Below are 144,179 nucleotides of genomic sequence, written 5' to 3'. Positions count from 1 at the left end.
CAGATGCCTTGGGTTTCATGACTGGACTCAAGACAAACAGGCTCAACCTCTTTTGACACTGTTGTACTGAACTGCACCAATACAGGCCACATAATTCCTGTTTACGTTATAATTTCCAGCTCTGTTCTACCAGAAACCAGGTCAGTAAAGTTCAGGTCAATTTCTGTCAATTTCATCCTATGTGCAACAGCCCTATGTAAACGAGAGGCGAAAAAAGGAAAAGACTAAGGTATTCCATTTCCTGTTTATACAAACTTATGTGGAGACCTCCAAGAAAACATGAGGCTTTGTGGGAAAATGGAAGGCCATTGGTTTTCTTTCACTTCCTGTCCCTCTAAGAAGCTCAATCCTCGACTGCAGCCTGACCTGCAGCAGCAGTTGGCGGATTATTATCTGTATCTCTCTCAAATTAAATTTGCTGAAAGGAACAGTCTGACAAATTAGGTTGAAAGCAGCTGGCATTGTGTTGAGGACACTGGCTTCCTGCCCCTGTTGGTTTGAATGGGTTTCTGCTCCCAGCACCAGGTGGGAAGTCCTACTGCTAATAAAGCAAAGAAGGGCTGGGGGTGAGAGGAGGTCACCAAGACTCGAAGGAAATGGGGCTCTCAAGAAACAAATGGAAAATATGTCTGTGCTTTAAATCAGCGTTTAAGGCAACAGGAGAGGGCTTGGAGCCAAACTATTGTTTCAGACTGTCTTTGTTGCTTTCTGTCTGCTGTTTTTTTCTTTTTCGGCTTTTGGACGATAAAACCATCTCTCGCACTGTTGTTTTGTCTCACAGAGATTGAGTCCTCAATGCTTTTCCAGCCGCTCAACACACTGCTGCACCTCACACTCTCAGGGATGTTAGAACAACATTGGGGGAGTTATATCTGCCGCCATGCGTGAGCCCGGTGCTGTAGGTCGCCAGGGGCCTGCTGTGAATCAGGGGCTTGATCAGGTAGTTATGTAGGCTCAGCTAAATTAAAAGCCAAATATACTCTCTGAGAGAGTAAATGGCTTTATCTGAAGCCAAACCAGCCGTGATCCCGTGAACTCATTATTCACAAAACGCATGCCTGCTTGCATGCGATGCCATAAGGACACACGCGCCATACTCTGCTCTGTATGTGTGTGTGGCACCCCCTTGTACAAAAATAAAGCTTCTAGTCGCTCTGCTGAATAGGAGTTGTGTGCTCGTGCTCACTGGGGATTTCCTGTGGTCTAGTCTCCCAATATTGCAGGCCGGGATAAACCCTGATCAGGAGGCCCTTTACAATGAAACATGTGAAATCCTTGGCACGCCAGCTTAGTCTCAGAGAATTGTGTCAAAAACATATTGTTTGGCACCGGAAAAGAGGGCAATAAAGACAGAGCATTACTGCAGCCATACAGTAGAGATGCATCACGTGCGATGGGAAACACCTGGCGCGTGCAGACTCCCTCGGGAGAGGAGAAGGCAAAGAGCGGAGCCAGGGTCAACAGGTGGATGCCAATGCACTCCAGAAGCAGCCATCGAGGGTTGCGTGTTAATGAGAGACAAGTGCTTTTCCTCCACTGAATGACTCTCATCTTGAAACAGTCACTTCTGGTTCTCATTCCACCTGAGTAGTTAACCCTTCCACGCGTGACTTGTGCAAAGGGGGCCTCACACAGACTTAGTTAATGGCTCCTTCTGCCGTCTCTGTGATATTAGTGCTTCTTCGGTTTCAAAGGAGGTAGAATTAGTCCGTGTTACCGTGAATCTGGAAAAATAAAGATGTGGCTTAACCCTTCCTTTGCAGTGATGTGTTTGACTCCACATTGCACAGGAAGCGCATGGAAGAGTCTTCAGTGTTGTCTCACACTGACGGGAGAGTTTTGTTATCTTACAAAGAAAATCAAGCAGGAGTTTTTGGATGGAGGTATATTTCTTGTTTTGGTGTCAGGTTGGTTATGACTAAGTTGGGCTGTGAATAATCTGCAATAGTTCGTTTCAAAATCAACTTTTAAAAGGGATTTTTCAGCACAACTAAGCAAATGAGCATATTAAATCAATCAGTGGCTCACTTTAGCTTTAACATTAACAATTCCAGCTGAAGCTAACACTATATAAACATATGAAAGTTGTCATATTAGGGAATCACGTGAACCACTTTGATTGGACACAGACCCTGAGTGTAAGTGAACAGCACAGATGGCACATTGTGGTCCAGAATATTTCACACCACTGACTCCATCGTCTTAACCAGAACATCATCTTCGGATGTGGCTGCCGTCTCTGACAAATATTCAATGGAACCACAAGCAAACACAGCATGTGATTTAATGTGGAAGACGAGAGGTCAGAAGACATACCGCATGCATATGTGACCCCCCCCCACACCAAACTCCATCCCCAAAGAAATATAAAACAAACCTGTTGAAATGTTAACGGCACATGACTTTTTGTACACAGAGTTGGTTGAGCCTCCACAGTAGGCTACTGTACTGCACAGCGGTGGGACGCAGTGGGACCACTGCTCCTCTGGGAGTTTTTCAGACCATCCAAACTACATTTCCTCTGTGCTGGGTCAGTTGAGCGTGAGCTGATGGAGTTTTGCAGAGGGACTTGTTATTTCTGCTGTTATTAATCTTTGCTTTGAACTGAAAAATGATGGCTGAAAGACACGTGTTTGCTTTTGTATGCCACATGTCAGATGTTTCAACACGGACTGGACATTGGGCATTTTATGGTCACTGAGGAGTTGGTGGAGCCGAGGCTGCACCGTCTTTGGCTCCAAAAGGTTGTTTGGGAATGTATTGAAAAGTTTGATCGATTTAATCTATTTAAGTCAAAAAACACACTTATTACACACAAGTGAAAGAAAATGATACAATAAACATATAAAAATGTTTTTGTTTTGTTTGTTGTCATTTCAATAGTGACAAAATGTTTGCAGATGACGTAAAAATTACATTTTGTGGACATTGTGGACTTCTAATGCATTCAAATTAAAACGGAAACTCTACAAGATTACTATGGATTTTGACTTTATGTCCAACACAACAAGGTGGCGGGATTGCATACAATCGGCTGTTTGGTGCGAATGAACACAAACAGTCCAGCAGTCACATTCGCACGAATGATGCAAGGCAGAAATTCCCTTCTCCTTCTGTCTGAACACACCTTTAGACTGTCTTTAATGTCCCCTTATGTTGGTCAGCAGTTATATTTATGATTTTACCATTACATTTTATTATCTTTTCTATGTCGCTAGTCTGTAAGTCCTGCCTATCTCAAAAAACTGAACACATTTAGATATTTTCAGTCTTTGAAGCACATCAGCTCAGCCTGATGAGTTTCACAAGCCTAATGATCACAAACTGAAGACTTTTCCAAACTCCAAACAACACTACTGCACTATAAAAACACACTGAATCAATGAAATGACTTATATTACCCCAGATGACACCCACAGATCCTAAATGGAGGGGTTGCATGTCAGGAGCAGCTGGCGGTTTACAGAGAGACACCTGTGCGGATTAAGCTCCGGTGTCCGGTTGAGTTTCGTTCTCCCAGTGGCCCCGAGCCTAGACTGATAAATGACGCCCAGCTCTCTCGACACATAGCTTACTGACACACATCTCACACACATGCTGCTCTGATTTCACAGTGGAAGTTGCCTGGATAGACCTAGATTCAAAATAGAACGGTTAGGTCATGTTGCCGATCTAGGAACCAGGACTATCGTGGTTAAATCTGGATTTGTCGGAGTCTCGTGCCTTTTTTAAAATGGGACTTGTGGAGGCCTCAGTCATTATTAAATGTCTTGGCTATTTTCCATCTATATGAAAGTCTATACACAGTTGCAGGGAGTGCATGAACACCAGAAATATTATAGAAAGTAAAAGGAACAAAGTTTTGCAGAAAGTTGATCAATCGGTTATTCAGTTTTGACAGTTAATGGTTCATTTATCATGTAAAACCGCCATATGCTTTAGCTGAATTCAGCTTCTCAAATGTGAAGATTTGCAGCTTTCCTCTGTTTTATGTCATTGTAAATGAAATACCTTTAGAATGGACTAGGGATGTCCTGACTCCTGAAATTGACGTGAAGCAGTCAGCTAACGAAAAGAGTCATCACTCCGTTGGAGTTGTTGGAACTACAAAAACACTCTCGGTTGTACAGTGGTGTGACAGAGTGATGCTTCATTTACCTCATAAACAATCTTTGGCAGGGCACAGACACAGAGAGCACACAAACCCGACAACAGCCAAGTTTAATTTTGGCCTGCCATCAAGTTACTCGAGGAATTAACATTAATTAGCGACAGCTGATATGACCTGCCGCCTGCGACATTTGTCATTTTAACTGGCGAAAGCGACGGCTAAAAATGAGAAGCTGCTTCCTGCATGTCTGTGGAGCCCAGCTGTCAATAAGGAGAGCAGTGCTGCAACACTAGCAGGCTGAGGAGGAAAACACAGTTGAGTTCAGTAAACAAAGGATCGGATTTTGATCCGTTTCTTTTAACAGATAGGACCCATTAAAATGTTGCCGAAAAGGCCCCAATACCCATCGTGACATCTCTAGACCGGACTGTTGGACAAAACTGTGAACTTGTTCAGGTTTTTTTTTTTAATTGTTAACATGACATGATTAAACTATTAATCAAGAAAGAAACTGTGGTTAATAATAAATGAAAATATATTAATTGAACCATTTTCCTTATTTGACTCCACAAGAGTCACATGTTTCAACAACAACAACAACAACAACAAAGTTCTCTGAGACAAACTTGGTTTTGGTTATATTGGTTTTGGGCAATATAAGTAATATTGACTTTATTTGTTTTGTGGACCCAATAAATGTTTTGTGCATCAAGTGCAACAAACTTCAGATTCAAAACAAAGAAGTAACAATAATTATCCACTTTCAACAAACACTTCATAAAAAAGACTTTTGGATTAATCTAGAAAAACTTCCTGGATAAGTGCCATTTATTCATCCTACTGTAATTCAGCTCAGTCGCCCCCCCCCACCCCCCCCATTTTATCATCTTCAATTAAATACACGACAATAAAGAGCAACAGGAAATATGGAAAGAGAGGCTGCAGTTAACATGCAACAACAGCCCCTGACCAGATTTGAACCCAGATCGTTATGGTTGCATGCCGTGTTTTAAACCGCTGGGCCTCCGGGACACCGCTTTTGATGGTTTTCTTGGTGAAAAGAAACAATGTTTGTCTTTGATGACTTTGTGCTGTGGCATCAATAATATATAATAAACCACTGGGGTGGCATCTTCACATAATCCCCACAGGAAGAGCTGAAAAAAAGAAGAAATAAAACACAATACTGGGCTGAGCTGATTCCCTTCCAAAATATTTGCACAGTGTTTCTGAAACAAATCTAGGCATCTTTTCCAATTTTGTGATCGTGACACGATGCACACCATGTTGACTGTTACATATTTATCAGTCCAGTTGAAAGACAAAGCGAAGCTTGTAATGTAATGTAATGCAGATCGCGTCCTACAGTGCAAATTACCAGCCCTGTTGTGAAGATTTCCCTTTATTATGTCATCTGGTGGCTGAATAAATCTGGTAACGACAGCAGACAGTGATGAATAATAATATAACCCAAGTCAATATGTCTTCTCAACTCTTTTGGCGTTTCATGGTGACCACAACTGTGTTGACTTCCTGCACTTAATCGCTACAAGAAAAGTTACACCTTGTGATTTATTGGAGAACTTCATGCTGTCAGCTGGAAACCAGATCTTAACCTGAAGAGACAAGACGAAGCTTGTGGACCACTGAGAGCAGAAGACACAGCTTTAAAGTCCACTCACAGCATTGTGCATTTTAGGTCATCAGGGTCTGAACTAGACCCCAGGAACAATTAAAGCTCTCTTGCGTGACTTTTTGTGCTTACAACCTTGTGTAACAGCATGAATGCTGTGCGAGCATCACACCAGAATGTGGTACTTGTGGATTATAAAATAGGTGGTGCTCGTAGCTTACTGATGTAGTAACTACTGCCAGGTGTTGAGAACTTCCCCCATTTAGGATTCTACAGTTCTCTCCAATGAACTGTGCACATTGACTTTACCTCCCTGAGTGAATATCCTCATTGTAGCAATTGCAGTTAACTTAACCTAAGTACTGGTCCAGAATCATAAATGCTGCTGTGATCAAGCCCTCAGAATATAGTATATGGTTTTAACTCAGCTGTACACTGAGCTGAAGTAGTGTCAGGCAGCTCTTAGGATCTGCCTGCTAAGTTTGAAAGTGAAGGTAGCAAGGGAGTATTCTGCCGTGATTAAGATATCCTCAATCTGTCTCTCCAAACACTCGTATCTGCTGCGAATACTACAACATATGGGCCTGTCACCCTGTCATCAGAGAGACGTCGTAGTGCTGAATTTCAGAAAATTCCCCTCAAGCAAAGTATTCGGGGACTTCATAGTGATACCCAGCTGTCTGGCTTTGTATAGGAAGCACACTACAAGCTTAGCATACCAGCGCTAAAATTTATTTCCAAGTTAACCAAATTTGTTTCACGTGCATTAGTGCCAGTATTACTTTCAGCTTATAAAAATACACTGCTGTCACATTCTGTAACTCTATCATCAAGGAGGAACAAAGTCTAATCTTTGCATTATTTTGTCCACAAGGCACAATCTTTGTCTCAGAGCTCCAGATAAGTTCACAAAAAATGTCTCTTGACTGTGGGGTTAAAATGGTAAGCACAGACAGTCTTTGTAGTGCTAGCAGGCATTAAGGATGCCTCGCAGCAACACAGTCCACCCAGCTCTGAACTATAGAAAAGTATGAAAAGGAATTTGGGAAAAGTCCCTTGACTAACTGCATTACAGTGAAAGGAGTTAACTGAATAGTTAGGGATGACATATGTGTGCTATGTGAACAATTTTCTCTCCAGTCCCAGTTCAAGGCTGATATACTGTAAAAGGAGACATGTGAGACGGTATGCGTCTGCAGCAGTAGCGAACACAACCATGCGACTCGCAACATAAATCGAGTCCATGATGATGTCATTCGATTCCTGTGAGAGCACAAACCATGAATGTAAAATTACACAGCATGAGAGCAGCCCCAAGAGTATATTCCTTGTGTAACGTCTTAATTTCATGTTTCCAACGTGAAAAGACACAGAGACCCGTCCTCCAGGGTTTGGTCCTGCTGGATCTACTGTTCCAGGATCAAGTTAGAGCACATCTGTTTTAGATGCAGAGCTAAGACTGTGGCAAATCATGGCTCGTTATGATTTGAAATTCAATTTATAGTAGACCATGTTTATTATGAATTCAGAATGTTTACGATATAGGCATAAATAAAACTGGAATTGTCCTTAATTCTAAAATAAATGATGACCAAAAGCAGCCCTGTTGTGCCCGAGTATCTTGTTACTTCCACTGTGCCGTTAATTCACATATCAGTCCAACTGAAACTATTTCTGTCCCCCAGCATTGTCTACTTACATCAGCTAAATTATGAAGTGTGGCAGGCTATCCAAGTTTTAGAAAATGGGGCATCTACTCTAAGAAAACTAAAGTAAAACTCTAGGTTGAATTTAAAGTTATCTTGAGGCAAAAACTTACAAAAACAGCAACATTTCAGAGGGTGTAGTCATCTGGGCTTTGAGCAAGTCATAGCAGCAACAACTTCTGCAGTGCTTTGCAAGGAAAGCCTTAAAGCAGCTATAAACATATATTTTTATAACAATCTGTCAAATGACAATGTGAAAACAACGTGACAATGTGAAAGGGTCGCTCGTGCTGATGAATCTACAGAGAAGAGAGAGAGTCACCTGAATCGGAGGATCCCCTCTGCTTTATGGTCTGCATTGTTTTGCCGTCAGATCCTCAACTTTACTGTTTCGGATCACTCTCACAGCTCTCACAGCGTTCGGCAGCTGCTTTCTGTGAAAAAGCTGTTCACTACCTAGTGACAAAACAGCAGAGTTGAAGACTAGCTGGTGACTTTCAGGTGGACACAAACACGACTGTTGCTCTGTAAATGCTGTATGTGCAAATAAGCAACTGTTTGCTAACAAGTTCAACATTGTCAACTTAAAAAGGTGATAATATGTCAATGTGTTCACAACTTGTTTTTCTGCTGCACCCATGTGGTCAAAAAAGTCACGAGATGTTAAAGGATAAAGCTGGAAATCTTCTATATTTTTGTTATTGTCAACAAACCCCACGAAAAGACCGAAAGCAATGATTCAACATGTATAGTTTCACTTCTTAAAAGGCCAAATCACTTCTTAAACAGTTGGACTAATGCTATTCAAACTGAAGCAGTCAGTGCATTTGTTGGGGACTATTATCATAAACATTCGGTGTGCTAGTGAGTATTTACAGCAGCAGGATGGAATCAAAATAAACTGCAGTGTGTGTGTTCATTGTAATGAGGGAACATGTCAGTGCAACAGCGGGGCTCTTTGTTTTAAACACAGATAAATAAGTTATATAGCTTTTGGATTCACTGACAGTGCTTGTTAGTAGAAGAGGGATATTGTTTGTTTTGGTCTTTTCATGGGATTTGTTGACAAGAAAAATTACCAGACTCATGTTAAAAATCAGATGGCACGGTAATAGACAGGTGTTGCGGTAACCCACAGGTCTAACCAGCTTCCTCTTGGTTCAGGCTCGGTGGTGTCACTAAGTAACACAGCCGGTGCGTGTGAATAATTCAAATGTGAGTCATCCTCTCCTCTTCTTTTAGTTCCACCATCTCCAATTAGAAGAAGAAAGAGCCCTAAAATGCATCGTTTATGAGTTCCAGTAGTGCAGACTTTAATTTTGGCCCAAGTTAACCTGTCTGCTCGAGTTAGACGTCAGCGTACAGTTCAGAGGACGAGCCCAGCGGGAGAGCTCCCACCACAACAGTCTTGCCTTTGAAAGGATTTGAAATAGTTCAGATGACACGGAGGGGGCAGGAAGTAGAATAGTGATGGCAATGCTCTTTAACACTGTAATCCCATTGTCAATTTCAAGGATTAATGTTCTTTCATCAAGGCCAATGCTGTTTATGAGTGTATGTGTGTGTGTGTGTGTGTGTGTGTGTGTGTGTGTGTGTGTGTGTGTGGAGGGCGGGCGGAGGTGGACAGGGTAAGGGACATGTCGGCAGTTAATGGTTGAATCAAAACAATAAGAGACTCTCAGTCAATTACAGGTCAGTCTCTCGAAACCTTTGACAGCGCCTGTTGCTGTGTGGACAGTTTTTTATGTTTTACCAACAATACTCTGAAAACAGGAAAGAGCAGGGATGCCAAAAATAGTGTGCAAGCACCAGATATGACCCTGCAGGAAATTCTTCATTTTCCTCCAGTGGAGGTCCAGGGAGTAAAAAGGCGTTTTAAAGGATTTACATATGTTTGATCCAGCATATTAATAGAGAACTTGAGCTTTAGTTTTGCATATGTTTTTTGGACACAGACTAGTCTATGTTGACAAAGAAGCACATGATGAGAAGAAGAAAGCTGACACTAAAGCCGACCTGCACAGAGTCAGAAAGCTGTGAGAAAAAGCTGCGAAGCTCAGACGTTATAAGAATCACATCAGGTTTCAAATCAGCTCAATGATGACAGACCAAATTTGACCCTCCAGGATGAAGAATCATTCCGGTTTATTACAACTTGGGTCGCAATGTACTCATCAAAGTAATTGTTCAGATTTGGAAACCCAGCTGCAACAGCAAAGGCCAACAAGGTCAAAAACACGAGCAGTCGGACAATCAGACGCGTTACAAACAAGCCAGATGATCGAAACCTGAATGTAGCCAAGACCCCATTCACACTGTCTGATTTCAAAACAGCTAAGTGAAGTGAAAGCTAAGTTCTTCCTGTCTTATTAACGTGAGAGGAAAATACAGCTCAAGCAATGCATTTGGTAGCTAGCTTAACTGTTATTGTTGTAACCATGGCTGTAAACTTCTAAAGCACCCAAATTATTCTTCTTTGGGCATTTTTGGCAAGAACAGCTTCAGGTGCATTACTGCCACCCTTGAATATGAGTGAATGGGGCCTAAGATAGGAACCTATAGGCCACTTTGAAGCAGTTTTATGTAGGTCAGCTGTTCAATGTAAATAACCAAGCTAGATTTTGTTATTAAATGAAAAAAAGTAGTCTGTCATAACCTTTTATGACTTAACTTGTCTTACCTAACCATTTAAACTAGCCATACTAACCAAGCTATATAGATACAATAAGTTAGTTAGCTAGTTTGTTATATATGTCTGTTTATCAGCAGCTCCGGTTGTGATCTAATGGTGACTTAAAACAAAGTCTGGGTTCGTTGAGGTGAGACGGGATTGCCAAAAAAGGGAAAATAGCAGCCGTTGTACGCTGCAAGTTGAAGCAGGTGGAATAAAAACTCATATTAATTTAATTTTGATAAGTCTCTGGAACACATTAGGAACACTGAGGGTAAAGAAATTGAGCAAATCCTCCATTTCACAGACCATATTCATACTTTAATAACAGACGTAGTTTCGGGGGCCAAGTAGCCAGAATAGCTTATTATTCAGTGATTCGCAGGGGCTGGGAAATGCGTTGCAGTCGACTTGCAATGATGAACATCACACGGATGAAAGAGGGGGGGGACTGTTTTGGTCCTCAAACGAACAGGTGGAAACATTAACTGCAGTTGGCAAGTTGTGCTAACAGGCTGGAGGGCGTTTGGAGGCTTTCTGGGATGTGTGTGTCTGCACTGTGGCTAATTAATCACAGAGTACTGACACAGTTAAAATGAGGCAAATGACTGCGCTTCTCCAGGAACACAGAAATAAATGGGTGTGCGCTGTAATTGATTCCTCATTTTCACAGACTTCAAAAGCAGCGGAGAGTTTTCATCAGATAACAGTTCTGGATGATTCCAAATTTATCAGCCAAATTAAGAAATGTTATATTTACTCCTGGAGGAGCGCAGATTCTCCTCTTGACAATGTTGGGAATATAATGACCTTATGCTAATAATGCCCATAAAAAAACGACGGATAATACATTCCCCTCAGGGTTTTTAGAAAGGCTGTTTTGGGTTAGATGTTCTTTCATGTCTTTGGGTTTGTTTTACATTTATTCAAAAGTAAGCAAACTTTTGAAAAGTGGAATACTCTCGCTGAGATGTAGAAAAAGGATGGTCTCATACCACTTATTGAATTCCCACTTTATTACTCAGTTTACATAGTTTTACATGTCCGCCATGGCAAACATCTGACATCCATTCAAACTATTTAGTTAACAAGGATTTAAGGCTAAACAAAAGCTGTTGTCAGAGAACAGGGTTGGATGTCAGAGTTAGTCTTGGATGTATGAAGCGCATGTCATGAGTAAGCACTTTTATTTAGATAGTAGAGATTTTGTTAAGGTGAAGATATATTGCATGACGATGTTTGAGATAAAGCTTGTTTGCCACAGTTACAGTGTTTATGTGATCTTTAATATCCAACCGGTTTGTTTGTAGTGATTGAGATTCAATTACCTTGCTAAGTTTTCACAGAGCAACCCTTGTGCTGATGCTGCACAGTAATCAGTGTCCAGTTGTACAGTCTTTATTTTGTGGAAATCCCGCTGGGGGCCTGGCCTAGATGAATCTACATTTTCATCCTTGTTATAAAAAAGTCTTTTTAGCATTTCAGTTGGGAAACTTTCAGGCTTCAAGGGCATGATTAATGATTAAGAAGGAAAACTTCTCATCTTTGAAGCTCTTAGAGACATCAAAGCTATTCAGCTTATTGTTAAACTTAGCTGTGCTTTAGGATATGAACTAACACGTAACTGCATTAAAGAGAGTTTCACCAAATGTGGGGATTGAAGAAAACTGGCAAGTTAACTGTAAACTGTCAAGAATGTATTTCATTCAAGTATATATTTACACTCTGTATGTATATTCAGTTGGGTTTTAATGGAGTACAATATTGAATTGATCACATAAATGTTTACAGTCACATATACAGTATTCCCTGAGATTTTCCCAAGTAGATGGTTAAACCCTAAAATACGGTTCAGAATACATAATGTACGTACAACGTAATATGTGTCATATAACATAATATATGTATAAACTAAGAAAAATAAAAAAAACTCAAATTCATCTTAATTTTGCTGTACTCTTGTATAAAAGTGACGTGATGTTATGAATTCACTGACAAAGCTTAACAATAAATCCATCAAAATTAGTGCATATAGGTCACTTTGATTGCTGCAGTTGTGAAAAAAAAAAAAAAAATTACCAAAAATATCCATAATTGACCCAAAATCCTAAAGAGTATAAAGCTGTTTGTGCGATCAGCTCATTAAAAAAGGTGTAATCTTTAGCTTCTTCGTCAGCAGCGCATTGAAAACCATTTTAAGCTCAGTGATGAACATGAAATCAATTCTTTGTGAGTTGTAGTTAACTTCTCCAGAACCAGATATTTTCTGATGCAGTTGCTCATCTTTTGTATGGCCTTGAGGTGCATCCACAGCTAGTCACCTGCATTCTTTATGCAGAAAATGAATGGGGCTTTTACTTCTGGAACCCTGGACACCCCAAACTGTTTTTGGACGTTTTTTCTAGGTATGTGGGAGCATTCGGCCCCAGAGCTCCCAGTTGTACTGATGCCTTAAACCTGCCCATGAGTAACCTTTAGGTCAGCCATGAAATTTTTATTCTATTACTTAATCGTAGTAGTGAAGTTGCAAACAACAGAAATGCCTTTTTTCTCAATAATACAGTCTTGTGTAATATTTCAAGCTGTATTATAGGTTTAAATTTGTCAAGGACTATTAGCTGTAGAATTATTTACAAAATTGATTTTAGTAATATATTAGCTGAATATCTGAAGAAGCAGTATTTTGCTTTTTGCAGCCACCCATCTTGAGTGTCTCGGCCACAGTTTGATTTTTCTGGCTGACCTGAGATCCCTGTTCACTGTGTTGGCCTTTGGGGACGGAGACTCTGCAAACCTCCTGAACTTTTGGACCCCTACATTCATCAACTGTACTTCTTGTTTAGTCTCACACTCAGACAGTTGGTTTTCTTCCAAACCCATGATAACTAACAACAGACTCCATTAAGTGTTTCTCTCGTATCCACATGGTGCCCACAAGCATCCGCACTCACACTGGAATGTGTTTTTAATCCAAAACAAAGAGTCAAACAAAGGTCTCTGTCAGATAAAACTGACGTTCATAATGATGGTTTGATGGTGACCTAAAGGTTAGAGAAGTAGGATTGTGACTTGGAGGTCAGTGATTTAAACCCTCACAGCGACTGGGCAAGGGAACAGTATCAGATACATCTGGCCCCCCTTAAGAACCATCAATGAGGTAGGGGTCCTTGAGCATGGACCCATGATGATAAGTAAGAAATATTATTGATCTCTGTGGTTTGAAAAATCACCAAGCAAGCAATTTAAATAATAAACAGTAACAGGAAGAAACTGTGATAGATAAGGTTAACTCAACTTCTTAAATGGCAGGTGAGCATCTTTATGTGGTCATGAAACAATCCTAAACTAAGTTGTTTCTTTTATTCACTCTTTTTCATGGATGTAGCTAGGTAGCGAGCTAGCTATGTAGAAAGTTCACCTTTTCGTTCTTAGCCCCATTCACAAACTCAAACCAGCTGGTGGAAATAACCATCAATGGGTACAACATCAGGTGTTACAGCCACACTATAGATATAGGGAACCTCTTGTATTAAAAAGAAGCATCGAAGCAATGTCAAACCTTTGGTCAAAAAAGGTTCAGTTCAATAAAGCAACCAATTTTCAGTATAAGCCCGATTTGTATAGTTGGGATTTTATCTGTCGTCATCATCAATAAACAAATGTACACATTTTTTTACACACACAAACACACAGACAGTAGGTCCTTCATCCCCTCTAATCCTGCCTGGCGATACCACGTTTGGGTCAAAATGTCACCCTTAAACTAAGGAGCAGTTTCCGCAGGGCCAGATCTAATAATAGCCCAGCTTGAGATCACTTCCACATCTAACATAAAATGTGGCTGCGGCCCGGTTACGATCATATCTTCCCCTTTTTTCCAGTATTTTTTGCCATCATGAACCAATCTAAACCAAGCTGGGGAATGTTCCCCGGAATGACAATTAAACGAACAAAGAGCAACCTCTGCAATGAACCAAAACAAATGGGAAGAGCGAGCCGTTGCCAAAATCTATAACTGTGCAGCAGCATTTTATGGACAGTGTAGAAAATAATAGTTTAACATAATAATAAGGGTGTGTTGCATTGGGAAGTGATATGCTGGTGATTTCCTGAGTCTCACAGATGAACACAGTGCACCTGTATCCCTCCCCAATGTGACGACCATGGCCTTGTTTTGTCTCTAGTATTCCTGAGTCCTTAATTAAATAATCCAAATGGGATTAGTATGAAGGTCTTTGAAGTCCCGTGTTCTTTGCCTCTGGTGAAATATCGAGACACGGTGCTTCTTTTGATCAGTGCAATCAAAATCAACTTTGGAGTGGTGGCTGTGTCGGATCCAGTCCAGGAAAAGAAGCTTCCGCATGGCTTCATCTCCGCTGCGAGGGCCAAGGGATTCCCTTATTTGCCACAAAACGTGTTATGAGCTCATGATTATAAACTGTTCAGCTGTTGTTTCATGTGTATGAGGTAATATTTTCTTTAATGACCAGATTTAGGTAAATTCATTTAATTGAGGTAAGCTCGTTCTTGCACCAAATTGGATGTAAAACTTAATATCCTTCCTTTGAGATTTTTAACAACAACAACAACAACAACAACATCATCTTATTTCCCCGTCTCCTGGGGTGCACCGGGGTGTGCATTTGCCCGGACATCTGAGCTAATTAGCGCTTTCTTCCGGGGTGGGGGGACGGTCAGGTTCTCAATCTATAGCTTGATTCACCCCTCTGGGGCTGTCGTGTGTGAGAACCAGCATTTCAAACTTGTGAGGAGAGTTCAAAGTTATTGAGAGAAGACGGCGCTTTGTGTTGCCTTTCATCGCGCTGGAGAGGCTGAAAGGAGTGAAAAGCGTCACCATGACGAGCTCAGTCATCTGTGAAAATAAGTGCCTGTGTATTTTCACTATAATTAACATGTAGCCACATGTTATGATGCAGTAAGGCGTTTACATAGTCTAAGATGAAGGTGTGATTTTGTTAGATTTGCATGCATTGTATTTATCTTCTACTTTGGCGATGTGAAAACTGTCCACAAAGGTTTCCCAGAGTTGAAGGTGACATCCTTAAATGTCTTGTTTTGTCCGACCAAGAGTCCAGAACCCAAAGATATTCAGTTTACAATGATCTACAACAGACAAAAGCAGCAAATCCTCACATTGGAGAAGCTGCAACCAGCAAATGTTTGGCTTATTTGCTTGTTTAAAAAGGATTAATTGACTATCAAATAAATAACTAACTAATAAAAAACTAATTAATCGACTAATTGTCTCAGCTCTAATCTTTATATAGAAATGGAGATGTGGGCTAGTTTGACAGCTGGTGAATTTAAGGTGTTAATGTGCCATCTTATTGGATACTACACAACAGGATATTCAGATTAACACCTTTGTCTGTAGCTGTGTCAAACTCTTTCCACTCATTTAATTTGAGTCTTTGCGAAAACTGTGAGAATTCAGAACAGATTTGGACTGAAAGTAGAGTCGAGTGTAAGGTTTTTTTTTCATTTGAGGTTTTATGATAGAAAACGTTTGGCACAAAATGAAACAAAACAGAAATGACACAAAGAACTCGGGCATAATGAAACGCTGTGGGCCCAATCAACTTTTATACAAGCACAAGCTCAGGTTAAGTAATGTGCGACACATCAGAATGAGACGAGAGTGCTCACACATGGTGGAGTAACTGTGGTAGCTTTTGATGTCCTGAGCGCCTTACAAGCTGATTAAACACAAGGTTTACGAGGCCTGTGAAACACTGGAGATGTCTCTCCGCAAACCGAGCGGCATGTGGTGTTGCAGTAATTAAGTTATTAAGTCCTTAGTTGAATGTCCATCCTCTGTGCAAGCTGTTGCGAGGCAAATTTATGGCTCAAATTAGATCCACAGCTTATTACATCCTGAGTGGTATGGGGCTAATTTTGCATGGCGAGTAAGACGTCAACCAAAATCTTCTCAACAAGTGTATTTGTCCATATGGACCTGTTTAAGGCTGAAATGTGTTCCTTACATAGCACAGCGCTCAAGGAGTTATGAATTAGCCTGTGACATGCAAGCAGGTGCACACAGCCAGAAATATACACCGGCTAAGCTAATGTTTACCCCGAGTGAGTCACACCAGGCATAATGATTATCATTCCACGCCCTGTCCAAGATTCCTCGCGCTGTATTAGCAACATTACCAATCACGATGTCATGCCTTGTGTTGATATCCAATCAGCTCCTTTGAATAGCATCAAGATGTGTTGATCCCAGATGCAGAGAGGGTGAATGTGGGTGAGGGGCTGGGGTCCAATCTAATCTTCATTGTTGTTCCTTCTCCTCACAGCGAAAAATTGAGCACAATTTCTCATTTTTTGAGTTATGGCTTCGGAAAATTTGGGTCAGAACTTGTTTCATAATCAAAAACAGGTGGTTGCCAATTTAAACATTTGCAGCAGAACTTCCTTTGTTTATGTAAAGAAAACTCATCCTGTGAGTGAACATTGAACTTCAATTCATCAGGTGGCCAGAGAAACAACTCCAAATGAATGTTGTTGTGGCTCCGTATCTGCTGGATGTACAAATAAGCAATTGTTTGCTAACACATTTGCAATAAGAATTTTTTTAAATGATATGTTAATGTTGTGTTTGCAGCTTGCTCAGCTGCCCCCCAGTGGCCAAAACAAAAATCAATTAATGCTTTAAGAACCCCACCAGAAGTCACTTGTTTAGTCTGCACCATTAAATCACAGCCTTCACACCAGCCCTAACAAACCAAACAGGTTAGAAAGACCCTTAAATAAAAACACTATCGTTTCCTTTTGTTACTTCACGCTTGTCAGTACTAAAATGGTTCAGGAAATTCTTCAGTTGGTACCATATTCAATATTTGGAAAGCAAGTGATGAAGATGTCTTAAAACCTAAATATTACACAAGCATCTTGATTGGAAATGGACAGAGCTGTTTTTTGCTTTCATGGACATTCACACTTTCCTCCTCCACCAATCTGTGCAAGACTTCATAGTACAGGAGAGACATTAAAAAAGTTTCATTTTTACAAAAGGAGTTGTGGTGTAGTAACGTTATCACCATTTCCTGCTCTTCACTAGGTCCTCGATTACCATTAGCAGTCTCATATGCCGACATTGTCTCAAACAGGCTGACGTGCCAGGCTGAGCTGCTGCTGGCAGGCTGACCCACTAACCCAGACCCGCCCTTGGCTCAACTCTAAGCTACTGGTGAGATTTACTACAGCCAGAAACTGGCCAGAGCTTTCAGCTTAAAGAAGAAATCACGACTCCCTGACTTATGGCCAACAGATAAGTATCTGAAAAAGTTTTTGTATTTTTTTTTTTTTTTTAAGTCATACATGTTCACATTGATATTTTAAGAGGATTTGAATGCCCCGGGGGTCATTGCTTATTCAAAGAGCAAACTTTAAATTCAGAAAAGAAAACCACAAAAACTTCAGTTCGTGTTTCTGGGAAAGCAGCAGTACACATTCCCGACATAATGTACGGATTCTTGAATATCCATCTGAATGTAAAGGATACCGGGAGCAGAAGAATACTGCCATGTGTCCTTCTATTTACTTTTGACGTTATCTGTCATGCCAACATCTTAATTCACATCTGCACAGCTGGTGAAGCTGTTTTTACTGCATGATACCATACAGATTCCCTGGAGATCTGGTCGAGTATCCCTTTTTGATCTGAAGTGAGAAAAACTGACTTAAGGATTTAGTTTTAATGCAGAATTACTTGGTTGTCATACAGCAAACTACAAAATATGCCTGTGCTGCAGAGGAATGCAGAAAGCAGAACTTTCACAACTGCATTGTGAAAGTCTTCTGGCAAGCTTCGATAATTTGGTATCACAAACGTGCTACTTAACTTCACGGGGGAGAGAAATGAATTATACAATGCTTGAAATTGAGGAAGTAACAATGATTTAGACTGAGTCGGCGCCATCACCGAGGAATGTGAAAGAAATATTGAGTACGATGTCAAGCATATGTCCGAGTTTGGAGCCAGAGATTGTGCTGTAAGTGATCTGTTGTCTCTGCTGTCAGGTTCACAGAGGGCAGGAGGTTAATCCACATGCTGGAGTTTTAAAGATTGCTGTCCAAACATCAGACTCTTAAACTGTTTTTTTGCTTTTAATCTCCAGGTATCTCTGCCTAAATACTCGGAGCCTCCCAGAAACTCTGTGGCTGAATATAGATGTGAAACGTATTTTACATTTAAAATCAGTTAGAATTATCTCAATTTCAAACCACATTTATGTCACATATTTCACCACAAATCTAAGGATAATCACAGTTTCACGGCTTATAAGCAAAGGTGAACATTATCTGTTCCCAAAACTTTTTTAACCTATCTTAGGAGGCAAAATGTTTTGCTGGGGTCACCCCCCCACCCCCTTCTTGCCTGCTGCCTGCTCTTCTCACTAAGTTTACCCTTGACATTTCAGGGAGGTTGTGAAGTTTTTCATGGACTCCAGGGAAAGAGCCACACAGCCCAAGACAGGGAGGGCTTCTCCAAGGTGAGGGACGTAATGTGTTTTCCAGAAGTGATGAACTTTAAACTGTAAAACAGAGATGCAGACATGCAAGAAGGAGCCTCAACAAAGTAAATAAAGTAAACTAACTTCTTCTACTTCTTTTATCAGCAGCATTACAGTGACATTGTGTCTGTGCTGTCTTTGATCTTTACCGCGTTGTATTTGGAGTTTTCTTTAAGTATATTCTTTGCTGCTGCAGTGACCCAGTTTTCCCTCAGAGATCATTTAAGTTTTGTTGAGGCTGAATGTATCTGCAGATCTGGATGAAATGATACTGCAGAGTCTTTTAGTGCCATTCAAAGCCTACACTCTTCAGCTGATCCGTAGAGATCTTGTGTGCAGAGATTTTAACTTCTGCAACAGGGATTTGTCCTGCAATCCACCGGCACATTAGGGAAGACATTTTTCAGCTGTTTGAGAATAAACACACAACACCTCTTATTGTTAAGCCCTGTATGAAACCTCATTGGTATCAAACCACGGTTGAGGCAGCAGTTCAGCATTACGCCAGCAGATTGGTGGCTGTCGTCCTGGAGTTCACTTCATCACTGAAGTTAAATGCAAATACAAGTCGATTCTTCAGAGAGTGGCATCTGATCTACACTGTAGGTTTCCACTGCTTTGGCTAGTTGTCATAACCAACAGCTCAGTAGAGGCCTACTTGTCTGTTCACTATAGGAAATGAATTGGAACGCCCCTCTTTTGCCTCTACTCTGGACTGGCTGAGTGAATACAGTAAAAGTACAATAGAGAATGTGATTTTTAACAAATTACTCCGGATTAGACGGATAGTGGTGAGCCAATATTGGCAAAATCAGCAAATGCAGTACACCACCAATAAAATGGAGGTACAGTTGAGATTTTAGTTCTTTTTGTTGCCAGTTTGTAAAGTGGACAATGACGCCCTGCCTTGAGAAGCTGTTTCATTACTTTGGTTTTCAGTGTTTTAATAACTTTTCCACCCTCGCAAGAATAAAATTCTGGAGGAAACAATGAATCTCCAGAACTTTTTTTGAAAGTTTATGGCAGAAAGTGGTCAAAATTACACAGAATTTGGGCACAGATTATAAGCGTTGGCAGCTTCAATCTTAAACTATCACTGTCAGTATCAGCTTTCAAAAGCTATGGATTGAATAATTACTCAGCCTGGCCTGAATGTACAACTTTCCTGGTGCTCTTTTCTATTTAGTTTCATTATCACAGTTTGGAAGTTGGAAAAAGAGTAGAGCGAGCACATAAATCCTATTGGCTGGAGGCAGAAAGGCCTTGCTGACTGGGTTTTGCCACTATTTCAGCTTCCATTTATAGTGTGGCAGCACTTCCTGCGATTGTGTGCCAGGAAAACCCAGGCCTCTTGGCTGCTCTCTAATGTCCTGCCTCTCTTATCCAGCCTGAAACTCCACACAGACGTAGAAAAATCACACAAACACAGACCAACACAACCACACACACACACATTGAGCTCTCCTGGTAGAGTGCCTCTTACCACTAAACAGATTAGTGAAGAGGGCTCTTGCTTGGACACAGCTAACAAAGTGCTTTCTCAAGTCGATAAAAACTGATGTTGAACTACTCAAAATCAAACCAGCGGCCAGAGGTCCTCAACCAGGAAAGGTTCTGGATCCCCAAAGTCACTTGAGACTATAATTGGGACTGGAAAGTTTTTCAATTGGGAAAACTCCTGGCTCTGGATATCACAAACAGGCAGCGCTGTCAGACACACTATAGAGGAAGCATTTCATTGCTGCACCTCATCAATGAGCTGCACAGAGTGCGGATTACAGATTTAGACTCCAGGCTTCACTCCTTTTCAGCTTCATTCACGTCTCATCCATCTGAGCGAATGGCAGCACAGACTCCTTTTGTCTCTGACGCCAAGGTCCGGGAGTTGGGAAAACCATCAGGACACTGTAAATCATCTCGGGGGCTGAGTGTCAGCCAAAGTATCCTCAATTACTGGACCGCATCTCTGTGGATCACAGTTGTGGTTGACCTCCAGCTCTGCATGTCTTTTAACATCTCTCTCATCTCTAAGTGGAGGGGCCTCTCCACTTGAAAATGTTTTTTTGGAGATGATCTAATTACTTTCTCAAACAGCTGATACTGAGCGCAGAGTGATGAGCCACAGCGGCTGAGATGACCGTGGACAGAGTTTGTTGGTGTTACTTGACAATTAACTCCTAATCTAAAAGGTGAGGACAGTACAGCTGAAACAAACAAATTGACTATCTGATTGGCAGAAATATAATCTGCAACTATTTTGGTAGTTGATTAAGACATTTTTAAAGAAATGAATGCCAAACATTCTCTGGTTCAAGCTTCTTTTCTTTAATATCTGATTGGACCAAACATGACATTTGAGTCTCCTTGGACTTTAGGAAATAGTGATGAGCATTTTTCACTATTTTCTGAAATGTTTTAGACCAAACGATTAATTGGTAAATTGAGAAAATAACTGGCAGACTCGTTGATAATGAAAATAATCATCAGCCTTTGAGAGAGGGGACCTGAACATAACTCCAGTTACAGCTGCATCTCATGATTATTTTCATTATCCAAAATGTTTTCTCTATAAAATGTCAGATAACAGAGAAAAATGACGATCATTTCTTATTCTTTACCTGAGCCTAGGTGTCATATTCACATTGATTGTTTTTTCGCTTCAAAAGTCCAAAACCTAAAAAGATATTCAGATATTTATTACGCATAAGGCACAGAAAAGCAGCAAAAATCCTCACATTTGACAAGCTGAATACAAGTTGATATTTTGCGTCTCAAGCATATCAAGCTCAGCCAGCAGAGACCGGGGAACATTAGTATAAACTTCTCTCCCAAAAACCCCATTGCATACAACGTCGGACGCCAACTATTATGTAGAGCATGCTATGTGTGGGACGACAGCACCAACCACAGCGACCAATCGCCTGGTAGCCATCCCAGACCACAAAGAGCACCATAATGCAGCAGGACAGCACCACAATGTGAGCACCTCCCATGTGAGAGGCAAGCTGCCATGTGGCCATTCCCCAACAGTATACTATACAGTTAATTATGATTTCAAGAATATTAAAATGGTTTGGGGCACATAATCTCTTTTACAGAATGACGTTTAGCAGTGATAAGTAGCAGTAGACCATCAGTACACTGATATACAGTAAACTTGAGGTTGGCAATGAGTGCAGCACAGTGTGGCAGCAGCATGAAATGTACAACAGCAGCTAAGATGTCATTTTGAAATGAACAGTAAAGCAAAGTGACGCATAAACCCACTGCTTTTGAGGTGAAATAGTTCCCTAATGCTTGGCTGAATGTGAATTGTGTGGAGTAAAAACAATTATTAAATTATTAAAAACAAAACAACAGCAACAGCTTGACAATATTGCACATAACCAAGTCAACCAATAACAACACACATCAAGTATCAGCCTATATTTCACAGTCACTAATCAACATTATAAAAGCATCTGAAAGCAGGTCCCAACCAACAAGCACGAGGAAGCTAGCTCACACAACAAGACACAGCACACAATGAGCTTAATATGCTAATGCTAATATTGCACAAAGGTAGAGGAGAGTAGCATAAGAGCAGAAATTAGCAGCCAACAAGCCCATAAGCACATCTAGTGGAGACTAATTAATCTTCAGCTGCCTCATTAGTACAACGTGTGTGTTAGCATAAAATAGCCAATTTACCTTGATGAGGAGAAGCAGTGGCATTTCAGCAAGAGAGTAATTGCTTCAGGATAAGAAAATATAGTTCAGAGCTGCCAACATGGCCACCAGAAACTCTGGGTGTGTTGGAGGCCAACAGGTGATAATACCACAGCAGTATGTTATATAGTATAATATAGTAGCTAACATTAGCAGCAAGAGTTAGCAAATGAGTTTCAGTTCAGCATGGCAGCAGATCAAAGCAGTGGGCGGGGCACTGACAGTTTGAACGGTCCGCCTCCCCTGCAAAGGTGCGTTGGATTTACGTTGCAGATAATTCAGTCTGTCTTGTGCGGGTGGAGCACCAAACTCAAGTTTTATGCCTGACCCAGATTTGTTTTAATTAACCTACAATGTTTCAACAACACGCATGCATAGAAACATGGAAACTATAAATACAAAATAATATAGATTATTAAAGAAAATGTACAGCACATTGCCAGTTTCTACATAATCTTGAGGCTTTTTTACATGTATAGACTTTGTTCTTGCCCCCCACGCTGAGTAAACGTCGACATATTACATCTGTGCAGTTATGACTTGCAGCTCGCTCAACGGGTGTGTGTGATACGACAAACCAGACTGAGGACAGAAGACCCAGAGTTGGCTGAAGCACTGACCTGGCAGAACATCACCAGTCAAATTGTTATTGATTGATTATTCAAAAAGCTGAAATTCTTAAACTATTTAACCATTGCTGGTGTAAAGTTAGTATCACAGTATGTGGCTTTACTGGAGTAGATGAAGTGTTGGGAGTTTTCAAAGAGTTCTGTCTATGTGTTCTCCAGGTGCGCTTGGCCAAAGAGGTATATGTTGTAAAGATTCATACAAACGTTACCATGTTACTTAGACATCGGTTTCATACATTACAAAACATTTTGTTCTTCTGCAGAGTTCCCAGGAGACGAGAGAGCTTGAGAGACACTGTGGATGACTGCGGTGGATGGACAGATGGCTGTCCCTAACTTTACCTACCAAGAAACAGCAGTCTCCTGGCTGTGACTTGAAAACGTGGTTTGCTCATGAGGAAGTCCATGGGAAGTATATTGAATTACTTCTTATCCGCTGTTATTCCTGCCTTTTATAGACAGTAAAGTTCACCAAGGTTGGTTTGATGGAAAACGATGAAACGAGCTCCAGGTTGGAAATGGATGGAGTCAGGCTTCCTAGTGAATAAAGGTCATGCATGCTAAGCAAAACCCTTTTTGGATCAAAGAAGATTATGGCTAAAAAATGGTTCATTCAACTCCTTGTTGTGCAAAACTTGAAGCAGTAATGCTGACACCGGCATCTACTGTCTCCGACTTTGATTGCTTGAACATCTTCATGTCTCTGATGAATTATTTTGTTTTTGCCAGCAGAAGTAGCTTTCCATACTTGTAGCCAGAGAGGACTTTGGAGGACCAGTAAACCTATCACAATCCATTATGCCCTTACTCAAGATAATGGCATGAAGCACAGGAATTTACTGCTATCTAATAACCTCGGAGCCACCTCCGTTTACTAAGTCATAAAAACCTAAATGTAGATCACCCTGACTGTGGGACAGATGGAAATTCGGCCTGTATGGGTTCCTGCATCTAAGGCGTCCATGTGATCAGATAATGTATTTGCTGACACTGTTCAGCAAAGACAAGAACCATGTGAGGACAATTTGGTGCCATAAGTCCTTTGAACCATCTCATAAAAATACCTGAACAGAATCCAAGATTGACTTGTTCAAGTGTCGAGTACAGAAAAAGCATTAATAGATCCCATAATTGTTCCTGTATAGACTGTATGGCTTTCTGTCTCATTCAGAAGTCTTTTGACAGTCCACACCCTGCTGCCAAATCTCAATAAATCTATTTTCCAAATGGCTCAGAAGACCGTCTCTCCACCTCACCTCACCATCCCCGAAGACAGTTTTTAAGTATCAGCGTGCATTTTACATATTTCAAAGAGCTGAAATCAAATAAGAGGAAGATGCAGTGTCCAAAGAAAGCAGATTGTGAGGATGGAATATGAACCAGGTGCAGAGCTTGGAGGGTCTTCACAAGACTCTCACCACTGAATTTAATCTTCTGGAAATATTCAGGCAAAGCCTTCGTACCTGACCCGCTGAACTCTCAGATGCTGCCTCTTACGCTCCACTCTCAGAGCACTTATGAGCCTGTTTGGCATACATTTGGTACAGTAGGACGTAATGATACTATTACTATGGCTGCATATTCGTGCACGTAATTTAAAATCAATCACTGAACACATATGTTCAGCTGCTGTAAAAGAAACAATGTGCTTCGTCTTGTTTTTAGATCTTAATAACTGCCTATCATAGGAACTCGAGCTGGAAATGGTCTTTAGCTTTGCACACATGTACAGTGCATTTGCAATATTCAGGCCAATACTTCAGTATGTAATTTTCAGGTATGACCCTCTCCAAAATTCCTAGTGTTTTGATTTATTACCATTGTTGTAGCACACCTGCAAATCAGCTCCAGCAGATTGTTTTGGGGTGTTACTTGCCCATAAACAAGCCAAAGTCCCTCTAACAAAAGTAAGGAACTGTCAAATATTAATGTTACCTGGGAAAATACAAGCCACATGAGAGCAACATTGCTCTCAGAGAGTTGTCATTGTAACTCTGTGGTGACCCCAGAAGAGAATCTGGATGTATTCGGAAGAAAAACAAAATATTCTGTGTTGTGTATTTAAGTGTTTATGCCATGTGGGTATCATGTATGGGCATAACACCATCCAGATAGTAGTCACTATTTTTGTTTGTGCCTAACTGAGATTAAAGTGTCCTTGCAAAGACAGTAGCAGCACATATAACATATAATATAATAGATGAAATGTGCTGAAAGCAAACAAGGATGAGATGAGATCCAAAGGATAATGTAAAACTGATAAAATAATAGCAATATAAAACTAAATGTCACCTTAATGATTGCAATAAATTAGTGAATTGAATAGTTTAGAAACACTGACAGCTTGATCGGCTTGCCTCCAACTCATAAAAAAAAAGATTTAAAAAGGAGTTTGATTCCTGAAGTTTTATGTCCTACTAAATAAATGGCATAAGATCAACCCTGTCTCCTATAAATTACTAACGTAGTCCTGCTTGCTTTCCCAGTTACCTCACAAAACGTATTTGTTGCTTGCCATCCAGATGAAAATTACAAAGGTAAAAACAATAATTCTATAAAAATGCAGTCTGCTTTTTTAAATGTTCATTTCTTCAGGACCTGTTTTCTATCCACATGACAACCACACATACTACCAGTTCAAGTTTCTCTGCTATTGATGGCATAATATAGTATATATCCCAAGGTTGTGTACATACAGTACTGTATGTCTCCCTCACCTGCCAACAAAGACTAATGTGAGATGTTGGACAGCAGGTTTGTATGAAAACATCTCAGAGCTCATCAAATATTTCACATGTTGTATTACGTACTGTATCCTGATTTTGTTTTCAAAATCTCTGAATGACAGTGATGGTTCTCAAACTGTGCACGCATCCTTTGATGATAACATTACTCTGAAGTACAACTTTCGATTTATGGTTTGCTGAACTTTTGCGGATGAAAAGTATCCAGTTGCAGGACTTACAAGAGACTGATACCTTCTTTCAAACTGTAAAACCTTGTATTATCTCGGTGGAGCCACGGAGAGAGAGAGAGGGAGAGGCAGGGAGGGAGGCTTTTATTCTGGATGTCATTTTATAGATCTTTCCAAAAGCTTCCCCGCTCTCGGAGTTTAGAGAACTGAGCTTTCCCAGCTGGAGATATAAAGGGCTCAGTCCAGCAGGACCTGCAGTAATTGAGCTAAAGCTGTTGTGGCAAACTGTGTGGGCTCGGAGTCGATGCTCAGCAGAGGTGAGTGTATCAGCGGAAAACCTGGGTGGTACACTAAGAGGGAAGAGGAGTGCTTGTTTAGCATGAATTCCATTAGTTATTGACTCTTCCCTCTCTTGAAGTATCACATGCAGGATAGCATTATCATCCCATGCATAAATAAGAGACTGAAAGCGAACCCTGAAGAGGCATCTGCTTACATTGGCAGTGACTACGAGACAGAGCGGAGAGGTTCAGTGGCGGGTCAGCCATGATAGGAGCTTTCAGAAGGAAGGCTGAACTTCAGCATTCGGTGAGAGGGGAGAATCTTTTCCCCTTTATGCATGATTTCATGGTGGCTGATGAGAAAGGGGAGCACTGTTTAGTTTTCTTTGATTAATCAACATGGAGAGGTGGTCTGGATCCAGTGTCCTCGACGCAGACACAATTGACCTCCACACAAACTCCCTCTCGCACTGACTTCAGCGTCGGGAGGCAGACAAAGACAACTCTCTGCCATCTTTTTTCATCACACACTATGAAGAAGAAGGGTTTCCAAAAGGGTTCCCTTAACAATGTCATCAATCCCAGATATTACATTTATATGCGGGTGGTGATGAAATAGCTTTTTGTGGAGAGCTGATGCCTGTGATTGCTGGAAAACAGAACAGTGAAGAAGTCACCGAGACGTCCAAGAAATAGTCACATAACAACTTTAAAACTACAACTCATATTTACACTTGGGTTTTTGTATGTCTTAAACCAACCAGAAACGACATGTTAATTTGTGAGCATAAGAGGCGCCGTGGAAGAGGAGGAATTTGTAATGTTTGGATAGCACCAGGTTTTCCCCCGGTTTCCAGCCTTCATGCTAAGCTAAGCTAACTGGCTGCTAAGTCAATCTTCTATCAATCTTCTAATCTAACGTTATGCTATCGGAAAACACGTTTGGCATATTATGGCCTTACAGACTTGTTATTGCTAGCGCGCTAGTAAACAGAGAAACATTAGCATTCAAGTTAGTCCACTTGTCACTCTCCTTTAAGCTCTGTTTCAATCTTCACCAAATCCAGAGGGAGCTGCTAAATGCTCCACTATGTTCACAAGCTGGCCACTAACTTTGTCTGTTTGGTCCTGAGTGCTGGACTTGTTGTATACAGCGTGTTCATCAGAGCTTTCTTTGCTGGAAACAGCTGCCCGCTGCTGCTGAAAATGACACTGAATCAAAGCAGTAAAGTTGTGGGCCGTAAAACCAAAACAATGAGCTAAAAGATGCTAAAACTTCTCCCTGGCTTCATCACTACGAGTGACGCTAACAAACACTAACATTATACAATCGTTTGATCCGTAAAACTGATGAGGGCAGATTTTTTCTGATTCTGATTTAGCTTCTCTAGAGTATAATAGAGTATGATACCAACAACTAATAATTTTCAGTAACGTTAATATTTATGTTTGTTTATTGCATAAAAAGGAATAAAAGGAAGGAATAAAAAGTGCAAATTTGCCTCAAACCTGTCATCCATTTGCATTTTTGCTTCACTGTGTTATTATATCTGAAAAACAGAGTATAGTGAAGTTGGTTTTCTACATAGAAGTGACAACAGAAGGTTTATACAGTTATTAGATGAGCAGATTTTTCAGTTCTGAGTAAAACTGATTCTCAATAAAAGTTTTAAAAATGTATAATTTCATCATATTTTTTTTTTTTATTGTCCACTTCTGCCAGAAAAGGTCCTCAAGACAACCTACACCACCCAAACAAACCCCTTGTAATAATCTATAGAGACACTTATTGGAAATCAGCGTGCTCTCCCTCCGCAACTTGGATGGAAATTACAATTAAGTCATTTTTTTGGCATTTTAATGGCCCGAATGACATCAACAGTGACCAAGTAAAACATTCAAACTGAGGAGAAGTTATGGCTTATTATTGTAACCTTCTGCGCCTCAAACTGGCAATTATAAATTGGAATTAGATGAATCAGGGCGTGTAATAAAAGCTAAACTAAAAACCACAAGAGAACAAAAGATGTCTCAAAGTCAAACGACAGGCCGAACCTCTGGCCCGACGTGTTGAAAGTGTGTGGGAGAGGACAGTGGAGTATCACTGGGTGTTGAGGTTTCTAACCCTGAGGCGGCAAAGAAGGAAAGTTTTCATGTTGCGTGGGAATGCCATCTTTAAACCTCATTATGATCATGGTCTACTGGTCAGACAGTTGAAACTATAACCAGTAAGTGCAGGTTTAATTCCCAGCTGGCAGTACACAGAATTCCCAGACAGACAGATAGATGCTGCCCAAATGTTCATTAAGGGTTAATGGGGGAAAGGAGTGGTGGGATACTGTTTCCACTTCGAGATCCTGGTTTGTCTGATCAAAAACAATGTTTCAGAAGACGCTGGGAAAGAACCGTGATCCAACCTGATCCTCGCCGTCTTGTTTCTGTGACTTCATAACCCAAACCAGACAGAGCAGACAGGCTGCCCTTTATGAGCACCATCACGGAGGAGGACTGGAAAACAAAAACCTTTCAGGCGGACGTGTGAACCTAATTCTGGTTGTGGTGTTTCAGTACTTTCCCTCGCTCTGTTCCTAATTTTAGAAGAAAAAACAAATCAATTGAGCTCTAATTTCATTGGCAACTACAAGTCAAAAAGAAACGTGTCATGGCTAAATAAATGCTGACGTTGATGATCGTGACATCAGAGGTGAACTAAAGTCATTAGTTTGAAAAGTCACAGACGCTGCGTTGACAGTTTTGTGATATGGATCAAAACGTTGCCGTGATGATATCAGGATCAGCTCGTTTCTGAGATAACATAAAATGCTTTTTTTTTGTGTTTCCAAATAAAAACACATGTGGATCCTGTGCAAAAAGCAAATATTTATCCAGCAGTTTTAATTAGTGCAGCAATTTCACTATGAAATTAAGCATCTCGATCATAACTCAAGCACTCTAATGCAGGAGCCTACGCACACAATTCACCAAGAAATCCACAAAATAGGGAAGAAAAAATTATGTAAAAATAGCAACAATGTGGAAGCAATTTATGCTAATTAGGCTTTTATTTATGGTCCAATAATTGGGCGCATTTGAATTGTTGATGATGTTTTTTCTCCTTATTTTTCTCCCCCTGTGTTCCCCCATTGCTCTCTCTCTCTCTCTCTCTCTCTCTCTCTCAGTGAAGATCAAAGCATGTGCACTTGAATAGATGTTAATGGTGCATGGCTGTCGTCTTAGTCCTGAGTGGTTGAGATCTCTCCAGCGAAAGAAAAACAGCCAATCTGGGGTCTACGTGGACGCAATTAGCACAATTAATGTGTGCCTTTCACGACAGCACTCCCATTTAACCTGCGAGAGGGGGGGTCGGCATTCATGTCGTGAATATGATTTTCATAACCTTTACATCCCTTTGCCTTTTCACTGCGCCTGACAGCTATAGATCAAACTGTTGGCAGATGTAGAAGAAGCGCTTGAATTGAAAGTGAAGCTAATTCAAAAATAACGTGTATGATTCGGTAGCGCAGCTGCATGACATGATGAACTGTGTGATAAATGTTGGCACGGAGAACTTGTAGTTGAGAAATTAAGTTTTGTCTAACACAACAGCAATCACATGCAACTCATCCTTCAAAATGTCCCGCTGGTCAGCCCACCCACAGAAATGTTCTGCCAAAAACAGGGAAGCAAATCATTTTTTTCCCTTTTATTTTTTTTTTTTTGGTAAATGCTTTGCATGGCCGTAGCCTGAGGCATTGCTTTTACAGTCCTTCTCCCTCCTGAATTTAAATGAGCCAAAATGGTGCAGCCCAGACTGAGCGGAGGAAACAAGGTGCATTATGTAGGTGGGAGGTAACCGTGCCATTGAGAGACAATTAGCATGAAGCCCAGACCTTTGGAAATAGCGCGGAGGCTGCCGAGAGCGGGCCTGACAGAATGAAAAGATTAAGACTTGAGAAAAGATAGCAGGGCATGGGAAAATCCAAAGGGAACCGGGCGACTGAAGTAGCCAATGAGCAAAGGAGGGACAATGAGGCAATGAACGTTTTTTCTTTCTTTTTTTTTTTTTTTGTGAAAATTAATGTGCTCCTGTCAGCTGCCAAGTGTGCGCGCATTCCTCCATACCTAAAAAGTTCCACTTGTTTGTACGTGACTTTTGTTTCTCTCTGCATATACATGCAAGGCTGTCAGGAGGGTGAAAGACGGGCGAAGTGGAGGCTATTGCAAACTATTCAACTACAAAATTCCACCAGGTGTTAGCAAATGCTGGGGATCTGTTATGGGACTGAAGCTAAATGGCTGTCATGTGCCAATGAGAAGCCCATATTGTTCTAATGGTTTTAATGAGCTGTCCTTTCAGATATTGTTGTGTTTTCTTTCTGGGAGTCTTGGTGGGGCAGATACATTCAATCTGTATAGTTCTGTAGTATAATAACTGGCGCAGCTCCGTGGAAATGCTGCCAACTCCCAAGCCACCCAGTGTAGCCAATTTTAAATTTAGGAAACAGATTATTCACGCTGGTGTTGTAGATTGTGACATTTAGCCTTTGCCATTTCCTACAAGCATCATAACTAATAACCATCCAGGGTTAAAGCCTGGAGACCAGCACATGAGAACCAACAGAAAGGTCAAAAGGAGCACTTACAGCTGTTTTTGTGTACAGTATGCGAGCTGCGTACTGTGTGTGCATGCACCTGTGTGTGTGAGAGTTTATGTACGTGCTTGACACACATTCACGCTCTCGCACCAGCACGCAGGCAGAAACACTAGGGTTTCATAAACATCACAACAGGCAGGCTGCAGAGAAATATGTGGTAATTACATATAGTGTTGAGCAGCTGTTCCTGTGTTTCATAATACGCTGTCGCTGAGAGAAGACATCAGCGTTACATTAGTGTGGGTTGTTGTTCTCAGGCTGTAAAATAACTGCAAAAAGACAAACAAATACAGAACGTGTAGCTCCGTCTGGTTTCTTCAGAGAGCGGTAGACTTTCTGTTGGGACTGTTCATTTGTTTCTGTAGCAAATATCTCAGCTTGAACTAGAAAATCATGGGATACGATATGTGAATCGGTATGCAAAGAGGTCATTCAAAGACCAAACAGTCGCAGGTTCGATTCTTGTGTACGTTTAACGTTTTTGAGCATCGGTGGCCCTGCGCAGCACTGGTTCTTAAAATGTTGTTTGCTTGATACAAAGAATGCAAAGTAGATGTCTACTTGTGAACTCATCACATGTTTAATATCCACAAGTTGCTCAATGACAAAATGAAATGATTGGCCCTTCTCAGACTGTCTCATCTGAAATATCCTGGAGGCCTGGGGGGTAAAACTGGACAGTATTTCACAAGAAGAGAGCTTGTTCATTGTGCCGACCCCTCGTGGGATTCCTGACCACCAGGTTTTATGGAGTGTTATTGTATTATTGGTACCGGATCCATACACTGAGCTGCGTTGTTTACAATGAAAACTGCTTGCTGCTGCTTGTTTCTGCGCTCTGATCCTCTCAATTTCAATTCATCTTTATTGTCCCTGCGGGGGGAATTCTCCTTGTAGCCAGATGCATAAAAGCATATAACACAAATACACAAGGCGTAGACTCATGAGTCTTACATTTCTGTTTTGATCGTCCATAAAGCTGGTAAAAAAAAGTATTAACAATGTCCTTCAAACTACCTTGTAACAAATAAATCAAGCAGATTATAATGAAAAAAAACAAACAAAACATTCCTGACAAAGTTAAACTTGTCTGAGGGAGGAAACACATTCAGATGAAATAAAGCCTGGTAATGAATACATGCAAGATACCTACAAATTCCTACTTGCAGTGTGTGTGACTTGGCAGTTTAATTGTTTTGATATTATCTGAATATGAGGTGGGATGTCCCTGCACTACACACACTACACATGTGCAAAAAACCCAACTTTCTTTCATTGTTTCTGCTTCTGCCGATGATGATGATGATTGTGGTTTGGATCGAACAACAACAACCTCCCTCAATTCATCACGGATGTTTGTTTTGATGAAGTAAGATCTTGGCAGCAGACACCAGCATTGTTTTCAATCTCCCTCCCTAACTCAGCACAATAAAAGAAATGCTACTGTCCTGACCAAACCTGTGGCTCACGAGTCCACAGGAAGCTGCAAAAATCCAAATGTGTCGTATCCAAGTTAGAAATACACAACTCACCTTTAATGTAGAGAAATTTATTTGTTATTTGTTGCCATTAAAAGTTACAGAATTGCAATACTGAGGCATTCAATTTCATTTCCTGAGTTAACGCTGCAGTTGAAAATAAGTTGATTTAAGTTGCAGAATTGCAATTAAATAATCCACTTCCTCAATCAAAGACCAATCTTCACTAATCATGATTACAGTATTTTGCACTATAATCAGGATTATAAGACATAATCGTGCAACTTAAAGCTTTATATATAATTGCCACCCTCTTAGTTTTCAAATTAAGTTTTATACATTTAAAAAATAAACTGCAGCTGAGCCACTGCCTGCCACACCGAAGCAGTGGCTGGAGGAACAGTAAACATTTAGATAGCCAGTCCACCCACTCCAGGCCACACGGAGACCTCTCTCTGTGTGTGTGTGTGTGTTATGTTATATTCAGGTCTTGGGGTTTTGGCCCTGCCTGTGTGATTTGCTTGTTGACCATCATTTATGCAATGTTTTTGTGTGTAAGCCATGGATCATGAGTGATTCATAGCAGACCCCTCTGGAAGATAGTTAGATGGAGTTGTGGTCCAAATGAACTCCAGTCTGATTACAGAGCTGCAGAAACCCTCGATAAGGGCTGAATCCAGATGTCCACCCTCCAGACTTGTGGACTGGACCCTGTGCGGACACGACATACGCGCTGTGATGCGCCTGAAGTGCTCACGTCTTTTTGTCAAGTCTGCAAGGGGATAAAATGCGGTTCAAACCACAGTCCTTGTCATGGAGATATATATATATATAAGTAGTATTACACAAAGTTGTGTTTGTTTTCTTTGGACTTTTCTCTAATCTTTGCTTTGCAAATGTCTTTCAAGGTTCAATCTACATTTATTTCTCATTCTACAGCACAGTGCTCTGTAGTCTGGTGGTTACTTCTGTATTGCTTGCCAGACGGCAGCAGGGTGAACAGGCTGTGGCTGGTGTGGGTGTTGTCTTTTAGTATCCTTTGGGCTCTCCGATGTCACTGATGCTACCAGTGATGTTCTATGTTTCTTTGGTGAAACTGCTAAACATCTGAAAAGTCACAAGGGGCCTCAACTGGCGGCTGCTGTTTTGTAAAAGGTCACAAGCCATAAATGTTGGGAGCCACTGGTTTAATCTTTAGCGATGCGTTGAGTTTAAGAAGCGTGTCACATGTTTTAATGTAAAATATAAGAGAAGAAATTTGGACTTCACATAAAGTCTGCTGTGAGTGAAAGAGGGCGATGACTTAGGAAACGTACACAGGAATGAGGACTCAAATGAATAATAATTAATCAAATAAAAAAACAGGCAAGCGATCATACAGAGAACAGAAGCTGCTGACAGATGTGGAGCAAGTATGTGGACAGGTGAGTGTTGAGGTGATGTGTTAGGGCAGGAAGTCCAGTACACTGAGGACAACTGCTGGCCAGGTGAGGAGTAGCAAGGTCTAAAAGGACAACAGAGGTTAGCGCATGCACTATGATAGGGTCATGATGGTAGGTAATCATAATTTAGTTGGTTTAGTTTGAAAAATATTAAACCAGACGTAATTTTTATCCCATTTGTGTTACACAGTATAAATGAAACCATAGTTGAATATTAGTTCAATCATCATAGAATACTACTTTTGTTTCATTTCTATCCCATAAAACCAAATCAAAGAGTTAAAAGATACTAAAATGCTCCGTAGATCTGAGAGGAAGTGCAGAGTCGTCACTACTACTTTCACGTTTCACATAGTTATTCGATCCGTAGTTGAGATGAAAATATTGTTCGTGCAGCTTTAAAGTTTTGCTTTTTAAACTGTAAAATACTTTCGGTTGATCCTGGCTTGTGGAACCCACCGACAGGGAAGACAGTGTGTGTGTTGGTCATCATATTCATCCCACTGTGTTTCATTTCAACCCAAGCCAACGTAAACAATACCAACATCTGCTTTGTCAAAGCAAAAGAAACCGGTGGGACCAGCTGGGAGAATCCTCTCTTTCCCAGCGGAGTGGCAGCTCTGCCGGTTGCCAAACACACAGTGAGTTAACCAGCACTTAAGTCAGCAGCATCTCCCCGAATTAGAAAACAAAACAAAACTCCGAAATCGCTGAAGCAGCAGAATGTCACACGTGGGATCAGAAACAGATGTGTTGCCTCTGCAGAGCCTGACGGAGCGACTCCCTGACAGCGACGTGACACTCGAGCCTGGGGTCTCATGATGACGATGTTGTCTGTTTAGCATCCATCATACACTTCTATAAATGTTCTCAAGCTGGTGGCAACCAGAGCCTCGCTTAATCCAAGCCCCTCGATGCTGGAGTGAAACCGCAGAGTTTGAAAGTCGAAGAGGAAGAAAGGCACTTTTCCAAAGATGGGACAGCCATCGTTTTCCTCACACACACACACACACACACACACACACACACACACACACACATCTATCTCTCTCTTTCATTTCCCAACAGCTCCGACTCGCTGAAGCTTTCATGTGTGTTGAAAGGCGTCGGCTGGCTGCAGTACACACAGCATTAAAGAACACTTATCGAAGGCAAGCCTCGCAGCTTTGATGCAGATGTGAAATAGAGAACGCCACTAAGATCAGGTGATAATTTATGGAGCGTTAATGTTGATTCACATGTAAACCCTCAGAGGATGAACCGGTGATTTGTCCATCAAGCTGCAGAGCCATGTGAAGACTCTGCTAATGAGGGGAGGCGTACTGAGTGGTCTGGCGGGAGCTGAGGATGTGGGTATTTACTGTACAAGGGGCAAGCGGTGATAATACTGTGACCCCTGACATCTAACAAAGTGACATAGGCCATTAAACCATTGTTTTTGGGCAGTATTTCTTTGATTTCTACAGCCAGTAGTAAAGAGGTGAGAACAAACCAGGTCAAACCAGGGACGTTGTAATTACATGGCCAGCCTCTTAAACCCCAAGGACACCAGGACATCCAGACTAGTACAATAATTAACTCAGGACCTACTACTACTGAAAAAGCATCCAGTTGTTGTATAGAATATCTGACATTTTTTAGTTTTTTAAATTTGTTTTCAGGTTAGATAAAGTTCACGCTCACTGCCTGTTTTATAAACACGCACATTCACAGTCGACACCAACCAATGAGAGTAAGAGTGAAACATGTTCGTTTGTTTCAGCGTTGAATGTGCTTTTAATTATGAGTCATTTAAAGTCAAACTTAAGGAGGCGCTGTAGCTGTTTGAGGACTCTGGGGCTCACAATAATCAATCTTTATAAACAAGCTTTTGGGAGGATCTTTGGGGAGGAACTCTGTTTCAAGGAAGTCAATCGCAGCTCAATGCCACATCCTTTTATAAATACTGGGGGAACTCTAAAGTCAACATGGAAATCATCTTAATGGGAATTATGTTTTGATGACGTGTGGATTCAAGGGGGGCGGGGGGAGTCTGTAGGAGCTCCATGGGAAATCGAAAAGCGGCTCTTTCACACCTCCATTCAAGATGAATACGTTTAGTGTGGAGATCTGCAAAACACATTATGGCTGACATGTTGGCTCAACAAGGAAATGACTTTGTGCCAGTCTGAACACTGCATCTTCAGGATTTTATGAAGCACATACATGATTACTTTGCAGCACGGCTCCAAAACGAGAACTTTAATCATGTGTGGTTGTGCATGGTAGCATGTTTCTAGCTCATTGCTTACTGAAATAGCACCCACATCCATTTGAGTCGACAGGAATAACATATGTTGTATATTTGTAAGGGCCATGTCCTATAATGTAACATGCAATGTTCACACATAGGATATATACTGCAATTAATCCTTAAACACATCATAAGCTCCTCTGCCATTTGGTGGAGTCAAGCAGCCATCTGGACAATGTCCAAAAACAGCATTGGGGGGGAAAAAAAAGAAACACCCCCCACCCTGCCCCCAAGAAAATCAGGAAGACAGATTCATGTCAGTCCTCATGAGTGTTTTACATCCTACCATACTGTAGAACAATGTGCCCTTTGTGTATACAAGCCTCTCCTGCTTACCTATAGGGAGGTGGTGGGGGGTTTGCTCCTGAAGTTGCCTCTGCCTGATATCTTTCAGAGCTGGCCATGTCACACCAGAGAAACTGTGAGGTTTATTTGAATTCATCTCCTATTTACTTGCCCCACCACCCACCCACGCTCTCATTATCATTGCGAGTGTTATTATTATCTCAGCATCAGCGTGGTACAGCCTTCTCAAAGAGGTTTTGGTCAACAGAGCTCTCTGCAGGACCGTGCCCCTCCGCGGGCCCGTAGTAATTTACCCAGATTTGGGCTGTCACTCTTCGCCGGGTTCACGGCTCCCTGCGTTTTCTCTCGTGGCCTCTCTCCCCTCGATGACGGAGAAGATAAGCATGTTGCATTCCGAATCACTGAGCTACGACAAAAAAAAAAGGGGTTCTGCTCAATAAGCCAGATGTAAATAATTGTTGAAAGCAATATAGGGCCCTGCGTCGCGGAGTCCGCTTCATGTTTTGCTTGGCTGCGAGCGAGGTGGCTCAGTTTCGTTCAGGTCCTGAAATGCATTTTTAAAATGTTTTGTTCAGAACCAGTATTATTTAAAGACTGCAGAGTGGGCCTTGAATTTAGAATACCTTATGACCCAAATGATTTGGAGGGGGAGGTAATTACAGCTTGAAGGTGACAATTGTTAAAAACTGCCAATGCTTGCATCTAAATCCGTTGCTTACCACTGCAGGAAAGAAAAAGTTTCTAAAGCAGCTTTTAAATAAATACTTTTTTTATTCTGTTATTGGCTTTTTACAGGTACAAAGCATACAGCATGTTATAGTTTTATCAAAAGTGGAAAATACTGATGTTACATATGTAACAAAATGTAAAAAATAAGTCTTCAATCTTACTTTCCCCGAAAGTAAGAACATACATTTCAGCATATGAAAATATCCATAAAAACACAGCTTAAGTAATTTAAGTTAATAAACAGTACAAAAATGTAGAAACCATACATGTCAAAATAATGGACAAGGACACCAACAACAAATGACTCCATGATTTCACATGAATTAAAAAAATGTACACGAGTTCATAGTGTTTTAGTTGGGGTCATGTTTATAGGATCCACACATCATCATCATCATCATCATCATCATCATCACTGCTATCGTTGCCTGAAAAACACTTGGCTGGTCAGAAATTGCAAACGCAAATTTGTGACAAACAAAACTATCCCCCCACAAAAAAACTCCTCTCCTACTGAACATAGGCCAGAAAAACAGAAGAGGAAAAGTCCTCCCCCGCACCGAAATCCTCAAATGTCTGTAAGGCAGGGGACTTGATTAATCCTCACTCTTGGGAGCGTTTAGCCAGTCTTCTGTGAGAAAACACACCAGGGCAAAGACAGGGAGGAAGGGGATCTTAACATTGGTGGGGTCTGCCATACCGTGCGAGCAAAACGCTGTACTTACTTTCACACCGAGGGCTGTGTCCTGTCACCTACAGGTGCAGTCAGATCAAACACACATGCTTCCTTTTAAGTAAATTAAAAACTGACCCCTAAAAAGACTGGGAGTTTTCTTTTGCTCCACGGCCCGTTGGAATTCTCTTCCTGTGAGTGTTAATATTATCTACCATCTTATCTCTCAGCTGTGAAGTTGTAGAAGTTTTTGGAAAGGAGAGGCAATATTGGTAATAAAAAACAGAAATGTTCAATCAAGATAAGGTGAATGGAGCTTTGCAGTCACTAAATGGAATTCAGACATGGACTTCTTTTCTCTTTTTTTTTTTTTTTTTTTGAGCCATTCAGTGTCAATGGATTCGTTGTAATGAGGCCTCAGAGAGATGAATGCACAATTGTACAGTTGAGTTTGGACCTGGAAAAGACTGGTAAACTATTCCAAGCTGGCTAGTGACAAAGTCTGTCACGTCACAGGTGCCATTTTACTGCCTTACTGCATTGAAAGTCGTCTTATAATTTTGAATAATGTAAAAAACATGTAGTCCAATGTTCTCTTGAAATATACAGTCTTCCTTTTTCTTTTTTTTTTAAATGGAGAACACCACCATATTCTACAACATCGTAATAAATAGTCTCATACATATTGCTCAGCTTCTCCTTCGTTTAGGATGGTCACCGAGCCATCCCCACTGTTCATTTCAATGTCTTTTGCTGCCGCGTTCTCAGGAAGCAAGGCTAAGTCCTTGAACACGTCTACATAATGTCCAAAGCCGGGGCCCCAGTTCAACAGATTGTCCCAGTTGAAGCCCCCAGCTTGCTGGCCCAGTCTGTGGGGCAAGGTGTAGTGCTGGTCAGTAGGGGGCATCTGGGAAACGCCAGGCCCTCCTTCTGCCCGCCGGCTCGAGTACCGCCTCTGCTTGAGCCTCCCACCGTAGTCCTCATCGTCAGCGTCCGACTCGTTGACTTGCGAGAGCTTGGGAACTCGGGAGCTGTAAGACACCGGCTTGTCCCGGTCGTACTCCATCTCTGAGCAGGTGAAGGAGTCATGTGAGTCACTTTCTGAAGAGGACTCTGGGGCAGGGATGCCATCAGCGGGGTTGCGGACCCTTGACAGCGGCCTGCGGCAGTCCTCTTCTGAGCTGGATCGCCCGTGGTCAGCGCTGCAGATGCTGGGGTTACGTGGCCGTGGAGTGTTCAGCCGCTCCACTTCCTCAATGGACAACCCCACAGGAGGCCCCGTCTCCAGGGGGATCTGCTCGATTGGCTGCTTCAGCCGACTGCCAGGCCTGGAGGTGTGGCCGTGGCTGGCCATGGTCTGCGGACTCTTGCTGCGCCTCCCCAGCCGGGTGGCATAGTTGAACATGGGCGGCGGCTGGCACATGTCATTGTGCAGGTCCAGCGGGCTGCCCTCACGGCGAGCCAGGTTGAGTTCTCTGGTTGGAGTGTTTCGGTAAAAGGAGGAGGGCTTGGTGAACGGGGCTGGGGAGTGTCTGGAGTGGGGGTTTGGGGTGGGGCATGCTGAGTGGGAGTGGCTGAGGGGGGTGGACCTCAGTGCTTGGGTGTACTGAGGCTGGTAGGTGTAGCTCGTTGCTCCGAGGGGTAAGGGAGACTGTCTGGCGAAGCCCAGTGGGCTGTGTCTCTGGATGGAGAACTTGGGAGTGTGGCTGCGAAACTGCTTGTAGTGTTGGATGATGTCTGCGTCTGAAGGGGCAATACTGCTGGCATTGTCTATGTCATAGTGCTCAATATCTGCCTCTGGGCCATTACAGGGGGCACAGGGAGCACTGGGGACGGTCTCATTGTTGTGGGGAATGTCTGTTTCATCATAGATCAGATAAGGGTTCTCCCTCTCAATGATGTCTGGTTTGGGATTCCCTTCTGGTTGTTTCCGTACCGTCATGTCATCTCCGTATGGTGGGATGTTATCTGGGTCATCGAAGGCTACGTTTTCGCTACCCTTTTTCTTTTTCTTCTTCTTCTTCTCCTTGGGCTTCTTCTCCTTGGGTTCCTTTGGCACTTTGGTCTTGTTGCGTCCCTTGCAGTGGTTGCACAGGATCAGGCTGAGCACCACCAAGGCAAGGACAGTGGCACAACTACCAACAATAGCGGGCACCGCCCAGATAGGGAGGACCATCGTCTCGGCTGTGGGGCTTGGGCTGCAGACAAATCCGCCATTGTTGGCTGTCTTGCAGACAGTACCCTGAGGGCACTGGACACCTAGACAAGCCACCAAGGTCTCACATGTGTTGCCTGTGTAGAACTCGGAGCAGACGCAGGTGAAACCTGAGCGGGGATCCGGCACACAGCTGCCATGGTTCTGGCAGGGATTAGAGGAGCAGTCGCCGGGCGGGACACACTGGTAAGTGTACCACTGGTTGACGCACATCAAGCCGTCCCAGCATGGGCTGCTCTCACACAGGTTGGGACCCCTGCAGCCGATCTTGACAGATGAACTAGTCTTAGTTAAGGTGACGAGGCTGTGTTCTCCAGTAAATGGCATGTTCTCCCCATTATACTTCACATAGGCCAAGCAGCCGTCGAAACCTGCGAATGAATAAGAGAGAAAACTGGTTCAGATAACAAGAAACAGCCATCAGCAGCTAACAAGGACATAACAGTGGCCTGGAGGGGAATCATTTCCGATTGACACCAGACTGACGGGTTTTCAAAATGTCTGCCGACGCTGGATCACTTCCTTGTAAATAACAGGAACTGGGAGCCATAATCAGAGCTAAAGGAATTTTGTTTAGACGGGTAATTGGTTCAAGCTTGGGACAAAAAAAATTGTGAAATTTCCTCCTCCTCAAAAAAGAAACCGTTCTTTAAAAATGGGCCGGCCAATTTGAAAGAAATATGAAATATTTTCGAACAGAGAATCCATCATCAGAACCATTATAGCTTCAAGACATACATCTGGGTTGGATGAATGTCTCTGTGTCTAATTCAGTCTTTTGCTTCGTGTGTTGCCTAACAGCACTGCCTCACCGATGTAAATAGATTTTTATTGAATTTATCCCAGTGCAGATTAAATCCATTTGTGTCTTTTCATTAGCTCTTGAAAAGTGAGTACACAACAGAATACGACTGTTCAGACACACATTGAGGTAAGAGTGGGTTAACAGGCAGCCTGCCAAAGGTCTGCGTGCTCAGAATATGCTTGTTTTATAAATGCCCTGGTCTTTGTGTAAAAAGGTCAACAAATCATTCAAATTGCTAATTTTTACCATATTAGTCCATAGTATTAGGTTAGTTTTTCCCTCCTCTGAAATTCTGAAATTTACTGTGTTGCATTACCTCCCCCTGGAAACCCTCTCTTTCACCTTTTCCAAACTGTTCTTAACTCATGCTCAAGGACATCTGATCTGTGATTTAAGTCTAAACTAAGATGAGAGTTCATGGAAATAAGACGAAAACACCAAAAGTCCACAGAGGCGGGCGCTCCAAGACAAAGTCAAATTAAATCATTATTAGTTATTTTGTCCATAAATGATACTCTGATAAAAAAAAAAAAAACATTTATTCAACTACAGTAAATTCATAGCAGGTAAATCTCAGCAGTGTCAAATAGAAACAGATTTCAGGCCAGTTTCACAGAGTCTTGTTGGACGGCCACCAAATATGGTCAGCAGTTTGCAGAGCAGAGTATTAATTCATTTGGGGGAAAAAAAGTTTGTAGTGGATTTATAAGGGCTCACAAGCTGAGTGCTCTGACACACACGTGCAGTACGTGCATGTGCACATGCATGCATACATAACATAACAAAAAACTGCTGCATTAGTCATTTACAGTGGGTAAAGAGTGAGTTTCTTGGTCAAATGCCAGCTTTTGGAAGCTTCAGCAGTGTTTGACACGGCACGTGAATAGCACCTTTACACATGTACATTCACACACATACATGTAGATGTGGTGTACATGCAACAAGGGTTTGACTGTCATAATTAGGTTTGGAGAGGGATATTTCTAAACTGAGATTTTTAGACTTTAAACATGACAAATGTCTTGTCAAAACAAACACAAATCTAGTGTTTCTCTATGAAATGTTTTCATGAAAGAGTAGAAAAGCTTCTGGGACAGCATTTAAATCATCATGGGACACTAAAGCTGTCTAATTAAAGTCATAAGCAGCTAGCAGCTCCTTAAAAGGAACATGACCCACTCCCACCACACACATGGAGTAGTCTGATTTGAAACTACATTGAAAAAATACATTATGTGCACAAAATATATGATTTATTTGGTCACTGCAAAAATCTCTCTTATCAAATCTTTGTGTCGGAGCAGTTGGGGGTTAAGGGGCTTGCTCAAGGGCACCTCAGTTGTGGTAATGAGGGAGGGCATTCACTGCCCAGATTTATCCTGCCACTCAGGGATCAAACTGGCGATCTTCCAGTCACAAGCCAGAAAATAAGGTTATTAGCCCTCAATTATAGACAGAAACAAATACACTGTCGAGCCTCACCTGCTGCAGTTTTCTGCTGAGCTGGTCCGGGTGGGATACCTCCCAGGGAAAAGGTTAAAACGCTGAGACCTCCAAAGTCCTGGGTGGCATGCTGGATGACCCTGGGGTGGCTGCTGTCTACCTGGAGCACCGTGGCCGAGCCGTTCTTGACCAGATGGAGCGTGTGCCACTGGCCGTCTGACAGCACGGCGTCTCCCACGGTCCGCTCCACCTTCCCCCCGACGCCCGCATCTGAGATGTAGTGGATGTTGCCGTTCCTCAGCTGAGAGAAGGAACAGACATGGAGGTTTAGTGCAATGGTCACAGATACTCCACTCAGAATGAGTTGAAGATGGGTTCATGGGTAATTGGTCACACAAAAAAAAACTGTAAAAGCACATTTTCTTGGGTGAAAGAGATCAATCATTGTTGAAATGCATGAAAAATGGTTTGATCCCTTTTCTTGATATTACCAAAGCATTCAAAATCACATGATAAAAAGTTGTCATGCTTTTTACTACAGAAAACTTGTTCTCAAGGGTTTAAGATCACACGCTGTGACAGATAGTTGTTGAGATTCAGTCTGGACCAAAGTGGTGGACAGAGAGCAGCTCTGAGTACACCAATGTGTATACAGTATCACTTGTTCAATAAATTAAGTAAGTATATAAATGTGTCTCTATTTTAATGTCCACATTAAACAGATCATCATAGATTAGAGATGAGTTGACAGACTGGATAAGATACTTGATAAATTGCTCAATCCCTGAATCTGTATACTGTTATAATTCTTAATTCTAAAGTGTATGATAAATAATGTTCTCCGAGGGGAGTCGCATAAACTGGGGTTAAAAATGCAGTTTTTCTGATTAATGCAATGACTTATCATGTCAGAATCAATCATGAGCCATGAGAGGAAGTCTTCTCTAAGTCTCCACGAAACTACCACCACACTGCATTCAGGATCTGATGTTGAGGTCAGAGTTTGAAAACAAAAATGCAGCTTGACGCTCATAAATCTCTCTCGCAGCGGGACACACTGCAGTTAATCATATTCTCACGACTTGTGTGTGCAGCCAATGTTACTCAGCCAGAAGGTGATCAGAAACTTGCTAACAACAATTTCAGAGAAAACACGCTCGTTCAGACGCCCACTGGTGAAGGCTCTTTCCAGAAAAGAGAGGACAGAGAGCTTCTTTAAAAGAAATTAATCAAGCTCACTTTGGCATGGACAACAAATTTGCGGCTTACACTGTGTATGGTAATCTCATATGTGTGCTCCCCACTTCGATGGAAAAGTAATCCCGCTCTCCTCCCTTCAAAGACCCCAAAAATCAGCAATGATAAGTAGCTTCCGGAAGAATTGATTTAAAATGGGAAAAGCTGAAAGTCTTCCAAGCCAAAGAATACTGAGTGCTCTAAACCTGGAAAACCAATCATGAAGTTTATCTATTAAACATCTTGTTTTTTATATCTCAGTATATATAGTTCTGACTCTCAACATATGTCGATATACAGTATGTATTCCCCTGCCCCTCTACTTTTTTAGGCGTAACGGTACGTATAATACTTTTCTGGACTATTTGGGAAGCTGTGATGGTGATTCGATGAGCACCAGGAAGGGGGTTGGTGGTGCTGAGGGTGAAAATTGAAGAGGATGAATGAGCGCTCAGGCCTCTTTAGGCAGCTGCCCAGGATCAGTCGGAGGGAGGGGGTGTTGAACAGGATGAAGAGGAATTCAACTAAAGGGAGATGGCTGAGAAAGACCCGTATCGTTTGCCTATAGTTTATACTTAGGAGAGTGTGTGGTGACTTGGGTCGGAAGGGGTGAATCAAAGTAAGGAGACGGTGTACAGATATGTAGCCATACATTTCAACTTACATACTGTACATACAAAGTTAAACTAATGTTGTGATCATGAGGTCCAAAGGTTCAGGGGACCTTTCAGTGTCAGTGTACTGTATGTTTGCACACACACAAACCAACACATGCTCATGACTGCAAATGCTTGTTGGTGATACAACATATCATCTGGCCGCCACATTGCAGGACCTCAGCTGTGTCATCTCAAGCGAATGGATGAGCCAAAGCGGTGCTGACACTGACAAAGAGTGAATCGTGAGCTAATTATGACTTGCACGTTAGCTAACGAGCCTTGTGAGTCTGCAGTATGGCTGGTGCCTGATACTAACATTAACAGTGGCTGTTATGCAATTTGTCTAAAAAAAAAAGCCAAACTAAGCTGATTCTGATGCTAGAAATCGTACTGTAGTGCTTTTACCATTGATTTGAAGTGTAATGTGTACATGGGACCATTTCCTGTGTCATAGGGTCCTAAATGTGGATGCTACCTCCACTGGACCTCACTGATGAATAAAGGAGATATGTGATAAAAATGCAGCCTATGTATAGATATGTATATGTATTTTATTTTATTTTGTGCTTCTATGTACATTGCCTCATCATTATGCCCGTAGAAACATGCCCAACTCTCACACAACCTCCACCTCTCTCTTCATACCTTAACAGTAGTGTAGTTGCTGTTCTCCTGCACATGCAGCAGGGTGCCGCTCTTGCCCCGTGTCCTGAACTTGACCTCCAAGCTGCTGGTACTGGCGGCGTCAGAGGTCACGCCCTGCAGCGACTGTCTCAGGAGGACATCACGTTTAGGGCCCTGCTTCAGGGAGTAGTCCAGACGGCCGGTACCATCCAGGGACAGGGCAGTGTCTGCTGTGATGTCTGTGGGAGAAAGACAGAGAATATCCTCAGTCCTGTCTGACTTCACAGACGTTTCACAGGCGACTGCAAAATGTACATTTCCACTCCGGCGCTGGCAAATGATTTAATATGACCACAACAGCCATAACCACAAATTGGTCCTTCTCACCAGTGGTACGAATACCTTCCTATCAGTGACAGATGTGGGTCAATTCACAGAGCAGCCTGCGTGCCCTTGAGCAAAACTCGAAACCCATACCTGTACCCTCTTCAGAGCTTCACAGAAATACCCGAAATGTAAATGTAAAGATTTCTGCTAATTTCTTGATGTAATACAAAGAGTGTGAGTTTGTCATGTGTTTATTAGCTGTTTGAAGCTTAAGCTTTGCTAATATACAATATGATGTAATTTTATGAAGCTACAGTTCAATAATGTAAATGTTACTGTAGAGGCAATATACAGTTGATATCATGAGTGCATCCAGAAAACCAACTTTAATAAACCTACATGAAACCCTAACAAACACAAAATATGTAGCCATTAAAAATGCTAATAAAACATTTAAATACACTTTTGAAGTGTGAAGAAAGATCAGTCTCAGTTAACAGAACCTTGACACAGTGTAATTTCTCCTCAAAGTTGGATTTACAGACACAGTTGAAATGAAAATGTGTGTTTTTTATGGATAACACTGTAAAATGACAGATGAGTTTTCTGTTTGTGCCATTCTATGAAGAGGGTGTTTCTTCTTGTCATTTAATGTACTTCCTGGCATTTTCTTTCTTTTTCCTGAAGATGAAACACTGAGCGAGTTCTTTGTATTAGAAGAAAAGTGCTGTGATTCTGTTTCGTGCCATGGAACAAAAAAACAGATTTCCCACAAAATCAAACCCAATGACAGAGAAGAATCCCGGGTGGAGGTTCCCAGACTTCTCAAGCGATCATCTTGTTCGTTCCCAGAAACGATATGAAAGTTTCAAAATAAATGTGGTAATGGTTATTGGTAACAATGCTAAATATACTGTAGCACCTCACACAGTAGCTGGCAGTTTTTGTGGGTCTCAGAGGTTTCTCAGTCTGTTTTAGTTCTCTGATGTTGAGTCTGAGTATTTATACAATGAAATACACAAATGCTTTGAAGCACAGCTCAGAATGCAGTGATGTGGCCTATATTAAGCAAAATGGTGCAGTTCGATGACTCATGAGGGAAGAATCATAAATAGTCATGAAAGAATATTCCTCAGAAAGTGCAGCCTCAGCAATAAAAAGACACTTCAAAGGCTTATACTTACATTTCTCACAGAATTTGCCAGTGAAGCCATCTACACACTGGCACTGCTGCCAAGACCAGTGGTCCAAACAGGTCCCCCCATGTCTACAGGGGCTGGCGGTGCAGGCTCCTTCCAGTCTCGGACATCTACAGACACAACGACACGCAAACCGACAATCAGACAGTCAGTTTGACAAGTCAGCCGCACAGTTGGCAGCCGGGGGGTCCGCCGAAAAAGAAACTCCAAAAAAAGGGGCAGATGAGCTATGATTTCTTTCCCTGTGCTGCAATACAAAAAACCCCATAAAGAACCCCAAGCGAATTAGCATATCAAAGGACCTGTCCTCGCCTCACTATTCACCAGCAGGACTGAAAAGACAAAAAAATCCCCAGAATTCTGCAATCGGTTTCCCCGTCAAAAATCTGCCATTTGTATAAAAAAAAAACATCTTTTTAAAATCTCTCGAGAGGGTTTGAGAGTGTGAACAGATGTCCCACAGCGAGAGTCGAGAAGGTTAGAGAAGACGGACAGATGGGAAGAAGAGGAGATGATGGGGAGAGGGTGAAAGAGGGAGTAGGAGGGGTGGGGTGGGGTTGTGCGGACCTGTCAAGGATGCCACGCGATGCCAGCGCCTGACTGGGCTCCAGCGGGCGGCCGTTGACGGCGAACTCCATGATGCAGCCGACAAAGTCGTGGGTGGCGACCTGACCGCGCCGATGAAGGACGGGTTCTATTGACCTGACGCCTCCCACCGAGAGCCTGTTGGGCTGCACGTCCAGGATCCTGCACACACACACACACACACATGAACAGAAGCACACAAAGACTTAAACGCACACAGACACAAAAGGACATATGCACAGAAATCCAAAAGCTTGCAAATGCATTCAAGTAGTCAGAGGTATGCACACACACACACACACACACACACACACACACTTACACAGAGAGACACTGCGGGTCAGCGAGTTTCACAACAACATGGTCCCAAGACCCTTACAAAATAAACCTTCTGCAGACCTGTGGCCCTTCCTCATCTGCCAAATCGATCTCTCTCTCTCTTTCTCTGTCTTACACACACACACACACACACACACACACACACACACACACACACAAACACGCACACACACACACACGCACACACACACACACACATGTACAGTCTCAAGTTTTCACCCCACAGGGCCTGGCTCTGAGCTGTCTGTGTGTAAAGACAATGATCATCCAGTAATATAATGAAGGTTTACATCATATATTGTATATTTACAACAGATGACTCATTTTTGTATTATCATTGCACAAAAATGTATGAGAATTCCATATTACATGTTAAGCAATTTGCTTTCTTCCAGATACTCAGAAGGCAAAGAAAAAAATAAAAGCTTCAATTGTCCATAGAGCTGCGTCCCGCCTTTTCTCTATAGAAACAACATTTCGTAAGGGAAATTCAATTGTAAACACTAAAAATGGAAAGAAAGAAGGGAGACCTTGAAAGAAAGTTTTAGGTTTTTAGATTTGAGTTTTTAGACACATTCCTCAGCTCAGTTTCTGGAGCAGAATTAATCTCTTTGGCTGAGCCAAACTCAGTAGGTGATTTTCTGAGTTTTTCTCTGGTTAGCTAAAGGGCTAACCTGAATGTCACAGATACGGTGGGGTGAAGACACCTATTGTCAGACTAAAGGCCAGTGTGGTTCCCAACCTGGAGGCCAGGACCGGCACAATGGATCATAAGATGAATATGTGGAGTAGCCAGATGAATTTGTTTATTTCTATCATAAAGTCACCTAATCTTTGCTTTGCTTTTTGTCATAAGACAAAAAAGGTTGTAAATTATTAGCCAACACCCACTTTGTGAAAGAAATGTCATAGTTTAAATTGTCTCTTGCTACGATATAGAGTAAAGTAAAAGGTGCAGAAAAACTATTGGTTCTGTATTATTTTGCATTATTTTGTTAAACATGGAAACTTTATTACGCATTGAGTTTCTCAAGTTTAATGTGTAGAGTTGGATCCTAGGCTAAGAACACCTGTGTACTGTATGCGTGTGTGGTTTTCTTACCAGTCAGTGTGTACTGCCACATTGCTCACAGCACAATAGCCTGGTTCCTGGTCATCACCACACAGGTCCACAGTCAGGGATGCAGCCTACACGACAACAGGAACACACACACACACACACACATGCATGTCACGCGTGATTGTCTTTAAGACGAACAGCTGTTAAGTTACACAGCCTCAGTTCCTGTTCCTGGAGGAGACTCTTTTGAATGGGAGACTGTGGTTGACATAGTTGGCTGCAGCAAGCTGTTTCAGTCACTGTTATTTTGTGGCACATGGTGACCCATTAAACGCTCAATCAATATCAGTCACTGTGTTTCTCCCTCTTTATGGTCTGTGTCGTGTGGGAGTGAGTATGTCACTTGTACTGGTTCAGTACACTGTCTATTATTTATTTTTAAAGGTTTCAATGTCAGTGGGTGGATCAGTTCATACCATAATAAAAAAAACAACAAACCAACAAACAAACCTATTATTTCTAAATGTAGCACTTGAAGCAGTTCAGCATATTTGTTGAAGTTGATGTACTTGTATGATTCTTGCAATTCTCCGTTGTATCCACATGGTCGCTTTGGATAAAAGCATCAGATAAATAAAAGTAATGTGGAGCCAAAGAAGCTCAGTTTATTGGGAAGAGCAGCTTTATCCGAAGTTGCTCTCTTGCTACTAACTGGAAAAGGAAATGTAGGCTAGCAGGCCACTCTATAGCTATCTAGGTGAGATAGTTAAGCAGCCTTATCTTTAAGGAATTATGTAGAACATGCATACATGCTCAATGAAAGCTAAGAACAATGGAAAAACATTGGTAACAGTGCTGGTAGGTGGGTTTTGTTACCGTCAGAGCCAGGCTGGTTTCCCCCTGTTTCTAGTCTTTGTGCTAAGCTGAGTTAGTTTATGATGGTAGTTTCATATTTAGCGAACAGACACAGGCCTGGTATCAATCTTTCATTTTTTAAAAATTTAAAAATCTTTAAAAGCATCTTGTTTGCAACATGATCCCCTGCCTCAGTATAGTTTTATTGTGTGCACATCTTTAAGACTGAAAACTCATGAGAGTCTGTCGGACTAAATATCTTCTTACGTACTGTGACTTTCACTCCAGGGTTCTGGTTCCACCCATTGAAGGTTACTTCAGCCAATAAAGTTATTTCTCCCTGAGTATTTGTGAAGCTAAGTCCTGTTCAATGGTTAGTGAGAGCTTTGTCCACCAAATGGCATGAAGGCCAATTATTTTTCATCATTCCATCACAGTGGGTTGACGGGAGAGTGGCATAAAGATGCCATACATTACAGCAAATATTTCCCGTTTCCCGTTAATGGTACTAAAGCTTTTGACCAGATGTGGGTTATTCTCTTGCTCTCTCTGTGCTCTGAGAGGGAACGACTCTACTAGGAAGAAAAGAAATGGATTGGTGAGGAAACTGTCCGGAAAAGTGTGTGAAAGTGTTGAAAAACTGGGGCAATCACGCTCCACCTCTCCTGGATCTTAAGTAAACATGGACCACACCGGCCCGGATCTCAGACACAAATCATCCAGGAGAGCACGACCCCACCAAGCGCACATGCACAGACACACACACTTAGTACACTTGAGTCACACTTGAGTCAGACACATGGACACGTCCACAGAACCGAGTCAGGGTAAAACACACACTCAAACACACCAACACGGTGACGGGCGAGGAACAACAGGGTTCATTTGTCTCGAACACATTCGTGACTCTCTGAAGCGCCTTAAAGAACGTCAGATCCACATGAACATTTTATTAATGTCTTTTCCTGTGATCAAAGGCGCTGCAGCCATGCCTTACATGCACTGCACTCACTGTCAAGTGTCTCACACTGTGGTAAAAAATATTCATCTCAAGAAACCCCACTTGGAAATGAATACCGAATGTAACACGAAAAGATGAGGAGCGTGTTTTTGTGCTTGGCTAACACTGAAGGAAATGTGAAGAAAGCGCCACTGGAGATCATTGTTTTCCCCATGACTAATATAATGGAGGGACCATAGCATTGCTCTCTGTTGTGGTGCAGGCACTAACTGCTGTTACGCATTTGTTTTGTGCTTGTTTCTAGGACAAATAATTCAGCTAATCATAAATTTGATGATTAGCTGCTGGTGCTAATCAGCAACAGCGAGTCCTAATCTGTCCAACTACATCTGCAAACCTCATTCACACAAGAGTTTATGTTCTGACTTAAAACCCTGGTTTAAAATAAACTAGCCGAGCTCTTATTTGGATGTTCCCAGCTGTGATCTTTTCCAGACAGTCAGTTACTGTCACATGGTCACACAAATTGTTCATAATAATTTATCATATTGTAATCTTCTACTGACCCCTGCATGCACATAGTTTTGTTTTTATTTGCACAGATTTTGTGACTTCTGCTGCCACCCTAATACAATGGAGGTGAATGGACTCAAGCTTGTTGAAAAACTCTTCAGCAACCGGTGTTTTACCAGTCTTCTTGTATTGAATTTTCTGTTGCCCGTGACTATCATATTCTGTTAATAACCAGCCATGTTAGTCCTGGACTGCTCTGCTTTAGCAAGAAGGTTTTTGGCATCTAACTTCATGTCAAACCATCTCTTCTTTATTTCTATCACCGGTGGGGACTCAGGTACAGGCGGCCTTCATCAAATTGAATGATTAATTTAAGACAAGTTAAAAGTAAGGTTTTGGATAACATTACATAAATATTGTTGTCCCTGTTACTCCACAGATGTAGCTTTAGCAGTTTTAATTGGGAACTATTGACCACAAACAATAGTGATAAAACTGTGAAAAGCTTTTGTATTACGATGACATTTATATCAGTCTACATATTCAAATTGTTTATTATTTATTTTATATTATATTAAATTGAAATTACAATTGGCAAATGACCCTCAAAAGAGGTCCTGTTGTACTGTGAAACTCACGGTTTGTGCGTCATTTATTGTATTCGACAATTAAACAGATTTGGACGATGATGATTGCAACAGTATCTGTGAACTTTGTGCTCCCTCTGATTACTTAGAGCCTTCACGACTGTGTTCATGGTTTCTGTCTGCATTTGACATTGGCTCAGGGTTCAGGAGGCAGGAACAGCAAAATAACCCACAGCACCTTTTGCAAACATAGTGATCAGGTTCTCTTTACTCCGCCTGACGGAGCTGGCGCTTGAGGCATGACACACACACACACACAGATTTCACACAGTCATTCTTCAGGAGCCCTTACATGGCCACCTCCACATACTATTCACAGGGCACTATATGCAGACAGAATCACAGTTCTCAACGTGTGCTGTATTCCTTTCCATCCCGTCACTCTGCACCATCTCAAAACTGACAATTTAACGATTTTACCAGCTTCCTATGAAACTCTCAGTGCACGGTGGGAAATGACAGATTTGAAGTCCAGCAGGAGAGCTACATTATAGAAGGTTTGACAGGGCCTGGTTGGATTTTTTCCCTCTTTCCTTGCCACTGCATTGCTGGCAGGGAGAAGCCTTTCATTCAGAGCAGAGGAGACAGAATTTCAACCTTCAGGGTCATTTTGGATCCTCGTATTGTAAATCACAACGAGCAATAAAATATAATTACAAACCATGAAAACCATAAGCTGAGCTACCCGTGGTTTGGGGGAGTTTAATTATCATCTGATGGTGCAAAAAAGAATATAAGGCCAAATTTGGACGCAGGTTTCAGCTATAAAAGTCCAGGACATAAATGCTATTGATAGTTCAGCCCATGCTGTAAGTCCATACCATGTGGCATTTCACAGATGTTATGCAGTGTTTTTGCTGCTAGACCCATAAGAACTATTAAGCCATTAAATGACAAGTTTTTCAAGAATGCATGATGAAAAACGTTTAACATGTGAGCTAATTTCACCATAAAAACAGACATTCTTACCATCCCAGCTCTCCTTGCGATGACTGTGTGGAACTGCCCATCCGAAACTTTTATCATCGTCATGAGTTTATAAGTTCCACTTCCCAAGTTGAAGGAGAAGCGCATCCGTCCCTCGAAGATCTCCAGAGCCAGGAACTCCGCCTTGTCTCCGGTCTGGTTATCGTGGTTGTACATAAGCAGCGCATTGCTCTTCAGGGTGGCAAACTTGATATATATGTAGTTATTGTTGGGATCCAGAGACGGAAACTCCATGTAGGAGAGCTCCTCAAAGCCATAGCTGTTCAGTTCACAGTGTTTGCCGAAAACCCCTGAGGACAAAAACAGACCCAAAGAGGACTCAGAGAGGAAGCCAATGAATGATTCACGGTGTTGCTGTGATAAAAATATCCACAGATAAAACAGAATCTTTATTGAGCTAAATTATATGTTTCGTAGTAACAAAGCAGATATCACTGCTGTCAGATCATAATCTTGCATCTTTGAAAAGTTAAAGTTATTCTTTTTTCCCAAATTGGAGGCATATTGACGACAGCAACAATACAAAGCATGAAAAATGGAGACACAAAATGAAATGACAGTGTCCACATTTGTTTAAATAATCATGGATTAATAATGGCATAACTTTCTTTTCTTAGGAAGATTGCATGTCTGAAATGTCCATCTTGCTTTTCAATTTACCAGGGCTCGCTAATACCCTAAAAAGTTTCCTACTATTACTTACCAAATGGACAATGACAGTAATATCCATCCACCCGATTCTGACAGGACCCGCCATTAAAACAAGGGTTACACTCACAGTGATTGATGATGGAATCACACGTTTTGCCTGGGTTCACAGAACAACACAAATTAAAATGGATGGGGTGGCAGACAACACAGGAAAACCCTGAGGGGAACACAGTTCACTTTCCCCACAGGCCAAGTCATGCAGGCCTTTCATCACCTCACAGCTGAGAAATACACTGCAAAAAACTGGGCTCCAACAAATCATTTAAACTTGTAGTGAGTCCTAAAATCTTATTTTTGCTGAAACAACCATAAAATATATAATTGGATATAAGAAGATATAATTTTTCCTGTCTTAATGCAGTTTCACTTATTTTAAAATGTTTCTTGAAACAAGTGATACTATTTGGGAATAAAAAATCACTTGTCCAAGATGACATCATTTGATCCAAAACAACATCTTGAAACTTTCATAGGAAAAAAGAAATGATCTCACTCAATTGGCAGATTCTTCTCACTGAGAATAATCAGATTTTCAAATTCGTTGCAAGATCAAATTACGTTTGGATAAGGCTGTTTTTTTGCAGTGCAGAAAGACAAACAGTTGCAATGTACATGAATCGCTGTCACATATATAGGCAAACCTCCAAATGAATTGAAAGGTTTAACATCATGATAAGGAATGTGACAAAAAAATAATGGACTGGGGAAAGACAGCAAAGGATTCAGGCATGGTACAATACAAAAACACTGACAATGAACTTCAGCAAATATATTCTAGGCTGTAAATCCTGAGACAAGTTGCTTAATGGAGATAGATTCTGCTGCCAAAAACCAGGCGGGGAAAACAGGAAGTTGAGAGTTCATTGTGAGGGCATGCAAACTACTGTAAGTCAATAGGTGCATTTCTTCAGGAGGGTCATTTATCTTGATGAAACCTAAAGATTTGTGGTCATTTTTTATCGTCATAATAAAAAAGGACAGTAATGACTTGACTTGAGGCAAATCGCCTGCTACAGCCCGCTTTGAAAATGTCTTTCAGATGCTGGAGTCAGCGGCTGGACAGCACGCAAGATTCAAATGACTGTTTAAGTAATTCCACTTAAAATACACTCCCCTTTTATCAAGGGTAATAATGCAGTGTATTCATTACATTTCCAAACGAAAAGGCCTGATTGGGGCTTTTATAAAGCTGCTCATTTGTCATACAACTCAAAACGGAGCCAAATGAGAAATCCTTGATTAAGAAATCCTTCGGTATACAGTTGGATTAGAAATGTATCTGTGTGTGGTCATAGCTGCATGCACATGAAGGCACACAATGAAATGTGATACTGCTGAACTGCGTGTGGAATATATACTCAAGTCCTGACTACGGTCAGCTTCGCATCATCCTATTTATTAAAGCAAACATGGCAGGCTGATATGCATCACAGCTGATACCCCCCAACTAGTAATCTGAAAACTAAACTGTTTTTGGCAGCCATGCTTGTATGCTATGGCCACAACACCTCTTGGAAACATTCAGAAGCAAATATTTTCCTTGGACCCACAGCCATGTGTTGTGTGAGTGTCAGTGTGTATGTGTGTACATGTTTTTTTCAAAGCCTAACACAAGTGACTGTGTGGTCAGACATAAAATGTGGCTCTTGAGTGTATAGTACCTGCAAAGCCGGATTTGCAGAGGCAGTTGAAGCCGCCGGGGAAGTTCTGGCACAGCGCCCCGTTCTTGCATGGATTGGAAAGGCATTCGTTGATATCCCTCTCACAGGCCATCCCGGTAAAACCTTCAGGACAGGTGCAGGAGAAACCCCCCACCAGATTGTGGCAGGTGCCGCCATTGTGGCAGGGTGATGGCTGGCACTCGTCGATGTCTGTCTCACACAGAGCCCCTGTGTATCCTGGCCTGCAGCTGCAGGCATAGGGCTGCAGGGGGTGGTTGGAAACAAGGATCACTGGGACACTTTCTTCTGTCTTCATATCAGGCCCGACACTGAGACGCCTCTTGCAGCTGCCTCCATTCTGGCACGGGTTACGTGTGCAAGGATCATGGTCGACCGCATCTATTTGCACCCCGCTCTGTCTATATAAAATGTCTTTGATACTCTGGAAGAATGTGGCCACGCCGCTGGGGTTGACATATTGTCCGTGGCCCCGTTTCACAGCTGCCATTAGGAAAGTCTGATTGTTGAGTTCAAACGCTCCATAAAGTAGCACCCCTGTGCCTAGTCCTGCTAGCTGAGAGTTGGCAATGCGTAGGAAGCTGAGGTAGTGGTTGGTAAGGAAGCTTTTGACTCCTTGAGAGTGGAGTCGGATGAGTATACTGTTGTCCACTGTGGCATTCGTGAAACCCATGAAGAGGACTCGGGCTGTATTGCTGACTGAACCGTGGACACCATCACTGCTACGGATGGTCAGTTCAAAAGTTCCATCTGTTGAGCGGGCCTTAGAGTTAAGGTTACACGTTCCAGTTGGGATACTAAACAAACCGGAGGACGGAGGAATAAGGGAGCAGTGGAATCTATCCTGAATGTCAGGATCTTGGGGTTTGACATCTCCCAAAGAACCTCCAGGAAACATGTTCCCAAAGTAGTGGACAAAGATTTCCATGGACCTTGGCTCTGAGGGATTGTCATTTTGATCATTTATTTTGACGTGAATTGTTCCTGTGGAGGACATTTGAGGCACACCAGAGTCCTTGATCACAACAGAGAGGTAGAAGTCACTAATTTGTTCTCTGTCGATCTCCCGACTGGTGGTTAACACTCCAGCTGGACTAAGGCTGAAGTAGCTGTTGGCAGATCCAGAACTGAGAAGGCTGAATAAGAAAGGGCCTTGGTTGGGTGGTAGATCTGGGTCAGACGCTGTTAGTGTTGCTACTGCAGTGCTGGCTCTCTGATTCTCCATTACCTCAGCGTAGACGGTTGTCAAAGTTGGACCGTTATCATTGATATCTTCCAGATTCACAATCACGGTGGTGCTTCCGGTTGCAGGAGGTGTGCCAGTATCTACAGCAAGGACTGTTAGATTATACACAGGAGTTGTTTCTCTGTCTAACTCTGCAGCCACAGACACTTGGCCAGTTTTTGAGTTGATAGTGAAAACATTTTTATCAAACTCAGGAGCAATGGAGTATGAAAATCTGCTCCAGCTTGGGACAGAGTCTGAGTCTTCAGCACTCACAAAAGTAACCAGACCACCAGGTGAGAGACCTTCACTAACCTGCACATCATACAGTTCTTGGGTAAAAACAGGAGGATCGTTGGCATCAAGAATTGTGATGTTCACAAACACCTCGTCAATATCTGCCCCACGGATGCTTCCTGCATTCTTTGCCAATACCTTCAGTGAAATCTTTTCCTCTTTCTCACGGTCTAGAGTACCTGTAACATAAATCTGGCCTGTTTTCTTGTTGATGCCAAAGCCCTTCTTTCTGCTCTTCCCAAAAATGAGGTAGTAAACCACTCCATCATCTCCTTGGTCTCGATCACTGGCGAACACTTCCCCGACCACTGTACCTTTTGGAGCAGCTTCAGAGATTTCAAAGTAGTACTGTTTGGAGACAAAGCGGGGTACGTATTCATTGGCTCCCTTTAGCTGAATGTTGACATTGGCAAAGCTGCAACGCTCCTCGTCTGGGACATTGAAGGCCTTTACTGTTAAATGGTAGACCTGCTTAGCCTCGTAATCCAAGAAGCCCTGGGTGGTGATGGTGCCCGTGTTCGGGTCAATAACAAAGAGGTCACTGTCTGATGACTGTATCACATAAGCCATGACTGCGTTAGCTCCCGAGTCGCGATCTGTAGCATTCATTTTGACCACAGTGGTGCCACTGGGAACGTTCTCCTGTACAATAGGGAAGTACTCGTTAGGATCAAACACAGGAGGGTTGTCATTCACATCAGTCACATGTATTGTGACGGAGACATAGCTTGTTTTCGCAATCCAACCACCATCAGTGGCTGAAACTCGAAGCTCATGTTGTTGCTTCTCTTCAAAGTCCAGCGGGCGAGCTAGGGATAACACTCCAGTTTTACCATTAAGAGAAAACAGACCCTTGTCGTTGCCTGAAGTAATATTGTATGTGATAAGGCCATTCATTTCTTTGTCTTTGTCTCTGGCAGACAGGGTCCTTATTGCTGTTCCCACAGCAAGGCTTTCTGGTACAGTAGCTGAGATTTGGCTTTGTGAGAACTCAGGCGTATGGTGGTTTTCCTCTGTGACTGCAATTCGCACGGATGTTCGCGCCGACAAAGGAGGATTTCCTCTGTCACTCGCTGTGGTGTCAATGAGGAAGATTTTGTTCATGTCGGATGTAAGGGAGGAGGCAACAGTAATCCATCCACTTGTTTTATCTAGTTTGAATTTACTAGAGCTATTTCCACCTGTTATCAAATACTCAACCTCAGAATTAAGGCCAAAGTCTTTTTTGTCATAAGCTACAACCTTAATCAGTCTGGTGCCAACCTTGACACTTTTAGTGACAGGAGTAAAGTAGCTAGGCAAATCAAACTCAGGGGGATTATCGTTGCTGTCAACAATGTTTACAATTACTGTCGTCTCACTCATCAAAGGCTTGACTGCCCGGTCTGAGGCTGTGACAATGAAGCTATGGCGATTTATATTTATACTACTGGCACCTGTCGAGTTCTGATATTTTAACTGCTGCTTCACAAATATCTCTCCTGAGCTGGCGTTAATTCTGAAATACTCTGACTGGGACCGAATGAAATAAAAAATCTTGCCATTGAAATCCTCGTCAGGATCTATGGCAGACACCTGTGTGACCAGGGAACCCACCTCAGTGAGCTCAGGGTAGTCCAGATAGTAAGAGGGACGACTAAATCTGGGGGCATTATCGTTAATATCCGTTATAAATATGGTGACATCTGTGCTTACTGTCCAGCCAGAGTCATGGGCAGACACTTTGACAATATAATGATCTGTGTCTTCTCTGTTGAGTGGCCTACTTATTGTTATGTCTCCTGTGTTTGGATTAATACTGAATGGAAGGCTCGTATCTGTAATTGAATATCGACTAACGGCATTTGAACCAGCATCCTCGTCTGTGGTGGTGACTCTGGTGACAGTGTAACCCACTGGGGCATTTTCAGCCACTGTGGCGCTAAATATCTTGGAAAACCTAGGAGCATTGTCATTCACATCCAGTACGTGGATTAGCACTTTGACTGCTGTGTTTTTTGGTGGCAACCCCCGGTCAGTGGCTTTGACTTTCAAAGTGTACTGAGCCACCTTCTCCCGGTCCAGTGGCCTGGTGGTTCGTATTTCACCAGTCGCTCTATTAATGCTGAAACTGTTCTCCTTGTTGCCATCAATGATGGCGTATTCAAGCTGTCCATTGGGCCCGCTGTCCAGATCTACAGCAGAGACCATCAGCACCCGCTGAGGTGAAAGGTTCTCCAGTATCTCAGAATGGAAGGGATCCTTATCAAACACTGGGTGATTGTCATTCACGTCCAGCACCGTTATTTCCACTTTCTCATATGAGGAATAAGGTGGGAAGCCCTGATCTCTGGCCTCAATCCAGAGAACATACTTCTGAATGTGTTCATAATCTAGAGGATGTCTGATAGACAACTCGCCTGATAGCTGGTCAATATGAAAGGCATAATCCAGGTTGCCACTGGCGATATAATATGACAACGGTCCACCCCTCATAGAAGACCCAGTCACTGTTGTAACAACATGGTTGGTTGGCTGGCTCTCAGGGAATGTGAATGCATGCTCCTTTAGTTTGATTACAGGGAAGTTTCCTCCAGTAACGAAGCGGACAGTCACGGTGGTGGTGTCTGTTTTGGGGTTAGCACCACCGTCTTTTACTCGAACTGTCAGGGTAACTTCTGAGCTTCCAGTTAGCTTCTCATTGGCAGTGATGGCACCTCTGACAGGGTCAATCTTGAACTTCTCAGAGTTGCGCCCTATAAGGGAGTAGTGCAGCTGGGCGTTGGAACCTGAGTCCTCGTCAGTGACAGTAACAGCAAAGACCAGGGACCCTAAAGACATAAATGAGTCTTGTGTGATAATTGTGTAATATTTTAAAGATGCTGACAACGCATATACCTGCACATAAACATATATATGTATATAGTTATATATACATGAGTATAGAAGTGAAAAAGATTAAAAAACAAGGAGCTTTAACAATACTTTCCCATAATCATAAAGCCTTATTTCAACATGTAATCTGTAATCTTGAATCTGTTTGAGACTAAAGAAAAACTTTGGATGCCCTGTTTAAACAAAAACATTTTCTTTCAGAGCCTTTAAAGGCATGTACTAACCTGCTGCAGTAGAGGCGGGTATATGGGTGACATAGGGGTGATGGTGGAAATGAGGAGGGTTATCATTGATGTCAGCCACCGTCACGGACACGGTGGCGGAGCTGGACAAGCCCTGGGGCTGCCCTCCATCTGTTGCCACAACCAGCAGCTGGTAATTGGCCCTGTCTTCTCGATCCAGCAGGGAGCTGGTGATAATCTGTCCTGTGGCCGGGTTGATGGAGAACTGGCCGTGTCCTCCAGTCAGGCTGTAGCTGTAGGAAAGACAAACAAGGACAGTTTTCATTGAAAGATTTGTGATTGTGAATTTTACTTCACCTGAATATTTGTACTTGTTTTTGGTGTTTCAAATAAGTTACTACATTGTGAAAGGATAGAAAGTATGACATTACACATAATCACCCTTTCAGTCCATCAAATTCTCATAGTTACTTCTACTCAGTGGCTCTGGAGCTACTTCAATGTATGCATTATGAGCACATCTTACGTTACACTGAGGTAATTGTGTTATTACAGGTGCTTCTAATGTAAATACGGACTGTCAGGTGTTACATGAGTCTTTCCTCTAAAACAGTTTCTACATGTTGTTTGCTGCTCTGCCAGTGGCTCTTGTTCAGTACTGTCTGAAAGTGGTCCATAGAGGGCAGTGTTTCAAGCTTCACAAAAAGCACAATTAATAGAAAAATATGTTCCACAATGGTCACCACATTGCACTGGCGTGACATCAAATCAGTTAGTTAACTGACTGAGGCATCCAGCTTCATATTTTATCAAATGCAGCCACTATTTTCTGCTTCACTGCTCAGAGAGACCCTGTGGTTCAGGCTGCCTTCTCTGCTGCAGAATACTTTATTTGATTTATCTTATTCAATCAGTTATTGTGCAACATCTATAAGAAAACATATCACACACAATACAAATAAACAAAAAAAACAGTACAAGCAAAACAACATCACATAACATACAACTCTTCGGGACTGAGGGGCCACAGTCTTTGGCTTTCAAACAAATATCATGTTTCACCCTGTATCTCTCAAGTCTCCAGCAGGACCCAGACGTAAATGTAAACTGACACATACATGTACACACCAGTGCATATTTTGAAAAGGCTTCAGAAAAAGCATCCCCCTCCAGAGATGGGACGACAAATTACAGAACAACATGTGAAAGCAGAGTGGAAGCTTATTTGGTCACCATCAACAACATAAACTGTCAACAGATGCTTGTGGTCTGAACACAGTCCAGAGACATGTCCAGGTTTGGGACATTTAATGGGCTGTGAGAATCCAAACTAATAACTGAAGGTAACTAGTTCTGGTCTCCATTAAGGGCCTCGAACCCCCTGGAACCCCTGATGGGCACAACTCGTACTGTCATAGACAATTAACATCCTCATTACTGTGTTTTGGGAAACTGGAGCGCACTGCGGTACCCCCCAATGTGCATCCAGTGGGGTTACTGAGGAGAGGGGAGGGGTCGGACTTGAGTCAGCGTCCGGCTTGAGAGAGAACGACCAGAAGCTCTTACAAGCTCCCCCATGGAGGGGGCTGTGAGTGTGAAAAAAGCTGTCGTCCAGCTTGAGAATCGCAGCCCAAACAATGACGGGTACTGACTAAAACTCTACATTCTGCTGCTAAACTCCTGTCAACAATTGCAACATCGGCCTGGAATTTCACAAAGCTGGTGATGAGGTAAAACGTTTCACTGAAGGCGTGAGGGCAGCCAAAACCCAGTCTTGTATGGCCCTGAAAGGGTACTTTCACATCAGGGAATCAAAGCGCACTAAAACTGACCCGATTACTCACAGTAGTTACTGGAAGAACTGTACAGAGCGACATAGATCTTTTCTGGATTGTAAAAAATGGCTACATTTGTCTGTAAAGATTTTATTCCTGCATTAATCTGTCTGTAATAAAGTAACATTTGAAATAAACCCTCAGTACAAATTATTTTTCAGAATTTCCTGGAAAAAACGAATCAAACTATGAGGTAATATCTGTAATTTGTTACTAGTGTATGGTTTTCTTCTTTTTCTGTATTTGCTTCTTCTATCAAACTTCTAACCCCATCATTAAAAGTGGAGGAAGTAAATATAAAATACCGAAATCTAAAGAGGAGATTTAAATGCGATTTAAGTATAAACATTCAGTTTTGCTTTCTCTTTTCAAGACGTGACATAAAATTCTTTGTTGGAAAATTGTGAGGCCTCCTACTTTATGCTATTCTAAAATATAGTACAAAAAGTAAAATTACTAAAAATAAAATAAATTGTCAGAACATAAGTGAAAAGGAACCAGAGACATGCAAAGACCTAATGGTACCTTATAACACCATTGACGCCAACATCTGCATCGGAGCTGTTGACCAATAGCACATCTGTCCCTGTCGGGGCGTCCTCCGTGATGGTAGTGTGGAAGGTGGAGGAGGTGAAAACCGGGACGTTATCGTTCACGTCGTCCACCAGAACTGTTACTGTCCCCGTTCCGCTCAGAGACGGAGAACCTGGAGATGAAGGGAAAGAAATAAACGATGAGTGACAATTGCAGTTTGCTTTTCCTTCAGTGAGCACACTAAAAAGAAGTGAAGGAGAAACTGCCTCAATGGCCAGGACAGAAGCAACTCATTACACTTTCCATTCACATGACAGACCTGAACATGGAGAATTTTCTAACTGACAGAATTAGGAACTCCTTTTTGTGCCACAAAAAGCTGGTAAAGGGGATGCAGTACCATGTGAGCGCCATTAAGACTCCCATTAGACACATGGTGACTTATTGTACATGACTTATCATTTGCAGCGAGATCCACACTGAACTAATTCATATTCCCGTGAAGGCTCAGCCACAATATTCCTGCTGCATTTAATTCTCTGGCCATCACTTTGGGTTTCCATCGTCCGCCGTACTGCCACATCAACACACACCAGCGCAGAACACATCAAAAGGGCTCAATGTCTCTGAAACCAAATCTTTCAGGCGTCCTTCCTGGGGTCTTGGACACTCATAGATTTAATTTCCACAGCGAGGTATCTATTTTAAGGTGCACGGCACTGAGCGAGTTAGTCTGCGGAATTTGAGCGAGGAGAAGTGCTATTTTCAGCAAAAATCTGACCGTTTTTCTCCCAGAGCGGGTGACGAAACGGGGCTTGCAGGGCCCCAGGGGATGGATTTAAATCAATAGCAGATGAAAACGAGCCGCAATGCAGAAAAACCTGAAGAAAAAAAAAAATCAGACATCTGCCTTGCTTGAATTGGCCTTTATAATCCTTCCTTAAATGGCACGAATAACTGCCTGATCTATATTCCAAACATAAACACAAGCTCAGCCTTGTTACTGAAAGACACAATATGGGATTTGGGGACATCTTAAAAGGCTTGGAGGTATTTTGAGCCCTTAATGATTTGCATATGTTTACATTGTTTATAGGGACAGAGAGCACCTGAGGATTGAGAAATCCTCTACAAGCTTTTCCCACCTCTAACATGTAGTTGTTCCCTCCTGCAGCTCTCTTCAGGAATCTATGTGAATGTGTCAACTATAATACACCCAAATAAAAACATACGCAATCCTGAGCTTGTGTCTCCTGTGCCTGTGTACTCAGCTGTTGAAAACATCAGATGCTTGAACTTGCGTACCGTGGGGGCCTGGATTAATAAGAGATAATAAAAACATTTGGACGGTGGCCACTAAAATTCTCTGTTAATGCGGCGCTGTACGAAATCAAAACATAAGAAATCTGAGAAAAGAGGGTATTGAGGGGTGGAGGGTCACAGAAGAAAGCTTGAGGGACGCTATGGCTCTATTGCTCAGCCAGTGTGGATTATCTTATAAATAAGATAAAATCAGGGAGACATGCTCATTATATGTTGTGCCAATTCCTTTCATTTGAAAGTCAGATGATTTATCTTTCCCCCAGCAGCCTCCTGAGATGATACATGAGTACTGCAGATAAAATGACTCCTTTCTGCCATACTTTATGTCACCAAGAGGTGGTAAAGGGTAAAAGGAACACGAGCACTGTTGAGAAATATTTTGCTTTTAGACACATTGAGCCTTTTTGTCCAGGTACCAGGTTTAGATATGAGGTATTTTAGCCAAGCTATGGACATGACATGTCAGTCATTCCACCACTTTGGTCCAGACAACTTACTTTGAATGATGAATACACATTTTCCTACATTTTTTTCATTTAACAAAGAAAGGCAAAGTTCTGAAATGTGAAATATTACTACTTACTTAACATTAACATGACTTGAATACTTGACAATTTTTAAACCTCGGGCACATTTTGGTTGGTACCAAAAAAGGTAGAGAACCACACTTTACTTACAGTATGTGAAGGGTGAAACAGAAGATTCAAACAGTGTCAACCAACTCAAGCGTCCTTGAGAAAGAACTGAAATTCCCTACAAGCTCTGCAGCTGCTGTTAAATTGCTGACACTAAAATGTGACCTCCCTGTGGGCAAAGAAGAGAAAGAGAATTTCCTCAAGATCAACAAATTTGAACATTATTGTGGGGTTTGGAGACCACCGCAGCTTCTTTCAGGAGGGCAGGGGATTCCTCACAAAATGAGATTCGAGATAGTTTACTGTAACATCACTTCGCTGCCTGGCTTTATGATAATAAACAGACATTCGACCTTAAGCTTCTCATGTATCCAGGTTTTCTGGTCAGAACAGAAGTGGCTAACATGCGCGTTCAGAATAAACAGAGCTGAATTCCAGAAGCAAAATAAATGATACAAACAGAGGTAACAGTAAACAATTTTTATCCCAAAAGAGGTCTAGAAACCATACAACACTAATCTTTAGTGACTCATTACCAAAATGAGTCATGTCCTCTGCAGTTCTAACTAAGACTTTGCTGTCTTTTAGAATCCTGTATTTATAACCAAATATAGGCAATGTTGAATTTCGAGGTGATTATGTATTTCCACCTTTACAAATGTTTGTGATTAAGAGAATACAGCTTATAAACAAAATACACCAAAATCATTGGCGATTTATACAGAGACAACCGACGACATGTTTGGTATCAAACGCTAAGAATGAACAGAAACACAATCCAAGTGGAAAATGTAAATTGTGTGCAGTTTAGGTAGCGGACGCGTCTATACTGTATCATCACAGGGCTGTTATGTAATCAAAGGACCACAACATGTGGCTGAGTCCCCAAACAAATGTAGTCAGCAGGTTTGATTACTTAATCAACATCATACTTGATTGCGGCTTTCTAATCCGACTACGCTCGAGCCCGCGGTGTCACACGTTCAAGTGCGCAACGTGATTGAATGGACGTGAGTCATCTTTCGGGAGGTTGTCATGGTAACGGATTAGAGCAGCTCCTGCTCCTCCTCAGCTGACCCTCTTAATTGAGGAGGGATCCAAGTCAGCAAGGTGTCTGTATCACTTTAAGTTAACCGACATGGAGCTGCTGCTGCTGCCAGGCAAAGTGTGTTTGACAGTCAGCAACTCGCTAAGACTGTTGTTGATCAAAGATGTTCTGTGCAGGCTGGAGCTGCTGGGCTGATAAGTGGCTCTGGGAGCTAAGTGGCTTTGTCTATAAAATCCATTAGCTCCTACCAAGAGACTGAGAGGAGAAGAGATTTGGTTTTGAATATCAACCCAGCTGCTATATTTTTATGAACCCAAACTGCCTTCTGTTACACAGTGAGTGCGGTTGCAGCATTGCATTCAATAGCATTGTTTCCCCACTTACAGCGGAAGCAGGCCAAGCTACGAGGCTAGCCCTGTGTGTGTGAGTGTGTGCTTGTGGAGCACACTGCCCTCATTCCAGGCGTTTCACTTTTGCACAGGACGTGACGTCACAACCTGTTTACTGTCTCGGGAGAACGAACAACCTCCTCCGCCGCCACTTGTGTGACCTTTGACCTGCATTGCCTCTGTCACCAATCGCATCAGAGACTCTGAGGCACAGGACACTGTTACTCCAGCTAATCCTTAGTAAGCATAGAACAAAGACACCCCAACCCCCTTAGTGAAGACTAAACTGTGCTCAAATACTCCAAAAGCCCCCTGAGGCTCCTATGTGCGACCCTGAACCTATGCTGACCCCGCCGTCGTCGACAGTAGTGGGTTCAAACGAAGCATTTTTCACATCTTTCTTGGAGTATCACTTCTCACAGCATCATGTGGCTCCGTGCAGCCTTAGGACGTGCCTTCTTAGCCTCCTGGGGCTCACTGATATCACATAACCCCTGGCAGCTGTTTCTCTCAAAACCTGCTGTCCAATGTGTTAATAGTTCAGATCTATCTTGTTACATCGCATGGACTGACAGATTTAGTCATCAAGGAACACTATATCTTGGCAGATATGCAAATATATGTAAATGACAGTTGTTTCAAATAGTTAAGGTTAAGGTGAGACATTCTTAAGATGCATACGATGGCGGCTGCTAAATAACGGGGTCAACATCGTAGCTGGGTATGTCGTCTGTTTCCGATTCTTAAATTTCCTCCGAATGCCATACTTGCAATAGTAAGAAAAACAAACCCAGAACACCACATTATGTACAAAATAACCTCCATCCCCTTCTCCTTTTTTTGGAGGGAGTGACTCAACAGGAGAGGAATGCTCTCCAAGAGTGCTGAGAATTGCCAGCATCTCCTCCAAACAGTCTTTGCTGGAATCTGGCAAAGCCCAGGGAAGAGTGTCAGGGTCAATGATTTAGACGACTGCAGCCGAGGAGGGTGTCACCTCGTGCGCCGTGGCTCAAGCCGAGGAATGGGAGGGGGGGGGAGCGGCGGCGGGGATATGGCGAGGAAATATGCCTAAATCTGGCAGTGCACAATCTGGCCCACCGCTATACGGCAAATGACATCATTTTGCCATGGAAAGAGAGCTGGTGGAAATTTGCAGCGGGAAGTCAGCTGCCTACCGGTGGCTGCCTTGCACTGTGGTTAGAAAAGTATTTTTTCCATTGGCAAATCCTGTCCCCAGACCCTTTATTCTTTTTCTTTCTACAGTAGTTTTGTAAATTTTACACTCTTTATGAGGCTGCATACGACGGGAGCCTGTTGTATTGGCTGACATTTGAAGGTACAGCACTAATGTTTATTAAGGCTCCATGAAATAATGTTCATAAAAACATGCACATTTAATTGAGGAGATCACTGAATGAGATACAAAAACATATCCAGGTCACTGCTTGTGCATGTTCGACAGGAGAGAACTAGTGTTTGCATTACCATTATGCCTAAAGACGTCTAATTTGTAGGCCACTTGTTGGCCAAAAGAGATAAGGCAATCAAGGCACTACCTCACCTCTGTCTGAAGTTTGCGCCGTGAGCATAATCTTATTTCAGGGGTTAATCTTAGGTCACTTAGGAAAGCAAACCGCCATGACCTGACGCTACTCTCCTGGTGATTACAGCCTTACATCATCCGTGTTCACCTCACGCCGAGAAGTTATCAACATCATCGCTCAAAATTCAAGATAAACTGTGTACTTTTACGCGAGCAATTTTGCTGTGGTTTGAAAATTGTTTTGGAAGTAAATGCCACTCATCGCTTACAGTCCAGGCGAGCGAGTGTGTGTATATTTGATCCAAATTCATCTTGGTTATTATTGCACACGAGGAAATGGGGTTTGGATCCAGAGAAGCATGCTCCTTCAATCAGTTAAGAAAATAGTGGACATTGCGGTACCATGTTTCCATGAGGTGGTTTTGCTCTAGAGAGCTGTGCTGGAGTCACTGAGCTCTGAAGTGGTATGGATACCATAAAGGATAAGTCAGAGCTAAGTCCTGGTGATAACCCTGTCTCCAAGACTAAGGGTATTTTCCATGGGAACACATCAGATTGATGGTATTCAGATAACTGTTTTTATCCTATGAGCAGCCATTACACTATGGGATAAAGTAGAAAGACACTGGCGTCAGTGCACCTCATTTTACACAAAGCAACTGAATCCGTCGGGGAGCTCAAAGCGCCTGAGCCACAAGAGGATTCCTCCCTGCTTTAATTGAATCTAGAAACACCATTACCATTTAATTAAACGCAGCACATTCCCTTCAGATCTGGGAATGACACAGTTGGGGCAGTGACAAGCAAAACAGAGTCCTCCGTTTGATATTTCACAATAATCCCAAAGAACTTAAAGTGCTTGTTAAACTGGCGGTGGGAATGACATTCAGTCCTGTCTGCTAATATTTCATTGCTGCATCTGAGCTCAGATCTAAGCACTTTGTTTTGGTGTGGATCACATTTGGAGAAAATGGGAGAACCCAGAATAACCCCAAAGAATCGGCGTCCAAAATAACAAGCTTTCAGGACCCTGAGACTAAACTAGACCAGCTGACCATCTGTTGCCTCCTCTTCCATCTGAAAGATCCACAGACAGTTTTCTCCATAAGCCTCTCAACCCAGAAAGTATTGTCTAGCATAAACATATGGTCGGGTCTAAGGACCTTATTAGTGTACATTACCACCAGACAACTCACATTAACCTCCAAGAAGGTGCCATGGCCATACTCTCTGAACCGGAGGGGGGTACAAATACATGTGTTAATGACGATTAAGCGATCTGTTTTTTGACCGCTGCAGCTGCTATGAGGGCACACACTGCTGTGCGAGCTTCGCAGGGGGTTGATTTGAAGGAAACAGCAGCACCCACCTCCTGGGAAAGGCTGCGAGTTGCCCTGAGTTGCTCAGGCTAAGCCGTGCTAAGAAGCAGGTTTGAGTGTCTCTGCTGGCACAAGAGATAATCTCTTCCTTCAATATATATTGACTGATGTTTTATCGATAAACAGACAAACAACTATAAAGCTGGGATGTCCAAACACCCGGGTTCATTAAACTGGGAAGTCCAGGACAGGTTGACTTAGGGAAGACGGATGAATGTGTAAATTTATGAGACAGCCCATCTGTAGCCTAAAGCTTAAGGCTAAACGGTTAATTAAGGTTTATGGACTGCGGCTAGATTGTGCTCTTAAGGGACAGCGTAAATAAAACACATCATTACTCAGAGGGGAGAGAATTGGCCTCCATCAAGGCAAAATTGACATTTTTCTGCCTCTGAGAACCTGTTGCTTTGCGACAAAGCTTCTTTTAATGCGACCCCGTACAGCACCCATGAATGGCCTCGGAGGAGCTGAGTGCAGGGTGCGAGCTGTCCCACTGCACAGTTTGCCAAACATAAGAGAGTAAACAGAGGTTTTCTCACAGTTAACAAGCAAGAGAGTGAAAGGAATATCTCAGCAGAACACTCAAAGCTGCTAACCGGTGTAAGGAGGAAAGAGTATTTCTAATAATACGGCAATCTCAGAGGCATTTGTCAAATTAAACCTAAAATGTTATACAGCTCGCCAGTTATTTATGGAGTGCTGCGTCTGAATGCTTTTGCATAATTCCTTCCCCATATGTTACGGATAGGGTTTGGCGGTTTGAAGGCAGGGAAGGAAAGCATATCGACAGACAAAAAGTGCTGCTTTTTCTCATATTTTAGGGCCTGTGGTGAAATTTAATAAAGTGATTTGCCTTTTGTGTTTTTACTACAATGGCACTTTTATTTGCTCTGTTGTTGAATATTTGGAAATCCTTATTTAGCAGTGCATCTGTGGAACATTCAGTGACTGTTTTCCATTTTATGGTGACACAGCAATACCAACAGATCATAACCAGTGTGAGAGGTGGAAAACATACACTGGCAGTATAACTTGCTCATAATACAACTCTATAATGTTTATACGTGGGCCATATAAATCTGAAATATGACTTTGGAAAAGTGTTTAAGAGTGAATGCATGTATACTTATTCACACACACGTAACATACTGCAAGTTATTTAAATAGAAAAGCAAGTCATGAACAGCTACAGCTAGTTATGATAAAATATGCTTTGTGAGAATGTGATGTGCTAACCAGGGTCCTGAGAGAAATGGAGCAAATAAACATCATTAATAGGTGGATCTTGCCAGGCTGAAGCACTAATCATCCAACCCACACCACCTTTATTTAAACCCCCCCCATTACTTGCTAAAGCTATTTACACAAACATTCAGATCCAGCAATTGTTAAAGTGTACCAGGGAGTGGAAAAGAGAAAACAGGCGATAGGAAAAAACGCCGCAAGACCACATTGTTACTGCAAAGTTTTTTAAGAGCTGATCCAGAATGTTACTGCTCTGTTAAAGTTCATTTGAGGAACCTGATATTTTATTTGGCTAAGTCCTGTGTTGCCACTAGACTGCAGACTGGCTGAAACCTTCAGAAATGGACCCCATTAAAGATTTATTATGGCAAGCGTTGGACAGTGATCTAGCAATGCCCCGGCCATGTTTTAACACCACGTTATCAGTGTTCGTACAAGGACTTCATTTGCTCCAACGTACATTTCTATTTGGCTAATATGCCAGAGATGGATGGATATATGCTTGGGTTTAAATCTTTCTTGTTGTTCTTGTTCAAAACCTGATGACAGACTGGCCATTGACTGACCATTATTCAACTAATCAAGTCAGGGGGGAAGAAAGCTCAAGAAGACTGGAGGGTTTATACACCAGATTCATGGGAGCCATTTAAGAGAATAAAAGATTCTGCCTTAAATTGGGATGGTCATTAAAATTCTTTATGCGCTAAGCGGTCATTTAGCCCCCCAAAACTTCCCCTCACCCACCAGCAGAAAGGCCTATGGAGCGATGTGCTGGAGGCATGTGAAAGACATGGGATTTCTATGCGACCGTATCCACCATAATAGGCATGGGCCAAGGGATTTACTGTGCCTTCTCTTTAATAAATGTGACCAAACACGGTGCATGTCAATGTGCCCCGAGGACGCTCTCACCACCACACGCATACTCACACAAACTCAGAGCCAACAGACATAATACACAAATACAAAAGTATAAACACAATAAAACAAACTTACAGTACATGAACTGTCAAACAAACTAATTTACCTCCTCAATTTAATCCAACATCTCCGTCAATTTCAGTCAATTTTCAATCTCATGCTTCTCAAACTTACCTTGAATACTTTCTTTCTGGTTTGATTTATTTAAGGACACAACACACTGACACCGAGGGATGTTCTAGTGAGAGCACTTACTTCCAACATAAAAGTGCGAAATGAAAAAATCTAATCTTTAAAAACAAAATTACATCAGTAAAAACTAACCAATAAATAAAACAGACGATAACCATTTCAGAATACATAATTCTGATCTGAACTTCTTCCAATTGATGACTCAAGAAACTTTTCTTGGTGATGAAAGAAACTTTCATTAATAACTTTGCACCATAGATACCTGTCTGTCTTGCTTTTGACAACTTGATAGTTAATGGAAGGCTGTCCCATAGTAGGACACCAATATAAAAAGTATTAATTATTGAGAATACAGTTTAAACAGGAAAAGCTGAACTCAGCATCTTCAAATGATGGAACATCATGAAGTTTATGCACACTGAAATGAGAGGATTGTTTAGAGAATGGGAATAATGCTATCAAACTTTTTGGTACGTATAAATCAGCCTGGGCCAACCCGACCAGCTAACAGATACAAAAAAATATGTTTCATCAACCACAGATGCCCACTTAAAGCTATTCCATAAACACTGAGCAAAAGTATTTTACTGTGTGGCTCTGTTGGAAATCTTATTGTTCACATTCTTCCATGGGGGCATAACTTATATGTTGCTAAGCAGTGGCTTACAAATCTGATTTGCCTGCAGCTGATCCCAGATGTTGGCCCAGCATTAAGATTAGCCTTGGACCCTGCAGCTTCCAATTTTCCTGCTATCTGCACAACTAGTTAACTCAGAAATGCTGCAAACAACTTTCCATAAACAAGAGAAGAGAAAAAAACAAAAACAAAACAGAAATATCCCAGGTCTGATCTTCAAGTTTCCTCTCAACAAGACGCCTTGTAAAACACCTTTAAGCAGCTTGTATGGATGCCACATTTCAGGGGGGCTGTGCTCAGATTTTCAAATAATGGCAGACGTTTGCCAAATTCTGCTGTTCTCCTGAGCCAGAACCCATTATGGGAACCAGCACCCGGTGAGCTCTTTTGTTTCCATCCATCTCATGACAGATTTCAGTCAGCACAGCAGCAGAGAGGGTCCTGAAGCTCTGCTCAGGCTGTGATTAATGAGTTTACCTTCACTGAAATTACTGAAAAAGGAGGACGGACACACTATAGCACAATGCACAGGCACACAGCCCTGCCTGAATACGTGGAAGTCAGTCGAGGATTCATTCACAGAACAAGTTTAAAAAAGCTGAGAACTTAGAGCCCATTTGTCTGATCATAAGTCATGTAGCACTTGTGTTAAAAATGATCTCTTCTGCTCATGATGAAGTGTTTGTAGGGCACAGTGGCTGCTGCTGGCTTTCATCAAATATGACAATCAATATAACATGTTTTTTTACAAACAGATAGCTTAAGTCCTTGTCTGGCAGAATAATACTTTTACAGACTGAGGGCTTAGGCTGGTATATCTTTTTTCTCTCTCTGTTACATGGTGTTTTGGAGTAGAACTAGTCAAATATGGCAGTACGGGAAGATAAAGGCAGACTTTAACATGTTAAGATGAATGTCTGTGGTTGAAAATGGGTCATGGTAGACAGCAGACTTGGAGACATGTCTGCACCATCCACCTTCAAGGTTTCCTGCCAGATAGCGCCTGGGAGAACCATTTGCCCGCACTGTCTCAGCCGAGGCCTCAAAAATGTGAGAAAATGCTTCTGGGTAATTTGGCCTGTACTATGATTATGGGGTTTTTGATATTTTGATATTCTACCCCAAATCCCTCTTTCTGCCTCTTACCAACATTGTACTGAAACATCCTGTCAAAATATTTTGGAATTGTTGTCAGGGCTCTAAATATGGACTCCTTGTGAAGCGCACAAAAAGGGATCGAATCCTAATTAGTATGTTCCCTTGTTGGGCAACTTTGTCCATGTGGCACAAACCTCTGAATACTATATGAAGCAAGAAAATCTTAACAAAGCAGGAAGAAAGGGTCTTAGATCTGACTATCTGAAAATTGATTGTTTTTGATTAATGTGAGCTTACAGTGAAAAAGTTATCTAAAATGCAAAGAGCTCTCCCACAAATATGCAAATCATTCACTGACTGGGTAATGGATATAACACTCAAAAGTGTGATTATGTAGAAGCACACTCCACGCAACATTGTCCCAATTCTCACTAAAGCCTGTGCACAGTCAAAAATACACAGCATTATGAATGGTCACATGGTCAGTACAGGAATGAAACAGAACCACCCTCAGACCGTGACGGCTGTGCCAGAGCAGCTCGGGGAAACATATACTTAACTGGGATACCATGTGATTTGGCTGCAACGGGGATATGCATGTACTCCTTTAACTGCACATTAACTGGCCTCTATGCAATAACAAGTTAACCTTTTATCTGGCTATAACAAGCTCTACCGCCGTATCCAAATAAACAGAGAGATGCTGTTCAATCGAACCCGCTGAAAGGACTTCTGGGGAATAGGTCAAAAAACACCCACTATTTTGCAAGCTAAAAACTCCCAAATGTTTAGGCTTTTGTGCCACACAAAACGAGCACTGTGCACGCTGTGAAATCAAAATGCTGTTTGTTAACATTGCTGTTAGTTTATGAAAATGTTCTTTTTCGGCTCGGTTTTGCTGGCTGATTACAGAATATGTTTCTAGCTTTGCTAAAATTCAACAATGTCCGTGTAAGGACATATTACACGGTGCTCAGTCCTCAACCAGATCCACGAGATCATGGATGATAAAGTTTAACAAGTTGAATGTGGTATGAGTTCAGACATAAACAACTGATTTTGGAACACTATAAACTGAAACATAATACTGCAAGGCCAGCACAAAATCATTTTTCAAACATTTCAAGATGCTATCAGCCGCCCTCACAGCTCAAAACTTCCCCTGCGGTCTTACCTGAGTCGGTGGCTGTAATCAGCAGGATGTATTTCCCCTGCGCCTCGCGGTCCAGAGTCTGGGTCAGGCTCAGCTGACCGCTGGATGACAGGCTGAACGCGCCCTCATCATTCCCACCACTGAGCATGTAGCTTAGCTGGCCGTTGGCACCTTGGTCGTCGTCTCTGGCAACAACCTGGAAAAAACGAGCTTCTTAGAGATTCTGAGGATTAAACTTCTTCTTGTTTTTCATTTCCGGCAGTAGAACAGTTTGTCTGGATTAAACTTGAGAGGTATGGGGAGGTGCATTAGCATGGCAGCAGTGGTGGAAAGTAAGTAATTACATTTACTCAAGTACTATACTTAAGTACAATTTTGAGGTTCTTCATTTCAATGTTTCAATTGTATGCTACTTTAAACTCGTAATCCACTCATTTGGCAGCTTTAGTTACTAATTACTTTGCAGATGACGATTTTAAAAACGCATTGTTATACAGTAAATTAAACCAACTAAAATGGGTAAAATTAGCTCTCCTGCAGCCAGCTATATCATCAAAATGGTGCTTGAATGTTGATGCATAATTTGTCTTGCAAGAAAGCTCAATTCACACAACCAAATATAGCTGGGAGTAACCCAGTAAAACCACCATCCCCACTGAAGCAGCTGAGAGTTAATGACCATCATGGTGCTGAGCGGCACCATGAAGGTAATTGTTGAGGGAAGGAAGATCATTACTTATTCACTTTGTCTAATCAGACTTTCCCAGGAAAGTCACAAATGCCTCTACTCTAGGCTGCTGTGTGGATTAAGGACTGACATTCATTTAATGGTTTCTGAGTATGAAACTATTAGTCAGTCTGACTTTTTCCCCTCATGCTGCAGCATTAAACTACCACACTTCACTGGTGTGCCCAAATGCATTGTGGGCTCAGCCCTCTCTGTCTCAGGCATAGCCAGGTTAGCGTAGAGATGTATGTTCTTGCGCAGCAAAACCCACCACGTCTGGACCCCTTCCCACCACATAACTGTACCCTCATTTCCTCACAATGTACACAAGCGAAAGAAAATAGAATTGCGCCGTCACTGGAAATCCCTTCCCCTCCATTTTTTATACATGGCTCATTTAGTCATCAGGGTGGTTGGGATGTTAATTGCCTTGTCATGCAATTTAGCCCTGTTTCATATTTCGGTGAAACCCTATAAAGCTCTAATTGTGCAGAGCAAATTGCAGTCATATATCATTTCTTTATCATTTCAGTCACGGCATTTAGCAAAATAAGACCACCTTGGTAAGTGGTTTAGTACACTGATACAGTTCACATACCTGCACTTATTAAGTTAGTATTACTACAAATGTGGTTAAGGCATTAGCTTATTTAAGGCCTTAGAACTGTCATTCAAAACACTGCCTTCTTTTCACTCAGGACGTCCTGTCTGTGAATGTTAATGGCGTCCTAACTGCTTAAATTTAAATGAATGTCTTGACAAGAGAAAAAACAAACATACTGACCTGCAGAATGTTTTTTGGTAGGTTCTCCAAGTTCTCCTGAACATTGACGGTGTAAGGAGAGAGCTCAAACACAGGTGAGCAGTCATTGACGTCCAACAACACAATGTTGACTGTTGCGCGGTCCACCCTGGGGCTGCTGCCTCGGTCGGCGGCTTGGACCACCAGTGAATAGGATGAACGGGCCTCGCGGTCCAGCTGCTTGGCCACTGAAATCACCCCTGTAACCGAATCAATCCTGAAATCAGAGTTGGTGTTGCCTCCTGAGATAGAAAATCGGATCTGCCCGTTGGTGCCCTCGTCCGCATCGCTGGCGAACACCTGGATCACGTCAGTCCCAGTCAAGGTGTTCTCCTCGATTTCAATGTCGTAGATATTCTGTGAGAAGCTTGGTGTGTTGTCGTTGACGTCCAGAACTATCATAGTCACATCCATTGTTGAAGACAGAGGGGGTTCACCTTTATCTGTAGCTACAACTGTGAGGGTGTAGTTGGAAAGCTCCTCACGGTCGAGTTCCCCAACCAACCTGACGTCTCCATCGATTGTACCGATGCTGAACTTGTTACCGAAAGGTCCTCTGAGGGAGTACTCGACGTAGCTGTTGGGTCCACTGTCAGCGTCTGTGGCCTTGGCAGTGAACACGACCGTATCCACCGGCGTGTTCTCCTGAATGTAGGTCATCTTCTGAGAGGTGAAGGTCGGCGGGCAGTCGTTGACATCCAGAAGAATGACCGACACCTGGGAAGTGCCGGTGAAGCGAGTCATGGGAGGCGGAGCCAGGTCGTTGACTGTGATCACCAGGTTGTAGAAGGATTGGGTTTCTCTGTCCAAGGCCTTCTTGGTTTGGAGGACTCCTTCCTTGGTGATGACAAAGTGGCCCTGGGGATCGCCAGACGCAATTCTGTAGAAGAGCTGGGCATTTGGGCCTGGAAAACATGCCAAGAGGGAATCAGAAGACAATAATAATGATAACCAAATTATTTCAAAGTGACATTTCTTTTATGGTGACCTATTAAAGCTATACTGGGTAACAACACGTTGATTAGGTCCAAATGCCAATGAACATCCACAAATTCTGTTCAGTAAACTGTAGGGCTGCAACTAATTATTATTTTCCTTATAGATTTATAATTATTTTCTCGATGCATCTATTAATAGCTCTGTCTATAAAATGTCAGAAAATAACAAAACATGCCTGTGACAACCTGTCTTTACAGATGCCATCAGTCTAGGGAGCTTCATACTAAAAGATACTGAACAACCATGAGACAGGCAAAAGATCTACTCTCTGCAATTTAAAATTAAGTTTGTACTTAGCTCACAAGGTTAAATGGTTACTTTCCCTGAGTGGAGAATTAACAAAACCTGTTTTTTTTTAAACCAAACTTTAATGTGGGCAAATAGGAGGAACCTGAGGTGGAGCGGGAATTAAGTGGGATGCTCTCTCTTGTTACATCTCCTAATTTGTACAATCAGGCTTAGAGTCAGGGTGTATTTATAACTAAAACTCTTGTCCAGTGAGAGTCACAGTGCCAAAAAAAGATATAATTCTACAAGGAACTATTTAGTCTGACCTTGAATTGAAAAATAACCAGATAACAAACAGACAGAACGACATAGAAGAGGTCAAATGTTGATTTTTTTTTACTGGCATCCATTGTTCCAGATGTGATTGTTAAATATTCTGTTCGTGTCTGAATTAGGCGCTTATATGCGTTATCAACATCCATTTCCACAAATTGTGCATGCAACAGCTGGAGCTCTGGCTGCTACTCTTGTCCTCCAAGTTGACGATCCATTCATGTAGCATGACAGATTGCTATCAAAAGAGAAACACCACTGCAAACCACTTCCTAAACTGATAGTGCAGTTGTGCCATTTTGGAAAATCCCTCACAATTGAAGCATTTATTTAAAAGAAATAACTAGTGTGACCAAGTGGATGGGTGTAGTAAACTATCTAATCTTGAAATCTGGCCTAATCCGCAGAACTCCCCTGGTACTGGGGGTTAAAATGAGCTTAAATTGAGCGTCTGTAATTCAACTCAACGGGGTATTCATGTGGAAAGCGCCGGCACCTTCCCACACTCCAGCGTGTATTTACAGTACACAAGTAATCCCTTATCAAAAGCTTGAGTGCTACTTCCATCCGAGTTTAGGCTACGCCGTCTAGAGACAAAGTCTGGGGGTCGGGGGTCAGGGCTTAGGAAGTGCTAACAATGGCGGTGTTTTATTTTGACAGTGGAAAGCGGCAACTATATATCTGAGCGGACGACGCGGTCAGATTATGTGGACAGTGGAGAAAGAAGCCAGACACTGGTTAGAGAACTAGGCAGCGTATTTCCCAGGAATGTAGGTCACAATAACCACATTAAGCCTGGGTGAAGCGGTAATTACAGCAGAGGAGAGTAGCGGTGACTGTTCAAATACCACACGGCACTTCACAAACACGAAACCCACCACCTGAAACGCAGGAATAACTCAAGCCACTTAATCACACGGTGAAGATGTACTTCATCAAATCATTCATCCATGACGCAAAAAAAAAATGAAAAATAAAATGTAGGTTTGAGAGCTTCTGTGTACCCAACTGTCATAACACAATGACAGGCCTGCATTAAATTAAGCTGCTATGGCTAACTCACACTTGATTTATATACAGTAGGAAAGTATATTACTGCTTAAAACATTCTCACAGAACTGATTTCTTTAAATAGATTGACATCTATGATACTTGACCAGGGTTTAACTTGATTTAACTGGGATTAAACTACAGTTTAAAATCTTTTTTAAACTAATATAATTTATCTTGATTTGGCCAAATGTTTATGATACAGTATATTGTTAAAAAAAACATTTCTTATTGGTGGTAAGAAATGGTCAACTGAAATCAGGTATAGAGTCAAATCAGTGCCAAAGTTGCTACATGTGGTTTTATTTTAGTCTGAAGAGTTTAATGTAAAAGTTCAATGATTGTCAAATTATCAACTAACCTTGCAATTATACAAATATGATAATAACAAACAAAATATAACAAAACTTCAAGTTGCGAATAGATTAAGTACATGACTTTAAGGAGGTACTTTTCTGATGAAATATAATTGTTACACAAATGATAAAAAAAGAAGAAAATAAGCCTAGAAATGATGCTGGTTTATCATATATATATATATATATATATATATATATATATATATATATATATATACTGTAGATATCAGTATCAGCATATATGAAGCGGCAAAAATAAACTGCAATAAACTGTTGATGAATGTTTTATAGGCAGCTTTGTCTTAACCTATATTTGACATGTTTTGCATAATTCAAGTTTCCTACATTTTTGTTTTGCTTTCATTTAGTTTTTCTTAGTTTTCAATTATGTTTCGTTCTGAAAACAACTTATTGTTACTGTGCTGCCAAATAATTAAAGGGCTTGAAGGATCCCTACCAAAAATAATTCTTGTTGTTGTTATGTTAAAAGCAAATATGGTCCATTTCATCATTATCAGATTTGTGTTTACTCTCAAATATTTACATCAGCATTGACCTAAAAACCCCCTCTGCTCTAGTATTTATCTCCTGTGTAATGTCCCACATGTACATACCATCATCAGCATCACTGGCCCTGACAGTGACGATACTGGATCCAGGCGGCAGACTCTCTGAGACGGACGTGCTGTACACGCTGGTGTTAAAGATGGGGGGGTTGTCATTCACATCCAGGACGTTGAAATACACTCTGACTGTGCTGGCCTGCCCCCCGCCATCCAGGGCCTTCGCCGTCAGAATGTAGTACTGCTGAGTCTCGTAGTCCAGCGAGCGAGTCACGTTGAAAACTCCCGTCACTGGGTTCAGGAGGAACGTCTCGTCCTCGTCGTCCTCCTCCAGCGAGTAGGTGACCTCTCCGTTCACCCCTGAGTCAGAGTCGCTGGCCAGGATCGCCGCCACGATGGAGCCTGCAAACGTCAGACGGGTTGTAACACAGAGGCGAGAAGTTGGACTTTACTGCCCTATAGAACAAAATGACTTTAATATATCTGCAGGGGGTTATTAGGGCTGTTTATTAATACCAGTGATTCCGTGATCGCTCCGCCAGTTGCTAAAGATTTTTTTTTGTTACTCACTTGGCCTGTACTGTTTTGGAATCATCACTCCTCCATTCATTGGTGTTTAAATCGATGACTTAGGGAGGAAGCAAATGCTACAACTGAGCAAACAGCTAATTATTATTATGATCATTTCTTAATTATATCTTCACTGGAAATTTTTCTTTTATTTCCAAACGTATTTGTCTCTTTCTTGTGGTTGAAGCGCTGAGAGGGACAAAGAAGTCGTGCCAGACAGTTGTCAGTATTGTTGTAAATCCTGCTGGTTGCTGATAGATTTCCATATAAATCAAATATCGGTTACTGTCCCTTTGACCTATTAAAGTCTTAATTTTCCCCTTAAGGAAGATACAGAGGATTTGGGAGAGCTACAACGGTCATATAAAAATGTAAAAAGAAAAAACATACTTTAATAAACTGCTAGAAAGAAGTGGCTCCGAATAATTTGAGGCTCTTGATGACATTAACAGAGCAGTCTAAGTTCGTTCTGAGGGCTTTTGCAGAAGACAAAACATTGCCTGTCTGTATCTAAAATCTCCTCCATGTATTCTAATCTCTACATTTTATGCATTTTGGTGTGTTTCAGTTTGTACGACACTAAGACCATACCTGGTGCCATGTCTTCGGGGATATCAAACGAATACGTCGCACGGGAGAACTTGGGTGTGTGGTCGTTGACGTCCTTGACGGTGATGTTTAGCCTCATGTCAGACGACTGTTTTCCATCGTCTGCACGCACCAGAAGGGAATATTTTGAACGGCGCTCCCGATCCAGCTTCTTGGTGGCGATCAGATCACCGGATTCAGGATCAATCCGAAAGCTGTCATCCGCCCCACTGATGATGGTGTACGTCACAAGAGCATTGGGACCCTGAGGTGAAGACAGAACATTTTATATTATAGGATGTAACTGATGGTTTGTTCTTGTTTTTTGCTTGACTTGCAGATATAGTAGCCTGAACTCAATGAATTTGCATAATTAAATCTACATATTTACGGCACAAACCATAAACCATAAACCATAAACATTAAGCAGATTTGTGGAGTCAGCATTTGTGTTTACATGTTTATTGTTTCATCTTGACTGAGCTCATCTGAGGCAGAAAACCAAACCACATTTTAAGTCAACATTCACTAGCTAGGCTTTCTAGAACATTATTCCAACTCTCTGTTACTGGAAAGAAAAAAATAGGTTAGGTGTACTTTGCTGAACTTTGTCTCAAATGTGAGTTCTCAGGCCACGAAGAGGACGAGCAGCGTGATTACAAGCATCAAAGCAACTCTATCTGTTAGGAAATCAGACTGTTTACCACACATGTTAGCGTGTCACGTCTCCAGATCAAACCACCTGCTTGTCCGACATGAATGAAACCCTTCACGATGACGGCCTCACGGAGACGCGCCATAAAGGGAAGGCTTGTTGGTTCATGCAATAGATCACATAATCAAGATGGAGAAATCAACAGAAGAAGAAGACGAAGGAGAAAACAAACATAATGGGATTATACCCAGCTGGCTGACCTGCACAAACATGAGACAAACTCCAAACAATAAACCTCTGAACAAACAAGCTACAAGAGAATGTCGAAAATGCTAATTTTAATTTCATTAGAGACACACTGCAAAAACCTCCATCTTTCAGGTCATTTAAGTCAATTATTAAGCCCAAAAAAATCGTTTTTTTTAAACAAGTGAAAATATCTCTCAGTGCAGTAACATTATTTCAACCTGTTTCCAAATGAAAACCAACTTGTTTGCAGAATTTGAAGGAATTAGAGTCAGTATCTTGAAAGAAGACAGTTTAAGGCAAATGGCTGCAAAGATATGATGAGAAATTACACTTGATTCTACAACATTCTTTAGAAAATGTGATTTGTTTTGGACAGACTTTGAGATTATGTCACTAATTTGGTAGAAAATGTGATTTTTATCACTCAAGGAGACAAAAAAAGACTTGATATAATGGAGATTCCAGCAGTGCAGTAACTCTAAACACTTCCTTTGACCTCTGAAATCTGTCAAAACACAAACTACTTTCCCACCACTTTAATCTATAATAAAATGTACATTTGTAAGGACAAAAAGAGGACAGGTCACACCAGACAGAGACAAAGACACACAGAAGCTGAATGGCGATGTCCTAGTGAGACTCAGTCTGTCTTTGAACTTTTGGGGGCTATAGTGTTCCTCTATAAATGCAACTAATAGATCCCCTGTTACCTTGGACAAGTACAAGCGCCATGACACATGTGATAGCTATAGCAAGAGGCTTTGGAATAGGAGAGGAGGACTGAATGTGATATGACAACTGAATGAGCCTGACGACAGAGCTTGACATTTATATTTGTGCCGGGGACAATAAGAGATCAGACAACTGTCTCACTTTGTGTCTTCTGCCAAAAAGAAAAAGCAACATCAAAAAGCTACTGCTATTCAGTGAGATGCAGCTCTGGTTACAGCTGGTTAAGAGCTAAAGCTAAAAGAGACTCTTTCAGCTATGCCTGATGTTTGTGTGATGCTTTTTGATCCTGCCAGGACAATGGAAAGGCTTAAATAGAGAGGCACTGCATTAAGCTGCTGCTGTATCTGCATATCGACACATTTACTGCCTTGGTGGACAATGGCGCTCACATGACTGTGAGCATGCAGTAATGTTGAAGGGTAACATTAGCTGCTGGAGAGTAATGTGTTAGCTGCGCTTTGTGATACAAAGGGACACGCGGTCTCTCACCTCTCACTTAATCTGTAGCTTTCAGGCATGTATTTGCTGAGCACGTAAGTTACATATTTACAGTGTTATTTTTAGGAAATTAGCAAGTTAAACTCCCCGTTGTGTAAAAAGTTTCCAATGAAAATGATTGACACCCCACTCCCTCTTTTGTCTTTCCTGCTGCATGTTTAAAGCTCCACTAATCAATTTTTTATTAGTACTGGAAAAAATGACTGCGCGTAATGTGAAAGGAGATGGTCATTGTGACAAACCCACAGATAACTACTCCCCGACTCTGCAGTTCCTCTCAGCTCTACTGAGTGATTTAGCGTCTTTCAGCTCATTGTTTTGGTTCAGTCTCACCGCTCTCATTAGCATCGTTTCCAGCCATAGCAGGCACAAAGTTTGCAACTAGCTGGTGGAAATAGTGGAGCTTTAAAGTTAAAGATGGGAACTGGCGGAGACCAAAACAGAGCTATAAAGATGAGGGAATATTGGACTTAAATTTTCTAGGTGGGCAGAACACAACTCAAAATTAATGCTAATGTTGCCCCAAGCAAAAGCGACAGTTTGCTAACACATTAGTGATAACAATAAGGTGATAAAATGTGTTTACAGCTTGTTTCCACTGCCGCCAAGTTGCTAAAAAATCAGTTAATGTAGGTTTAAATTCGCTATTAGATAGAGGCAGAGGTTGATTTAAAAAAAGTTCACTATTAAGAATACACTCTGTCTGCCACAAAACAAATAAAATGTTCTCTCCCCCTTCTATCTCTAACAGACTGTGTGCATAAATGTTAACGCACCAACAAGTCTGGACACGGCGGCCGTTCGCCAAAAGCTTCAGACAGAGTCAATATCGCAAGGCCAAGTTCATGACTTGCTCTTATCTCTTTCCCGTGGCCTGTTTTTATGACGGATAAAACCTCCGTCTTCTTGACCTAGTCTCTCATTGCATTACCAGAGAACTGGTCAGAGATCCAGGCCCAGTAAAAAAAACGAGGGCGACGAAAGAGACGGAGTGAGGCTCGGCTCATCTAAGGACCCTGCTGTCATCAATCAGTGGATCCAGATCTGGCAATCCCATCAGCCACCTGGGCTGCGGGCCGGAACCCAACACCCGTGGTTTGCCAATTAATTTTCTGATAGGGTTCAAAGGCAGAGCAAGAGGGGTGGGAGAGGCCGAGCAGGGGGTCCATCTAGGCCGCAGTCCAACACACACACACATACCTATACAACTTATGACCACGTGCAAGCGTTCACACACATAAAAATACCTTCACTCTCTTTTTAATGCACTCATTCCTCCGACGAGTCCCATCTCTCCCTCTTTACTAAACTAACTTGAGTAATTAAGGTCTTACACACACAAACACGCACTCATACACTCACACACACATTGGTCGCCCTCTTGACCTTCTCTCAAGAGTCTGACTACTTTACAGCTCTCCAAAGACACCGTGGGTTGTTGGGTGGGGGCTGACCAATTAAACAGTGGCGTTCCAGGAGCAAAGCGTACCAGACTGGAGCAGAAGGAAACTCATTTAGCAGATGAGTGGTTTTTGGGAGCACGCAGTTCCTATGAGAAGTGAGAGGTGCGAAGCAGACAGCGCCGGCGGGGATAGCAAGCTTCCTGTATGCAACAGCACAGAGCAAGCAAGCCAATCATAACACAGACACCCCAAAAACAAGCAACGTGTTGTCACTGAGCGCTCAAAGATAAGGCATTTGAAAGGTAGAGGTGGCCCAACTGCTGCTTTGTAAATCCATTTTGAATGCATTCGCAACTGCAAAAACTGTCAAGAAATATACTTGCAGTGGGTGTGTAGGCCTCTGGAACACATTACCGTTCATTTTGAGGCAGCACTTACTTTCAGAGACCTCTCCTAAAACACCCATTGTTGCACTTTTCTTCATTAAGAAAGGTTTTTACCTGTGACATATTTTCCACATAAGGTCAGAATTCTAATAAAACCTTCACAGCCTTTCCAAAAGCACAAAAAGGTTGTATATTTCTTTCAAATGAGGTGAGAAACGTTTTCAGAGAGACCTAGCCCGCATTAGACAAAAGAGCAAAGTTTTAGATTGATTTTCTTTCGACCCTAATGCAACCTCTTCCTTCTTTTTGTAGTAGAAATGGACGTAGCGAAAAACGGATGCGTAGAAACAGCATTTTAATACCCTCACACATGAATCCCACATGTAGCACTGTTAAATTGGATGGGATCATTATGATGTCTGAATTCAGCCCGTCAGCTGGCCAACAGCTTGCACTCTTGGCTACTCTGCACTGGCTCACACATGTGGCTTTCTCAACAAGGGCTCCAAATGCGTTCCGTACGCTTAGTGTCAGCGCAACTTAAGTTTCCTGCGTAAGGATGTGGGCAAAGACTTGGCTGGCCTCATATCTGGCTCTGAGTGAGAGCTGGAATGAAGTACAGGCTTCTATTTAGCAACCTATTCATGGCTGCACTGAAGTTTGCAGTAAACATCTCTAGAATCTGTAATTCCTAAAAAGGCTTCTCTACATTCTGTGTGTCTCCATTTCATTTTCATTTGAATCCCTGTCTGGAAGCAAAATGCGGCTTCTCTTGAATGAAAGACTGGAAGACATCTCTGCATATACAGTATGTTCATGTTGAAATGAGTGCTTAATTTCCCACAAATGACTAAAGAAAACTCTCAGGCTGAAGGTCAGATATGAGGAAAAAGTGAACAATTGCACAGTTTGATTTTAATACCATATGCCAAACCTTTCAAGATCAAAGCTGTGAACACTTTGGTGCTGAAAAAAGAAAATAATCATATAATGTCCTTAAAATCTGCCAATTGAAAAGACTGACCTGCCTCCAGGTCTGAGATTTACAGTCAATATAGTGTTCCGATAAAAGAAAAATGGCCAGAAGTGAGACACTGTACAACTTTTCTCGCATTCGGAGAGAAGAGAAGGGGGTGAGGCAACAGCTGTGCAATAAAAAACGTGTGGCCTCATAAGTTAACATTCAATTTGAGTCCATATTCTCTCTTTCTAATCTCTCTCCCCTCTATGGCCTGACTTTTTCCATTCACTTCAACTGTGTCCTTTGGCTTGGGTGAGGGACCACAGACCCTGGAGATGCCGGCAGGGCCTGTGTTTCGCTCACTGCAGGATTTAATGTCCATATCCTGCCTAAAGCAGCTAAAGATGGAGCCTTTAACTAATTGAGAGTGATGCCGGTGATGTAATGTGAACTATGGGGACCGCGGAGGGACTATCAGAGCGGCAGGCCGAAAAATCAATCGCTGGCTGCACTCCTCCAGGCTCTGCGACACCAGTGGCCTCAACACGTCTCGGATAACGTCAACACATGAGACAGAAAAAGACAATTCTCAAAGTGGTGGTCTATGTGTTTGTGTTACTGTGAATGGGTGAAGGGAGCACAATCTGTCAGGGCCATTTTTGTGTCACTGTGTCGTCAGGTGTGTTGACAAAGTTCATGGGTTAAATTAATCGCACGCTACTCTGAAGCTGACAATTCACTAATGTAATGTAATGCTGGTAATTCTTTTTCCGATTAATTGATTAACTGTTTAGGCAGCAACGTCTTGCCTGATCGAGGACAAGTTGTTTCATACTTTCTGTTCATCAACTAATCGATTAATTCAACTATCATTTCACCCTTACTCTAATGCTGTGTTTGACACCATTCTTAATTAACTAATAACTATAACCTGTAAAACTGTGAGGCGTTCATTCTATTTTGCTGTTGTTGTGGCTGAACTGTTATAATTGAGAAGCACTATGTAACTTTTTGTTTTGGAAAGTGCTGTAAAAATACATCTTTCCTTACTTACTGAAAATGATCCGACATAAAGACACTAAATGTCGACTTAGCTCCACTTCAATATTGACAGCTGTGTTGGACTAAAAAGCCCATTTGAATCTATAGTAGTTTTTACACTGTAGGAACAAAAATTTAGAGCACATTTTTAATTCAAATCACTCCCAGGATATCTATTCTGAAGGCAGTGGAGTGGAAAACGGGCATAGAGAAGTACAAAAACACTGTCAGACAGAATAGAAACTTGGGGAGCCATTACCTCGTCTGCATCCGTGGCTGTTAGCTGCATTATCTTGAAGCCATCTCCAACGTTCTCCTCAATGGTCACATCAAGAATATCATTAGGGAAAACAGGCGGGTTGTCATTGACGTCCTGCAGCGTGATCTCCACCTGCAGAGGAAGAATAAACACCACAGTTTCCGTTAAAGCGCTGCCAAACTCGGCCTGCTACAGCTGTTAAGATCGCTGCAGAGAAAAAAAACAAAACATGTCCATCTTCTTGGATTTCAGATGATGAAGAAGCTGCACAAGCAGGGGAAAGTTATTATTCTCTTACTCCAGAGAGGCTCGAGAGGAAAGCTGTGAAATGATGAAGTGTAGTTTAATGACTTGAAAGGTCAAAAAAGACTGAACTCAAGGAGACTGAACTATTGTTTTATCCAAAGATCATTTATTTAGATGTAGTAATTGAATAAGTCTGCCCGTCAAAGTCCAAACATATGAACTACATATTTGAATTGAGACCAGATTAGTTTGACATATATTTTTACTGTAGCCACTGAAATGAAACCAAGTTTTGGTTAAAACAGCATGAACTATAAAAGCAAGGTAGAAGCCAAACTATTAGTAAAAGCCGGATTAGCAGTCACCTCTGCCTAGACTCTGTTGCATTCATGTGATTGGTAGTTAAGCCACCTTTAAATCACATATTTTAACGTTTAAAATGAAAGATTAATGTATTAAGCTAGCTCATTAGTTGAAATGGACAGGAAAGCTGAAGAAGAAACACTTACAGTTGTTTGTTGTGATATTAGTAGTAAGACAGTAGTGGCAGCAACAAAAGGAGTATTAGTGCTGCTCCAGATACAATACCCACATGTTCAACTGCCATAAACCCACATATCTAGAACTGCACTGTGGGTCTATGGTAGACCTCATATACCCGACCATCACTGGAGCTCATGGAAAGTGTACAATATACAAATTGACTTGAGGCTCTTTTCCATGGAGACTTACAGTGAGTGTAACAGAAGAGCAAACGAACTGCGGCTAAAGGATTTTCACTTTCATGTCTTTGAAACCAAAATAAACACACATTATTGTAGACCACAGACCCCCCATGTGGACTAACTTTGTCCCATGTAGTGAGATTTTCTCTGATAATCGAAATTTAATACAGACCCAGCAGTAGTAAGAGTGAAACCTATGATTAGATCAATTGTTTATATAAATTATGTGATTTCAAGTAAGTCAAAGTGACATTTAACTTTTCCTCAGAGACCACGTGAACCCACTTAAGGACCGATGGGCCACCACACCTCCGTCACCATCGTAGCTTGTGGTTAATACAATACATGGCCAAAAGTATGTGGACGGCCCTTTCCACATCCTTTTTTGTACTTTTGTTTTACATGGTTTTGGATAGGCCCCTTAGTTTCAGTTAAGGGAAATCTTTTAGACAATAGTGTGCTTCCAACTTTGTGCAACGATTTGGGGAAGGCCCTTTCCTGTTTCAACATGACAATGCCCCCGTGCACAAAGCCAGGTCCATAAAGACATGACTTACCCAGTTTGGTGTGGAAGAGCTTGACTGGTCTGCACAGAGCCTTGACCTCAACCCCATCCAACACCTTTGGGATGAATTGGAACGCTGACTGTGAGTCAGACGATCAATGGCCAACCTCCCAAATGTTTGACGTGACACACAAATAAAAACCAACTAACTACAAGAGCACTTTAATAGAAATAAACATAGGAATTATAAGAGCAATAGCTTGTACATCAAAATACATTTACTGCTACAGTTTCAATGGGAACCAAACCAACCTACCACAACCGACCGCTTATAGCAGGACGGCGACGACGTTACACAAGCTCAGCTATGCAAATGTCTGAGGGAAAGTGAGGACCCTGGAGACAGTGAGAGTGAGACATTTATGGTTTCAGATGTTCTCTGTCTAGTGTGGCGATATTACATTTCCACTCATATCCCACAACTTAAACTGCGATCCCCTCCGCCTCATCCACTAACCCAAATATGCATTTCAAAGCCAGTAAACACGGCTCACTTTTGAATCATAACAAGACATTTTGCTGCGCATTCTCTGTTTATTGCCTCTATAAATATGGAAAAGCCGTGTTTAAATTCTCCAGTGATAGGATCTCCATTAATGTTGACAGTGATTATGGTAATTCTTGTGCCAGGCATCACAAGATGCCCCCACCTCTCTTTCACAACCCCCTGAAACACACACAGATGAAGCTACGCATTAGTGAGATGAAATAGGAAATGGGAAAAGAACAGTTGTCAAAAGTCAACAATGGGTGCAGCTTTTTGAGGCAACAAGAGTTTCCCAGTTGGCATTTACTGAGAGGACAATGGGCCTCAAGGCCGCACGACCACCGAGGTGGGGGGTCAAATACAGCAGCCTATTCATACCCGGCTATTGACAGGAAAAGCAGACTTCACATGTCCCCCAAATCTGCTTTGCAACCAACAGTAGCAGGAAGCTCTTCGTAACAGCTGCCACGGACTCCTTCTGGAAAAAGCTTAGTTCATTAAAGATGACCCAGAACAAAAAGCTTGAGGGAGGCATGGCTGAAACGGTGTCAGAGTCTGGCTGAATAAAATATGCTTCTTGCTGTTTACTGCTATGACACAGACCGCAGAAGGGCAAGTCTGCGCAAGGTCACAATTACAACAAATCTCATCACTGAACACTTATTCATCTGATCTGCTTGTGCCAGGATGAGGATGTTGTCCACTTATTAACCCGACTCTGAGTTGGTGTCTGTGTGTCTGCATGAGCGGAGATAATTACAGAAGAACAAAACAGATTATGTCCTGGGCACCAGCGATGCAGAAGTCGCATAAACAAGCCACAATGACGGCGGCTCTCGACTCAACTTGCGCCTGAGCCGAGGGACCGGGGCAAAGTCAACAAACAATGAATATTTATCTCCCGCCCTGTGTGTCCCCTTGATGTGTAAATAATGCAAGGCCCACTTCTGAGGAGTGAACTAATTAGGGTAGAAGTGCAGTTTTGAGAAATAATTACGCCTCACGCTTCCAGTTTGCATTACCAAGGCTCCCACGGGACAGGAATATATCAAAGAGCTTTGGTGAAAAATTCATCGGAGGAAGAGGAAGCAAGGTCAGGAGGGGGGAGGCTGAGAGAAGCAGGAAGAGAGGTTTTGTTCCCTCTACCTGTCTGCGGCGGACCCAGACGGCCCGGCCGAGGCAGGTGAAACACATTAGTTTACAAGGTAAAAGATTGTGTTTCACGAACTACTGTTTCAAGTTGCAGGTGCTGCTAACTGGCTGCCAGGGTTTTATTATTTATGGGGCGGTATGAATGATTCACGCTTCAAGTGGTTCCTGAGCGCTGTCGATTATGAGACCTTAAGTGATGGAAGGTATTTGTCCATGAGGTCGAGAGGGGAGCTCATACTCAGCAGTGATGAATTAATCTTGTTGCAAAATTCCCAGAGCTTATATGATATACACAGGAATGACAGGTGGGATGATTTAGATGTCTGAGCTTACTGTATGTTATGTAATCTAGTCTCCCGTCTCACTCACAGAATTAAAATTAAAGCATCAGTTCACCCGTATTACAAAAATACATTTTTCCACTAACCTTTAGTAGTATCTAGCCATGCAGTTTTGTTTTTGTGTGCCGATGTTTTGATCTGAAATTTCTGCAGTGACCCAGATATAAATAGGGAGAATGGATTTTCATTTTTGTTGCACTCAAAGCATGGGGGAACTCGTCTTTCCAGTGAAAATGTCACGGTTATTCTGAATAATTCACAGACCTCACTGGAACTACTTTCAACCAAAGAAATAGTCCGTATGAAGACGGTTGAGAGAGAGTAACATGCTGCTATTGAGTTTTTCAGTGCGCACAAGGGGCATAAATTAAATTCCATCAACCTCCACTGCAATGGGGTGGATGCACAAGTTTTAAAGGCGTTGGCACACAATATCAAAACTATGTGTGTGGCTAGGACTAGAAAAAACCAAGATGTTTATTTTTTTTGTACTTTGAGTGACCCTTAAAAATCATCAAAGTGTTGCAGCATCATTCATTCACATTTTGTAATACTGACACTCCACATTTATCCATCTTTAAAAAGACTTGCTTGTGGAAGCCAAGCAGACAGCAGACATCAAAGTACAGACATTTACCTCAAGAGAAACAGAATATACCAAAATAATCCTTCCATCCCGCCACAGTGTAGTATCCAAAGTGAGAAGAAACGGTTCTGGTTACAGCTGAAGGTAAAAGCATCACCTGCGTCCCTGAGAGCAAACAACCTTTGCTATTTTCCCCCACATCTAAAAAGTGGAAGTAGCACAGGTTTTCATATGTTTCCCACTTAAAACGTCTCATACTTGCAGTTCTGCCAAGTCCTCTGCAGACAGACAGACGGGGAAAAGTCACTGCAGGAGCAAGAGATCCATTATTCGAGCACAATCCCATGTAGGCTGCGCACATATTTTGTCGGTTACCGACTCAGTTATTTTTAATAACCGGTAGAGGGTCTGATTAATTAAGTGAGGAATGGTTTGCATTACAGATGAGTAATAAAGTGCATGCTTGCTCCACTGAACACCACGAACCTCTGAGTTAAAAGGTTAAAATTCACATCATTAGCACAAACATTTCTTCCAAAGTAGACCTTGCTGAAAAAAATGTAACCTCTGAGTGCAACTGATGCAACAATTGGCCTGTAAATGTTGAGCTCATCTGATCGTAAAAGCTGGAGCAGGGTGCGCCTCCTGCAGGAAATAATCACTTCAAAATGATTGAATATCTGATTAGATGCTGTTGACGAGTCAGGGTCAAAGGTTGGGGGAAGCACTGACTTCCAGCTCTCATTATACTTGGCCCCTGAGATTGAATGATTCCACTTTGCATCATCCATTTTTTACTGATGACAAAAAACTGGGATCACAAAGCAATTCCAAATATAACACTTCATCATAGAGCCAGAGCCAGAATCATATGCTGTTAAAATAAATTACTCAGGCTTTGGCGCAGTATAAACAGCTAAATGGCACAAAGGAATTTTTGCAATGCCATAAAAGAGAGTCAACACTAAAAGCCTTTGAACATGTCGATTCCATTGACGTATAATAAATAACCAAGACTAATTCAATCTGAAGTATAATACACTGTTTGTTTACAATGGCACGATGGTTATCTAAGGTTACATTGGTCTAATGCCTCAGCCAGGCCTATCGTGTAATGTGAGGACAGTACTTTGAGACTGAGAAGAGTGGAAGGCTGGTACAGCTTGGGCTGGTTAGCATGGTATTCCAACAGAAGCAGAAAAATACAAAGGATCCAATTGCTGAGAAGCTGTGCTTCTCAAAAGGAGCACGAGAGTCATCACGGAGCCTTCTCATGTTCAGACGGAGAGGTTACATCCCTTCCAAGCGCTGACTGCGAAACCTTCGAAGAACCGCACCCATGCAGGTCAGTCAGGACGTCCTAACTAATTCCCACAACTGCTTCAACAAAGCATTAAACTCCCAGGGCTTCTAACAAACTCCATGCACATTGGAAAATAATACCTTTCCCAAAGTTCCTGCTCTATTTAAGAGACACTGTGTTGTACGGAGGAATCTGTCATCCTCTCCCCTTTCAAAATGGATTACCGACCGTCTCGAAAAAGCCCAGGCCCGTGTCTGTGTTTGCCTTGCTTAATCTGAAAACCGTATGGCATGATCCACACACATCGGATGAATGCCGTGCTATGTAAGAGAAATTGTAAAGTGGGACCTGGGTGATTAAACGTCACATTCAACATAATTAATTTCCTGCAACTCCGGAGATATGCAGACAAAGACCATCAATATTCCACTTCATCTTCGCTTCCTTCTCTACCTCTCCTTGTGGTTGTTTCAACTGTTTAGATAGAACGTCTTAGACTCTTGGCTCTAGATTTATGGGGAGTTTAAGAACTCATGGGTTCTGTGGGTCAAGGACACTGGAAGAAGTGCCATCTTGGCTCTGTCTTTTCACAACAAAAGGAAACACAACTAAATAATTAAGACAAGGTCAAACTGATGTCTTCCGTACGACTTCTTTAACACGTGTACGATCGCAACTGGCTGGATCTGTCAAACAAATGCATGCAGAGTAATTCATCTTCCAACCGCAGTCTTCGGGCTCTGCAAAGTGCATGCGCGCTCCGGAGACAGGAATTTGAGCATGCCGGAGATGGGAATGTGCCCGGGAAAAAGCAGACAAAGCTGGACGTCAGCCAAACCTCAACGCGCTGTGCAAGAGAGAAGTCAGGATACGATCATATCCCCCTCAAGTCCCCCCAAAACCTTCTGCAGTCCCATGGAAAGAAAAAAAAAGAGCAAGAGTGAGTAAGAGAAAGAGACAGACAAAACAAAACAAAACAAAACAGGAGAGCCTGCAAACGATCACAAAGCACCTTGGCCTTATGTAACCAACAAGGGGAGAGAGAGGAGAGACAATGTCGGACAAGTGGTTTTAATAAAGGGGATCACTGTCCTCTCGGCGGACCACTTCACCAACTGTTAAAGGATTGTTTGTCTACAGCAGGCCCCTTCAAGCCCCCTGCAAACCCTTGCCAAGCGAGGTTCCCTCTGAGCATTTCTGGTGGGACATATAATCCAGGAGAACGAATAACCCACCAGGTCATCTGGACCAGTGTATTGTTTCACAGAGGTTTTGGGCTCGTCGACATCTCTGCACACAGGAGAGTGGAAACAAATCATGATGGATTGCCATTTTTAATGGTCCTATATCCGGCCATGAGCGATGCAAACTGGGGTTCTTCTTCACTATAAACAGCCATAACTCTTTCCCTATTATTCCTACCTGGGAGAGTTAGATGGAAAGTTTAATTAGACCTTGTGCAAGATCAGAGCAGAGCTAATGGAGGCGAGACAAGATTTAGCTCTCCTTGAAGCTGGAGTACAATTCAAAGCCATCATCAAAATTACCATAGCCTGTTAAATGCAGCGCATTCTGCATCCCTGGATTAAAAGGTTAGAAGAACATCAAAACAAGCTTTTTCTCCTTTTCTTGTGAGATGAAAGGTAAAAAACAAAATAATTAGCCTATTTGTGAAAAGTATGCTTTGAAGAGGTAAGGACAGAAATGTATTTTCTTTTTATCAGTTGTCCGTCTTTTTTAAGGAATTCTTAAAAACATGGAAGGAGACCATAACTGGAGTCAGCCGTCTATCGGTATCCATGTTGGTGACTGACTCTGCGTGAGTCTACAGTCTTATCACACCGCTCTCTCCACAATTACCTCCAATTACGGCATTCAAACCATGCAGACCATGGAAAGAAAGGAAACTAAGAAACACAGCACTTTGTAATCGCTCATAAAAGCCCTCAAAATAGATCAAAAAACACAAAGGTTTTCTGATTTTTCACCCTTTCTGGTACTGAAAAACCTACAGATTCAAGCTGAAATAAACAACATCCAATATGGAAAGCAATTAAGTGCAATTACTCAAGTATTAGACCATTAAATACTGTTTCTCCTCTGCATTTCAGACCAAATTATTGTACTTTTTAATTCTTTTTCTACTTCTGAAGGCTGTAGTTACCACTTTGCGGAAAAACATATTACGTTAAACACAAGATGAGCTCATTTGCAGTTTTCAGATAACAATGTCAACTTTTCAAGAGCTGCCTTGTGTTAAACCTAATGGCAACGTATATATATATATATATATATATGTATATATATATATATTTACAAAGGATAAGAGGTAAGTTAATGTTTTCCAGCCTGTAGAGGAGCATGTAATCCTTCAACTGATATGAAAGGTAGGAAAATCCCCAAAATTGGGAATACAAACCTCAGCTTTCATCTGACGGCTGCAATATAACACATTGCTACAGTGTAAACTCTCCAAGAGTATAATGAAGGAGTCAGAGTCAGCGCCACCTGGACCACTTACAACATTAAAAACATAGCTTAAAGGTTAATAAATCAATAATTTAATACACTGAAAGGAACCATTCATCACCATCCCTACTAGTGCTTTTGATACAGTATAAGTATATTTCACGGTTAGATCTTACTCGTAATGGAGTGTTTTTCCAGTAAGGTATAGCTATGTCCTTAAATGAGAGATTTGAGTACTTCTTCAACCACTGGTGATTTCCAAAAAAGCATTATTGTCTTCTTTTGGTGCAAATTTGATTTGATTTGTCTGGAGCCATCATAAATATATATAAAACAGGGAGATTGTTCCAAATGGCCAAGTCTGTAATGTCAGGCTTCACATCTGTAGGATTCTAACAGATAAAGACTAAATCTCAGTGATATACAGTAGATATCAGGCATCTTTCTCTCGAACCAACGTTGGTTTCCAAGACTTCTGGAAAGGCTGCGAGAGGCTTTAAAGGCTATTATGGCATCCATTTCATAGTTGCTGTCAACCAGTGATAAATGCATGAGATTTACAGCAGCTGAGAGGACGAAAAACGCATTAGCGAAGGATCTGTGTCTGAGATTGTCCTGATTATCAACAAGTCACATCTATGATGACATCTCCTGCTGCAGTGAGCTAATTCTTTAACCTAGAAACATCTAGATTAAATAATTAGCCAACTGTAATGATGTTTGGGACTGATTTGGTAATGAATTCATTAGATCTGGTTTCCATCTTGATTAACGTTAGTTCAGATAGCGTGAAAGAAAATGTTGTCTTCTTGTTTGTTGGTGACAGGGGGGGTGGGGGGGTTCAAAATGTGTCCCCTTTTAGTTCTAGCAAGTGAGAAAAACACAAAAGAACATGGCTTTTTGGGATTTCCACGGTCAGTATATTAGCACATTAATAAGACAGAACGCTCTGCAGGTCACTAAAGGACGCCAGTTTCATCCATGTCACAAAAATCAGTTTTAAATGTAATTTTTGAACTAAAGTTGAACTGATGTGTTCAGTTCTGGCTGGCAGAGCTCTTAGTGAAAAAAAGGGCTGAGGTGAGAATCGAAAAAAGATGATACTTAACTGCTGTTTACTTCATTTAGACAAGCATGAGTGGAGGAGTGGAGGACAGCGAGTCAGGAATGTAAGTGCTTGTGTGCCCTTGTGTGTGTGTATATATCAGGGTTGGTGTAGAAACCAGCTTTAATCCAAAACAGGACTTGGATTGTTGTGTGAAAAGCTCCAGGCACCCCCTCCAGCCCCTGTTTATGTGAAAGACCCCGGCAAAAATTAACGTTGGGAGGAGCAACAGAGTGGGGGTGGGTAGGGTGCATGTGTGTGTGTGTGTGTGTGTGAACTTGTGGCTGACCTGTGCTCCTGACTGCCACCCAAAGCTCCTGCTGATCAGACTAAAAATAAGATAGTAGTTTAGGTGAAAACCTGGAACAATGGACAGAAGTTTAGATTTCTCAATGCAGTTTTTTGCATTTTGCATCAGCTCCTGTGTGATGCCACTTTACTATCTAGTACTGCAAAGATCAGAATGGGCAATTGTGGATGCCCTTAAAAGAATAGTTTGCCATTTTGTTTTTTTTCTGCCCCTAGTGGCCAAATTGATGAACGCAGTTTTATATATTATGTACAGTGGCCTAATCAAGCTCTTAAAAATAGTGCATCACACCACATAATTCAACTTGGTTATTCTTCATCTAAGAAATGACCTGAAAACTATTGCTCTTTTTGGCGCACCATACATCTGCCGCGGTCATTTAGGCCTCAGCAGGAACCAACTTGGCAAGAAAAGCTCATCTGAAGACATTCAGAGGGGCAAAAGAAAAAAAAATGACAGAGAAATGTTGATGAATTTAACATGAGGTGGCGTAAAAAAGACGACTTCTGCCAAATAACTTGACAATGAGGGACAGTTTCCCCCTACTGAGGCCATTCATGGAAACAGACTGGAGGGCCTTGTGATAGCTCTGCCTCTCTTTTCTCTTTCTCACACACATACAAACGGATGAAAATGGAAGCTGTGCACCAATCACTCGGTAGACTATGACAGGCTCATTCATACATGTGTGATGGTAAAAACACCCCTCCTCCGTCATACCGCACACATACCTCCACACGCACTTCCATACTACAAGGAGGTCTTACAAGGCTTCACATGTTGAACTCTCTCTTATTATCATGAAGATGGGCCTTTTAGAAGTACCATCCATCTTAATTAGCAAGCCATTTGTATGCACTTCAGCCCCCAAGACAAAATAGCATGGGAAGAAATCCTGTGGCCAAAGACAAATTCTAGGGCTCTAAGACATCATTAACGGATTAAAAAAAAACTTCAATGGTCTTCCCATGTTGCCTGCTCATTTCATTATCTCCCACTGTTCACGGCAATTCCCAGCTTCATCCTTTGCATTTTCCAAAACTTTCTCCATGGAGCGAGAGCCTCGCTTCCCATTCCTTTAGAGTTCCACATAATTTGAGGCACTCTCTTCATGATTTACGGCCCGGCCTTAACATCAATGCCTCACTGTCTGTAATGCAAAAGCGACTGACGTGTAGCATGTCGCTCTGTGGCTACTGAAATGGGTAAATATAATTTTTTGCCTTCAGACGTCAAGCATGAACAAACAAATGTCAGTCTCAATGTGATCTGTTTTCTCTCACCAGTCCCATGACTAAACGGCTCGCAATAAGAAGAGCTGTTGAAAGATCACTATTTTAAGGTGGCTCTGTTCTGGCGGATTTCTGGCTTTCGAAATGGTCACTATACTGGGTGGTGTGTAAGTGTATGTGAGTGCACACAAGTGCATGGGGGTCTTCCCATAGGGCCTGTGTCTGCAAAACAAAAAGGAAATGTTTCAAAAACAGCCTTATGGGTAATTCGCCTTCACAGCCACCGCTTTTTTCTTTTTTTCTTTTTGTCTGGCGGCACGCTTGAACGCAGCTGAATAGCCAAGAGACAATTCGTCTCAATTCCCCATTCAGGAAACCTACAGAGACTATTAATTGTCAACTCATAAAGGCCCCATAGACGCCCCATGAGAGAGGAAGCGGCTCATATTCTAAGACTTTTTTTCTCACTCTCCTCCTCCTTTCTCTCTGTCTCTGCTATCATCCATAACACCTTTAGGTTTTCTCCAGGGTTTAGAGGGTCAGCACGCAAGGTCAGAAGGTGATGGTTAATTCCTCGGAGCAGTTGCATTGTGGGAGCCCTTGGTTACTCTGGGGTCAAAACTCCCAGTTTAGCACAAGGGTGTCGTTTGTTAGTTGACCTTTCCTGCAGCTCTGACATGTATTTTGTGGATCAGGAGAAGAAAAGGAGAAGAGGGGACGACTTCTGTACTTCATTTCTATCACTTCTTGTTTAAATAAATCCTCCAGACTTTTACCAATAATAAAAGAGACAGACCGCCCAGACAACAAGACTTGTGGGCATTTGGGAATTTGACAGAAAGAAATACTCAGACAACAAAAGAGCAACGCTGTCCTTCTCGTCTGACTTGGGAAGTGAAACCAGCAATCAGCAAAAACTCAAACAAAGGGGTTCTTAAAACGGTGAACACCAAAGTCCGACAAAGTTGGTGTTTACTAGCGAGGAAATTGTTTAGTCTAGCAGCAACGGCAACAACAAAAAAATCTGAAGTCATTATCAATATCTGTGGCAAACAACGTGGGGATGAGACATAGGATACACAGTGTATCCCAAACTCACTCCACACCCAAGCAAACACACAAACAGAGCCCTGACAAGTGACATATTAATTCAACATTTACACAACATTTTAAACATTGCGCCCCGGGGAGAGGCAGATTGTGTTCGGAACCAAAATCTTTAGGAGATATGTTTAGACTGAACCGCTTCGGATAACACAAATACACACAATTCTTGTTGGAAAACAAGCAAAGGGGTAAAATCTCATCCTGAGCACGTACAGTGCTATAAAATCCGATCTGCTTTTATTTTCCCGGTAGTGTTTGGGAGAGTCCTCGCAACGAAAACAATATTTCCCCACAAACAGTAAGTTCCACTTTCATGACACACATCACTGCCATACGGCACGTTGGTTTGACGACTGCACGTCATCCAGGGCAGGGGGTGAAAAAAAGCTTTTAATGTCTAAGCTGGAGGACGTCTGGCCGCTGTCAGTCAGTGCAGAGAAGAGGATTTAAGAAGGGCTGCACCGGGGTAAAAAGGCTTACAGTGTCACATATGATCTAGTCACCGACAGGAACAGTCACCACCTCCACCTCCACCCGTCCAACACCCCCCACCCCACCGCCATGGCCTGGTATGCATGGACGAAACCAACCACTTGGCACGGCGGGACAGAGAGAGGGGGGGGGGGTGAGAGAGTGGAAAAGGGGAATGAGGGCAGCAATTGAGAGACCAGAAAAAGACAAGTGAGGCCCTAAAGTCAATTGGGCCTCTTGTCTCTCCTCTCTGCTCCTTTTCTTTCTTTACTCTCCCCTCCTTTTATCCTCCCCTTCTTTTTCATGTGAACCCCCCCACCACCACCTCCACCACCACACTTGTTTTGAGTCCCTCTCTCAGCTGTCCTGCTGGTTTTGTTCTACAGTTCCCCAGAGTGTTAGACTGATATGTCGGGCTGATACTGAATTAATATCAGATATCTATGGTCCAATGCTGATATGATGGATGTCCTTTCTCTACCATACATAAATTGCCCAGCATGCTCGTGGAAAATTAAATCAACTCCCCTCAATCTCACTGTTACTGCTGCTGTTAAAATATCTGTTAACTCTATAAGAATTTACAGTTTAAAGATCCTACGAAGTTTCTGGAAAATGATAACATCCTGAAAAACAGTGAATCATCACAGGTGACTTAGCTCTGTGAGGCTGTATTTAGGCACTGTAGTACTTTGAGCTAAATGCTAACTTCAGCATGCTCACATAGTTGATACAACACTGCAAGTGTGGCAAAAACCCAACCGATGAAACCACCACATCTTTTTAAACAATCCCACCTTCCTGCCTTTCGATCAGACTGACCGGTTTAATCATTAGATTGATCCTTCATTGTATTACATCCTGCCTGCACATCCTGTTTAAACAGGAACTACATCACATTAAGGAAGTAATACTATTTCACAGGCAAAGCATGATAATGAAAGAATGCGATATCGACAATATCAGTCAAACTAACGTCCTTCTCCAATCCATTCACCTCCCTCACATGCACATCCCTCTCGCCTCTCCCTCTCTGGGTCTTAATTCCTGTTTCTATTTTTCCACTGCACACGAGAGCTCCTCTTTCATATGAGCTTCCTCTGACATGTAGCTCCGATTTCAAGTAAATCCAGCTCTGGGCCACCACGGTTTATTCCTACCTGTTTAAACAATAGCCCGAGAGTTAAGAAAAATAATTAGATATTTCTAACAAAATAAATGCTACTGTATGTCTCCATTCTGTGAAGCATAGAACGGCAGGCTGTCACACAGCGAGAGGCTTATTTTCCATTACGGTGATACAGTTTCCATCTGACATGAAGCTTGGTTCATCAGCGGACCATTGAATTCTCATCTTTCTACCCCGGGAAGGTTTTTGCTGAGCCGACATTCATGTAGTTACACACATTCACACCTAGGAGCTGCTCAGTGCAGGCACAGCCATCTACTGTTGGCAACGGGAAGCTTTATTCGAGCAGTTGTGGCTTGAATGAGTGGGTAAGTGCCTCTCTCAAGGGCAACTAAATGTTATTTATTGAGGACGTGCTGCTCATTCAAGTTCTCCTGCCCATGTTTTCCCAGCCTGTCCACAGATTCAAACTGTGGACTTTCTGGTTACTCAAGCATTTGGTAGCTCTGGTAGCATTAATAATGTTGCTGGATTAGCTAAATGACAATTTTTCCTTGCATATCCCGACATAATTAAGATAGTGAAAAATGTGAACGTTAGAAGTAATGAACGAGCCCTTATTGTTTCCCCCCTGCCCCTGAGCTCCACATAGCAAACAGAAAACAAAACTGTAACAGTGAAGCTAAAGAACAACAGTTCTCCAAGCACAAGAAACACAAAAGGCATTTTTGAACTCATTTATTACCATGGGATTGATGACTTCAGAAGAAAAGCGAGCTCTCTGACTGCTTTACCTTGACAGCTGGGCTAGAATGGCTTTTTTGAACTTTGGGTGGAAGCTACAAAGAGCACTCCTCTCTCCACTCTTTTCACAGGGCTTTGGTCTAATGTTACTTATCCAGTATAAAATAGTTCTTTGTCTCTATCCATAAAGCTTTAACTCAAGGAAAAAAATCATACTTCTGAGGAATGTTTTCATAGTTAAGACTCCTAACTGCCTTTCAGAGAGTCTTTCTAACCGTTTCCCTACCGCCTCGCTGCATGTCTCCACATTGTCTAGGAATGCCTTTGCATAGCACGGTAGCCCTAGGACCTGGTAGGCCAAAGAAATCTCTCCAGGCCAGATGGTTTGGCCGGACAGCGGAGGCTGTCCACAGAGGAAACACTGAAGTTGGAGCTTTTTCAGTTACGCTCGGAGCTCCATGCAGCTCTCTGTAATACCATGATTCAAACTCATTGGGCTGCGTGATGTTTAATTGAACCACAAGCTGTTAGTCCAAGGAAAGAAAATCAACTAATCCAGATTAAGGTCAGCCAGACGGGGAATGGAATTGTCAAAAGCACTCCCTGGCCTGCTGGGTACCTTTAAAGATCGGGCTCATTACTAGAAACCTAAACATGCTCACGAGAAAAAAACACCTAACCGACTGGAGGGGTTTTGTCGCGCCGTGAGAAGATTTTGACATAATCTCACACGAATGACACGATTGTTTGTTTTCTGCTAAACTAAGGATCCAAATCAGGAAACGATCAGTGTGAGAAATGTGTGAATGGACTGATTCATGAATGGAATTTTAACAGGGAGGTGTTTTCGGTGTAAAAGGCGAGCAGACGGAGGGTTATTTGATAGCGTTAGCAGATGATAGCATTGGTAAACACGCTTTCTCACTCAGTACTTTCCCTTACAAACACATACATCTTTACTTTACAACTTTATCTGCATTTCACCATCTCTCTTTCACCGTCCCTCTTATCTTCTCTCACTATGGGAATGACCGGGCCAACAGCATATCTTTATGAACGCAGCGCTGACAGGCAAATTTCGCAAATGGTCCTCCGTTGCTCTGGTGACAATCCCATTCTCAAGATTGTGTCATTTCTGTTCATCACGTCAATGCAGCAGCGGGACATTTGGTAGGGCTCAAACAATGTTCACTGAACACCGATAAAGTGTGAGAGAGTATAAAAATGTGAATTCATTAATACAGCTGGGCCATTCTTACACACTTAAAGGGGAAGAATCGGCTTCAAAACAAATCCACAAAACAGGACGAAGGACTAGATGTGTAACACTTCACTTCCACTATTGCACTATTTAGCATTCATAAGAAGTATACAAACATTTAATACATGGTTTACAACACACTACAATGTAGTTGTATGCAGATATAAGGACATTTTATTAATGTCTGATGTAGAAATATTTTATATTTTTACACCTGTGTTTGACTATATTGTCACTCATTACCTGTTTATACACCTGCATCCAATCATTGATGCCCACAGAAGGAGTATAAGTTGTTGACAAATACATTAATAAACACTTACATCTGTGTTCAACTACAATATTGTTCATGGTTGCAAAATAGGGGCACTTAAATAATGCTTACTCACTGATAACTTTGTTCAGGGACTAAGATTTCCTGCTTTCAAAACTCAACTTTCCAGATACATTTTGGAGGCGAACAAAATGGTCCCTTTAGCCCACTGCCAGTGGGACACTTTTCACTTACAATGGATAAAACGCCTCCTTCACACAGACCTTGCACTGCTTCAGTTGCTGTTGATGTTGTGGGCCTATAAAGCCCACTAAGACACTGCGTGTGATATTTGAACACACAAATAAACCAGCATGAAAGCTCATTCTTGACCTTGGAAAAAGTAGTTTGACAAAATGATCCCAACTCAATGTCCATTTACTATTTCTTTACTTTAGTAACGACACAGCATTTCCAGCTGTGGGGGAAGAAATAAGCTCTATTGATGATGCTGTATTTTCTACTAATGCCTGATAAATGATGACCGATCAAGGGTGAATTCACGTTCACGCTATTAATAGATAAACTTGGTTTTCTGCCGTATTGTGTCAATCTGGATCAGTGTGGTCCACTGCAGTTCAGTGATTAGGGTATATCATGCACACTGCCAGGTTTATAAATGTCCCGTGGCGCTGTGAGGTGCTTTGGATTAATCTCTTGAACAATGACAAATGGCATTGAGTGCTGTACTTTACATTCTGTGGCTCTTACTGCATACCAGAGGGGCCAACTAGCGAAAGAATCAAAGCATGTGGAGGTAAACCCACATTAACGCAATATAGAGGTCAGCTGACATGGTACTTTTTGGCGCTCTGGTTAACACTGGCCCATAACACAATAAAATTAAACTACAAGCTATCTTATCTTATTTAGCATGCACATCTCTACGTGTTTTTACATCTCTCTCAGATAATAATTTTACGGCTTTAAGTCACGTCAACAGATGGGACAACTGCTTGATCATTTACAGTTGAGGACGGTCAAACGGTGTTCCAGAGGCGAACATGGATAATGCATCTCGTGCAGCACTTCTCCATACACCACTGAGTGATTTCAGGTGGGACTGGACACTAACATTTATCCACAACGTCTTCGTTTTTCTTGGGGCGGCAGTGAAGAGGAGGGAGAAAAAGGACCCAAATGTGACGAGGCAGCTGTGTTTGGGAAAGGAAGCTATTTATCAAAAACGGGGAGTGATGTATGCTAGCCTCTCTACGCTAAACCCAGTTCTGCATGTGTCTTCTCATCTGCAACTGTTCTCAGAGATCCATCACGGCCCCAAAGACAGATACGCAGCGCTCGGAGGCCTCTGCAATTAGTGCATCAACAGCTGGGGAGACCATTAGACACTCAGGGGTGTTTGCTTCATCTCCTTTGTTTAGAAAAGGCTGAACAGCACGGACAAATGAACGCTAATGAATGGTGTCTGTCACTGTGAGTGGCGACGCCTGGGTGGGAGCCGGGGAAGGTTTTTAAGGGCACGATGTGGATTTTGGGGCAAAAATGACAGCGAAGGGGGCAGAAGTGACGTCAGACAAACTGTGGAGAGCCGTTTGGAAAATCTTATTAAGATGTGTAATTTTTGCAGATGTTCATTATACTTTGGCCAGGGTTAAGAAAATAAGTGGTATTACAGTTTTTGCCATTTGTCTTTGGAGAATAGATCATTGGCTGAAGCCTTGACTATGAGCCATTTGAGGCCATTGTAGCGTACGCGAGGCAATCAAACCCAAATGTGAACGTAATGTTGGCCTGACGAATACTGTGTACTTTGTGTGCTTTCAGACTCGCTTTGGAGAATTTAAATCACCGAATGGCTAACGTTGCTGTGTGTGGCCGCTTACATCACTTCTGAGCCCAATTACCTGCGTTGATTCCGAATTCCCATCGCTGACATTAATTCACATTCATGCAGACTACAGGTAGGAGGATCCAAGGCAGTGTACATGGTGAAATAGTGAGAGTGTGGGAGTGTGAGAACTGTCCACCTTATCTTCAAGAATTAAGATAACCCAGAAGTGAATCACTCAACATGGTCTAAACCTAATCTAAGCCCCGGCTGACGTAGTCTGCATTATCTCACCTACACTCACACACCAGCATGCACACACACTCAGACACACACACGTATAAAAACAAACGCAGATTACAGATGCCATTTATCGTCTATAAGTCAAACCCAGGGCAGGATAAAGTGTATGCATGGATGACAAAACCTTTACCCCAAATACCCTAAATGTGGTACAGTCTGCTTTTAGGAGATACTGACAGAGATGAGAAACAGGCTGAGTGTTAGCACCGTGCTGCCATGGCTTCCAAGAGAGTGACAGTGATCATTTTTTCTTTTTCTTGGGCAGAGTTCAACAAAGGTTGTAAATGTAATCCATCCAAAAAGGAGTGCACTCCTCTTTGCAGCAGACTCCCCTCGATGTTGTTATTGGCAAACGCCCTGGAGCTGGCAATCGAAAAGAGTGATGCTATTTTCTGTTAAACACTCTCCTCTTTCTGTCTTTTTTTGTCTCTCTTCTCTTCTCTATTCCTGAAATGTAATACAGTAAATATGTTGATTCTTTGGTCAAGAGTGGGCTCGAAATCGAAGGCCTGTAATCAGTTTTCCAAACCTCTCCGCCTTCGCTTGGCCAGGCTGTTTATTTCTATCTTGATGACATTGTCCAAAGTTGGTTCATGCTTAAGTATGAAACATCAGGGCTTCCAAATCCATGCTGCTGTATTTTGGTTAAAAACGATGTCAGAATAGGCCTGCTTTTTGTTAAGATTAAATATAAAGCAGCATAAATACAGAGTATAAAGATTAACTTTCTCTTCCAGCATGATGAAGATCTACTCGCTGAGTATGGGGTTGTCAAATTTAAGGGTACTACATCTTGGTCATTTTCCACACATTCCACAAGTGTAACACAAGTGTATTTATGCTGCGCAGCACGCTGCCCATAACCTATGACATGAAAACGAATGGGATAATTAAACCACTATTGACACTAATTAAACGTTCTCCAGCGTCCAGATTTAGAAGATACACAGAGCTGAGCCAGATTTAGTTCAAACTGTAATCGACTGTGGCCATCATGTCTGTAAATCAGCTTTACAACCAGTATGTGGGATTTACTACCTAACCAACGCTATTCACCACTAGAAGCTATATGCTCATATAAGACAAGCTATAAGTGTGAAGATTAACAGCGGAGAATAAAAGGTTTAATGCCGCAATGCCACGCTTAACTTTTAAAGAAAATATTATTTGAAGTTTGGAGACAACAGCTGGCTTAATTATCATGCAGAATAATGTTTATAATAGGCAAAATAACCTACTAACTCATCCGTTTACTGTGAAGTCAAGAGTCATTTAGTCAGAGGAAATGTGGAAGTTTTCAAATGGCGTCTTTCTCCATTTCAGAACAAGATGCTTCAAAGGAGGAGAAGGTTTTAGCAGACCGCTTTAACAAATTACTTGGAAGAACGGTACATGGAAAAAAATATGCTTGTGACTCAAGTAAGGAAGATCTGAGATGGCACCAAGAGTTTCCAAGTCAAACTCTACAGAACTTCTGCAGTATTTATAAAGAGCACATAGCACAGAAAAATAGACCCTGTCAAAGAGCAACTGAGGCTGAAGCGCTGCTAAATAAATAGCACAGATGTTTGCTCTATTTTATTTAATATCTTTTGTATCAAGAACTAAACTAACTAAACTGACCCCTTCTGATATGTTTCCTCCTTTGATCTTTGCTTCTAAATAAGGCAGAAAACTGGACAAACAAACAATCCCTGAGTCACAGTGTGATGGTAACAATACCCAGTGGCAGTGCTTAGTGTCGAACCACTTCAGGCCAGATCTGACCGAGGCGACACGAGGCTGAAGGAGGTCGTAAAGTTAAGTCAGCAGCAGAAGGGAAGGAGCGAAACACAAGGGTGGGGATTGTTGGAATTCTCACGGCGCAGCCAGCACAGCTTCCTGTTATTTGTTTTGTAGTAAATGCTGACTCTCAGGGGGACATGACTGACCCTACTGCAGGACACAAGTCGCCGTCTGTCCTCTGACCGCCGTTGTCTGCAGGGCTTGGTGTGTACGTGAGTCTGACTACATGGGTGTGAATGTGAGTTAACTGTGTGTGTGTGTGTGTGTCTACGTGTTGATTTTTTCATGTTTATACCATGTTTTGTTTGTTAGTGTTGTTTTCCGCAATTGAGATCAACTCAGCAGTTAACAAAGACTAAAGTTAATACTGAATTTTAAGTGATTTGATCATCCTACTGACGATATTCTGCATTCTGAGATTATAAAAAAGGTCTAACTAAAAGGTAATATTAACAGACAGTAATCATGGTACCGTAGCCTGGATTTTGCCAATCCTGTGAGTGAATATAATAAAACTGGTTGTTTTCAGGAGAGTTGATGGGCTGACAGACACCCTGCTAATGTAGTAACACTGACAAAAGCTGCGTAGGTCAACTGTGGTATCACACTGCATGAGGTTTCTTTCTTCTTTACTGTGGTGTTGCACAGATTCTAAAGTATTCACAGATGATAACAATGTTTTTTTTATTTGATGCAACTCATCTTAAGGCCAACTTTCCCTCCCTTTCTTTCTTCTTGCTGTTGTCACACAGGTAGCACAGTTGGAGACATCGGAGCCTGTTTCCTTCCCTTCAGAAGAAGCCGTTCACTGACATTTATTCTTCTATTAAAACCAAAACAACTTCCAAAGAGCAAAATATCAGATCAGAGTAAACACAACCTCTGTATTGGAGTGTTTTCACAAAGCATTCGTATTCTAAAAAATATAAACACCTACAGCGAGCACTGCAAAATAACTGGTCCTATGTAAACAGGGCATAAAGAGAAGCAATCAGGCAGATCCATATTCTCACGTGTATGCCGCTGAGTGAGCCAGCATATCAATATGTTTACCTGTAAGTGATTTGAATCAACTGACCCGACACCGTAAAAACATAAGAGTCATACAAATCTGCTGCTCTCCTCCATCGAAAGCTAATGGGCCGGCACCTTTCCTCGCCTCATTATCTGGTTCTGCTCCTTCTCAGCAAAATGACGGAGAAAGAAGGAAAATAATTTTAAATAGAGAACGAGAAAGAGAGAGTGAGAGAGACCGGGACAGTAAAGCAGAAAGATTGCAAAGGAAAAGTTAAAGTTTAACTTTTTAAAAGTTAAAAGAGGTAGGGAGGGACGTGGAGAACTACAGCAGGACAGATTAAAAAGAGTGAGAGAAGAAATTCAAAACAATACGTAAAAGGAAGAGAAAGAAAATGGGAAAGAGCAAAGTAGAACCAAAATAGAAAGAGATAACATAAAGAGGCAAATAATTAAGAAGAGGACAAAGAACAAAATGAGAAAAGATAGAAAGAAAAATAAAACAAGGACAAAGTAGTGCAGTGAGAGCGGGCCGTGAAGGACTGAGCAGACTCCGCGGTGTGAGTTTTATTGTCTAACTACTTAATTGTAAATAACAGGCCTCAGCGATGTGAACGGCCATTCATTCGCCCAGACAGAGTGATTAATCCATGCTGGGCTTTGGGAGAGTGTGTGAAAGAGAGCGAGAGAGAGAGAGCGAGAGAAAGAGTAGGGTCTTTCTTTTCCTTTCTTGTCTCTATCTCACTACCCTGCAGGTCCTACAGTAATTAGTTAATTTCATAAACTTCTCAAAGGGGCGCTCACTGAAGCCCTCCCTCCCCTTTATTGGAAGAACAGGACCCGGTTTAGCATCGCTACCTGCAGCTCCTCTGGTATTTGTTGCAGAGGGGGATGAGAGTCAGACGGCGGCCACGGGGGTTCCTTCACAGGGAAATACAGCAGGGATATAATGGGCATGTCGCTCGGGCCAGACAGGGAGGGAGTGCTGCGCCCGGCTTGAAGCTGGTCACTTCCCAGTGTTTTGTCCGTGATAGAGTCTGTGACCTGCTCATTATTTCATTCTGGGGCGCTGGCGTGATATCATAGCTAACAAGCTGGTCGGGGAATTGAGCAAATCAGATGTGTTGCTGTGCAAAGTGCTTTTGAACGCCACACTGACCGTTTTGAAATATATATCGTTTCATGTCTCACTGCACTGAAGCCGAGCAGCCAGTTGCGTTAGAGTTACACATCACTGATTTAAAATGGGTTGCACCACACAAACCAGTTCTTACGTAGAGATTATTGAATATTTACATCCAGTAAATGCCGGGAGTAACCGTTGCGTAACAAGAAAAAAACTAAAACCAATTCACACATTACTAAAATCTTTGCTGGCAGGTTTTACTGGTGTCACCAGATTTTATAAATCACTATGAAACTAGCTAGTACTTCAGACATAGACTTTGTAATAAATATCTAGTGCAACTCAATCCGGGGTATCGTGTGTACATCTGAGTATGTGTTCAAACATCTGTTACCACAGATCTAGTCTGTCTATTTTACTTGGTAACTGAAGTGACTCAGATTATTTTCATGTGAGGGAGTCATTTGGCTTCATGCACAAAAGTGTGAAATGTTTGTTTGCCGACCGACCAGGGAAGTTGTTTCTATATGAGGCTGAAAATAGATTTGATACGCTTGAAATAACATTCAATGAATGAAGCATAATTGCGCATTACCAACACAGCCAACTATAATCACTCAATAATAACTGCATTAAATGGCCGCCTGCGAAATTGGTGCAGCCAGACATTGAAACGTCTACATCAGTTACTCTGCAAGCAGTAGTCGCCACGCAAATGCTGCTCTTTTGGAAGAAAGGCATTATGGAAACCTCCCTATCAAAGCTCGGGATCAGAGTCTTTAAAGTGTTTTGCCCCTAAAATGCGCAAGCCAAGGCTCTGGGGCCGTGTTTACACTCCCCTCCACGGCAAAGTGGACCCTGCATGCATGTCTGGTCCAGGGAGGAGATACCATCGAAGCCCCTTTTTGTTGCATGCGACGGGCGTACTGCTGCCTTTCCACCCACCTTGACCGATTATTCCTTTCATTTATTTATTTACATAATTTTGAGCGGCAGTATCGAGCTTTTACGAGAGGAATTCCAGGCTTTGTACGGTGGAGGGCCCTTCACAGCAGATAAAAACTCAAAGTATAAACACGCTCCCATTAGGGAACTGGCGGCCAACCAGCCTTCACCTCAAAGGGATCTGTGTTATCTGCAAAGCGGCCTCGGTCTGCGTCCGAGTGATTCACTGCAGGGACCGCTGCAGAGGACTTTGAGATGAGCCAGGTCTAGGTGCAGCCGCGGTCTAAAGGCCAATCTGTCTCCATAAAATTGACTCGTTCGCTCGAAATGAAAGAACAAGAGGTGTCAGCGTGTTTGAATCCATGTGTACCTTCTCTCGAAGCAATCCGAAACTTGTTATGTGTGAACTTTGCGTTTTAAGTGTGCATTAAATCAGCAAGTATGAGCCTCACGGACCATTAAGAGTGCAGCATTCTCATGAAACAGCAAGACACATGGCTAAAGAGACTGAATTTCCCTCAGGTGGCATTTGTCTTTGAGCTGGTTCACTTAAAGGTTGATAAATACTGTCCTGGGTTTGGTATTGAAGGGGATTTTAAATCGACCCCTCCCTGTGCTCATGTGCAACACTAGAGGTACTGTAGTGCTGCTGCCATCCATCAGTATCACCGGAGCAGTTTACAGTTCTATAAAAGTGTTACTGTGCCTTTGCCTATCTGTAAATCAGGTGTGTAGAAGACTGACATCATAAGTAACATAAGACTAATAAAGCAGCAACTAAATCTGAAGGAGTTTCATAAATAACGTATATTAAGAAGGTAGGGTGGCAATAAAAATGGAGACCGGTGCCCCATGGGAATGCTGTCCTGCTGCTGAGGCATGTTTTTTATTTCTTATGAAAGGATATTTAAAGATCTCAGTTAGATTCAAAAGCACAGAGGTTTGTCCTGCAGTTGAGACAAAGTTTGGGATAAAGGTACAACATGAACTGTAAAATGAGCCACCAGAAAAAAAAAAAAAAAAACAGTTTGCAGGATGTGTTTCAGTGAAGGAGCCAAAAAAAGAAGCAGAAACACAAACATTCACATCTGCAACTTTCTTTCATCTCAACTTTCCGTGCCGTTAGCCATGACCACTGTTCACATTTGCATTTACATATACGACTCTGCAAAAGCCATCTTATTTTTTGCTTATTGAGGCTGCTTATCAGTTGCTGTTCCCAACCCGGCATAAATCCCGAGGATTAAAGGACTTCAAAAAAAGACGTTTTTGAGGGTGTAGGAGGGTGGACTGGGGGGGGGGGTTCGGGGGGGGAAAGAAGCCGACAGGATGAAAAGAAGTTGGGGGCCCATAGAAATGCTAAGGAAGTGGCCCTCTTTTTTTCTCCCCAAGTCGCTCAGGGGTAGGAAGTTCCCAGCTCCGCCACTTCATTAATTCATGCTATTTAACAAGCGGGATTGTGGTGGGGCTTCTTCGGCCCCCTTCACACTGGAACCAACAACAGTGCCATCAGTAACTGACAACCCCCCGGGTGGAGGGGCTATGGCCTCCGGGGTCCACGCTGCAAACAGAGCCACGGGAAGCAGAACCTTGCCATTCAAGAGTTCAGCCTTTATTTGTCATCCCTGGTTTCTCCCCACCATACACATCCCCAATCATGGGCCTCCGGGGGTGGACGGCGGATTGGAGGATGAATCTCCCCTGTTTCCTATTAGGACAGAATAGAGGGAGGGGGGGTTCACTCATCAGAGGAATCAGTATGCTCATCCATAACTTCTTAACGTTCGCTGACCACAGGGTTTGTGAGACGCTGGGAGAGGAGGAGGAGGAGGAGGAGGAGGAGGAGGAGGAGAGTCGAGGTGGCAAATGCCAAAAGAAAAAGAAAAAGAAGAAATAGCAGACCAAATCATCCAAACTTTGCTATGTTTTTGTGGGTAAATGATTCACAGGGTGTTTTCTCGTCCAGGAGCAATGAAACAACCAGAGCTCTGTCCAAAAGAAATTTACAGTCTGTGAAGAATGCGACAGCACAAGCTCATTTAGACGATTCTTCACAGATAGAGCGGATTATGTCCCACAAGCATTTGTCTGCTTAGAAAAAAGGCAAGATTGACTACTGAACTTCTTATTAAAAGTTTGTTATGGTCACTGATGATGCTTGAAACAAAAGTCATGGTCTTGATTTAAAAATATAAGCATACTTTTTCTAGATAGATAAGATAAGCATACAACTCCAGCCTGAGGGACGGGACCCTTCAAGGGGTCACAGAATTTATTTGAGGGCTCTCAAAATGATTAACAATAGAGGAAAAAAGAAAAAGTATATTCGTTTTCTGTAATCTTTGCTTTTTTTTCTTGTGAAAGACTGGATAACCTTTTGTCAATTTAAGTCTAAATGTAAGTTTTTGTCTTGTAAAACAATGAAATACAACAGCCCTGCATGCTGTATCCTATATTCAAGTGCTTAAAGATGAGACTGTTGCTGAAAATTACGAATAATCAGAATCCATACATAATTACGTAATTGAAGGCCCCAAATCATCCCCCACAATGTGATAGTAACGGTAAATTATATATTTCCTGAATATAATTATTCCAGTTTTTAAATTTTGTGTCTGTGATGTTCCAAATTGCCAAAGTGATAAATTAAAATCTAAACTTTGGACGGAATAATAAAAAAATATTCACAACTGGACTGTACCCTTTAAAATGATGCCGAACATATTACAGCAAAACATTCATAAATGTCTTTAAAGTGAGCCTAAATGAAAATACGGACCAGCTTTAAAAGTACTTCATGAACTTACTACAGTGACAAAGCTGCAACTCTGCAATTGTTATCATACCAAAATATTAACTACAGACCTACACCTTTTTAAACATGTTCACTGGATGTTGCCACTTTGAGTAGTACTGACATGTTGGGAGCCAAAAACATAATCCAAATGACACAGTCTAAGAAGGTTGTAAAGGAATAACAACTCCAAGACACAAGACAAATGAGGAAGGTTTGCAACTAGACATTGCTTCATTTTAAAGCTTGCTGTAACTCTAAATATACACTGTACAATGGTTGTGCCCAATAATATGCTGTACATCTGGGTTTCGTCCAACAACAGCTTCATGCAAACACGCTAAACCTCCAGGGAAGCTTCATGAGGACGTAAGCTGACAGATCATCGCAGCCGTGAGGAGAGGCCCGTAATTTAGCCTGAAGAAACCCGCATGTGAGGTTTACTATGATTATGGATTGAAAGCTGGGTTATCCTCTTGGAGAATTAGTCCAAATTAAATTGTATTAATGTCTGTATGAAAGAATGTTACCCAGAATCCTTCAGGAGATCCTGCCTGGGCCCCACATCACTCACCGCGCCTGAAGGTGTTGAAATCGGGGGTTAAATTCCCATATCTGTAACCTCAGCTGTTCCACGATCTGCTCATTTATTATCTTTCACAACCGTTGAGGGACGGCGACTGAAAATAAACACTACGTATGGTGTTATATCGTCAAGTGACATTATCTTGAGTCTGTTATCTATTATGGTGAGACCATAATGAATGAGGGTTAAAGAGTACATGGATGATGTCTTCTCACAGCCCATTAAGCCCGGCCACAAGCGGGCGAGATGAGGGAAGAAGGGACAATTTGCGAGTGCGGCTGCAGCCTCCGATTGTGGCTCGGCCTCGTCCCTTAATTGCTAATACAGTTATTAAGGGATGCCAATGGGGGGACCACCGGAGTAGGATTGTCCCTGAATTATCACAGTTGCCTTTCAGGGCCGTGGAAATCCTCTAAAGGCCAGCAATTCAGTGTCACACAAGGCTTTTATCGTCATCCCACTGTGGCTCGGGAGGATCCCCACTAAGACCCACAAAGCGCCACACCAACCGCGTGCACACACACACACACACACACACACACACACACGTGGACTCACACATGTGATCAGTGGCGGTATTGATGGCATTCATATTACATACAAATTCTACAAAGGTTTTAAGTAGCTGGTGTGTTTAGCGCTAAAACAATTAGTTGACTAATTGATAAGCCAATTGTCAGAAATCAGCAACTCTTTTTGGATAATCAATGAATCGCTGAAGTTAAACTTTAAAATATTTTTTGGGATTAATTGATAAATTGAGAGAATAACTGGCAGATTAAACAATAATCTAAATAATTCTTAGCTGCAGTGTGTTCACCACTGAAAAAAAAACAAACTAAACTAAACTAAATGAACTGTCAGAATACAACTTTTCAGTGTGCTGTTGATGGACAATATTGTCCCACAATGCAATGCACAAAGGAAATGAAAACGCTATTTACAACAGCAAAAAAAGTTCAAACAAAAAAAAGTTCTGAAGTCAGTTCGATTGATGTGCAACTGCACACATCTTGCATCACTTACTACAAGTAGAAAACAGAAAAGTACACTGATTTCTTGTATATTAACATCAAAACAGAACACTGTGAATATTAGGATGTAGTGCATACTGTACACTATTAAACAGTATATCGTAATTCTATACTATGAAGTAAGATACAACCTCTGTCTTGTCTTTGAATCTGCATGGGGATAGGGACGTTTAGTGAATAACAGGATTGCCACAGACATCCAGAACTTTCTAACAAGCCAAACCATCAAAGCTTCATACAAACAAAACTCTGATACGCCATTGGAGAAGACAGTCGAAATTAATGGCACAATTTCATTTTAAGAGAGGTCATCTTTTAGCTGAAATAGATCTGAGCAGAATCAAAAGTGCTGTTTATTCTCCAGATGTACACAGAACCGAATGGAAACACTTGTAATTAATACATACACGTCTCCTCCTTGTGTAAACTTTATTCCCATTACTGGGAGCTAAATGTCATGTGACAGATGTAAAAAAGAATATAGCATTTAGATGACAAGCCTCTTCTCTCCCTTCTTCTTCATGTCTCAAAAGATTTCCCAGGATGGGACACATCTTTTCTGAATGAAGTAATGAGCATTAAGGACGCTCTTGCACACATCGACCTCAATTTTTTCAGGTTTTTTTTGTTTTTTTCCAACTGGCTGATGACTTTAACACACACGGATGGGTAGAATGGGTAGACGCTACTTTTTTTCCCTTAGCCAAACAAGGGGAAATGCCTGGGAATTACCTGTTGGACCCAAGAGATCTTGGCAAGCCCCATGCCAGGGCAAAAGGGCTGCAGTGAAAACACTCAGTTTAACAAACAAAGACAGAGGCAGCTCAGGTCTCAAGGGCAAAATTCGCTCATTAATTCCACTTAGCTCGATTTTGCACGGTTTTCAGTGAGCGCTGACTGACAGAGTTTCCTACAAAGACAGCATTGAGACATCTTCACTTCTGTGGCAAAAATCGTTAAAGTTTGATAAGGCTACTGTCACGCTGCTGGAGCAGAAAAACTGCGACCACCAATTTGGCAGGGAGAAAGTTTCCGATCCGCCTCCCCTTACAACAACTTAGGTTCAAAGAAAGGAGTCCTTAACACACTTTTTCCAAATTAAACGCAATATGGCGTTACATCTGATTGCTGGAGTGAGCTTTGCTCAGCTGGGTTAAGTTAACCGTCACAACGGGTCAGTGCTTTTTAATGTAACTTTGTTGCCAGGAAGGACAGCAGCCCTCAATTAATTGTCAAAGGGAAAGCGGAAATCCTGCAATAAGAGTTTCTAGGACGGTCCTGTCAATAGGCTGTAAAAAGGGATGGAAAAAGAAGGAAGAAAAATTTTGGCTGAGCAGATGTGTCACAGTTCATGAGTCCTTTCCCCTATTTCTGCCCTATATTGTTTCATCTGAGTCAGTGTGATATAACTAATGGCGGAAAAGACTGACCAGGCGTCCCTTTGAAGGCAACAAAAGCCCCCTGGGCTTGTGACATCTCGGCCTGGTAACACGTAATCTCAGCGGTCCCAGGCTGTGCCACTATTAGCATGGCAGCAGCGGTGAGCGGAGAGACGGCCGGCCTCTGTGCTTGCTCAAACCTCGGCTAAATCTGTCTGATTCTCATCAAACACCGAGGGGGAGAGACTGAGGGGGGAAAAAACTCGAGCCTAGACTCAATACAGACACTGCCACCACACAACTCTCCTGGCAGGCAAAGCTGTCACCATTCAGTTTACTCCAGTCCTCCAAAGAGACAAGCCAGCTACAAAAACAGTCTGCTGGTGCCTTGAATCATTAGAAAGAGAAAGGGGACAGAGACGGAAGAGACAGGAGTGAGGTCATCTCAAGTTAATGGAATATGATAAGGAAAAAGTGTCTTTACCAAAACAAGTCAAGATGACAACTGAAAGGTTAGTTTTAATGGCGTTATCTCAGCGTCTCTTAGGGTGGGGGCCGTGGCAGCAGTGGGTGAGATGTATAATTGACCTCAGTTTCTTCGAAGTTTCACTTCTTCTCAAGTGGGACAAGATGTTTTTTCCACCTTTTGTGTGACCCATTTTTACCACCTCTATCTGTCCACTACGCTCGCTCCGACTGCTTTTGTATTCCCCCCCCCCCCTCGTCTCCAAGGGTTTAACCTCGGGTCACCACCAACTTCTTAATCAGTTCAGCACATGACCGTTCCTTTCAATCCCCACATACCAGGAGAGAAGCACTCCCTGATACAGTAAATTACGATAAAGAGCTCACGACCCAAAATCGAGGGACCATATCCCCGTATGAAAGCCGGGGCCCTGATACATCAATAGACAGATTTGGGTGTGGGGCGGCAGGGAGGGGCTGCGAAGCACTTCTCCAGAAAATCCACACTTCAAAAGAAGCCAGTTTTAGATTGAGGGGGGGGGGGGATGTGAGGAAGATAGAGTCCCTTTATAAAGTCTGCCATGCCAATCCACTGTGGTCACCAAGAGAAAAGAAAGAAAAAGAAAATATCTGAAGGGAACCAAGATGTTAATGTGTGCGTTCACGAAATTCTTTGAAGGATACAGGCCCCAGTTTCAAATAACGTAATGGTTACCAGTTGGCTTATCATCGTTTTGATGTCTTAAAACAAAAATTCATGGACTGTGATGTCCTACTGTCAACACTGCATGATTTCTGAGCGTTGGACTCTCCATTGTGTTCTCATTATGGCTCTTTCACCAAATGTCAGAGAGATGGTACTGAAGGCAGCATTGACTGGCTGTCAAGGGGGCCAGGGCAATTTCCTGGGTTAGCCAAAGAGCCTCAAGGTTAGAGGTCAAAAAGTGCTCAGAAAGGTTGGAAGCCAAGTCAGGAGGGGTTAGAGTTCAGCCTTCGCAGTTGTATTTCTTTTTCCTGCTCGTAAACCCACAGGGTCAACCCCCCCCTTTCTGCTAAAAACACTGACAGCAAAAACTAGCGGGATTGCCGACATCATCTTTTCTAATCGTGTAATTCCTTCTGTTTAGTGTCTTCTTTTCATCTGTGTGCAAGATTACAGATTAAGCTGTGAAAAGACATGATATATATATATATATATATATATATATATATAAACCTGATGTACAATGCCAGACCCCAGGATCATGTCAGGCTGATGACAAATGTCTGTTTATGTAATTCTTACCTTGAGTTCTGTATTTATTGGAATGTGGAAACAGCAAATCGACGGCTCTCTGAGGCGAATTGGACAGAGTTTGCACCCAACAACTCAGCACTGCATTCTTCAGCATCAAATCAGGTTTAAAATTAGCTTTGGCAATCCTTGGCAATATATTAGTTGATGTTTTGGAACACATTGAAACACGCACTACCAGAAATGATTCCATTCTTCACACATCCTGGACGTCTGCCCGGACTAAGCCCACATACAGTATTTATCAGGAGAGAAACAGAGCCAGGGCTTACTTCAAAGAGAGGCCTCGATAAGACTGACCCGATAACCTTAAACCTAGACTAGTGTACTACACACTCTGATGAGTGGCCAGAGCTCTTTGGCTGACATGGACTTGTACCAACAAGAGCAAGTGCCTGAGAGCAGGACAAATCCATGCCAATGTTTTCTGCCATTATTTAGATTTGAGACTATATTTAAAACACCTAGTATTACGAATAGACCATTTTATGTGATTACAAGTGATGCCAGAGATTTTCTTGCTGAGGTAGTTTTTTTTATTTGTGGGGCTTTGAAATTTGTAGTAAAATCACTTGAATAAACAAGGCTATATGCATCATATGTGGCATACGGCATTAAACATGTTTCTGGTATTGGTGGTTTTTGGTATCCTTAGTGGTAAAGGAATGACAGGACATGTTGTATTACAGTAAAAGGCAGATATCGGCCCAAAAGTCAGAGTCTAACCCCTCCTTGAGAACACCGGCGAGGCTCCCCTTATGGTCCACGATAGACACAAGAGAAGAGCAAATGAAGATGACAAACAACCTCTGCACTCAGAGGCGATGGGACTCAGAGGGAGGGTGTCAGGGGTCAGACAATGAAACTGCAACACCTCTGCAGCCACTTGACAGGATGAAAAAAGAGCGGGAGATGGGGGTGGCGGGGTGTTTGAGAGAGGGTGGGAGTAGCACTTGAGGCCAGAATGGAAGACACAAGCCTCCCAGCAGCAGCAGTCAGAGGCAAGGGGACACAGGGGCTACTGTTCCCATTGAGGTCTTTGTCTCCCAGGCGCTCTCTTGTTTTTCCTCAGCAAACCGTGGGTACAATGAAGGCGGCATGCTCCCCTCCCCTCGTGCAAAGTGCTGTCAATACTGGACCTATCAGACCCTGAATGGCCGAATCAGCCTTCCCATGAAAATCAAGTCAATGACCTGCTTCCCCTGGCTCTCCTCCTTGTGAAGTGGGTGACAGCTATAATTTCAATAAGTAAAACAGAAGGAGAAAGAGAGAGAGAGAGAGAGCAAGGAGAGAGTAATGGAGAGAGAGGGAGTTTTCTCACATGTTGCTGAGGGGACTTTGCCTCAGACTCGGCATCCTCATATAAAATGCATTAATTCCTTCGCTGTGAGCTCACCGTAAATGATTTGATTGTGGCCGATTCGACATAGTTTTCCGAGCTTCCCTGAGCACCATAAAAAAAAGAGAAAGAAAAAACATGATGCTGGGAATGCTAAGACAATTTTGAACCAAACATTTAACTTCAGCCTTCTGACCCAATCAAGTGGAAGAGAAGACAGGCTTTGTCCACCTTGGCCCATCCAAGAAAAGTTGGCCAAGGGAGGGGGGAGAAAGGAGGAAAAGAAATGTAAAGATTTTGCCAAGCTTTTGTCACGCCTTAAGGACTGGCTTAGTCAATCGCTGTCAGATCAAGAAGACAGAAAGGAAAACAGCCGTGGTTGCCTTATATAAAAAAACACTTTCTCTCGCAGCCAAGTCGGGAGAGTCCCCATAGACAGAATTACACAGTTACTTTTAAAGGATTTGCATTTAAAAGATTGCGTACAGGCCTGAATGCGGGTCGTTTCCCCGTGACCATAGAAACACTAGAAAAGGTGGAAAATTCAGTCCACTGAACTTTAAACGACTTTATTAAAGTGTCACTAATCAGACGTGAAAGACACAAGGTTTTAGTGTTTGGGCAAACTTACAGAAAAACTAAAAAAAGCTTAATGACCTGTTAAGAGCATTACTTTGAAAAGCCTTGTTGATGTCCCATTCCATAATAAAGAAAGGACCATTGCTCACGTCAGTAAAAAAATTAATACCCAAAATATTCCAAGAATTTGACTTAAGCATTGTGCTGAAGAATTCTGAACTCAGGCCAGCAGAGTTATAATAACAACGTCTTAATACCTGCCCCTTGTGTCATTTTCTAATAATTTAAGAGCATTATTGAGTTCTTGCCACATAAAGCAAAATATGCTTCTACATTTAAACACAGGACATCAGTGCCTCAATGAAAACAAATATTCTTCACTTTGGACAACTGAGAGAGTCATCTAAAAAGTCACCAGCCGTGGAAATGTAACACTTTTTTACAAATTACTGATGATAAATGCTTGATTCAAAAACTTTCTGGCATGTATTTCCCCCCAGAAAAAGCCAAATTCCAAAGCAGAAAATTGCTACCATTACAGCGTAATGGGATAACAACCCAAAGAATAATCCCTCGCTAACAATGGTGAGGTTTGAAAAGACTCCTGTGAGTCCTGTTTGGTTTCTGCCAGGAGAGAGCTGCATTTTACAGCCACCAACCGGCGATGTAATCTCCGTTCAATGGAGACCTGGGGAGACAGCCTCCACACGGGGGTCTCTATCCCCTCCATCCATCCATCCACTGATCTATCTATCCCATCCCTAAAGAAATGGATAGACCTCATTTCCATCCGACACACACCGCGTGAAAGGGCTGGGGGTCTTATGATCGGAAAGAATAAAACCGCAACAAGACAGGAAAGGATTGAGTTCTGAAGGAGGGGAGTTTGGGGGGAGGGTAGAAGAATTAGCATTGGTGCTACAGATTAAAAAGAGCCTCTGATCTTCCAGGCTGGTCCTAATCATACGCACCCTAAATGAATCATCCCGGGACATCTCCCAAGTTAATTTCAGTGCAAGAATTAATTAACGCGAGAGCGAATTGATGTATGCAGAGCAGCGGAAAAACAACAATGTAAACAACCCCAACAATGGGGTAATGATTGCAGGGGGCTAATTTGTGTCATAATGATATGAATTTGATTTTGTGAACTGAGCAGGATTAATGAGGGAAACAAAAAACGCTTTTTTGAAGATGAGAGCTTTTCAAACGGTGTGGAAGGGATGTTGGTGCTCATTTCATCTTCTTAGCATAAATTCTGAATAATGCGCTCGAGATTGTGCAAGAGGTGCAGAAATGACTGAATTTTGTTTGTGAGAAAATTCGACAATCAATATCTCCAGCGTATTTGAAAGTTTTAACTCTTTAACTATAAATGTACGGTATGTAAATGTTTGCTGAAAGTTTCTGTAAGGTTTTGGTTTTTCTATATATTTTTCCTTCTCTTCCAGGTTGTTATTGGTTCACATGGATTTCTATAGAGCATAAAAAAATAATCAGCAGACTAATCAAGCTTTCTGGAGTTGGTTAATCCATCAGCTCTGCATCCAATGTTACGTCACTGCAGTGCAGTTTATGTGCAGATTGATTTGAAAAGCTTATCAAAAATCAAGAAGCTCTTATCAAAAATTTGTGTAACTTTGACAAAATATGATGCAGACTTTTCTGTAAGCTAAAAGATGCTAAACCAAAGGCATGGTCCTTTAAATGTAAATACTCCTCACATAAGGGCCACAATCATGATAGTATTATACAATTAGCTCAGTTCCAAAAAAGTCAAAGCCCTTAGCAGTATTGTTAAACTCTGCTAATCTGCAAGATCTTTGAATCTCTTTTTATTTTCAACCTCATTGGTGCAAAGCTGTCTTTGCTGTATGTGGCAACAGTATAAGCTACCAAACTAATGTTGCTGTTAAAAAAAAATATATAGATAATTATACTCGAGAAAGCCAACCTGAACACAAGAAACGTGAAAACGCTTTTAAATGATATCAATAAAGGACAGAGCATATCAATTCAAGACATTTCAAACCAGAATATTTACTTGCATCAATGTCAAATCCACTTCATACTTCAAAATTTTCCCCCGTAGTCATCTAACCCCCAAGCAGGGAAAGAGGAGGTAGATATATAATCCGAACTCTTGTGAGAGACTGGAGTCGTTGTTGTGTTAATGCCAAACAGCACCATGTCCACGCAGTCTCCATACGGAGTCGTACACTGGGGGCAGACGGGGCATTTTGACAGTCAGGGGATCAAACTGTTTCCATATGACCACAGCTGGCATGGCTCCAGGCCTGGGGGCAACTACGGCTTCCTCACCGCCCGAGCAGAGGGCTCGTGCAAACTCAACAGCGGGTGTCGCGTATAAAGCCTGAGAATAAATCTTGAGTTTCAAAGACGATTCGAAACCTGATGCCCACGCACTATTACTGCTTGATTTCCATGAGGAGAGTTTCATTCCCAAAGAGGGAACTCAGAATTCAAAAGGAAAAACCTCCTACTGTAAAAAACAGTAAAAGCTACCGTGTGTAGAATTCTTATGAATCAGAATCAGAAATACTTCATTGATCCCCGAAGGGAAATTAGACAAATACAAAGTTATGATAAAGGAATAAAGGAAAAAATAAGAAAACAAACAGGAGCAACTGTAAGCGACTGCATGCGCACTATTGATGACATTATGGCATTTTAAAATATCATATACGTTTTTGTTTGTTTTAATTACACTTTACATTCATAGCGTGTTGGAATGAAGCCATAAATATACGATCTTATCTCAGAGCAGTTAGCTTTAAAATATTCTCTTTAGCTCCTTAGCTGCAAAATGCTCCTCTCCATTTCCTAGCTAGGTGCTAACTTTGTCTGCTGTTTGTTGCTGGCCAAGTGGTTCACATTGTCGCTGAAAACAGAGTCATTAGTGCTTTTATTTGTTTGTTTCTTTCCTGTATACCTATAGATTACTGGAAATGTCTCAGTCTTGGGAGAGGTAACTTTTTCTTAACTTAATGCAGGTTATTTAGACTTAAATCATTAACAAAATACAAATAACTTTTCAATACTGTAAGCAACTGTTAAGTGTGAGTGAAAACGCTTCATAAAAGAGCAACAAAGAGCTGCTCTCCATAGGCAGCCCATGAGGGACAAAGAGAATATACCGCACTGTTTTACGGCCCGGCCTGCAGCGAGGCATGATGGGAAGTAATAACCACATCATTACCAACAGCGCCTCAGCCTTGTCAGACGTCAGAGGAATAAAAGAAGCATGCCGAGTTCACACCCGGGCTGCCAGTCTACCGCGCTGTCGGACCCTGTCACACATATGCACATGCTCATTCACACATGTACGCAAACATTTATCGGCCTGATGAAACACAATCGCACTTTCTACGAAAAGAATACGCGCAAACACACATAGCTGGTTGTTTAGCTGCCAAGACAGGAGGCAGTGCTTCCGCTCAAGTTCTGCCAAGTCAGGTCAAAGGTCACATGATTCACTGGGAAGGTCCTGAGAGTGCTGCTTTCCATTGGATCACTCACTCATTATCAAATAACTGCATCAAATGGCATGAAACTCTCTGTGAGATCATGTGTAAATCTGCAAGAGGAGGGATTAGCACCGAGGCAGCTGGCGTGTTGGATGACTGCAGCGGTTTTAGGGTGAGATGCAAACACACACACAGAGGATCCGCAAACACACGCCTGCTTTCTGCCTCACACACATGTAAGGGATCTCTCTTCTGCTACTGCCTCTCTCAAATTCAAATTCATCTCAAGTATGAGAAGTAATGAAGTACATTATTGCCAATGCAGGTTAAACAAGGTCTCCAAGTTAGCGTAACAAGTCAGATCCAAAGCTGCAGAGGACATAATAATGTCATCAAACATAACTGTTTTCATACGCTGGGCAGTGATGAGTAAACTGATCTTGTCAGTGTGGTTTCCCTTTAAAATCGAATTTTCTTAAAACAACCGAAAGCAAAATACCAACTCCATAACCACGTGTTTGAACTCAGTTACAGACAGAAATGACTTTAATCTATAGATTTTGTAGCATTGTGAAAAGCATTTGGAGACAGATTTTGAGGGAGCTAAGAAGATGTTTCATGTGTTGTGCTGTTGTTGTACACCCCCCCCCCCTGTCTCTTATACACCCACAGGCCTCAGTGTAAGTGAAGCCCCAATAGCAGCAGCCCCCTGCAGGAGATAGAGACATAATGTAATATCTGATCACCCTCCATGTAATACCATAAGAACACAATGTCCTGGGAGGGAGACTTCATTACGATCTGTCCGTCAACAGCGGGCCAGCCAAGTTTAGACAAAGTTTTGGATGATTCATTTTTCAGTGGGCTGGTTTTTTTTTTTCATCTCGGGGAGCTACGTGTCAGTGCCAGAGACGCCAAGCAGGATAACTGCAGAAAAATGAGGAGAGGGCGCCAAGATTTGGTAGATTGTGCAAAAAGTATGCAAGAAGAGTGCTGTTTAAGGCTGAAGGCATGTACTGTTACAAGGAGATACGCATGTGAGCAAGCTGGACACACATGTACACACACACACACACACACACAAACACAAGCAATGCATACAAAGTCAAAATAGCCCAGTGTTTGAAAGGAAAGACCATAAAGTCAACTTTCAGAGCAGCACTTTGTTAAATTGCACCTCGACATCCACACACAATAGAGCCTGGTGAAATTAGGCCACTTCATCCATTTGCATCGGAAAATCACAGGGTGGGCAAAAAGAAAAGGAATAAAAAGAGTAAAAATAGCACATTGTCAATGAATGTAATCGAAACCAGAGCCACAGCTTTCTCTTTTGCCCTTTAACATCTCAGAACAGTCAGACTTTCCTTTGTTGCGCTTGAGATATCACCAACTTTAATAAAAACATAACTTTTGTCTGACAACAGAGCCAGGGAGGACAGCTCAGGTACCCCGATTGTAAGCGCGAGCCTGAGTCACGTTGACTGGACCCGCACATCGCTGCCCAGAACCCTCGCCAGCTGGTTTCAATTAAACAGGCCCGACTGGAGAGGGGAGAGGAAGGCCACATTCACCAAAATGGCTAGCTATTTCAAGCCAGGAGTCCCTTTCTGCTCTCTGTTTCTGACAGCAGATCAGTTGTTCGAAATTTGTGTAAACACAGTGTTTTGTTTGCTATCGAAGGCCAGCCTTTGCAAGCTGCCATGCAGAGCCCCACAGTATACCATGCAAAATGGAAATGTTTGAACGCAAAGCTTGCACCCAGTGTGCTCTATGATATTTCACTGAAAAAAAATGCTTCAGGATTATTGCTTTGGAAACACAGAGTAGCCGCGCCAACATCGAGCCGACTCTGATCCAAGAATCTCCTAGAATGAGATAATAATCCTCCAAAGTGAGGCTCATGCTCTGCAGTTATTGTCTTGGTGACCACAAGCTATTTTCCCCGAGACGTTCCACTCGGCTACGTGCTCAAACAACCACAGCCTTTCTGCAAAACGACCCATGGGAGGATGATGTGTACGGGCAATTTAACGAGTGAGGAAGCTTGTGTGTTGAGGAGGTTTTGTTCAGAGTCAACAACACTACACAGAAACACCTGATAAGAAGCACCTGTCAGTTCAATAAAAGCTTAAAGGGTCAGTTCACCCAAAGTACTTTTGGAAACTGTGGGAGCTCCACTAGAATTTTAAATAAAGTTATGTGGGTTTGAACTATGTTTGGCTGCACAGCATCACTTTGAAATAACTTGCCCACCGTGGGGTTGATGGGATTTTAGAAGTAAATAAAACTACAAAATTACTATACATACCACTTTACAAAAGAAGGGTATAAAGCATCTGAAAACAGGCTAGATGGGTCAGTCCACTTGCAAGGCTCGAGATGAGGCCAACAAGCTGTCAAATGAAGAGCATGAACAGAATTACGACTAACACTCTCATGCATGATTTTAAAAATCTAACAACTTGCATAGAAATTGAGTGCCGGAAAAGTCGTGCAGGGACATTTTGAAAGCTGAAATATTTCAATTCCAAAATTGAAAACAGCTGCAAGTCGACTGTGGCTTGGCATATTTTTTTGAGCTAAGACCTGCACAGTAGAGCAAGCAAGAAAAAGCAGGATTTTGCAAGCTTTTCTAAGTAATATAATCACAACAACACAACTAGACAACCTACAAAATCAGGTCCGTACAAATGCTAAATCACAGTATGGTTAACCTCTTAATAAAGCCAGAGTGAGTGCTGCGCACAGAGCAGGGGCTGCAGCGGATCTCCTGATGGAAAACTCATAAAATAAGAGGGGAGATAACAATAACACGGGATCTCGTTCTCTGGTGCCAGTCTATCTTTGCTTGTCTCCTGCCTCTGACACTAAAGCCCTACTCCAGCCCTCCCTCCCTTGCTCCCAGCTCAAACCTCACTGCCCACCCCCCCTTCCTTTCCTCCCTCTTTTTCCTCCCTCCATCTCCCATCTAGCTCCTAAATTATCTGTCCGGGCTGTGGGAGATACCCCTTCCTGCTTGGGGTCGCTCGTCTTACCACAAGCTGTGGAGATGAGGTGGGTGTACGTTTCTGTGTGTGTGTGTGTGTGTGTGTGTGTGAGAACAGTGCATACGATGCAGAAACGCACATCCTCTCTCCCCTTCTCGTTTGATGTCCCTGGAGGTGGGGGGAGTCTGTGAAGGAGGTGACAGCACTAAATGTCACTTTGGAGGTGCCGTTGATGGACGGCCAGCGGGAAGTGAGATGTGCAAAAGAGCAGGAGCGAATTCTTTTTTTTCTTTTTTAAGACAAAAAGCAGAGAGAGACAGGTCAATGAGGCAGCACAGTAGAGTTTGAGCTCTGAAAACAATGGAAATTTGCTGTGTGTATCTCTGCATGTGGATGTTTGTTGATGCTAGAGAGCTCGGTAAGTCACGTGTAAGAACAAATCATTCTGTAGCTGGGATCCATTATTACCGCAGAGAATATGTGCCAAAATCAACCCTCCACTCTCCCTCTTTCTCTCTAACTCCCTTCGTTTTACAAGTGAAAGTAGTGGAACATTATTTTTTTTCAAAGCTGGACAGACTTGGGCATATTTTATGGTCCCTTCACAGTCAGAGCAGAGCAGAGAAAAGTGATGAAGAAATCTCCTGGATGTAGTCATACACAGGCAAAGATTTATTTCCCAGTGTAGCACTTGCTCAGGGAAAATGTAAAACCCAAATCATAGCTATACCTGATCATTCCCACTTCACCGTCTCCCAATCAACCTTGCTGCGGTTGAGTGACTATAAAGCTTGGAAACTTCAGATCACAGCTTTTGATGGACCTTTCTGATTGCACATGAAGAAATCCCTCCCTCCCGGTTCAAAACGGTAAACGGCTCCCTTTTGATCACGCCTGATTCTGCAGACCAAAAGAGAAAAGCCTTCCCAGCGGAGATTAATACTATTTCAGTCGCACATTTGGTCCGAGCATGTGTGCTTAAGACAGAGCAATGACCCCTCCCAAATGAGGCATGACAATCAAAGTCACAGAACAAGAGAAATGTATCTCTGATGTGAAAATAAACCTGATGATGCAAAACTCTGCGGAGCATGCACAGCTCTGGCCACATTCATTTATTATTCTAACCCAAGGTCCTGCATTCACTTTGCATGAGGCAGAAAGGGGGTAAAAATGAACACAAAAAAGGCTGCGGACAGTCAACCACAGAGCTGAAAGAGTTTTCTTTTAATATACATGTACATTCTTTATAAACATAATTTAGCGGCAAACCAAGTTTAAAAATAGAGTGTGTGAATAATTTTAGTTTTAACCTGTTTAGAGTAGCAGCAGGGTGGAGTTACCACACCAGGACAATTCAGTTTGCCACAGAAGACAATACAATGAGTGCTACAAAGTTAAGACAATGTCATTGAAATCTCAAAGGTAATTGTGTGTACTTTTACTTTACTTTTACTAGATCTAACAATATCGTGACAGATGCAGTAAAACCTGAACTGAACACCAATACTTATTTGGTATGGACAGAGATTGTCAGTAACTGCCAAGTACCAAAAGCTGGGACTCTTTTGATCCAATAGTTCCTGATTTGAACCAAATCTTGACTATTTTATCCTATTTTTTTCTTAAGTCTTAAGCCCACACAGTATTTCTCATACTATGGCAGTGGTTCCCAACCTGGGGGTTACTGCCTCAAACTATGTTACATTTTCCGAATTTCCTCTAATATTTGCTTTTATTTCTTTGTCAATAGCTGTTTAGTTGAATTGGTAACAAATGTTAAACAAATGCAAACTGTGACAAGGGGTCAAACGCAGATATTGCTTAATTTTAAAACGGTAATTTTAGTATCAGTATCATGCAGGCATTGTATTGGCACTAGTATTGGCACATGTCTAACTGTACGTGATGATTTGTGACTGCGTTGTACACCGCCCTGAAAGCCATTTTCTAAAACATGAACATTTTGGATTTTAAGCAGATTAAAACAAGCCAGCAACACAATAATGTAGCTTCATGTTAGCGAAAAACTATACCATGAATAATGAATTTGACTCCACAATCACTTGAACAGGTAACCAGCCATGCATAAAGATCTGAATCTGGTTTGTAAAATACCGATAACTGACTGGTGAATTGTGGGATTTAGCAGCCTTTGTGGCTTGTTGCCAAAAAAAAGTTAGTTTTGCTCTTTCATTACCGGCGTGATGCTTGGCTTAACTTTATAGAACACGGCACAGCAGAACAATATCACCCTGCTCCTGACCTTCCAGCCCAGACTTTGACAAATGTGTATTATGAGCTGTGCCAGTCGCTGCTGTCTGATGAGAAGAAAGTCAAACATGGTGGAATGGGAGACAGCTTGTTATACAACTACAGTTAAAACTTTAGAGACTTAAAGCTATACGAGCTCTATGGAAAAACACAAAGCACCGTAACTTTAATATTCATCTGAAGCGGTCAGATGAGCTGGAGCGCAGCCGTAACTGCTTAACACTTTTCCAAACAAAGTTATACTGTGCCACAAAATAAATGAAACAAGACAAACACTAACAAACAGTTTCATGTAATAAAAGCAGGACATAAACCTCTGGCTTCATTAAGGCTCAGCTTGAATCTGCAGAATAGAAGTCACAAAGTATCCCAATGATCTTATTTGACAGTAACGTAATCATAATAATCTAAATGAAACTGAATTATTTTGACTGTGGCTACCATTTTACGTTTTTCTGCAATGAGAAGGAGTGTGGTCAGTGTGTGTGTGTGTGTGTGTGTGTGTGTGTGTGTGTGTGTGTGTGTGTGTTTGGCAGCATTTGCTTGCACGCATCTATGCATGAGTGAATGTTTATCCAACTTTTACAGCGACTGTCTCGTAAAACGGACAGGCGCTCTGGGACAACCTGCTCTGCTCGGCACCGGCTCGCCCACAGGTTCACCCGGAGCGACCACCTACCAGGAGGGCCGAGCAGATGCTCACCTCCTTGATGACCATTTCAAAAACCCGTGTCCTGCCGGATTACTGCATGAATAACAACCTTGGTTACGGCCAGAACGGACTGTTGCCACCCTTTCTCAAGCACATGTGCACAAGCAAAGACACACTCAAAAAAATGCAATTTGACCATGAATTACAATGCACAAGGAGGCAGTTTGTTCTGCATCATTCCTCTTCCAGTTGCTGTAAAATGTCCCTTCTGAGGACCATGAAATTTTAATGCTAAGCTTGTGTATGATTCGAATGTAATCAAAACGTTTTTTTCTGTTCAGTTTGATTCGACAAAGGACATTAAATGCTCTGCTGAGGGGGCTATCAGTATCACTGTTTGACCTTTCTCTAGAAACTGCAGTCATCAATATTTAAATTTTTACTCTCAGACACAAACACACAAAAACCAGCATCCGTATCATGTTGTCCAGGCGTACGTGACCTTCTTCTCCCTGCCTTGTTGACCTGCCTGGATTTACAGGTTTTTATGTATTTTCAGAGAGGTTGTTTTTTTGCCCTCTATCTTCTCCACAACCTCCTCTGACTCCCTAATCACATTTCCCTCAGAATTCATGCTGGAGGAGGTTCAGCATCACCAAAACACGGAGAAAGCAAAAGAGGGAACGAAAGAGAGACAGAAAGAAAAGCAAAGTGACTTTGAAGTTCGTTGCCAACGAGATTTATGAATCAGACTGATCCACAACACAGAGACACAAACAGATTCCCAGAGACACAAAACAGGCAGGCAGACACGAAAGACATGCAAAGACACAAAGATATACAGCTTAACAAAGAGGACAGAGCTCGAGCTATCCATAGCAACAGAGATCCACTCTGACTCTGAAGTCCCTGACTGTGATGTCCAAAGGCTCTGGGCAGGCAGATTGAGGTTCCCACCTGCTTAGGACATGAACAGGAGCCCTGCCCTTGCCTCTTCCTTCCCATGATTCCTTGCAGCACTGCCTATATCTGGCACTTCCAGAACCCTCCAAAAATGTTACCCTCCACCCCTCCTCTTCCTTCATTCCCACAACTCCTAATAACACCGTCTGACATGTCCAGAACCCTCCCAAAAATACTCTTTTCTTTCTTTCTTTCTTTCTTTCTTCAATCTCACAACTCCAAACAGCTCTGGTGCACGTCCCTCACTGGTGAGGAGAAGGGAGGAAAACTGGCTGACAGGGGCTTCCATACACACTCCTAAATCTACCAAGGCAAGACGCTGGCACAGACAAAAAAATAACAAAAGACTCCCGATCCGCGGCCGGGGTAGCGCAACACTTTATCTGCGAAGGCAAAACAAAGGAAGGCCTGTTGAACACTCCGGCTGTGTTTACTTTCAAGGGGGAACAATGCCTTTAAGAGGAGGGGGCAAGGACTGATGTGGCACTTGAGGGCCTCTCCGAAAAAACAGCACTTCATTTTGATTCACAGTGAGTTTAAGAAAACAGTTGTAACAGTCTGGTCTATAGGGGCTGGAGGGTTTGAATGTGAGGAGGCAGATGACAGCAAAGAGTATGGAGGACACAAAACAGAGATAGTCGAGGTGAGGGAAAGAAATCTTTTCGACTTGTTCTACTTTTTCTTTCTTAGGTGGTATTTCTTTGTTTCTCTTAAGGACTACTCCACCAAAAACTCATCTTTGGGTAGGATACATTGGTTTTTTGAAAAGTGGCTCTAAACAATTAGCAGCAACTACATTCACTTACGGTAGTCGTAAAAACAGCTGACAACATACTGTCTAATGCTTGGGCAGCCTTAGATCCCAAGATACCGAACTAGTCAAATAAAAGTCACAAAAAGCCATATTTATTTATATTTATTTATATTTCTTTTACAATATGCGTGTTGGGGTCTGTCGATCGACTTTTGAGAAGTTTCTAGGGACATATAGGTACTTCACCATGAAAACTGGATCACCATTTAACTGTCTATGTTTTGTGAATGTCATCTGACTAAACTAAACATCATCTGCCAAGCCACAGACTTTCACCTTTCAAGCCTACAGGTGAGTGTTTGATAGTCAAATGATTTTATTTTTTTTTCTCGATCATTCTGCTCTTGGAAATCAACATATAAACCAGTCAACATAATAAAGTTACATATAAAAAATATCCCTTAACATTAGCAAAAGAACAAAAAAGATTCAAGGGTAAATACATGCACCTCTCTCTGATATCTGAAGCATTCAAGCATATTGCACTTCTGCTCACAACCCAACCAGCGCAGGTGTTCTGTCTTTAACAGCTGCTGGGAAACACCTGCTGTCACATCGCTGATTACGCTGGGGCCAAAAATGGAATTAATGCTTGAAAGTTTCAGCTCTCAGAGATTAAATCTATCACAGGTGACTCAGTGTGAATTTACTCTGCATGAGTTGTGGAGACAAAGGGCTTCTTTCCACCTCTAGACGAGGACACTGCAGGATGTGATGAATCAAAACTTGGAGTGAAATAAAAAACATCCTCCTGAACACTGTGAGTGGAATCTGGATTCACCAACAATGGATGAATCTACTGCCAAGAGATTTTATTTCAGCATCTTTAACACAGGGATTTCTGGATAATGAATTTCTGGGTCATTTGCATTCCAAGACGACACCTGGAAGCTGCTGAAGAGGAGATGTATGCATGTATGTAAATGTATGTAAGGCACTGCTGTGAGACATAAAGCTCTTACATGACAGATCTACTCAACAATCATTGACCATGAAACTTTTTAAGAAGCCAAGAAGGTGAGGAAAAACCCCCAGAATCCCCTCTCTCCACTCCTTCCCCTGCAGGCCCAGCAGGGTCCTCAGTTGTTTAAGATCACGACCATCGATAAAGTCCAGCCAAATTCTCTTTGTTTGAGTCTTTCCAAAACATCACACACGGTGCATAGCAGAGGAAATAAAATGCCAGCTTTCCCTCATGCACCCAATCAATGGGGAAAATGGGAAATGGAGAATGTGAAAGGGTCACAACCCCAGGGGTAGAAATAATCCCCCAGTTGCTACCGGGTATCTGGTATATAAACACTGCACTGGAAAAACATTAGTCTAAGTCTGAAGGTTTACACTATTGTACCATGCTGTCCTTTGAGGTCCCTTTGACAGAGGAGATACAGCTTGAATGAATATGACCTGGTTCAGTTTAGCTATTAAAAATATAGCCATAAAGACGGCTGCCCGTTGCATTTCAGCACAAAACCAGCACATATTTCCAAATGTGGAAGGTCATCTGAATTCCTCCAAGTTATTAGATCTCACGCTTCTCAAAACGGAGAGATCGACTGCACAGCCAGGTGGTATGGTAAAGTCATCTCTCCAAGGGGTGAGAAAGTTCAAGCTTAGCATGAAACCAATCTAGAGTTTAAGGTTTGGGAATGAAGCACTATATTCTCTCATTAGCCCGACGGTAGAGTCTGCAGGAAAGCAGATTGCCATCTTGCTGCAGGCAAAGTGAGAGAACATTTGATATTCCCATTTGGCCCGAGCAAACCTTTAAGTTAACTTAGCTAACACGATTTTGCCAAGTAATCCTTGATTTCAATAATATGTGAGTTTGTCTCCAAATAACTGATTGCTGTATTGTATTTCAGTTTCAATATTTGCAGTGGTTGAAAAGGCATCAATTACAACTGTCAAAGGCATCCCACTAATCTTAAACTCTTGAATCATTTCACATTAGGCATTTTTGAAATGTAGTAACATAAAACACACTAAGAGGAGAAGAAGCTTACACCTTTTTGTTTTTGCTCAAACTTATATGTAGTATGTGTGTCATCAAGCCTGTAATAATATGGCATTTCAAGGCCTGGTTAAGATTTCCAAAACATATATAGACTCACATTTGTTTTTCATTTGACTAACGGCTAGGCCTTAGCCACCCAAAACTGGGTTTAGAGTTTCCGCATTACACTTCAGAGAATTTAACTCCCTCTTTCTTTAGGGAAAGCCTGAAAAAGGTGCATCGCATAATGCAAACTCAGTGGACAGCTTAAGTTTCACTCTCTCTGCCCTCAGCGTCTTTTCACAGAGTCTTAAGGGGTCACCCAATTTTAATGGTCACTTATTGCCTGTGGAGCAGTTCCCGGTGGTATAAAGGTACCCCAAGACCACCCCAGTGCCAAAACAGCCTCAGGCTCAAGGGCTCAAAGTAAAACTGGCACTGATGATGCATACCTGCACTGGAAGACCTTATGAATTACTCTCCTTTTCATTTCTACTTGAGACTCTGAAGAAACCATTGAACCTGAAACAGCAGCCCTGAATGATTTATGTCTACAGTGGGGAAATTAAAAATCCTTTTTTGATTTGTGCAGTTCATATCCGCTGATAAGAATATTTCAGTTCACGAGAGCATGAGAGGAGCTCGTGCAGAAGACATGCAACACTCATTTCCCTTTCCCAGACTGCTCAAATATTAGAGGAGGCACATTCGTGATGAATTGTTATGGCTAGTATGTTTTTGGGAATGGGGACAATAAAGTTATCATGCCAAAGAACAAGGCCTTCTAACTCATGTCCAAGAAAATTATGATTTAATATAATGCAGAACCATGCGTAAAAAAAGGAATTTAATTAATGAGCAGACAAATGCAATAGGTGGCTCTGTTTTATGTGTGACTTGGACAGTCTCACTCCCCATTTTTTCCATTTCAAAGCTTGATCTCATTACACATATTCCGTCCAAAAGTCTATAACAAATGCCAGTGGGTGAGTTAATGCCCTCTCCCTGCCAAACAGATCAAATAGACCAGTAGAGCAAAATATAAGGTGGTTTGCAGTACCTGTAGAGAATAGAAAAGTCAACAGTGTACTAACCTCAGCACGCTGTGTCCTGGGCTGGCTGGCGTCTGTCTCGATGGCGTACACATCCACCAGGTACAGGTCGGAGCCTTGTTCTCGGTCCAGCTCCGCAGCCGTCTGTATCACTCCAGTGTGGCGGCCGATGGTGAAAAGGCGCCCCACGGCTTTTCCACCACTGCGAACCGCCACGATGAAATACTCCACTCTGGTCGCTGAGCCCCGCGGGCTTGAGGCATCCAGGGAGATGACGTTGGTGCCCGGCGGCTGGCCCTCTTTGAGGATAGTGATGTATTTCGGCTGGGAGAAAACAGGCCCATCCATCCCTTGGAGGATGATGGTCAGCTCAGTTCTGGAGGTCTTGCGGTCGGTGCCGTGGTCGGTGGCTGACACTGTGAGGGTGTACATGAGTCGGGACTGTACCAGCTGAGAGGCCAGGCGAATATCTCCGCTGTACCTGTCCATGATGAAAGTGTTTGAGTCCCCTTCCACGAGCTCGTACTCCACCTCCCCGTTTGACCCCTCATCGGGGTCGAAGGCCACCACTGTTGTCAGGATGGAGCCGATGACTATGTTGGGCTCAGCCACAAGGGCGTTCTGGGACACAAAAGTGGGAACATTGTCATTCTGGTCTGTGACCCATATTGTGACATTTTTCAGGGCAAAACGGCGGAATTCAACTGGAACTGCCTGGTCAGTGGCTTTGATTGTCAGCTCGAACAGATTTGAAAACTCCCTGTCCACTTCCTTGTTGGTATAGATGAGCCCGGTGCTTGGGTCGACGCTGAAGTGGCTTCCCCGGGGAATCTGCTGAACAATGGAGTACTCCAGCTGCCCGTTTATGTCTGCATCCGTGTCATGAGCTGTAATTGTCATGACTGAGGCTGAGATGGGCAGATTTTCAGGGATGGATTTGAAAATGTCTCCAGGAGTAAATATGGGAGGGTTGTCGTTAAAATCCCTGACATGAATGACCACAGGAATGGATGAAGAGCGGGGTGGTCTGCCATTGTCCTTAGCAGTGATGTTGAGCTTGTAAAATGACTGAGTTTCAAAGTCCAGCTTTTTAACCAAAAAGATGCTGCCGGTGTTGGGGCTGATGCTGAAAGTGCCGTGGTTGTTTGTGGCTGTGATGCTGTACGTTATGTCTGCGTTCTGACCAGAATCTGCATCAGTGGCGGTCACAGAAGCCACCAGCTCCCCTATCCTCATGTTCTCCAGGACGTCCACAGACAGTGAGGATTTAGGGAAGGAGGGGGAGTTGTCATTCTCATCCAGGATGCTAATACTAAGCATACAGGAGGAGGACAAGGGCACAGCTCCAGCATCAACAGCTATGATTTTCAATGAATAGGAGGACGTAGATTCATAGTCCAGCTTTCCAACTAAAGTAACCTGTCCAGAGCTGCTATCAATAGTGAACTGTCTTTCCTCGTTGCCTTCAGGGATGTGATAATGAACCAGTCCATTTTTGTTCTCATCCACATCGGAGGCGGAGACCCGCAGCAGTTGTGTCAAGTTTTGAGCTGACTCGGAGATGGAGGCCTGGTAAATGTCTTTGGTGAATTTAGGCGGGTTGTCGTTGATGTCTTGAATGTAAACTTGCACTTTGGCCTGGTCTCTGAGGGGCTTGGGGAGACCCTGGTCTGAGGAGACAACCACGAAGTTGAACACGGCGGCGCCTCTTTGTCTCATAAGCGACTCGCGATCAAACTGCAGCGTGCTGGTCAACTCCCCTGTGATGGCATTCAGCTCAAAGTTGGGCTGCGGCGTCTCAAATGTATATCTGACCTCACTGTTTGGGCCAAAGTCCTTATCCTCTGCAAAAACACGCCCCACAGGCGACCCCCTCTTCTGCTCTTCCTCAAAATGAAACACATAATTGGTGCTGTTAAAGAGGGGACGGTTATCGTTTACGTCATCTAGAATCACACTGACATTGATGGCGGCACTTAGCGGCTCCACAGCCCGGTCTTTGGCCACAACCACTAAGTTATATCTGTCCTGTATCTCTCGGTCCAGCTCTGCTTTGATGTACAATTGCCCGTCTGGAAAAATGCCAAACACATCACCTGTGTTGCCACCAGCGATGTCATACATAATCTCCCCATTAAGGCCGGAGTCTTTGTCGGTGGCCTCCACTTTGAAAAAGCGGCTATTGACAGGCTCAGACTCCAGGATGATGACCTCATATGAAAGCTGGTCAAACACCGGTGAGTTATCGTTGACGTCATACACGCTGACGATGAGGACGAGGCTGGAGGTGTGCTGGGGGACCCCCATGTCTGATGCAACAACCTCGACCTCGTAAGAGCTTGTGGTGACCTCCAGTGGCCCGGTCAGTGTGATGAGGCCATGCTTTTCATGTATATGAAACAGGGATTTAGGGTTTTGTTTGAGGCTGTAAACCACCATGCCATTTGTCCCTTCATCAGAGTCTGAAGCTTTGGCCTGGAATATGACATGACCTGTGCTCCAGTTCTCCACTGCACTCACATGCTCCACAGCGTGAATGAAATGAGGGGCATTATCATTTAAGTCCTTCACAGTGATGTTAACAAAGGCCTCTCCTGTGATCTCCCCAGCTCTGGCTACAACTTTCAGCTGATAAAAACCCTGCTCCTCTCTGTCTATCTGGCTCGATGCTGTGATCTGACCTGCGCTGTTCACAGCAAAAAGCCCCCTCTGGTCCCCTGAGGTGATTAGATATGAAATGTTTGTGTTCAAATCTACAGTGGTGGCTGACACTGTCCCTATAACTGTCCCAATGACCACATTTTCAAACATGACAAAACTGTACACTTTCTGGCCAAAGACAGGTGGGTTGTCCTGCGTGTCTATGACAGTTACAGTGACTATGGCCTGGACGTGTGAGCGCAGGCCGCTACCATCTGCTGCTGTCACCTGCAGCTGGTAAGCAGTTTTCTCCTCTCTATCCAGGGGCACGAGCGTGGTGATTTTCCCTGTGTTGCCATTAATGCGGAATTTGGAAGCGTCACCAGCTGTAATTATATATTTGACTGTGCCATTTCGACCCAAATCGGGGTCTGTGGCTGAAACCGTGGTTACATAAGAACCTGAGGGCTCGTTCTCTTTCACATTGGCAAAATACTGCACAGGGTAGAAAACTGGCCTATTGTCATTGATATCCCTCAGGGTGATGTTGACTTTTCCTACAGAGTGTAAAGGAGGGCTGCCTGCGTCTGCTGCCTGGATGTGGAGTAAGTAGGAGGCCTGATCCTCCCTGTCTAGCTCCACGGCTGTGCTTAATCGCCCTGACACGGCATCCAGGCGAAACTGCTCCTGGACTCTGGCTGGAGTCTCTGCATCAAATGAGAACCGGATAGTTCCGTTGGCCCCGAGGTCGTCATCTGAGGCAGACAGCACCACCAGCTCAGTGCCTGCAGGAGCGTGCTCCACCAGGGAAACATGAAATGTGCTTTGTGTAAATGTGGGCACTTGGTCATTCACATCAGTGATGTTGACTATGAGTTTAGTGTAAGAAATCTTGGGCTGCAGCCCCTGGTCTTTGGCACTAATGTTGAGCACAATTTCAGATGCTATTTCCCTATCCAGCAAAGCGGCGCTGGTAACCAGACCACTGTTTTCACTGATGGAGAACCAGCCCAAAGCGTTTCCAGACACCAGGGAGTAGCGCAGATTGGCATTCTGCCCAGAGTCACCATCTGTTGCAGAAACCCCTTTAATGTAGCTGCCTTTTGGTATGTCTTCACTGATATCTACTCTGTACAGTGTTTCCTGGAATATGGGTGGGTGATCATTGATATCATTCACAAAAATAACCAGACTGGCAAAGGAGGACCTGGCAATAGGCTTGCCGTTGTCTGACACAGACACAGTCAGGTTGTATGAGGAAATTCTCTCTCTGTCCAACACACTGGCCACTTTGATCAGACTTAAATTGGGCACAGGAGACGCGTGCACTTCAAAGTGTCTCTGCTCGTTGCCTCCTAAGATCGAAACAGATATGTTACCGTTCGCTGTGGGGGAGTCTGAATCTGAAACAGTGAGTAAAGCCACAACTGTGCCAATCTGTGCATTTTCATCAACAGAGGCAAATTTGGAAGTTGTGGGAAAATACCTAAACTTCACTACTGGGTCGTTATCGTTCACATCTAAAAGTTTGATTGTGGCTTCTGTTCTGCCTGACAGAGAGGGCACCCCATTGTCTACTGCATGGATAGTCAGGGAGTACTCTCTCTTACTCTCATAATCCAAAATCTCTTTTATAATAATTGTACCTGCCTTAGGGTCAATTTGGAAAGGTGTCCCTTCATCTAAAAAGTACCTGATCTCAGCATTGGCCCCCTCATCCTGATCTGATGCTGTAATCTGCAGAATACTGGACCCCACTGCTGCATCCTCAAAAACACTGGTTTGATATTGATCTTGCTCAAAGATGGGGGGGTTGTCGTTTATGTCTTGAATAGTGACGTTTACTTGCAGGTAGCCAAACTTTTTCGGGTCTCCTTTGTCCTCCACTTCAATCAGGAGCTGGTAGAAGGGAGTAACTTCCCTGTCCAAGCCTCCAGTTGAAACAAGGTGCAAGAATGCCCCCTCTCCACTAGGATTGACTGTAATATCCAAGCGGAATTTCCTCTGCTCGTTGCCTTTCACTATTCTGTACGTGGTGTGATCAACTCCGTTAGTTCCAATGTCTGAATCTGTAGCAGTGTCCAGGATCACTTGTCTGCCGCTGCTGGCGTCCTCCTTAAAAGACACGACAATGGACGCGTCTGGAAACACCGGGGAGTTATCATTAATATCCAAAACTACTATCCGGACCTCAGTGGGGTAGGTGGGCTGGCTGGACAGCACCACGACGTTGATGACATCACTTTGCAAGACCTCTCTGTCAATCACCGAGGAGGTGTAAATGACCCCGGTGGTGCCATTAATTGCAAAAAGTTTGTGGTTCTCGCTGAAGCGGTACGTGAAGCTGGGCTTGGTCTCTATCGTGCCCACGTAGGTGCCGATGGGCTGCTCCTCCAGGACCTGAAACTCTTGACGGACTTGGCTGGATGCTGAGTACTGCGACAGAGTCCATAACATCAGTAAAATCAAATGGAACCGGCCTAAGCCCCTACCTGTGAGCGCCATGGTCAGTTAGCCAGTCCACCTTTCTCAGACAGAGTCCATGCCTATGATGCATCAACTTTATCGAGGTTGGACGAGTCACTAAAGCATTGTATTCCAGCAAATGTGCAGAGAAAAACTCAATGGGAAAGCCAGCAGCGACTCTTTCCACACTTCTTCAGGGTCCCAAACTAGTCCAGAAGTGTCCTTTCCTCCGCGCAGCGCTGCGTCTCACTGCAACTAAATCCTCTGAATGGAGAGAAGGATTCCTGCAGATCAGCGGAGTTTCATTTCAGCTCCTTCAGCTGCCTTTTCAAAGCGGAGTCTGACAATCCCGTGAAACACAAAGCAACACAAAAGTTCCTTGCTCCTTGGAGATGCGTGGAAAAAAAGTTTATCCAAACTTTGGGTGCAAGTGAGCGGTGTGTGTGTGTGTGTGTGTGTGTGTGTGTGTGTGAGCGGTCGGCTCAGCCTACGCACCGTCCCGTGGAATAACGGTGCAGGCGCTTCAGTCATATTGTGCTCAGAAGTCCCAGTAAGTTAGGACAAAGCTGGAGTTCGACAAACTCCCTCCCATCACTGATCCCATTGGATAGCGGTGCCGCTGCCCGCCCTCCCCCCGCCTCTCCTCTTGCATTGTGCGGCGCAGCCCGCTGTCCCCGCTTGTGGAAGAGGATGTCAATCAAATAAGACAGGTAACGGTGCCCTGAGCGCTCCTGATGACTCCAACAACAGATTCACGAGAGTTAACGCGAGTCTTGATGAGCTCAGGATTTCAACGTTACTCAAAAACACAGCAGGAAAACATACAGAAGTATGATGTGATAAAAATATCAAAGCATGCTCACAATATATCAGAGACGTGTTTTAAAGGATAAAGGAGGTAAAACTAAGCATAAACTGTGAAAAACGTATTTTAAAGTCATACTATGATATGATAGGAGTATTATAATGATACCCTTAAACTATCATAAAAATATGATTAAGTCTGGATAAACATTTGCTGTAGAAACAACCCTTTATTTAAATATAATGGTTTATTATTGTTGGGTAATTTCAATTATTTGCACTGTAGATTGTTTATTTGTATTATTGTGGTCTCCTCAGTTATGTTTTGGAGCCAAGTGCTGTTAAAATGTTTTTAAATTATGATTAGGTGTCTAATAAAGCTCAGTGTTGAGTGTCATTTCCAGATTTTTTTAATAGCCACTGAGATATTCGCATGTAATTGAAGCTGCAGGACGCTTCGCAAACGTGGGCGAGCAGCTCCATCTAGTGACAGAATGATGGTACTTCCAGCCAAAATACATTTCAGTGACGCTCTCTGAAGAGCACGAGGGGTACATTTAAACATAATGATAACTTTGGTGTTGTGTGACAAAATCACTAAAGTAGTTGTAGTTTTTTTTCCATATACACATGTGAATGAATGGAAACACAGAGTTCTTCGTGTGTCAGAGTAAGAGAAGAAGGTAGAAGTTTTTTATGTAAAATCATACTCATTTATTAGTTCATCCTACATGTGACGACAGGTGAGACAAACCAAACTATCTGATCATAATTCTGCAATACACTCATCAACACATGATCAATATTGTTTCTACAGATCTGACAGCTTGTTTCATTAATGCCGGTAAGTTATTATTATTATTATTTAAGCTTTCCAAAGCTGTATGAAGTTTCACAGTTAAAATGTTTTTTTTTTTAAACTTAAAATTGAGTTCCATAATGTAAATATTTGAGTAAAGTAATTAAAAAACATTTTTTATATTTTCCATTTCTACTTGATGAACAGAACACTTTTACATTGTATTCTTATTATTTTATACATTCAAATATTGTAATTTTAGCAAATAATATGGTTTCATATTCACTCTTCATAACTTCTCCAGCAGTGTTCACATTTTAGTTTCACTTTTATAAAGTATTCTAGAGAAAGTATCAGAACGTAGACATAAGGCGGATAATAATACTACTGTGGTATCTTTAATCACTTTCTAAAGTAAGTGCTTGCATGTGAGCATTAATGGTACCGCCTTCATTGATTGCAATGTGGGATAAGACATGATCATGTGGAATTCAAGGTATTAATCATTTCCAGAAACACACGTACGATAAATGTCTGTAGGCTGTCGGGTGAGGATGGGTCCAGGTCAAAGGAGTTCATGGAAAAGTCTAATTTTGGAGTCGGAAGAACTGTTTGAATTTCTACGTGGATGATCTGGGAAGTGAACTCCTGTGCTGCACTTCATCTGTCCTGTGAAATAACATTACGGAGGATAATTACAACCCTCCTGCTTTTGAGAGACATTATTTGTTTATTCAGGTTTGGCATTTGACAATTTGTGGCTTCTGTAATCAGGCTGTTGGCTGCCTGGACGTTAAGTAGGACATGAGTCAACTAATGTAATTGAATTACAGAGTGGGCTGGCCTGGTAGTAGCTGCTCAGCCTGCGCAGCCTGACACAGATTCAATGTTTTGGTAGCAGACAGAGCATCAAAGTAGATTACTTCCCCACAGGAGACGTTTAGCTAACCTGATTACGCCTGCTAAGCCAGGAGCTCGCAGGATGCTTTTGATATAAATATCAAGTTTGTTGTTATGTTTGAGTTAATTCCCTTATGCTGACGGATGTTTTTCACGTGCTGTCGCTGATCCCAGCACTCATTTTGACGTGGATGGGATGTTGATCCGATGGCGTGCACCAACAATGAAAACACATGCAAATACAGCAGGGAAATGAAAGGTGACGCTGTCTGCATTCAAGTTTTTACCCTGTTATCATATTGGATCGTCAAATACGTGTCAAGAAGGATTCACGTGATTCCTAATTCTCTGGTTGTCTCTGATTTTCCTTCGTGGCACTATTCTCATCTGTTGCCACTTTGTGACAGCCGGTGTCCAAAGTTTTGGTGATCCCAAAAATATCAAAATAGACTGAAACAAAATTCACTGAGCGGACTCATGTTCCTCAGAGGATGTACCGTTTCTCTTCTGGGCACTCTGTGAGCTTCCCCTTTATCAACAGCTATGCACACAAAATACTGTATCTCATAATTTAACAGATAGACACACATGAAATGTTCTAATCACAATTTAACAGCATTTGGTCGAGGGAAGCCTTATAGAAAGCTTTTTACATTAAATTGAAAGTTCAACTCCAAGAATAGAATCAAATATTGAGTTGTTGTTGTTGTTTCATCTGACATCTGATAGGAGCCTCTAGTGAGGCTCTAGCTATTAAGTCTTGTTCGTTATATTTCAGTTGGAGACTCGAGCGTCTAGACTCCGGGGGGATCCTGTCCTATCTCCCATCTTCAGCCTACGCTTAATGAAGATGCTTCACATCAATGGAGTCTAGTCGCCACAGTCTTTCTCTGCTGCTAACAACAATAAATATTGTGATATCAGAATCAGAAATACTTTATTATTATTAACTTATACACTTCCAATTGATCTCTCCTTAAAGAAAGTATCTCTTTATCAGGAAGTAAGTGCATTTAAAGCTGACAGCAGCTGTTAAGGAGACAGTTTGCATCAATATGGTCAGCAACTTTTCTCTGCTGCAACTCACCTTGTGGCTTCCGGCTGGTCAAATGGTTGGATTTGAAATGGTGGTGCTTTCAGTCTAGAGTCAGTGCTGAATGAAATACCAGGATAATGTCTTGTAAATCAATCATGCACCAACTAAGTTTTGTTGATGATTCCGGAAAATGGCTTTTCTGAATCTGTGTAGAGGGCTGCATGCAAAACAAGTTCGTGCGGATGTTGAAATGAAAGTGAAATGAAATTATCTTTGGCTCTGTTGATAACCAAACGTGGCCAGGCGGACAGATGTCAGATAGAAATGTAAAATTCACTCAGTAAGATTAGTTCAGACCATCAAAGGCTGTTTCCCCCTCTCTGAAAAAGCTCAGTGCAAGTACAGCGCCTACTCTCGTAAAATCTATCAACATATTGTAAAGTCAAAGCCCGGCCATGAAGATCAAATGCAGGAGTCAATGAGAAGATGAAGGGCTGCGGTAATCCAGAGCAGCCATTCACGCATCATGTTCTGTTGTCTGTGAAGTGTACGGAAATGGGATCTGACCTGAATGAACTGACGCAAAGAAGGTTTGAACTTGAACTCAAATTAAATCAAACGTGCGGACCGACAATGAGATGCTAATCGTCGTCTTTTCACTCTGTGGCACTTGAGAACAGGTCCAGGGTCAGTCCTGTCTCATCCTTCGAGGGTCGTGCAACACAATGTTGAAGAGGAGGGTCAATTGGTACTTTGTTTTTTTTTTTACAAGCGAGTCGTTGGTTTTGGTCTCAGGCAACAGGAGTTTGGTTGAATAGGCTTTTAAAAAGTGAGCTATAAAAAGGGGTATTGTATGCCTTCGGGGAAGTGAGAGCCAGCAAAACAACGCTGCCCTCTTTCCTAATAACGTGTGTGAACGGCCAGGCATTAATGCTGACAGTGGATCTATTGCATGTCTGTATTTGTTTAACATGCTTCTGGGTTTTAAATTGTCGTCCTGGTTTTCTGCAGCAGTTTTCCCAGCGACCCCTTGTTGCAGAGTCTAATGTGAGGGCCTGCTGTTTCCTAGCGTGCTCGGCTTCTCCCAGTTTCCATCTCCCTCGTCTGCTCACGCTGAGGAAATCTCAGCGCGAGGAAATAAATATCAATCAGTAAACTCCGCCGCCGGGTGCATTACATGGGCGTTGCATGAGATATCGTTTGCACCAGCATTTGCCAAACAAACCAAACAGTCATTCACTTTTGGGGTGGAGGGCCAAATATCTTAGCCATGTTGAAATGTAGAATTACAGTATACAAATCTTTTGATGAAATGAAAAGAGGTATTTCAGTATTTTCTCAGTACAGTGAGTCAGAAGGGAAAAGAGTGGGATGATGACGTGTGATGGAGGGGTTAACACATCCTGGCACTTAAGAGCAACAGCTAACTCACTGATGAAGCTGCCAGCACTGTATGATTCAACGTCTGGGACGATAGCTTTAGTAACTTTAACTTTGTGACAGTTGAGACAGATAAATGTCTGGTTCTCCCAGTTTGGTGTGGAACAACGTGACTGAGCCCTGACTTCCAGCTCCTTTGGGATGAACTGAAACGCGGACCACGAGCCAGGACTTGGCCAACACCAGCTGCCGACGTCACTGGTAACTATTTTGGACTAAATACGTTCAGGAACGAAGAGAGGAACGAAACTCATTCACACACGTCTCTCTTCTCAGGGAGCAAACAACAAAGCCAAAACTTTGTTGTTAACATCAATAAACAAGAAGAAAATTCCAACCCTCGTCCTAATATTATTTCTACTTCTGAATTTTGTGAATGAAGCTGTACATAAGTTGTAGATGCGTCTGCGTCTGTGTTCAGCTGAAGTTCAGCCCTTCATTTTCCTCTGAACCATCAGAAAGTATTAACACAAGGGATTTCTTTGCCATGGAGCTGTCATATTGTTCTTCTGGTTGAAACACAGGTAAAGTTAATTAACTTTAAAAATTCCCCGGCTGCATCAGAAGTTAAGTTAACTAAAATAAAACTGGGTAATGTGTTCGTAGACTTCTCATGTAACATGTATAATGTAAAAGTAACTGAGAAAGTTTACTGAACATCCAATTAAGTAAATTTGTTTAAATATTCTCAAATGCTGTGTTTTCTAGTCCATTCTTTTGTTTGTTTCTTTTATTAAATGTTTACATCTGCCGTATTACAAAGAACTTTGGAAATAATGCTGTATGTTGAGGCTCATTAAAGTCTGTATAAGGTGATGACTCACTTCACATCAGTCACTTTATTCCTTTGATTTACAAAACCAGAATGCCTTAAAGATCCCTTCCAGACTTGCTGTAAAACACTATTTGAATAATCATTTGAGTCACACAAAAAAACGTTCAGTTATCTGGTTAATTATCCTCTCCCACTCCATCAGTAAAAAACTGAAACCTGAAACTTTCCTCCTTCAGATGTGAAAACAGCCTTCTGGTGACAAACTCTGCACTTACATCATTCAGCACGGTGAGGACTTTAGGAATGAATAAACAAATATTAGAGATTTGTGAGTGAAAATAGATGAACTATGACACATGCCATATAATGCTGTGAAAGTAAATGCCTGCCACTCTACATGCAGTACCCCAGCTGACCCACAGGTGCCACTGTTGTATCATTAAAATACTCATCTTTGATCAGCAGTAACACTGACGGCATAGCAAAGCAGAATTTACATTTTTTTTTTTATTCTTTTTTTTTTCTTCCAAAACTGTTTATTCCTCAGGACACAGGCCTGTTTATAGCAGAGTCTTGATGATGGAAATCTGTTTTTTGAGAGTCTGGAAGGGAATGGCCAGTTCTCTGCCTTTTCATCTCACAAACCCCTCCGAAATAGTGATGCCCATATGTTACACCACCGGCACAGAGACGATAAACATCATTAATTAATGAATGTATAATTAGTGAGTCAACAATGAAATGGCATGTGTCATGAAAATAATTAGCCCAGTTAATTAGCAAGTTGTGTGTTTAGTTTATTTTCACAAAATTATTTTATGCTAACGTGGTCACTGCTGTGCCTTTGACTAACTGGGCCATATATTTACATCAAGTGTGGCAGAATAATACATAATTAAGACTGAAGATGATAAACATTATTAAACATCAATCAAAATCTGCACAGCAAACATTTAGACATTTGAAAAGACATTGATTTGAAGGTTTACAGCAACACAAACCAGTGAAAGATAACAACTTAATTTTAGTTTTAGGTGACTTCTGTAGCTGTCAATAGCTCATATCTGCATGATTTAAATCCAAATATCTTTCTGATGCCATTATAATGAAATGCTTCCCAGGAGAGATTCACATCATCTGATGCAGTTTACACAAAGAAAACAATTTGAAGTAAAGCTTGAAGTCATTTCAATAACAATCTGGCCCGTGATAGATACAGATGGGATCACACAGTCAGGCAGCTACCATATACACAAACTGCAAATTGCTTTGCTCATGCAGTTGATCCTGATTCAAGATAAGAAAATGAAGAAGGCTGTGCTCTTTGATTCCTTTGAAACTCATATGAAACTCTTCTCTGGAGGAGTGAGGAGGACAGTGACGAATAACAGCGAGTGGAGTGTGGTGCTGTTCATTAGACCCCTCATCCAATTTCACACTCGCACTGGACCCCCCTTTTTTGGATGCCCTTTCAAAGCAGAGTCCTGAGATTCAGGGAATTTGTCTGAGTTTCTTTAAACACCCTGAGGTGCAGAGGACAAATTTAAACTAGACAAATGTGAAATCTGCAGCCCTTTTTGGT

At 42.3% G+C, this 144,179-nt stretch overlaps 1 protein-coding gene across 1 annotated transcript; it reads right to left on the bottom strand.

The window, feature by feature from the left end:
* Window positions 1-38,448: 38,448 nt before the first annotated feature.
* On the bottom strand, window positions 38,449-136,882 carry fat4 (FAT atypical cadherin 4). Its single transcript, XM_070912949.1, has 17 exons — window positions 131,780-136,882; window positions 85,531-85,662; window positions 79,350-79,611; window positions 78,240-78,590; window positions 74,639-75,561; window positions 73,149-73,323; window positions 61,556-61,736; window positions 59,238-59,488; window positions 54,600-58,949; window positions 52,931-53,035; window positions 52,210-52,517; window positions 48,307-48,392; window positions 46,848-47,027; window positions 46,266-46,390; window positions 44,776-44,993; window positions 42,275-42,536; window positions 38,449-40,358 (listed from the first exon to the last, which is right to left on the bottom strand). Exons 1-17 carry the CDS (start codon window positions 136,880-136,882, stop codon window positions 38,449-38,451), a joined length of 14,922 nt encoding a protein of 4,973 aa, XP_070769050.1.
* Window positions 136,883-144,179: the final 7,297 nt, after the last annotated feature.

This window comes from Enoplosus armatus, chromosome 10, assembly GCF_043641665.1.
Source record: "Enoplosus armatus isolate fEnoArm2 chromosome 10, fEnoArm2.hap1, whole genome shotgun sequence".
Taxonomy (NCBI): Eukaryota; Metazoa; Chordata; class Actinopteri; order Centrarchiformes; family Enoplosidae; genus Enoplosus; species Enoplosus armatus.
Note: the sequence above shows the minus strand (reverse complement) of the source record. Positions and strands in the feature narration are given on the sequence as shown.

Bases quoted from the DNA above. Each gene is read 5' to 3' on its own strand.
- fat4 (XM_070912949.1), bottom strand. From the start codon at position 136,882: ATGGCGCTCACAGGTAGGGGCTTAGGCCGGTTCCATTTGATTTTACTG. The intron at 52,518-52,930 runs GTAAGTAATAGT...TTTTGTCCTCAG, and splicing joins TTACTGTCATTGTCCATTTG to GGGTTTTCGGCAAACACTGT. The intron at 47,028-48,306 runs GTAAGAAAACCA...GTGTGTGTGCAG, and splicing joins GTGGCAGTACACACTGACTG to GATCCTGGACGTGCAGCCCA.